The sequence below is a fragment of the Medicago truncatula genome, chromosome 8 (assembly GCF_003473485.1).
Source record: "Medicago truncatula cultivar Jemalong A17 chromosome 8, MtrunA17r5.0-ANR, whole genome shotgun sequence".
Taxonomy (NCBI): domain Eukaryota; kingdom Viridiplantae; phylum Streptophyta; class Magnoliopsida; order Fabales; family Fabaceae; genus Medicago; species Medicago truncatula.
In genome coordinates, this window is record NC_053049.1 from 7,249,044 (window position 1) to 7,393,222 (window position 144,179).

Here is a 144,179-nt window from a genome sequence, read left to right on the forward strand (position 1 = left end):
CAGCAGAAAATTGAATGTTTTGATCAAGTACATGAACATATTTTTTGTTTGAGTCATGTTAATCGGGCCTTCAGGGCACTGGTTAAGGAAACTAAAAAGGAAATTTTAAATTGAAAATAACATATTTTATGCTTTTGAGGAGTTGACAATGTAACGCCCCAATTTTATTTAATTATTTTTAGTTATTTAAAGTCCTTTATATGATTTTTAAATCATTTATGTTGTTTTGTGGTGTGGTGTATTTTATTAAATGGCTATTTTTAGTATTTAATAGAATAAGTGAGAATTAGGATTTATTTTGGAGTTTGGGGGTTAAATTAGAATTTAATAGAAATAAGAGGAGTTAAGGAATATTGAGAGGTTATATTTATTAAGAAATAGAAAATAGAAGGGGGAAGCAGTTTTCACGTACAACAGAGAAAAAGGAGAAGAGTCAAGAAAAGGGAAGAGAACCAAGAAGGGCTGCGATTTCGATTATCTAAGGTAAGGGTGAGGCTAACTTACATTAATTTTAGTGTATATGATTCTGATTATGTTTTAACAAAAGTTATGAATAAATTTGAAGAATTGGGAATTAGGGTTATGATGAGAATTGATGATTAAATGATGGAATTAGGGTGAATTGATGTAGAAACGATGAACAGACCTTAAATGTTTCATATATTGACGTTTAGAATCAGTTTTAAGGTTAGAACAATGGGTTTGGGTGAATTTTTGAGAAAAACTGTAACCTGGCCGTACTGTTATTCATCGCTCGCCTCCCGAGTGATGATCCTCGCCATAGCGAGTGATGAAGATCATAGCTCGCCTCGCGAGCAGGAGTTACTCGCCTCGCGAGTTGCATTTCGCAGCTCGCCATGGCGAACAAATTTACTCGCCATAGCGAGTGTGGGCAGAGAGCTTGCAAGATTCTGTGTTTTTGAGCTGTGAGTTCAACCTTGGGTGTTTATGAGGGCCTGAACATGTACCCTAATGATTAGGCAAAGTTTTAGAAGGAGATTGAACTTGGAATGGTGTCAGAATGGAATGGGGAGTATTTTACACTAACTCGCCATGGCGAGTAGAGCCTCTCGCCTCGCGAGTTGTCCCATTTCAGAAGCCTTGTTTAGGATTTTGCGATCTTTTGTCGCACGTGATGATATGAGTAGACCCTTGAGGTAGGAGAGTAGTTATTCTTGATTATACGGAGATTCAGAGAGGACGTTTGTAATGTTTAATGACATCGACTTAGGTTGATGAACAAATGAGGAGATAGTTATATATTATGAAAGATGTTGATATGAGTCCTACTCGTTGTATATGATGGTTATTATGGTCGTTGTCTCGCTGCTTGTTATTATATGTTGTTGAATTGAATATGATTTGCTGTTGATTGTTGGTTTATGCATAAATGCATTCAATTAGATTATACAAGATGTTAGTTCAGGTTGTAAGGTTGCAAGTTGTCGTTCTAAGTAACGGAGTCATAGGTTGTTGATGTTGGCCAAGTTGGGGAGTAAGTCATAAGTTATTATGCACAGTCGTTGTCGTAGTTGAGTTGTATGTTGATATACACAAGTCGAGTCCTTTCATGATTAGGAAACCGTTGAGGGCTCATGCCCTGGAATGCTCGTCATTCAACCGTTGAGGGCTTATGCCCTGGAATGCTTTGTCATTCAAATGTTGAGGGCTTATGCCCTGGAATGCCTTGTCATTCAATCTGTTGAGGGCTCATGCTCTGGAATGTTAATCATTCAACCGTTGAGGGCTTATGCCCTGGAATGCCTTGTCATTCAATCTGTTGAGGGCTCATGCTCTGGAATGTTAATCATTCAACCGTTGAGGGCTTATGCCCTGAATTGCCTTGTCATTCAATCTGTTGAGGGCTCATGCCCTGGAATGTTCATCATTCAAATTTGTTGGGGCTTATGCCCCGGAATGCTTAGTCATTCAACGAGTTGAAAATAGTACCTCGTTGTTCGTTGTCGTTGATGGTGATATTGTCGTTGTTGTAGGTTGTGTTGTGGTTGTTGTTGTTGAGGGAGATATAGCTGTTGTGGTCGAGTTGTTGTTGTCGTTGTTGGTTGATTTAGTAAGAGTTATTAAAGTTGAAGAAGTATGAATATTTTTGTTGAAGTATAAGTTGCTTATTACGTTATTTAATTAAGTTGTTGATTTATATATCTATTATTATTGTTTGTGAATCTCACCCCTTCTGCTTGGAATTGTTGCCCTTCGTATGGGTAACTTGCAGGTATTGAAGTTTATTAGAAGTGGTGGCTCAAAGTGTCTAGGGCTCTGATACGTACGGGATGGGATTTTTCTTATTGTTTTTCATTCCTATGTATCAAATTTGAATGTTGCTGACGTAGCCCTATGGTTGATGAATTTATGTTGATAAGGCTTTATGCCAAGGATTTAATTATGGAGATTTAAACTATTGCTATCGTTGTTTTGATGCAAATTTTCCGCTGCAAATTTAGTAATGACTTTGAAGGATGTTTATTAAATAGATTTTATATTCTATTTAAGAAATTTTGAAAATGTAGTGTGACATGCCCGTTTGGGAATTACTCTGATGCATGAATTATTAATTAATTGATTTTTGGGAAACGGGGTGTTACAGACAACACAAGTTCCAATATAATACTTACTACATTTGACTCCTTAACAATGCCCAATGGGCACGGGTTAACATTTCCCTTTTTGTTTTATTCCCTACAAAAAGAAATCTTACTTTTTAGTCCTTGTAACATTTTCCCTTACCATTTTAGTAATAAAAAATGGAAGCAAATTTTTTTTGCATGGACTAAAATGACGATGAAATTTTTTAACGGGATTAAAAATGCTAACGGAAAATTTTAGATATATACTAAAAAAATGCACTTTTTTGTAAAGGCTAAAAATAAAATTCAAAATATTTATAGGGAGCATTTACTTAATTAACCTATAATATATACCTAAAACCCACATAACAATTGAGACACAATAACTAGGAAGTAGAGGCAAACAAGTGTGGGTGCGCACGCACGCATACGCGCGCGTGCGTGTTGAAAATATATTTAATATAGATATTATTTACCAATTGTTAGAGATCATAAAATAACAAAATAATATTGAAATGATAAAAATATAAATTAATTTTTTACGTTTACAAATTTTAATTACACACTAATTGTCTTAATATATTTAGAACAATCGACATCGAATTCGATTGATAGGAATCTGAAGATAAAAAGAATTTAAAGTTTAAATAATCAATAAAATACTCAACATTGAAATCAAACTTACAACATGAACTATGATTTTTCATCTACATACCACTTAAACTTCGAGAGAACATGTTTACGAAATTTGACGTAGAAAATATTTTCAAAGATAAAAATATGAGGCCTGAAACAAACTTTTATAATCCAAGTACTCTCTCACATCAGATGCTTTTATAGGCTTTTGTCTCTTATGTTGCTTCAATTCATTATTTCATACTATCTTAACTTATTTTTTAGCACTTCTTACAATTTGTTCAACAACATGCAGTTTACTTTATTAATTGATTTCTTGTTAGTTTGGCTGTGTTTGGTAACACAAAAAAGCTAGTTTATAAGTTTGTTGGATGAAAATGTGATGTGTTTGGTACCAAGCTTTTCTCATGAGCTTATAACGTTTTTTGAAAAACTATTTCAAATAGCTTTTGAGCTTATAGCTGGTAGCTTTTTATATTTTCTTCCAATTTTAACCTTTTATTAATATAGTTTAATTTAATTTTAATTAAAAAACCTACCCACATTCTTATTCAATTGACCACGTTTAAAAAAAAACTACCCACAATCTTTTTCAAATTTTCTTGTTCACTTTCTTTTTTACATACTCTTAATACTCTTAATTCAATAATAAATAATTTTATATAAAATTTACAATAAAGGGTGAAGAAAGTTTAGTTGAGTAAAATTCATTAAAAGAAAGTTTTGTTAAATAAAAAATGTCAATTGAATTCATAAATACATTTATCATTTGGGAGATGAAAATATTTTGAAATAAATTTAAACATTTAAAAAGAAATACAATAATTAATAAAAAAATGTATATATGATTTATAAAAAAAGATTGTCCTTATACGTCATTTTATATTTATCAGCCATTTGAACAACTAATTTTACCAAATATTTTTTTATTTTAATAAGCTAACTTTTCAGCTATAAGCTATCAGCTATCAGCCACCAGCTATCAGCTAGCTTGTCAGCTATCAGCTGACTTATAACTTCTTTTTACCAAACACACCCTTTATCGATGCTTTAGTATACAATACTCATATTAAAAAAAAAAAAAAAACAATGTTAAAAGAAATATCATACACCCGTCCATTGAGTTGAACTCACTTCCATAACCTTAGATTTTATAAGTTGACATAGAATTCTTGTTTACAAAATAATTGTTTTTTGAGATACTAGATTATTTAGTTGTGAAAAAAATTAGTGATGACATTAATTGTCCAAGAGATTAGGGTCATGTGTTTGATAAAGAGACATTGAACTAATAAATTGGTCTTGGTTTACTTTGCTAAATTGTTGTGAGCTAATCACGTGAATCTTGCTCAAAATATAGAAAGGGACGCTAAGATATATATATATATATATATATATATATTAATTGAAATTGATTAAAGTCATATACTTCATTCGTCCTATAATAGATGATCTATTTGACAATGTTCACTATTAATTTAACATAATTTGACCATATTTTTCTATGGGTCCTACTAACCGGTGCCCCCGGAGCACTGGTTAAGCATACCATAAAAGAGAATTATTTTCATAAAAGGAAACTGTTTTTGACTTTATTATAAATTAATTACACAATTTCAATGCATTAACTACTATATAATTTTCTTTTTCATATCCTTAAGTGTCTCAGGGACACCGGTTAACATTTCCCTTTTTCTATTAATCAATTAAAGATTAATCAATTAATTAATGGATTGATAAGAAAATTACAATTGACTAAGCAATTTGATTAGCAAAATCATAAGTTTCTGAAATGGTAACTTTTTTTCCTTACAGATCTAAACAGAAAAATGGTTAAAGTAAATTCTGCAGAAAATTGAATGTTTTGATCGGGTACATGAACATATTTTTTGTTTGAGTCATGTTAACTAGTGTTCCAGTGCCCTCTAGTTAAAAAAAAACTAAAAAGGAAATTTTAAAGTGAAAATAACATATTTTCTGCTTTTGAGGAGTTGACAACACAAGTTTCAATATAATATTTGCTACATTTGACTCCTTAATCAATGTTTTGGGGCACTAGTTAACATTTTCCTTTTTGTTTTATTCCCTACAAAAAGAAGTCTTACTTTTTAGTCCTTGTAACATTTTCCCTTGACATTTTAGTAACAAAAAATGCAGGCAAATATTTTTTGCATGGACTAAAATGACGATGAAGTTTTTTAGAGTGATTAAAAATGTTAACAGAAAATTTTACATAGACTAAAATATATACCTGAAACCCACGTAACAATTGAGACGCAATGGCTAGGAAGTAGAGGCAAACATGCGCGGGTGCGCGCACACATACGCGCGAGTGCGTGTTGAAAATAATATTTAATATAGACATTATTTACCAATTGTTAGAGATCATAAAATAACAATAATATTGAAATGATAAAAATATAAATTAATTTTTTACTTTTACAAATTTTAACTACACATTAATTGTCTTAATATATTTATAACAACCGATATCGAATTCGATTGATAGGAATCTGAAGACAAAAGGAATTTAAGGTTCAAATAACCAATAAAATATCTAGCATTGAAATCAAACTTACAACATGAACTATGACTCTTCATTTGTATACCACTTAAACTTCGAGAGAATGTTTACGAATTTTGACGTATGAAAATATTTTCAAAAATAAAAATATGAGGCCTATCACGGGGCTTAAAAAACTCGGGAGCCTAAAATTAGACATATGGATTACAACACCATTGAAAAGAAAATGTTAGCATCAAAGCATAACCAAAATTAGACAATTTTTTTTGACTATCTTGTCTTGGAATAAAGCACAAAACGTAAAGAAAAGTATAATTTAACAACAATAAATAATTAAAATAAACTTGTATTTATTATTAGTATATTTTTGTTATACAATGCATCATTTAGAATATTGTCATGGCTTCCATAGTATAAAAGGTTTACAATTTCCAATGGAAGGGCAAGACATGTAATTGTTTTTCGATTGATCCAAGCATAGCCTTATAATTTCAACGAACTCATTTGTACAATAAAGTTTTGGGTCCTAACCAGAATTGTGCTTTTTTAGTTGTTGAGGATGAGGGACATTAGGGCTTGGAGAAATGCCTTCTTGCCTAAGAATATCAAAAACATCCTTTTTCCTTCAAATGTTTTGTGCTAGCTCAATGTGTTTGGTTAAAATGTTATACGAGCAACTCCCATATTTTTTTCACTTGTACTGCCAAAAAATTATTTCGTGGTCCCTTTAGATTTGGTCAAGAGTGATCAAGGTTTCTCTTCAATGTACTACTAATTTGATGAAATAAAACAATGACAATAATATCATAATAATCAAGAATAAATAACAACAACATCAACAACATGAATAATAATAATAATAAGGCTTAAATATGTATTTGATCCCTGCAAATAGGGGTCGTTTAAAAATTGGTCCTTGCAATCACTAATTCTTGCAAACAAACCCTGCAATTATTAATCACTTAAAAATTGGTCCTTGTACCCAGTTAAACGCATCCAGGTCATCTGTTTACTGACGTGGCAACGTATAACCGGTTTTCAGTTGACAGGTTAGCTATATGGGCATGGGAATGGACGAAAATGCCCCTCTTCAGATGAGGGCAATGTAAAATGACGTAACTACCCTCTAATCCTTCATTCTCATGGTTGGTACGAATTGCGATCTCTGGGTGAAGAAATTAGGGTTTGAAAAGGGGATTACGGTTTCAATGCGCGATTGAAGTTGGTATCTCATACGGATCGAATCAAATGAAGTTTCGTGACTCGTTTTCAATGGCGAATCCAAAGGAGGTGTCATTTTCGAATTCGAAGAACGCAAAGGATGGAGAATCGTCAGGTCATAATACAGGTATGTTCATTTGAAACGATGAATTATGTTTTTAGTTGTTGTTTTTTCGGTTTTGTTTAGTTGAATGTCATCGTTTTTAATTTAGGGTTTTATTTTTTCCATCATTTCTAAATTAGGGTTTAATTATTTTCCAGATTTGGGTATTTCCGTTAAGTTCCATTATGGGGGGAGGTTTGTTAGGGATTGGGTTATTTGTTACAATGGGGGAGAAGAAACGTTGATTGAAGGTGTAGATCCTGATAAATGGTGTTTTTTTTGAACTAACTGGAATATTGGAAACTGATTTGCTAGTTAAAAAACCTTTTAGGCTGTGGTGGATGTTAGATGAAGATCTTAGTTTTAGGGTGATTAAAGATGATGCCACTGCTGAAGTTGTAAAAGATTATGCACTTAACAAAAATATTGTTGTTAATGTTTTTGTTGAACATAATGTGGATGAAAGTACTGCTGTTGTTGATATCCCTAATTATGATGTTGTTGGTGAGGAATTGGGTGAGAGTTATAAGGTAGTTAACAATGAGAAGGGTGAGAGTTCTGAGGCAGCAAAAAGTGACAAGGGAAAATGAGTATTAGTGTACAATGATAATGAACAAGGAGATGGTGGAGATGGTGGTATAAGTAGTAGTAGTGAAGATGAAGTTGAAGTTGAAGATGAAGATAGGTGTATTGATAGTGAGGAAGAGAGAGCACTGGGATTTGATGATGGGTTTGAAGAAGTGGATGAAGGCAATTTGAATGAAGACACAGGGGCAAAGATGGCTGATATAGGAAGAAATGTGGAAATGGATAATATAGATGTTGATGATACTGATTGGGGGAAGGAGTATGAGAGTGAAGAGTTAGATTCTGATGATCCTGATTTGAGTGGTGATGAGAGAGCACCTGCTTGTGATGTGTTTAGGCCCAGCCAACTAACCAAGGATTATGTGTTCACATTTGGCATGGACTTTAAGAGTCTTAAAGAGTTCAAGGATGGTATAAGGGAATGGTGTGTATTAAATGGGACCCAGATGAAAATAGTTAAAAATGATAAAAGTAGGTGTAGGATAGTGTGCAAAGATACCAATTGTGACTTTACAGCCCTTTGCAGCAAGGTGGCCTACAACCATTCTTTTAAATTAAAGACATGGAATGGGGACCACACATGTGGTAGGGTTTTAGAAAATCGTAGTGCTGATGTAAACTTTGTTACCAAATATGCCCTTGAGAATATGAGGACCTCTGAGATGAAGGTTAGTGATATAATGTCAGATCTGAGAACACACAAGTCAGTTGGAGTGTCATTTTACATAGCTTGGATGGCAAAAAAGAAGGCCAAGAAACTCATAGAAGGGGATGCAAAGAAACAGTATACCTTACTGTGGAGGTATGCAGCTGAGCTTCAGAGGGTATCTAAAGGAAACAGGTGTAAGATAAATGTTGATAGACTGTCTTTGAGTGTTCAACCCAGATTTAGCAGGTTTTATTTTTGCTTTGATGGTTGTAAGCAGGCCTTTATATCAAGTTGTAGGCCATTCATAGGGGTGGATGGGTGTCATCTGAAAACCCAATTTGGAGGTATTTTATTGGTTGCAGTTGGTAGAGATGCAAATGACCAATACTTTCCTTTGGCTTTTGGAGTTGTAGAGACAGAAACAACAGATTCATGGAGGTGGTTCCTTACCTTACTGCTTGAAGATATTGGAAGTAATAGGAGATGGGTATTTATTTCTGATCAACAAAAGGTTAGGTGTTTTGTTTTAGATCTGGTTGGTTCTTTTATGTAAATTGTATATCTGGTTCTTTAACCTTTTAACTATTTATCAATTTCAGGGGCTGATATCAGTTTTGGAGGAGTGGTATGACATAGTTGAACACAGACCATGTTTGAGGCATCTGTATGCAAACTTTAAAAAGAGATTTGGAGGTGGTGCTTTGATCAGGGACTTGATCATGGGTGCAGCCAAATCAACTTATTATCAATTGTGGAAGTCAAAGATGGATGAGCTGAAGAAGATTGACTTGAAAGCTTGGGAGTGGTTAGTGGCACATGACCCTAAAATGTGGTGTAAGCATGCTATTTCCTATTATCCTAAATGTGATGTCTTAATGAACAACATATCTGAAGCATTTAATTCAACAATATTAGTTGCTAGAGACAAACCAATACTTACCATGGCTGAATGGATTAGAACATATTTAATGAATAGGATGTCAACCAATAGGCTTAAGCTACAGACTTGGAACCATAAGATAATGCCTATGCCTAGGAAAAGATTAAACACAGAAATTGTGAAGTCTGGTGGTTGGGTTGCCATATGGGGTGTTGCTGAGGAGTTTGAAGTTCATCAGGTAGGAGGAAGTCATGCCTTTACTGTTAATTTGGCAAAAAAAACTTGTTCATGTAATTTTTGGGAGTTGGTGGGGATTCCTTGCAGACATGCCATTGCAGCTATGTCTAAAACTTCAAAGGACCCAGAAGATTATGTCTCTGACTGGTATAGCAGGGAAATGTATGAAAAGTGTTATACACACAATGTAAGTGCTATCAATGGTCAAGACATGTGGTCAGAGGTTGAATGTGAGGAGTTGTTACCCCCTGCTTATAAAAAGGGTCCAGGAAGACCAAAAAAGGTTAGAATGAGAGAAGCTGATGAAGCACCATCCTCACAAGGTAAGTATAAAAGATCTGGGACTACTTACAGGTGCATAAAATGTGATAAGTTTGGGCATAATGCTAAAGGATGCAAAAGTCTAACTGTCAACCCCAATGCTCAAAAAAGAAAGGTATTACATTTTATCATTTTTTAGATTTATTCTTCAAATTTTGTAATAAGCTAACATGTGTATTCTATTATTGGTGAACACAGAGAAAGCCACCAAGACAACCAAGTGAAGCTGGGACTGGTGCAAGTGAAGCTAATGCTGGAGCAAGTGCAAGTGAAGCTAATGATGGAGCAAGTGCAAGTGCAAGTGAAGCTGTTTGTGGAGCAAGTACAATTCATGGTGGGGAGTCTACATCAAGTGCAAATGAGCCTGTGCAGGGTGCAAGTAAGAAAAGGAAGGTTGGGAGCAATACAACATTCATTCCTCCAAAACAGAGTAAGAAACCTAAAAAAAATCCCATGGCTTTTATGTCTTCATCTGTAAAGCCAAGTGCTAATGTTCAAACAACAGTTCACACCACCAACAAATCACACACATTAATAGAGCCAACTGCAAATGTCACCACTACGGTTCACACTTCAAGCACATCTGTGAGGCCAACTGCAACTGTCAACACTGCGGTGCACACATCAAAAAGTTCACACACAGTTGTTAAACCCATAGCAAATGTAACCACAGTTATTAACCCAAAACCTACTGTTATGAAGAAACCTTCTGTTAAACCTGGTATGCATAGAAAACCACCAAGAAAACCTACTGTTCGCACCTTAGATGTTGTTAGGGCCATTGTGGAGCCAATAGTGAAAGTAAAAGCCCCTGTTAGGAGGAGTGGCAGAATAGTCTGGAAAGGTCCTGCAATAAAAAAAGGTCCAGGGAAAGATATGGAAAACCCAATTGAGGTGGTTGATGAAGAAGTTGAAGAGGCAGGTGGATCAGGGAAACATGTTGCTGAAGCTACACCAAGAAAATTAACAGATGCAGGTGGAAGCTGCTTGACCTTGTTAAGAAGTGTTGAAAATGTGAAGTATATTTAGTGTTAATGATGTAATGACATTTCCACTGACTTGTATTTTGTGTTTTGCAAAGTCCAACTTATGCAACTTGTTTAAGACTTGTATCTTGGTGTTTGGCTATGTCCCACTTATGTAATAGCAGTACTTGAATTGTCATAACTCTGTGATTTGCTTGGCTAAGTCCAAATTTTGTAACACAAAGTATGAACATCAGTTATTATAAGTATTCAACTTTTGGCAAAGAATGAATTATTTTTAAGTATTCAACAATTATAACTTGTGTTTCAAACTTTAATTGCAATCATCTTCCAAACATTGACACAAACTAACAAGCCATGATTTCATTCATAAACTTCACATTACATAATAGTTGTACCAACAAAAGTACACAAACACAATACACAATTACACAACAAAACATTACACCATAACACACCACAGCTAACATCAAACTTACAAACTACATAACATTACTTCTTAGCAAAGAATACAGCAAAGATCAACCAGCTAGCTATGATAATCCACTTAAGCAATTCAACCTTCTTCTTCTCAGCCAACACCTTCATTTTCCACTTGTCTTTCTTCTTCTCCCATAATTCACCACAGTTGCAATGTTGGTTTGTATACCTTCCAGACTTTGCAGACTCAGCTTCACGAATCACAGGTCCATTCACAGGTGCAGACTCATCTTCACGAATCAGATGTGCATTACCATCTTCACGAATCAATGGTGTGATGTAGTATTTTTGCATCAAACAATAGTAAGTATTTATATCGTCTCCTCAGGGACTAGTGCGATATCGCGGACCGTTCGACACCAAATATCATTTCAAGTTAAACGATAGTTGATTGTTTGTTTTAGTAACTGAATTGCAAATGATAAAATTGAGATTAATAGGGCGTAAAACTTGTTAGGATTAGAGTTCCTTGATCGAGCGTCGCACGTAACCTAATGATCATACATGGATTCTAGCTTTTCTTTGATATTATCACGTATCCCTCGACAACACCATTCGTGTCCAAACAATATTGTGAAATCAATTGTATCATTCAATGGTCGATGTCTCAAACTATTGAATGATTCAAGAGTCGATCTTATCGTTCAATCGATGATTTCTCAATCTATTAAATGATAAGAAAGCTTTAGGTTTGGATACTCAAGGTGATTATCAAAACATCGATTCCATGTCTAGAAACTATGTTTTGATAGATGGTTATTCTAAACCTAGATTCAAAAGTATTTCTCAATCACAATTAAATCAAAGATAAAGATTAAAGTGCAAGAATAACCTCAATATCAATTCAAATGCTAGAACCATATATTTATAGATCAAACGATTACATGTTAAACTATGATCAAGTACCTCTAATCCCAACAAAGGAGATTTAGCTACTCATTGTCATGGAAGCCTTGCAAGAATGAATTGAAGAAGCAAGATTCATTACAACTTGTGATGTCTCAACAAAGGATGAAGAATCCACTCTCTATCACTCTCACTCTATAAAGCACAAGCCCTATCTCTCTCTCTAAGAATATTACAAGTGAAAACACAGAGAGAAACTAAGTGAAAAACTATGTAAAAACTATCTCTCTCTGAAATGGTTGAGTGGGCTATTTATAGAATTCTGAGTCTGCCTTCACTCGCCTCGCGAGCTGCTTCATTCGCCATGGCGAGTTGAAGTTTCTTCCCCATTGGGTTTGTGCCACGTCAGCATTTAGAGGCTAAACCGCCCTTACTCGCCTCGCGAGTCCTTCCATTCGCCATGGCGAGTAAGCTCGCCTTCTACTCGCCATTGCGAGTTGGTGGCGTGTGATCTTTGTTGCATTCTGGAATTGCTCGCCTTTGCTGCTTGCCATGGCGAGTTGGAGGCGAGTAATCTCCTTTTTCTGCCTTTTTGTACTTTTCTCGATTTTCTTCTCTTTGCTTGATGTCTTGAGTTCGAATCCTGCACAAATGGGTGAAGTAAGATAGATAAAGCGTAAAAGGGCAATAATCACTTATTTCTCGGCTTTTCCCTTAATAACTTGCAAAACAAGTAACAAAAGTGCCTAAAATATATCACTTAAATTACAACTTTCTAGCACTTATCATGGTGCAGAGTCTGCTTCCTTTGAGTTTGAAACAGCTGAATAGCACTGAGCCATTGGTCTGGTAGCTGGACCAAGTTCATCATCCCAAATCCACTCATTGTAGGTTTTGTATTTTTTCTACATACCAAAGCAAGCATTTTCCAATTTTATTCACTGTCACTGTATTGTATTTACAATACAATGAAAAACGGAAATTTCATAAAATAAAACTTACCTGCCAATCGCGACTCTCCAAAACCTCCTGCCTTGATTCTCCAAAGTCGTTGCTATGTAAAGAATCATCGGCTTCATAGGTAAACAACGGCACAGTGGAAGCATCCCTCGAGATGTGGGCAATGAGGGAGGGGGAAACTTTCCACCATTGCAGTAGGTTTCGTAGTTGTCTTTTGTTGAGGTATCGGTTGACATTTGCAATGTTCAGGAAACAATGATTGAAATGAAATGGAGAAGAAGAAGAGAACGATCTGGAGATCCAGGAAGAAGAGGGTCGCGGTGAAAGAGAAGAGAAAAGGATGGTTTTTGAAGAAGATGAACGAAGGGTAGTTACGTCATTTTACGTTGCCCTCATCTGAAGAGGGGCATTTTTGTCCATTCTCATGCCCATATAGCTGACCTGTCAACTGAAAACCGGTTATACGTTGCCACATCAGTAAACAGATGACCTGGATGCGTTTAACTGGGTACAAGGACCAATTTTTAAGTGATTAATAATTGCAGGGTTTGTTTGCAAGGATTAGTGATTGCAAGGACCAATTTTTAAACGACCCCTATTTGCAGGGATCAAATACATATTTAAGCCTAATAATAATAATAATAATAATAATAATAATAATAATAATAATAATAATTTACATTATAATATTTAGGGGCCGGGTTCGAACCCTTATTTCATCTTAGGTGACATGTACCACTGATACACCCACACACAATTGTTATATTAGCAGCTCCCGTATTTTTTCCACTCGTACTGCCAAAAAAAAATTATTTCGTGGTCCCTTTAGATTTGGTCAATAGTGATCAAGGTTTCTTTTCAATCAAGAATAAATAATAATAATGATTAGGCCTAAAGATAGGGTTCTTTTCAATCAAGAATAAATAATAATAATGATTAGGCCTTTAGATTTGGGCTTGATACTTGTTGTTCTGAGGCGTGAGCAGAAAAATCCAACATATGAAAGAGCAAAAAAATCCATTAAAATTGGCATTAGTGGTTTATACCTAGAAAATCAACAATAAAATCATTATTACAATGTTTAGAGGTTTGCAAAAATAAAAACAAAGTTATCTTTAAGCATCAGGATCAAATCAATTTCCATTCTTTCTTGATATCCAAAACAAAAAAACCAGATCAAGGGTTTCACGTTGAGCTGCAATCATCTCACGCATTTGTAAAGGCAAATTAGCTATTGTACATATTAGTGAACAAATTAATCATGTTAGTTTCAGCAATACCTGATTGAGGGTTTGCGAGGATTCAACTATGGGTTCACAACGGATGACGGGTTTGCGGAGGATGACATATTCGCGGAGAAAGATCAACGATTTTGTGATTAGTGATGCAGATCGATGGGTTTTAACGGTGGATGGGTTCGAGGGAAGGATGGGTTCGCGGTGGAAGAAAAGATAGGGTTCCATGCGGTAAGATGGGTTGGAGTGAGAGAAGGAAGAGAGAGATATATACTTGCGGTTTGGAGACGGCGCGCGGTTTTGTGGTGGAGGAGAAGAGGTTTTCAGTTTTTGATGGAGAAGAGCTACACATACGATTGCCTTTTGTTAGGTCCTTTTTTTTTTTAATATACTCCAATTTGATAAACACCAAACATAGCGTTTGTATAAAAACGCTAACTACCCCCCCTAATAATAGCGTTCATTGCAAAGCGCTATCTTTGCGAAGCTAAGTAACAGCGTTTACCTAGCTAAAAGCGCTATTTAATCCATATTTTTTAGTAGCTTTTCTTTAGCGCTCGACCAAAAAGGTTATTAAAGGCATGTATGTTGCCTTTTTAATATCATTTATATAGAAAAGCTATTAAAATTGTGTTATTAAAAGCTAAAAATTGCAATAGTGAGGGTAATTGAAAAGAAAAATTAGTCTCCGTGAGCATAACTCAATTGGCAGGGACAATACATTATTATATGCAGGGGCCGAGGTTCGAACCCCGGACACCCCACTTATTCACTTTAAAAGTGAATTCCTAGTCACTAGGCTATCTGACCAAACAAAAAAGAAAATTAAAAAAGAAAATTAAGTGATTCATCTTCATAATTCATATCATTGGGAAAAATATTTAGAAAACATCATCAATGATGTAGGAATAAATTATGTTACCGTGAATTTATGAATTAAGATATGCACTAATGGTCTGTCTTTATTATGCCTCAACTCTTTTATTTTTCACAAAGGTGACATCTATCACACACGAGCACCATGTTCACGTTATAGTCCTAGTCGCAGCACACATGCGTACGCGCGGACATGCATGTGTGCGCGCGTGTGTTTTTTGGACACACGCCTCATGTGGAACATTTGCAATGGATTTTGTTTCCACATATAAATATTATTTTGCTGAGGTTTTTCAAAAGAAGACTCATTATTATTTTTAAATGTATTTAGTGGATTGACATTTGGTCGGTAGCAGAAGGTTTGCTGTTTTCAAACATTACAGATCCTCATCAAAGTAGGTGCTCCACCAACATTAAAAAAGTGAGAGAATTAACCTCTGAAACCTAGCATGGTTTAGTTAAACTTTCTCCTATTCATTATATGGCACTTTAAGAGATATCAGGAACCAATAGTACAATAGTTATCGTCAAGGCAACAGTTAAATTTGGTAACCCCATCCAAGTGTGCCTTTAAAGATTATATTGGAATATATACACTTTAAAGATCATTGTATCTTTTTTTTTTGACAAAAATGATCATTGTATTTGTTTTTTTTTTTAAGAAGAAGAATCATTGTATCTGTTTGTTATACTTTTAAAAAAAAATATAGATCTACGACGAAAAAAAATCTAGAAATAGTTTTAAATGAAAAGATATAAGAGTAACTTTTCAAAAAATATATCAATCAATAGTGTATATATATATATATAAAGTAAAGTTTTTTATGCAACATGTCACTTTCAAATTTATTCTCAATATTCTTAAAAAAATCACTAAATTATTGAATGTCAAAATAATTCAACATAGCATATAAACCAAAAAATATTAATTACAATCGAGTCTAACATTTTATTTGGATATATGTTAGTCTGGACTTAAATTTAAAATTATAGGATCCATATTCAATATCTAAAATTAAGAAATTCAAAATCTTACAAATTTTACGTCATAATCGTAGTCGCAGCGCACATGCGTACGCATGCGCGGGTGCGTGTTTTATGGACACACATCTCATGTGAAACATTTGCAGCGGATTTTGTTTCCACACGTAAATATCTTTTGCTGAGGTTTTTCACACGGAAGAAGTATAGAATTATTTTTATTTCATTCTATTATGCTCAACATGATTATTTTATTTCATCAGATTTCTACAACAACAGATGTTGAACTCCCTACTTCATGACCAAATTTAGAAGGAGACAGTTTCAATTTTAATTTTGCGAAAGGGAGTGATTTGAGCATGGAACCTGCTCGTACTCCACCCTTAACTAAACTTAATTTTTCTTCCTAGCAAACAAGATTTTTTTGGAAGGGGATGCAGATTTTGACATACTTAAAGCAAAATATATTTATGCAAGTACCTCCTCCAAGAAAGATAGATTGTCTTTCAAAATGTATTAAATAAACACATGAGTGGGGTTATTGGTTTTGAACTTCATTGTGCTCGTAGAAATAATGAGTTATTGGCGATTAGGCCGTGTAGAAATCATGCCTGTGACAAGAACAATGATTGTAAATTTGTGGGATCTTGTGGAATTTAACTTGAATGGCTTCTGTAATATGTATTTGTAATCCGCAATGAGTTGATTAATAATGAAAATGCATTTCATGTTAATGTCAATATATATTAAGTTGGATGCACTGTCACTATGTATAATTTTTAAATAGTTTTTCAATGTAGTTCCTAAATTTGTGACGTTAATGTCATTGAATATTATCAAATTGAATAGACATTTAGATTTTTTTAGTTTCAAATATCATATTAACAAACAATTTTTTTTTATAGAGATCAATGATACAAATTTAAATTAAGAGAGTAATGTTAAAAATTGTCTTGAACAACCAAAGTCATTTGAGTATTATTTTTGTAAAGTTCAGAACACACCAAGATGAAAAAGAGAGAAAATATCACGAAGGAAGGAAATGAATGAATAAAACCTGTTTCACGTAAATAAAATATATCTGCTTCATCATTCTTTTGATAGATTCTGAGTAAAAGAAGAACAATTTGTTTGTTGGGGAAATCCTTGGGAGGGATTTGTATTCTCTATTTTCTTTTATGTTTTGTACCCTCATAAAATTTTCAATATACCTCACACTGCGTCTAAAGGGATTAAGTCTAATGTCGGTTGTTAATTTATAAAGATGTGAATTTTATTCTAAGGTATTTAGGAAAAATATGTTTGGTTAACTTTATAATATTCCTAGAACCATGAAAATAGGGATTATAATAGGTAACTATTTACGAATTTATTCCCATCTCCATGGGAACTTTATTCCCACCATTTTTCTTGGGAAAATTTTTCTATCCTAGGAACACTTTATATCCGGAATAAAATTTAGTAAACTTGTAACAAACATAGGCATATATATTCCTATCATTTTATTTTTGAAAATCAACAAATATAACTTGAAACAAACACACCCTTAGTATTTTTAGGCAAGTGCATTATACATATTTACTAACTACTATTAATAAATGTAATTTAGTAAAAGAAATTTGATGTGTAGACGAAGTGACAAATACCAAATCACACACACCGAATCATTTACTTATTCTATCTATCACATTACGTCTCTCAACACCCCCCCCCCCCCCCCCAATCCCCTCTATTTCTTCCAATTGTCCTTTCATTTTTTTCTCCCATTCCTTGCCCTCTAAACTCGCAAACAATGCCTAAGGATCTTGCTCTTTCCATTCGTCGTCTACAATTAGTTTCTGTCGTGTTATAATTTTTTTACATTGCACTCGTTACAACAGCTTTGATTTCATAAGGTTTTCTAAGAGATTTAAGCACTTTTTTTTCCAGAGAGACTTAAGAACTTTTATGTATAAGATGTTAATGTGTTGTGTTGGCAAAACCATTGAGATTAGATTAGATCAAATTAAGAACCATATCATCCTCTTATATTATTAAAATGAAAATTCAAATAATAATAACATAAAAAACGTAACACACATGTGTTTTATTGCTGACATATCTCATCTTATTAATTTAAAACAAACATAGAAGTGGATGATTCATAAGCTACCAATCCTAGCCACTGCCACCAAACACACCCTTAAGCATCATAATTGGTGCAGCATCAAGAAGAGTAGTCTTTTGAATTGTGGAAGTTGGTAAGTTGTTACCAAATAACAAAGGACTAATTACATGTATGCTAGGGTTTGAGCTACTAAAAGCAGCATAAGCAATAGCATTTCCATCACCAGAGTTAAATTGAAAATGCAATAGTCCTATTGGAAAAACCCAAACATCACCAGGATTAAGAATTTTCACCAAAAGTTTTGTAGGTGTGATGAATCCAACAGTAATTTGACCTTGAATAACGATTAGTAATTCAGTTGCATCAGGATGAGTGTGCATTGGTACACTTCCATTTATACCAATATCTATTCTTGCTGCAGATAACTTATGTCCATTGAGACCTGCTAAATTACTGACATTTACCGAGGTTAATCCAACTTTAAAAGGGTTTGCTGTGTTTCCAGCAGCTGCTAAGCTAGAGTACATGAAATCATCCGCTGTTACAAATTTTTCTGATTTGCATGGATAGCCTGAAGGGGTGTCTGATGTAAGAAATAAGTTTGCTACACAGAAATCATCAGAATCAATAGCATTGGTGGTAAATGAGATTAGGGCAAAAAAGAAAAGAACAATTTGGATCATCTTCATCTTTGAAATTTGTGTGTGGGATGAGAGAATAATGAGATTGGTTTGCTATTTATAATGTATTAATATTCATACAAGGTGTGTGTTTAGAGCCTTAGCTTGCTTAGTAGCTGTAAAATGTAATAGCTAGTAATAGTTTTCTTAAGGCAACGTAACCTTAGAGTCATCTTGCATGAATGTAAGCTGTTCAGAAATAAATAAATAAAGGCTTAATTGCACTTTTGGACCCCTATCTTTCCAAAAGTTGCGGTTATGGACCCCTAACTAATTTAAATACAAAACAGCCCCCTATGTTTTGATTCTTTGGCAGTTTTGGACCCCCAAGACAAAAAAAACATAAAAAATTTGACACGTGGCACCTCACTTAGGGTGCCACGTCAACGTTGACCGAGTCAACAATGGACTGGGGGTCCAAAACTGCCAAAGAATCAAAACATAGGGGGCTGTTTTGTATTTAAATTAGTTAGGGGTCCATAACCGCAACTTTTGGAAAGATAGGGGTCCAAAAGTGCAATTAAGCCATAAATAAATGCCTATCTGTCTATATAACTAACTTATACCAACCTATCTATGCACCTATTTCTATTTATTTATAACTAATTTAATATGAGTTCAACATAATCTAAATTTGTTTTGAATTCTTTTAATAATGCTTTTACTGATATTCTTACGTAAGAATAAAATTAGATTATTATGATTTACTTATACCATACATATTTCTTTCAAGTATTAAATGCATATAAGTTTTCTTCTAAACAAATTAACATATCTTACCCTATCGTATCTTGAATTTTAAAAATTTGACATTTCTCTATCGTTTCGCACCCACACTCGTACTCTGTATCCAGATTTCATAGCTCTAAGTTTAGTTGTTGTGGAGTATATTTTATCGGTATGCAACCTAAAGCTCAATGTATCTATCATTTCATTGACACTATAAATGGCAAACCAACCCCCTTATATTCTCTTATTCCAAATCGAATTTTGAAAGATGAGGATCATTTACATTACTCTTTTCTATTTTTCTCTTCTCTTATCATATGCCTCTTATGCTACTTCAGTCAATGATTTCTGTGTTGCAGACTTACAGCTTCCAAATACCCCTTCAGGCTATCCATGCAAGTCAGAAACAAATGTAACAGTGGATGATTTTTTATTCTCCGACTTTGTACCTAGAAACACAATAGACCCTTTTAATGTTAGATTAACCACTGCATTCGTCACTAGTTTACCAGGTCTTAATGGACTTGGTATCTCCGCAGCAAGGGGGGACTTTGGCTTAAATGGAACTGTTCCAATGCATTTTCATCCTGATGCAAATGAATTGCTTATCGTAGTTAAAGGCCAGTTAACTGCTGGATTTATTACACCAACAAAAGTTGATTTGAAAACTGTTAAACCTGGTGATAGTTTAGTTATTCCAAAAGGACTTTTACATTTTGGAGTTAACACTGATGTTGGAAATGCTATTGCTTCTGCTTTTTTCAGTAGCTCAAACCCTAAAATGGAAATACTTGATTATCTATTATTTGGCAACGATTTATCAACTTCAATAATCGCAAACCCAACTTTACTTGATGTGTCACAAATTATTAAGCTTAAGGCTCAGTTTCGTGGCAGTGGCTAAGATTTCTTATGAATCCACTTCTATGTTTGCTCCAAATTTAGTTATGTCAACAATATGTATGTGTTTGGTTTTTGTGTTTTTATGTCAATTTTCATTTTATTTAATAAAGCAAGAGAGTATAGTATGGTTCCTAATTTTTACATTGTATCAACGGTTTTTATCTTTACCAACCATTTGCATGTCATCAAGACTCGATATTAAGGAGCTAGGATTTTTTCTTTTTAAACAAAAAGGGAGCAAATGGAAGCCCATTTGCTAACCCATAGATAGACTAAACGTAAAAAGTACAAGCAACTGGGGGCGTAAACCTGATCCAGTGGATTAGGCATGCATTTTAACCAGGAACATGAATTGGGAATTTTTCGCCTAGTAATAATGTACCATAAATTCAATGACTTGGCATTGCGACATTTAGGTATGTTGTATTATTATGTCCAGTACTTATTGTTTGACAGATTAAAAACACCCTTAGTAGCATAATCCACTGTTAACTGTAATAATTAGCCATCATGCATGTATTAAATATATTCGACTTTTATATTTGTTGATAGCGATGTCAAAGTGGACCGCCAAATTCGACCAAAGTTTTAGACTTTTTTGGAAGTTGCTTCTTCATAGGGTTCCTAGCCACCAAAATATCTTTCGTTGTAGGTTTATCCTTGATTTGAGTGGCTTATCATGTGTGTTTTGTGGGGTATTAGTGGAGTACGTTAGGTGATCACTTTATGTCATTTGTGATTTCGTTTTCAAGGTGTGGTATAGTGTTTGTAGCTGGTTAGGTTGAGAATTGGTTTTTTCTCTGAATTTGGCAGGGCTTTTCACAGTTTTTTGGTCTATAAGCGACAAGTCTAAGATTTAGGTTTGATTTTGGTCAAACATTTTGTTTTGTAGTCCATATAGAAGGTTTGTAATGACCTTAATTTTTTTAGGAAGGCAACAGTGTTGGAACAAAATTCAATTTTTACAATGTCTCTGAAGTTTTGATGATAACAAAGTATTGAAGAACTATTTTATATGCTAATATATGTTTAAGTGTGCACGACCATAGATTAAAATTCATCAAGGTCTGAACATGTATGAGAGCATCAGAAGCACAAGTAAATTTGAAAACTTAGATTAGATCCTGAAGAAGCTTGACCTGACTCTTAAGGCTATCAGACTCTGAAGGATAGAAGACTCTGAGTCTTCTATCCTTCAGAGGCATAACAAAGTAAATTTGAAAACTTAGATTAGATCCTGAAGAAGCTTGACCTGACTCCGAAGGTCATCAGACTCTGAAGGATAGAAGACTCTGAGGATTTGCAAACACTCTGAAGGACATGTCATACTTTGTCTTCTTCTCAAGATGTCCCTATCAGACTCAGATAGTACAGTTTTTCTTCTTCTGAATCATGTGCTAAGTCAAATTCAAGGACAAAAGGAATGAAACAGATAATTCTATTTGCAGCAATAGATTTTGAATGTCTTTTCAAATGGTATTAACCATATCATGCAACATTCCAACATCTTGATTTGATTGCTTCTCAAGGACTCTTAATACGCTGACACTTCTCCAACGTCTCTCAAATCCTTCCTTATATAAGAAGTTAAAGACTTGAAACATAACAAGACTCTGCAATTTTAACTTGGGCCCTTACTTTGTCAAATTTTGAAGTGCATAAACACTTAAGAATTTCTTACTAAGTTCAGATCTTAGAAAATTCTAAGAGTCATACTATGTTTTGAAGTTGATTACACCTCTTATGCTACTTCTGTCAATGATTTCTGTGTGGCAGATTTACAGCTTCCAAACACTCCTTCAGGCTATCCATGCAAGTCAGAAACAAATGTAACAGCAGATGATTTTGTGTTCTCTGGCTTTGTACCCGGAAGCACAATATTAGACCCTTTTAATGTTACATTAACCACTGCTTTTGTTACTAGTTTACCAGGTCTTAATCGACTTGGTTTCTCTGCAGCAAAGGGAGACTTTGGTATAAATGGAACTGTTCCAATGCACTTTCATCCTGATGCGACTGAATTGCTTATCATAGTTGAAAGCCAATTAACTGCTGGATTTATTACACCGGCAAAAGTTTATTTGAAAATTGTTAAACATGGTGATATTGTAGTTTTTCCAAAAGGACTTTTGCATTTTTTAGTTAACACTGGTGTTGGAAAAGCTGTTATTTTTGCTGCTTTAAGTAGCACAAATCCCACCATGCAAATACTTGATTATCTATTATTTGGCAACGATTTATCAACTTCAATAATTGCAAACACTACTTTACTTGAAGTGTCACAAATTATGAAGCTTAAGGCTCAGTTTGATGGCCGTGGCTAAGATTGCTTATGAATCCACTTCTATGTTTGTTCCAAATTTAGTTATGTCGGCAATAAACTTATGTATGTGTTTCGTTTTTTTGTTTTTATGTCGATTTTCATTTTTTAATAAAGCAAGAGAAAAGTAGGGTTCTTAATTTCTTATATTATATATCAACTGTTTTTATTTTTACCATCAATTTAATTTAATTTGCACTAGATTTAGACCCACCTGTTGCGCGTGCATGAGTTTGTCATGTCCTCTTTCTCTGACTCTTCCTAACTAATTTCGACTTTTTGGGTATCATCTTCCTTTAAATCCACTTCCTTACTTGTTGGATGTGGTGGTGAGATGGAGAAAAAGTTACTCTTGACATGGTAGAAGAAGACACAAAACCAGCAACTGTAAAACTCTTCAGCCATTAAGAAGATTCTACAGTAATAACAAAGACAATTGAAATGAAATACTTTTAATGGCTACCTATGTTTAGCAGAATGCATTATCATATGCTCATGTGGTGGCATATATGCAATATATCAATTAGCTTAAGATATTCAAAATTTACTGCAACTGCAACATAAGATGTGATTTTACTAAGCTCTTCTTGATATAGTATGTAAAAATGATGCTAATCACCAATTTGAATACCAGAAACAAGATCTCTCCTGAATAGGGTTGGGAATAGGCCAGGCCGGCCTAAAGGGGCCTATGGCCTGGCTTGTTTAAGCCTAGCCTAGCCTGTTTATTAAAAAGACTAGGCTTAGGCTTTTTAGTGACTTTAATAGTAAGTAGGCCTGTAAATAGGCTTTCAGGTCAGGCCAGACATTTAAATAGGCCAGGACAGGTCAAAAAAATAGGCCTATGAAAGGCCATATGCCAGGCTCAGGCCTGCAAATTTTTTCGTAGGCTAGGCTCAGGCCTATTAAAGTCTGGCCTGGCCTGGCCTATTCCCAACCCTACTCCTGAATCAAATATATATTTGTTGAAGTCAAATTGAACAATTACAACTAGTCTGGATAAATGAAATAAGTAACCATGAGTGGGAAGAGGGATTATAATGAACATTGAACGAAACTTTTTCTATTACATACTTGAAAGCAGACTTGACGACGTTATTGAATAGAGGAGGGGGCGACTTTTTGAAAAATCGAGAGGGTGTGAATGTTTTTAAAGAAACTTTAGGGGATATCAATATATTTCTCCTTTTTTACTATTATTTGTGTTTGAATTATTCTATTGCATTAAATTGCAAAGAAATATAGTCCCTGAAAAATGTATTTGTACCATAATCTCAAATTATTATGCACAAAAAAAAAAGTTAGAGATCAAACCATTGAGTACTTGGTTAAGAGACCTAAATCCCTTAACATTTGGAGCAATTCATCGTTGATACAATTAATTTAAAGAAACTCTTGCTTACATCCATAGGAATTTTGATCCCCCTATATGTCACTACATACAATGAATAAATCAAACTTGAAGTTTTTCGTCAACTTGTTCTTGTTTTGCCTTGGTGGAATTACCTCATATAAAATTAATATTAAAATTATTATATACATCATATATATACTTATATAGAGTGTGAGACTCGTAAACTTGCATCAAACTACATCAAAAAAACAACCAAAAAAATATATCCAAAACATCAAAAAACACGCTTCAAATTGTAAATGGATGTGTCCCAATTCTAGAATTTGAACGCCAAAAACATGCTTCAAATTCTTAAAATTTTGACATAGTCACTTTTGGAAAAGCGAGTGCACGTGAGACATGTGGAGAGGTGAAAAATTCTCGAAAAGAATTGAATTAAAAAGAGGTTCATATTAGAACGCGAAATATATATAGGGTGGGGGAGAAGTGTAGGTAGGGGATAAGGAATTCACTTGTTTTCAAGCATGTTATTAAGATGCTTGGATCATTTTAAAACAAGGGTCTAGCAAGCCAAACTATTTAGCCATACCAAAATTGGCATTTGGAAACATTAATTAATAGAAATAGATACATAGATAGGTTGGTATAAATTAGTTACATAGATAGTACATTCATAGAAATTAAGCAAGCTACAAGGCTATATGCACCTTGTAAGAATATTAACACTATAAATAGCAAAGCTATCTATTATTCTCTTATCCCACATCCAAAATATTTAAAGATGAAGATGATTCAAATTATTCTTTTCTTTTTAGCTCTTATCTCATATACCTCAAATGCTATTGATTCTGATGATTTCTGTGTAGCAGACTTATCGTTTCCAGACACCCCTTCGGGCTATCCATGCAAGTCGGAAAACAATGTAACAGCTGATGATTTTGTATTCTCTGGCTTAAATATAGCTGCAAACACGTCGACAAACTCTTTTAAAGTTGCATTTACCACTGTAAAAGTCGATAAGATACCAGGTCTCAATGGACTTGGTATCTCTGTAGCAAGAATAGATCTTGGCTTCAATGGAAGTGTACCAATGCACACTCATCCTGGTGTAGGCGAATTTATAATCGTCATTCAAGGTCAAATGACTGCTGGATTTATCACACCTAAAAAAGTTTTTATGAAAACTCTTAATCCTGGTGATGTTTGGGTTTTTCCAACAGGACTTTTGCATTTTATTCTTAACACTGGTCCTGGAAATGCTGTTGCTTATTCTGCATATGCTAGCTCAAATTTCAACACTCATTTAACTGATTTTTTGTTATTTGGTAACAACTTATCAACTTCCACGGTTCAAAAGACTACTTTTGTTGATCCTGCACAAATTATGAAGCTTAAGGTTAATTTTGGTGGTAGTGGCTAGGATTGGTTGCTTATGAATCATCCACTTCTATCTTTGTTTTAAATTAATAAGTTATGTCAGCAATAAAAACACATGTGTGTTATGTTTTTATGTTTTTATTATTTCAATTTTCATTTTAATAATACAAGAGGATGGTATGGTTCTTAATTTCTTATTATTTCAATAAAAACATAACACACATGTGTGTTATATTTTTATGTTTTTATTATTTCAATTTTCATTTTAATAATACAAGAGGATGGTATGGTTCTTAATTTCTTATCTAATCTCAATGGTTTTCCCTACATAATACATAGACATAGTTGCATACATATATCCACCTATATAAGCATATATTTATTGATTATGAATGTGACACTAAAAAGATTTTGCATCTCATGTAGTAATCTCATTGTTATTTTTATTAAATGGTCAATGTTGATAATTAATTAGTTTTTTCTCCTTTGTTCGAGTTTGAACTCAAGACTTCCAACTCCTTATTGTTAGCTCAAACTAGTTGAGATATCCAACCCCTGGTATAATCATCTCGTATTATATATCTTACATCATAAATAAATAAACAAATAAATAAAGGAAAAGAGAAATGATATTTGTACATCCACTTTATAACAACTTTCTCTCTCATACTCACATTATGTTTTTATTCTCTCTCTTCCTTTTTCTCTCTCCATTGTTTTTACCAATGAAAAGTGAGAAAAAATAATTTGTACCAAAAGTTATCTAAAATGGTTGTTCAAATATCACTACTGAAAGGAAAATTATACAAATGTGACACAGAATTCTGTGACAGCAGGGACATGCTGGGAATCTAATAAATAAATTACTAACAAATTTAAGATATATGGTTTACATTGTTTATAAGCAAAATTAATGTTTGGCGAAGTGGTTGAATATAATTGTTAAGAACAAATATCATAATCTCCACATAAATAATTATAGGCTAAAATATGGTTTTGGTCCTTGCAAATATGCCTCGTTTTGGTTTTAGTCCCTGCAAAAAAAAATTGTTGTTTTTGGTCCCTGCAAATATGTCTCATTTTGGTTTTGGTCCCTGGCTCCACTTTTGTGATGATTTGCACACGTGGCACATGATGACTGAACCCATTTATTAGAGAAATAGTCCCTGCAAAATCTTTTGATTTTGAAAAAGGTCCCTGCAGGGACTATTTCCAAAAACAAAATATTTTACAGGGACCAAAAACAATAAAAAAAAATTTACAGGGACTAAAACCAAAACGAGGCATATTTGCAGGGACCAAAACCATATTTTAGCCATAATTATATTACACATTTTAGAACGCAAAATAGATATAATCCTACAATTCTTATCCTCTGCTTGCCTACACAAAATAAGGATCCTTAATTGCTTATTTTTTTCCCTTATTAATCACTCATTTTCCTATTTTATAGGATGCAAAGTATTACAAAAAACCAATACGGTAAAAGATGTACTCCAATGAGTACAACTCATATGGTAAAAGGTTGCATGGACATTTGATATGTTATTGCGAATTTGAACTTGCATTTCTCCACTACTTAGCAGTGTGTGTGAGTTTCGCCACTAAACTATTTAAAATAAAATTAGACTCACTAAAAAATGTCTATCATTTAAACATGTATTTTGTCAACTTAGTTATTTAGCATGACGCATGCATTTTACATCTCTTATTCCAGTAAGTGCCAAAATTAAAGTGAACGGACTTAAAATGATAGGAGTAGCATCTAAAATAAATAAATAGAGACTGATACATATGATATGACAGGAACCAAAAGCACTATTAACTCTAAATTAAAATTTTATAGATCAGGCGACAACACTTCGTCCACAAACACGCTTGACGCTACAATCGATCAAAGATCCTCTAGGACTGCTTGAAGAAAAAAAAAGGATCATCACTCCAAAAATACATTCCAAAGAGAGAGATAGATACAACTGGTGAAGGAGGGAGAAGGATGGAAAGGAATCATCAGTATAGATAATAGCGAAATAGATAAAATCTTTTCGTCTGCTACATGCTCTGAAAGAGAGAATTTTTTAAATTCCAAAAAGGACAACATACATAGCTAAACAAGGCTAATTAAAGTTTAAAACACTAGATAAAAAAATAAAAAAATAATGTTACTAATAAATATATTTATTAAAATGCAAGAAAGGACACATTTCTGAAACTACATTCACTTCCTTATCAACTTTGCTCTACCAAACCCCTTTGAGATTTGAAGTCGATCTGTTATACCAAGATGTGCCATAAGAAGCCATACATGTGTTAATAATTCACCACCATGCCTTAGATGTTGAGCATGATGAATTACCTGACAATGGCAAGCAGCATAAGCTAGCATTTCAACCCAAACTTGAGTTATAAACTTCCACATCTCTTTTGTCTCCCATTCTACATCATCATTCCTTATCTCCCTTACATTTTTAGCCAACCTGAATGCATCAAATAGTACAGATTTGCTTCTGTCACCTTTCACCTTTGAAGGACTAACTTTATCGATATCTCGGCTCACTTTGTGTAGTATTCTACACACTTGCTTCTCATCTTGTATAGAATGCCTATCCTTCACAAATTCAGTTGCCTCAGCACATGTATCTTGGAATCTTATCTCACCAATTCCATTAGGCAACATAGATGGTCTCATAACAAGAAGATATAACATATACTCTGATAAACATTTGCTTGCTTCTTTATAACTTAAAACCCTTCCCTTTTCCAAAACTTCTTCGTCTGATTCAGAATTATAACATATATTTGTTGCAATATGCCATAAAATAATGCTTTGATCAAATTCTACCTCCACACTCCATCTTAATTTCCTTATCATTGTCTCCACCTTCTCCTCGTCCTCAATTTGTGCCTTTAGCTCTGATTTTAATCTTTCCAAAACTTTGTCACCCCTATGGTTACAAAATCTTGTGATATTTTTCGCAAACTCATCTTCTCCCATGTTTATCCCCTCTTTTATTTTATCCACAAAGTCTTCAAAGATTATTTCCTTCAGATCATCTGTAATAGCAATGTAAAAGTTAGTCAGAAAAATTACCTTCAATGGTCTTTTTAGAGAATCGATAAACTAACTACCTACCAACAAACTCTAACTAACTTCTATATTTCTATTACCTTCGACGGTCTTTGTATTTGTGTGCTTGTACTTCTGATAGGACAGCCAAGCACCTGTAATTATTTTAGCAAGAGCACACTTTGCTGCTCTCTTTTTGAATGCTTTTCCAGTACTAGAACCAAATTTGAGTCTTAAAAACTTGCCAACGTTGCTGTGTCTTTCTTTTCTAGCCTTCGATATGCAAAAGCTTATGAGGTTGAATTGACCGGTGCTGCATGACCATCTCTTCTTATACTTGACAGATTGAATTAATGAAATTACCTTACTACTTACCTTATTCTTGTGCATACTCAACCAAAGAATTGTCCAGTCAGAAAACAGCACCAAAATTACTGAATATATTTCAAGGATGATAGCTCCAATAAGCAACACACTCGTGATGAACACATCCATTTTTGGATATTGATTCTTCTCCATGACAAAGAAAACAGATAACACACTAATAGTACAAGATAAAGTGACAAAACGAAGAAAACAACCCACCAAAGAATAAACAGTCGCGGCCTTTGTGTAGAACACATCATACATAAAACCAAGCTCAATTTCCATAACTTCAAACCCTTTCTTTCCATTTCCACTCAATAGAGAAGATCTGCTTTCCGAAACATCTTGAAAACTCAAGATGAGATCTGCAAACAGAAGCTTAGAAATCTTCAAGAATTTGTGTGCTTTTCTTACAGTTATTGCAGGACCATATATGTCATGATCAGTTTCTGGCAATGGGATGTTGATGTCACCTTGCGAAGGTGCGTGAGTATGATCAACACCAGTACCACCAGCTGCAGGAGTTTGAATCAGGCCTTGTACATCAACATCATACCCTTCATAAGAAGCTGAATTGTATGCTTCCATATATCTTGCATAATTAGGCCCTGAATCGGGATCAGGAAACAAAGACTCTTTGAATTGTTGGCTACTTGCACACCACAAAACCCAAATCCTTTCTCCGATTTTGATAAAACCGGCAATGAATATCGGTACTGCCAAAATGTTAAGATCAGCATTTGTCCATGATCTAAGAAAGGTTAAAAATGCAACCACAACTTGTCCGATATAAGTAACCAAACGCCTACTCCAAAGTGCATTGTCTTCCATAGAGTAAGCAGTAATAGTATCAGAACCACCAAGGTGAATGAGAAGAAGTGGACCCCACAAAGCGATAATGACATACTTTGGTTCCACAAAATCATCTTTGTTTTCTCCCTCTTTACTTGAAAGAACACCAAGTGAGGTTGTTGCAAACCAATCTGCAAACAAATAAGCAGACCATAGTATGATTCTAAGATAGATGCTTGTGTAGAACTTTCTCTTGTTTCCAAACAATAAGAGAATGCATTGGATGCCGAGGCTTAACACAACCATAAAACGAAGATTCCAATTGCTCCAAAATTTCTGTAAACTTTCTGGAAAAATATGCATCATGCCTCTCCTCTGTGTCAAAGCTAAACTGCTAAGAACTGAAATCAAACAACCAACCATACATGAAAAGGTAGAGATTAATTTAAGCTTTCATTTTGGAACTATATACATTACCAAAAACTGTGTGCAAAATGTATGTAATGAAGGTAAAAGGAAAAGGAAAAAAAAAAAGTAAATAAGTTGAAGTCTTACTTGTAACCAGCATCCTAGATTATTTGTTTTGTACTATGTTGTCTTCAAATTGCATTGTACTGCTAAAAAGAGAAGGCTACTTAGGAATTGACTTGAGAGTGTTTTCTTCTATAAATTGGTTATCTTTTACTCAACTTTTACATTAATTTTTTTAATGAAAACAACTTAAACAAGAAAGATTGGCCAAAGGAGTCATAGACTTATAGCACAATCAAAATCACCATCTTACCATTATATTAGTTTTCAAATGGTTCACATATAAAACATAACACATCTTACCATTATTAATATATGTTATATAGGTTTACAAAATACTTCGATATGCGATGAGAAAAAAAAAAGACTTAGAAAGTAAACGATTAGACTTTGATTAATCAAAAATATAAATAATTTCGTGTGAACATTGTACACATGCTCCTAAAAATATACTAGTATTAGTCTATGGTTATCCAATCTTCCAAGTTGTCTTGAGTTTTTTAATTAGTAATCCACAGCTCACTCAGATATGCATTCTCATATTTAATACAACTTTTTTTTTTTTTAACCTATCGAATCTACTATGAGACTAATCTTTGAGAATTGGCAGCAAGACATTTGATATTGTTTATTTTAGAAGACTATGCTATTCTCAAATGGCAGGACACTAGGAATGAAACTAAAAGATTCTTTTCTCACGGAGAGTCGTGTTATTATCAATTCTACAATTACCATGCTGATACACCTTGTTGAATTTTTTTAACAAAGATAACAATCTCAATTTTTGAATTAAATGCATTTTTAAGGGGACTTGAATGCATTTTTAGTTTCTCTATTTTACTCAAATATGTGTTAGTCCCTTCATTTTTAAAATTGCATCTTTGTCCCCTCTACTTCACAACTTTTAAGATCATCCTTGTTAAATTTTAATTTTTTTTTCATGTGGCATCATCACTTTAAACATGATGCCACATTATTTCTATGTCAAAAATAGAGAAGTCAATTCATTAGTATGTCATAATGATGAGGTCACATCAACAAAAGTTGTTAAACAAGGGGAAAAAATTTAATTTTAACATGTGAGGACTAAAGCTTTAATTTAGACAAAATAAGGGTTTCAAGAGTGAATTTAACCAATTCGGGTGTCTCAAATGTTAACTTCAAATTTTTCATATTTTTTACAGATCTGATTAATTGATCAATCTAAACAAATCTCGCCCGGATTGATCAATAGGGAGAGAATAAAAACTAAAAAGAAAATTGGGAGCTTTTAAGAACCTTGGGTAAAAATCTCAAGTAAATTTGCATTGTAATTATCATATACGGCTACAACTCCTGTTGCACCTTTCTTGTTTCTAACCCAGTTGCATATTAATATGGTGTGCTATTTGAATGATCATTTGCATGATAACTTATAGGATAACCATAAACTTGCAAAGAAAAATAGATATTGACATGAAAACTAAAATAATATAGAGATAAAATAAAAACATAATATGAGTATGAGAAAATTGTCACAAATTGATTGTACAAATATGTTGCTATTTATTTTATATTTGCCAAAGTCAATACCTGGTTCGTGGAAACAAACCAAGTACTTGGTAGAAATCTCTTCACGTGAAACAGCAAGATTCTAGATCACCAGAGAATAGATCCGCTAATAACTTAAGTCAATGGATTATGGTATAGAAAGAAAAAAAAAAACATGTGTATGAATCATCTCAATTTTCTTAAAATTGTTCACACATATTTAAAAATTAATAAACTAAATTAAGTAACAGGAGGCACATTTTACTTGATAATTTTATATTTGCACAATAACAGCCAAATGATGTTTCAGCAAGAGAGGAAGGATAGTGACTTACCAATCTGGACTAGAAAAATGTTGTCAGCCTGGAAAATCCTTCCAAACTACTATGTTGTCTAAGTTGACCCCATGTATGGTTTTGTCCAAAAATTCACCAGAAATTCATTTCCATATTTACAGAAAGCAGTGAGTCGGTTTTTTCAAAGGGGACCGACAAAATATCAACAGAAGCAACTGACAGCAAGTGCTGATTGCCTTCTGCGAGAAACACTTCTGTTTCCTTAAACGAGGAAAAGAGAACACCATGGTTAACATTGAGATTTATATCGTTGGGATTGTTTTCTGGACTGCAACTGCTGCACTATCTGTGTTGGCGTTTATATCACTACGCTTGGATTATCTTCTCTCCGAAGGTGAAGATAAAGTTGAGTGGATAGAAAGAAAATTGAAGTTACTAAAAGCTCTCTTAGAGGATCATAGTCAACTTGTGAAGAAACGAGAAGAAGCAGAATCACGAGTCCGTTCTTTCTGGGATATAGAAAACTTGTCTGAAATTCATCATCAGCTAAGTATAGCTGAGAGTGAATGGATAGAATCAACAAGAGATGTTGTCAGTAAAGCAGAAGGTTGTGTCGCCGAGTACAAAAAACAAAGCCCGGGATTGTTTTGGAGTGCTATTACAGTTATCTTTAGATTGATGACCATTAAAGATGTTCTCCGACAAATAGATGATGTTGAAAATGAGCTAACACTTAGTTTTGAAAAGAGAAATGAAAATGCCAAATACATCCATATGTCAATGGAGAAATCAAGGTCAAAGAGTAGAAGTCTTCTGGATCAATTTACATTTGAAGAGGAGGATAGATCTGTAGCTAGAGAGGTCCACACATCTGTAGCAGCTCAAAACCAAATGCAGAAAAAGCCTTCAATAAGTTTTGATCAATTGATGAATAAGAGCGTGGCAATGGACCTATTTTCTGGCATGGAAGAGAGATGGTCGATATACCTTCTACTTCCACTGCATGCTTTCCTGAAGGATTTGCGTCAGCTTCAGTTAATAACAGAAACTGAAAAGCAATGGAAAACAGTAGCTGGAGAAATAATTGAAGATGCAGAGATCTACATTAGCAACTACTTATGGTGGTTTGAAACTTTCGGCATACTGAAGAAATCCAAGATGAACATTCCATTAATTACAAATCATTTCAGAAAGGATATGAAGCTCATTGTAACTGGGTTTGAGGATCTTCTCAAGTACAACTTAACTTTCATTGACAGAGCTGCAGAAAAGTCAACCTTCCACCCTATTACAGATGACAGAGAAATTGCATCAACCATTGCAAGCATTGAAAGCAAGCTGAGAGATATGGACACAAGCTCACAGCAAGTGGCTAAAGAGAACTTAAAGTGTGATAAATTGAAAGAAATGCATAAGCAGCTTAAGGAAGCAGAAAAAACAGAAGGGCGAAATGCTTGTGTAAAGGAACTAAAGTCCATCACTCAGAAGCTGGACAATTTGCTGGACAATTTTCAAGAATGGAATGTGACTGAACCTGTGGAATATCAAAGTGAGATAGGAAATGCTATCAATCTTCTTCAGAATTTAATAAAAACTTGCACCATCAAAAGACAGGAGTCAACCAAATTAGTTGGTTGTAAAAAAGAAGAGCAAGATTTGGTCTCAAAGTTGACCTCAGGGAGTGGTAGTAATCCTTCCGCACTTTCCATTGTGGGGATGAAAGGTGTGGGGAAGACAACTCTGGCAAAGGTAGTTTATTACAACAAAGATATAGTCGAGCACTTCCCTGTCCGTGTCTGGGTGACAGTAACTGAAGGAGCAGTTAACAGAGCAAAAGCTCTGCTCATGAAAAGGGATGGGACTAAAGACCAGACATTGTATTTGATCAATGTATGTGATCAATTGAAAGAGAAGCTATGCCTTGTCGTTCTCGATAATGTCTCAAAAACAACAGATTTAGATAAGCTATATAGATTATTATATGGATCTGGATGGACAGATGGGAGCAGGATAGTGCTGACAACACGCTTTAAGGATGTGGCTTTGCATGCCAACAACAGTAGCACCCCTCACCATATTCGACTGCTAATGAAGGAAGAGAGTTGGATGTTATTTCAGAAGGTGGCCAGCAGAAGGTTAGAACCAAAAGAGGAAAGTTTAGCAAAAAAGTTAGTGGGAAAATGTGGGGGCTTACCATTGGCCATCTTATCTCTTGGGTGTGTCATATCAGCGAATGGTACAACTCCAACGAGTTTATCATGGGTGCTTGACCAAATCAATCATGGCCATTTCAAAAAATATTGGCTGCAACCAAAAGATAACAGGGAAGAGTTGAGTAATACTATGAGGGACTGTCTCTATTGCTTTACAAACTTCCCATTAGACTATGAAATCCCAGCAAGGAGATTAGTCAATCTATGGGTTGGAGAAGGATTGGTACAACAAAACAACGGAAAGACACCTGAAGACACTGCAGAGAGTTATCTAGAAGAGTTGATAGACAGCAACATGATTCAAGTAGTGGCACTAAAGGGAAATGGAAAGATTAAGACATGCCGCCTGCCGAGTATGCTCAGAGAAATCATCTTGCAAAATAACAACAGAACAAGCCAAAGTCGGTACTTGGGTACACATTTAGAGCGGCGAATTTCCTATCATTTTTACGATCATGGCCTTAATGAAAACTCGGCCCAAGCTTTCAGCAAGAAAGGAACTCCCCTGTCTGTTCTTTTCTTTGACAAGCGAGAGGGATGTAAACCAGGAGAACATGTAGGTAAGATCCTTTCAACGAGCATTGCAGATCAGCAGTTCCTAGAGACCAGAGTTCTTGATCTTGAATGCATATTCAGACCACAGTTGCCCAAGACTTTAAGTAAGCTCAATAATCTGAAGTATCTTAGCTTAAGATGGACTTACTTGGAGGAATTACCCCCATGCATATGCAAACTTCAGGAGCTGGAAACACTAGATTTAAAGCATACATGTATCAATTACATCCCTAGCTCAATCTGGGAATTGAAAAAACTGAAGAAATTATATCTACCCCAAAATTATCGAAGTAAACTTGAGGGCAAGCCGAGGGGACACTTTAATGAAATTCTTCACATACTATGGGGTGTGTTCTTGTATGGGAACTACCCTCTTCTTCATTACCTTCACAAGCTGAAGAACCTTCAAAAATTAAAATTAGCTTTCCAATTGAAAATATCAGAGCAAGAGACACTTGCAGAGAAGATTGTGAAGCTTGAACAACTTCATTCACTGACACTCAAATCAGTGGATGAAACTGGTGATCCTAAAAAACTTAAATGGATTAATATGTCAAAGCTGGATAATCTCTCGTCCCTCCGTTTGTTTGGCAAATTAGAAGACAAAATTCGTACAAGCCTCCTTCCTATAAATCTCACTGAACTCACCTTGACAGCTTCACAGCTATCAGTTGATCCGATGCCACAGTTGCAGAACCTGAAAAAGCTTAAGTCATTGTGTTTTTATGCTGACTCTTTTATAGAGAAGAGGATGGTTTGTACCTCAAGAGGCTTTGAACAACTTCAAGTGCTAAGATTCTGGAATTTGGAGAGGCTGGAAGAGTGGGATGTTAAGGAAGGAGCAATGCCTAGCCTCATGGAATTTGAAGCCCGGTCCTGCATAAACTTCGCATTTCCCAGTGGATTGAAGCATGTGAAGACTATTCGAACGATAAAGTTACGTAAAATGAATAATCCATTCGTGAAAAACATGTGGTTATATCGTAAGAAGGCGTTATTGGTTAATGTTGAGATTAATTAAGCTTGATGGATACTCATTCTGGATCAAAGCCTTCGATTTCAAAGAGGTATGCTTTCCCACTTCTGTCTTAAGTCTCCTAGAATGATAGTTTACTTCACTTCACTGCAACTTGTGACAGGCTTGTTCTCATTTTTGTTATTTGAATATGCATCAGAACAAGACAGACAAGAAATGTCGAGGGTGTTGGTGAATTAATATTTTCAGTTTTCAAAGTAGCTCCATGTTCCTTCTCAAACTGTCAAAATAAGTGAAGGCCTTTTAAGTTATGACTTTATGAAGGCTCTCCATGTAAGATGTTATGTTATATTGTTATTTTCACTTTGTTTTCTGTGTTGTCAGTAATTGCATTGTTGTTTTAGAACAATGTTAATTTACATGTCTAAATTGTTGTAAACAATTGATGGAACGATTGTTGTGTTATTGAATAATAGTGTGGGTATTTCGCAATGGTGTTTATTTCTAAGACTATTCCATTGCAAACAATTCATTGAAGAGAAGGAAAACAGTCTTGTTAAACTTTAAAGTAAGTGAAGGTTTATCAACCCTCGTTTAATTTTAAGTTTATCATGACCTTAAGCCATTAGAATTCATAGGTAAATAAATCCTTGCTCACTTACTTCAGAGACAATTTTGTTTCAAAAGTGTTTTATTCCAAACAAAACCGAGAGGATTCTATCATTTTCTGTTGTTACATTTCATGCTCTTGAAATTACTAGAGGAATAAAGAAAAAGTCTGATTGCATTGTTTTTAAGGAAATGATGTAATAGTTACAATTACTAGCAGCAAATCTTAATGCTATGTTTGTTTGAACATTTTAAAGGAGTTATTAAGGGGAAGGAATGGAACGAAGGTTAATTACTCACACCATCTTGTTATCTACATAAACCAATCACTAATCATCTATATCATATCTGTAGTATACTATATATAAAGGAAATATCAAGTTTTGGTATAGCCATTTTTTACAAATTGTAACTTTCAATATATAACGCTTCAAACTTAAAAGAGGAACGTCAACAACACTGAGTTGTTAGTCATAGTCAAGAATTGGATAAGATCTGCAATATATCTGAGTGAGAGACCGATAGCTTAACAAGAATTGTTTTTTAAATAAAAGAGTTCAAAGCAGTGTACCAAAAAAAAAAAGGCATTTCATTAATAGATTAATCAAAGGACCAATTCATTAATTGATGAGCCACTTGATTCGCTTATTTCCTAACAAACCTCATCTCAAGATTGGGAAACCTAACTATAATTCTTTTACAATCATCTACATACAATAGCTCCTAATTCCATAATGTTAGAACTAGGGGAATGGATAAGATCTACAACTGTTTTGCAATCTGTTTCAGTGGTACGTCATCCTAGTAGGCCCTGAGATAGCCACTGCGGCGCAACTAATAAACCGAAGTCTTCACCAATAGGAATCAAAAAGGCATCGGGGAATAGAGTACATATGTACAGGTTGAAATATAGAGCACTATATTTTGGTGCTTGTTTTTACTATACATCTTTTTTTATTTCTAATGAATTTTCATTTCAGAATTAAAGTTTATGCACATTTACACTCGTTCTGACTCGATGGACCAAAACTCAATATCATAGAACCACAAAAAGAAATTTTCATTTTTCACGTCCATGTCGATATTCGATCTATGTTCTTATTCATCTACCAGATAACATAATATGGCGGTAAGCAAGGGTTACTCATTTAATGCAATCCCAATATGGTGCAGAAAAGGAATTCGATAATTTTCTTAAAAAAGAAAATGCAAATGCACCTTGAGGCTTAGACCTCATTGATTTAAGAAAATATTTTCTGATTTTTTTTTCTATTTGTAACTAATAATTATAGAATTAACGCCTTGTTTGCATCCATTTTCTGTTTTCACCGTTTCCTATATGAATCTCAGAAAACAGGGAAAAAAATGAAATAATAAGGTGGAACGCTTTATTTAATTCTGAAGACAATATCATATTTCAGGCCCTTATCCAACCAGTAACATTTTCAATAATGCAAAGCTAATACAATTTTAAAATTTTAAATGAATTTGGCATACTGTTATCTGAGTAGAGCACAACTCTTCCTTTAAAGCCTCGACTTCGATTTTTGCGATTCCTTAGACCAGTCTGGAGGAAGTATTTTGTACTCTTGGACTTGCTCTGACTCCTTGCTTTCATCTTCGCCAAGAATGTCCTTAGAGAATGCATTTGGATTGGCTTTTATGCAACTCTGCAGAGCAATAAATGGATTTACACAGTCCGAGCCCTGCAAAATTGGAGCAATATCACATTTCAACACTTGATGAGAATATAAATACAATACCGGAAAATAAAATTAAAAGTGTTGCTACATGATTACTAATCATACTGATGTTGCAACAGTAAGATTCATGTGCCATTCTGTAGAAGAGCCAAACAACACAACAATTGGAAGGGGAAAAAATGACCACAACTTCCGAGTTGTTAGATCTGTTCCAAGCCATTTGCTTCAAAAATGACAGGTACTAAAAAATTTGACAAGTTTTATCCAAAGACTCTGAAAGAATCAGTAGAAAGACTGACAACAAAATTGTGAAAAAATTGAATACATAATCTAGGGTTATTTTTTAATTGCAGTTTTAAAAACTGTATTTCCATTAAAATTAAAACTTGTTTTCAAAACAATTTTTCTATTTAATAAGAACCAAAAAACAAAAACAACCTAGAATTGTTTTGTTTACACATTTTATTTGGTTGTGTTTTCTAGTCTGCCAGCAGCAGATAACCTCCACCATTACCACTCAGCATCTGCTGCTGCCAAATGCCCTCTAGTCTACCACCGCCATTGACCCCTGCATCCTTCTTTTTCTAAACAAATTCTTGAAACAAATTTTCCAGACATGTTTTTTCTGTTTGCTCACCTCTGAAATCATTTTTCAAATTAATCTTATCAAATAGAATATTTTTGTTCCGAAAAGAAGTTTCTCAAAATTATTTATAAAACCATTTTCAAAAAATAGAAATAAGAACTCAAGCAAACAGGCCTCTTTGTTGCAAGGCTCCTAGGATGTAAATAACGTGTAACCAAATTCAGTCCGCAGCCGTGACTGAGACTGTGAAATCAAGATTTTTTGATATAATTACGGTTGCAATTATGGTTGCATCAGCGGTATTTGACAATAATTTTCCGTAATATTACGAACTGCAACTGAAACTTAAAACCTTGGGTGTAACCAATAGTTGAAAAAACACTATTATAATTAGGGTTTGGCCTAACTCAATCTTACAAAACAGGCTTGTAAGGTGGAGGATTGCCCTCACTTATAAACCCATGTTCAGTTCTATATCTTTTCCAATGTGGGACTCTTAACAAAGCTTACGATAACAGTGTTTCAATTCATTAGTCTCGCAACAAATTGATTATGTAGATTGTAGAGTTTTCAACAACCAACGGCCAAATCAGTTGCACATCACACTTCTACTGTACTACATTGTACTGTATCTATCTCTTCTTTCAGGAATCATAAACTCAAACTCTAAAATAATGAGGAAATTCAATGACACTGTAAGAATAAAACAAATTATGAAGAAAAACATTAGACACACCTTTTCTTCAGAAGTGCTCTTGAGAAAACAAAGGAAAGCCTCTGAGAATTGAAACCCACAAGGACCACTTCTTAAGTCAGCAATACAAGGACATTCAAGAGCTTTCTGAGCCATTTCCTCAACATTCTAAAAAAATTAATCGAATTCCAATTTTTCATTGATTTGTTCATTCACCCAACTCGCCAAAGTTGATTTTGATCATTAAAATGTAGACAAACAAAACAGTAAACTACCAAATTCGTCCCTGAATTTGTACAGAGCTCTCAAACAAGTCCCTCAGATTATGAATATTTCAAAACATCATTGACTCTATCAAATTTTACTCATATTAGTTAGTCCCTCTGAGAGTCGGGAACTAAATTGATAGAAAGCTGTTACATATAGGGACGTAATTGATATTATGCGGTTAAAATATAGAGACCAAACCGACAATTTAATAGAGTCGGGGACTTTTTTGAAACATTCATAATTCCAGGACTTATTTGACAGTGGCGTACAACGTTAAGTACTAATTTGATGGTTTAGTTGCAAACAAACCTCAGTGTTTTGGCTTCCATAAGCTGCAGCTTCTGAAATAAATGAACAGAAACAAAATTGAAGTGAGATTTCAGCTAGACATTAACACAAACAGTTGGAGTGCATGAAAATGAAACGTGAAAAAATAAAGAAGATGAACCTGCGATGACAGATTCCAAGGAAGTGGAATCAGAGGAACTGGAATTTGATACAACTGCGGTGGTGGTGGTGGTGGTGGTTTGTGGCTGTGCTTCCGCGCTTTCAGCTTGACCCATCTTCTTGATTATTGTACTTGTTGAATAATCAAAGATTCAAATATCAAAACCCAATTCTTCTTCTTATAGTTTATTCCATGACCCTCTTTTTTTTTTTTGGTCAAGTCCTAAACTCCTTTTTCTTCAACCAAACAAAAAAGTTTAGAGTTTTGCTGTTTCCACATATAGTATGGCTGTGCCACACCAGTAATTTACGCAAATACCCTCTCGGCAGTTAACTGCCGAGGTTTTTAAGAAACCGGCGGCAGTTAACTACCGAGGAATTCCTCGGTAGTTAACTGCCGAGGAAAATGTTTCATCCGATGAAACAGCTACCTGCTCCCCCTACACACTATTTTTCATCACCTTCATTTCCAACCTCATTTCAATCCCAAAATCCATTTTTTCTATAATCAATTTTTGATCCAAAATCATTCAAGCATCAAGCATAGGAGGTATCAACACACTATTGACGTAAAAAAACAGGTATTGTGCGTTTTATTTGAGTCATTTTTTGGATGTTTTAGGGGTATCTACGTCAGTTACGTAGAACCCTGTCATGGGAATCCTCGGCAGTTAACTGCCGAGGAAAACTTCGGTTGTTTAGTGCCGAGGAAAACCTCGGTAGCTAGGTACCGAGGAACTCTTGGTGAAAATTTTCACCACGAAAAAATGGCAGCCACTGCCAAATTTTCAAAAAAAAAATTCTTTTGTTTTTTTTTTTGTTTTTTTTGTTTTGATTCATTATGGCATTGATGTTTATGCATTACTTAGTTATTAATTCATATTTATGTGTTATTTAATTATAGTAATGGTAAAGAATGCGAAAGATGTTCCGGGAGAGACAAAAGAAAATTTTGTCGAAAATTCCGGAGATGTCAAACCGCCTAATTTTGAAGCGAAAACAAACATAGATGAAGCTTCCGTCCATGTTGAAGCTTCAAAGTATGTTGGCGGCTCCGGTGTACTCCCACTTCAACCCCACGAGGTCGACACGGCTAAGTTTTTTTCAGACGACGTTAAGTCGAAAAATAGAGATGAATTGCTTGAGTGGGTGCGCCGACAAGCAAATAAGGCGGGATTTACCATTGTCACACAAAGATCAAGCTTGATCAATCCAATGTTCCGGCTAGTGTGTGAAAGGAGTGGAAGTCACATAGTTCCGAAAAAAAAACCGAAGCATGCGAACACGGGCTCAAGAAAATGCGGTTGCTTATTCATGATTAGTGGATATCAAAGTAAGCAAACAAAGGAATGGGGATTGAACATTCTTAATGGAGTTCACAACCATCCCATGGAGCCGGCTTTAGAAGGACACATTCTTGCCGGTAGATTAAAGGAGGATGACAGGAAGATCGTACGTGACTTGACCAAGAGCAAGATGCTTCCAAGAAATATTTTGATACACTTGAAGAACCATAGACCACATTGCATGACAAATGTGAAGCAAGTGTACAATGAACGTCAACAAATATGGAAGGCAAATAGGGGTGACAAGAAGCCGTTGCAATTTCTAATCTCGAAGTTGGAGGAGCACAACTATACTTATTACTCAAGAACACAACTTGAAAGTAATACTATTGAAGATATTTTTTGGGCTCATCCAACATCCATTAAATTGTTTAACAATTTTCCAACGGTTTTGGTTATGGACTCCACGTACAAGAACAACATGTATAGGATGCCAATGTTTGAGGTAGTTGGGGTGACTTCAACCGATTTGACATATTCGGTTGGGTTTGGATTTATGACACATGAGAAAGAAGAAAACTTTGTTTGGGTTTTAACAATGTTGCGTAAACTTCTTTCGTCAAAGATGAATATGCCTAAGGTGATTGTTACCGATAGGGATATGTCTTTGATGAAAGCGGTTGCACATGTTTTTCCGGAAAGTTATGCATTGAATTGTTTTTTTCATGTGCAAGCTAATGTTAAACAAAGGTGTGTCTTGAATTGTAAATATCCTTTGTGCTTTAAAAAGGATGGGAAAGAGGTGAGCAATCGGGATGTGGTGAAGAAGATAATGAACGCATGGAAAGCTATGGTTGAATCTCCCAATCAACAATTATATGCAAATGCATTAGTGGAGTTCAAAGATTCATGTAGTGATTTCCCAATTTTTGTAGATTATGCCATGACCACCTTGGATAAAGTGAAGGACAAAATTGTGAGGGCATGGACAGACCATGTGTTGCATCTTGGTTGCAGGACCACAAACAGGGTCGAATCGGCCCATGCTTTGTTGAAGAAATACTTGGACAATAGTGTGGGTGATTTGGGTACTTGTTGGGAGAAAATACATCACATGTTGTTGCTCCAGTTGACCGCTATACAAACATCCTTTGGTCAAAATGTTTGCGTGTTGGAACATAGATTCAAAGATGTCACTTTGTACTCGGGGTTAGGTGGTCATGTGTCTAGAAATGCTTTGGACAACATTGCTTTGGAAGGAAAACGTTGTAGGGAAACATTGTGCATGGACAATGACATTTGTGGTTGTGTTCAAAGGACATCTTATGGACTACCATGTGCATGTGAAATTGCTACAAAACTCCTTCAAGAGAAGCCAATTTTATTGGATGAGATATACCACCATTGGCTTCGGTTATCTATGGGTGAACAAAGTAATGAAGATGCTTTTTGTGTCGAGGTTGAGTTGAAGGCTATTGTAGAGCGTCTAAAGAAACTCCCTTTCCAAATGAAGCTTGAGGTCAAAGAGGGTTGCGGCAATTGGCATTTCCTGAAACCACCTTGATGTCTCCACCACCACGAAAAGTACCAACCAAGGGAGCAAAGAAAAAAGTCGACATTGCGAGGTCTAAAGGAAAAATTACATCGACTAGTCGGATCCCTTCTTCTTGGGAGGTTGTTGATTCCCAAAATCCGGATAGCCAACCGTCACCATCACCAACTACATCATCATATAAAAGGAAAAAAGGTGCTCGTCTTGGTAAAACATCACTTTCCCCACTTCCACCACCTACTCGGTATCCAAAGCCTAAAGCTATCCCGGTTATGCGTCCTATTGATTATATGCCACGCTTCATGCTTCCATTTATTGAAAAAGTGGTGGATGTTATCGGCGATGGACATTGCGGATTCCGGGCTATAGCGGAGTTCATGGGCTTGACCGAAAAAAATCATCTCATGATCCGTACACATCTTATCCAAGAGTTGATGGATCATAGAGATGATTATGTTGAAGTATTTGCGGGTGAGGATCGTTATAACTACATTTTAAACGGATTACATCCTCCCGCAAATACAAAAACTTGTGCACATCTTGTTGATAAGTTGTTGACATTTCCGGACATGGGACACATTGTTGCTAATTATTACAAAATGTGTGTGGTTGTGTTGACAAATCTTGAAGTTGGAAAATCGGAATCGTTTTTCCCACTAAGAGGGCCACCACCGCCGGGTAATCAAAAAACTCCCATCTTGTGCCTTGGGGCAATTCCAAATCATTTTGTGCTTATTTCCTTGAAGAATGGTTGTCCACTACCTCCATCATCTACGGAGTGGCACAATCACAAGAAAGAAGATGCGGTGACTTGGGAAGATGAGTATTTGGATCGACATGACTTGTTCCGAAAGCTCATGGCTATTGAAAGTGGAAACAAACCGTGCAAACCACAAAAGGAGTCAAACAAAGCGGCGCCTATTTTGTTGGACACTCCCGAAAAACCAAAGCAACAATTTGAAGTTATTGCGGAAGATGAGGAAGATTCTATGTCACTTGATCTTCTCCAATCACTTGGTCTTTAATGAGTGATTTTTTTGTCGGTGTTAGTTCTTTTTTTTTGGTAGAAATTACACCGATGTATTTTTTTGGGTCGAAATTGTAACGCCAATTTTTTGGTGGCCAATATATAACTAACATTATGTAATTTATATTGATATATATATATATATATATATATATATATATATATATATGATAATATGATTTTTATGTGGAGAAAATAATGCAATACTAATTTATAGCTTTTTAATGTTTTCCGCATTTCATTTATTCGTTATTACATTCCATTTAATTTTGTTCTAATATATGATTCTTTTGTTACAAAATTTTTCAAGTGAGACATGTCTGAGGTTGCACAAATTGAAGGGCGGGTTAGGTACTCCGCGTTTAAAAAGACGGTTAAGGTTATGATAACGCCGACGGACTCTCTTGACAATTTGAAAGCACAACTTAACACTTATTTTGAGCATCTTGGTGAAAATCAATATACACGTCACTTGTTTGGTCAAATGCCATGCATAGACCTAGGAGAAGATAGAGATGAATACGCATGGAAAACGGCAAGCTATATGCCTTTGCTTATTCGCGACGACGGCGACGTCGGATTTATGTTTCGGAATATGGTGGAAGACAATATATTATATATGTATGTTCGTTCCATATGTAATTACATTGAATGTAAGTAGGGATTTAATTTAATGATGTGTAATGAGTAGTTTAATTATGGACACTTTGTAATGTTTTGATGAATTTCAAACGTCTGTTTAATTTTAACCAAATGTCGGTTTAATTTAATTATGAACAATTGTAAAAGATATTGTATTTATCTTCATTATGTCCGAGTTTCAATCATACATATGAATTATATTACCTTTGGAAATGCTCTGGTTTAATTACAGGTAAAAATTGGCCGAAAAAATGGCTTGGAAATACTTAGAATTATGCAGAACCTGCTGTCTGCATAATCAAATTTCCTCGGCCGTTAACTACCGAGGTTTTCCTCGGCAGTTAACTGCCGCCGGTTTCCTAAAAACCTCGGTAGCAAACTGCCGAAGGGTATTTTGGTATTTTACTCGTGTGGCACAGCCAAACAACATGTGGGAACAGCAATACTCAAAAGTTTATTCTTAGGAGTCACAAAAAAGTAAGTAAGTTTATTCTTAGGAGTCACAAAATAGTTTATTCTTTAACCCTACAATAATTGGGATCCATTAATTGTTCCATCAGCATTTCGTTAGAGAATTAATAGTAATGAGTAATTTTGATAACGGACATAAAATATGAGGATTTTAAAAACATATAATAAAATGTATGGATTATTCTTCAAAGGGGCACAAAATGTAAGGACTAAAAACATATATAACCTTTTTTTTATAGAGTAACTTTTCTTTATAGCTATATTGAGTAATTTTTTTGTTGAATAAAGATCCTCTCTATTTCTTGAAATAAATGGTAGTTTTCATTACTACTGTTTTGGGCAAGGTGTAAAAAAAAAAATTATATAAATGTACATTTTTTTAAAATTGAAGACATTAATTAGAAATTTATACATCAAAATTATAGTGATGGAGATGTCCATTTCTTTTAAGAAATGAAGAGGATCTCAACTCTTTTTTGTTCGTCTCTTAGAATATTAAACTAAAATCATTATATGGTTGACGAGAAAATTTTCGACTAATCAATCATATTTTGAATTGTTATACGAGAAAATTTTTGTATGATCCTTTCTTTTCATGTTATTTTCTATGAGAATTGTTTAATGATAATAAAATTTCAATGAATTTTTAAAATATAACATTAAATAAGATGAAAATAGTTAGAATAAAAATAGATTTTTTTCGTTCCCGTGAGCATAACTCAGTTGGCAGGGACATGCATTATTATATGCAGGGGTCGGGCTTCCAACTCCAAACACCCCACTTATTCACCTTAAAAAAGGTGAATTCTAATCATTAGGTTACTTAGCTTGACAAAAAAAAAAATCGATTTTTTTCACCTATAATAAGTCTAGAAAGAGTACCCAATTATTTACTTGTCGAAATTTGAGTGAACATAAGTATAAATCTTACATTGACTATGCATAATAATTTTTTTGTTGAACTTGTATGTACATGTTTAGATTGACAATAAATTTATTGGAATTACACTATAATTGTGTTTTTGGCAAAAACTATTGTTGAAATTCAAAAAATTTATATAAAAATAAATAGTGGTCACTTAGGTATTTTATGATAATTCGGTTGAAAGTGAAGAATTTATCCTATGTATCTCATGGGTTATTCGTCAAAGATTACACAATTTTAGTCTAAGGAGCGGGATGTGAGAATCTTAGAAATATTTTTTGGATAAATTGGGATGCAGTTTGTATGGATAAGGAGGTTACAGGTTTGAGGATAAAGAAACTTCGTGAGTTCAATATTGCTTTATTAGGTAAGTGGTATTGGAGATTGTCTGTTGGGAAGGAAAGTATGTGGTATAAATTGTTGATGGCCAAATATGGCGACCCTAGGGGGCGGTTGATTGAGGGTGGAAGGGAGAGGTCAGTTTGATGGATCTTTGTAGCGGTACGTTGATGAGGTGATGGATAGGTGGTTTGATGATAACTTAAGGAATTGGTTGCGAATGGTTTAGATACTTATTTTTGGATTGATTTATGGTTAGACGGAGTCCATATGAGTATTCGCTTTCCCCGGCTTAGTCTTTAAAATACCTAAGTGACCAACATATCACTTAATAATTTAGTCTAAGGAGCGCTCATCAAAGACTAAATTTATCTTGTGTAATTTAGTCTAATTTAACTGATTATTGCAACTAACTATTTTACATCTAATAATAACTTGTGGCTATTGCATGAATCCTTCAAGATTTGTAAGATATTCGATGCTCCATGCTCTTGATACTGACTAATGATTTAGCATTGTCATCCAAGTAAAAACCTTCAAAGAGACTTTAGTTGGACATCATAGCTTAATTGCATGTTATTAATTGTGCATAGACGGATTAGTTTGTTGAACGTCAGGCTTACATGCATGCAGCATGCACCTAATTATGTTGGTTTGATTCATGATGAAACTACGTATGCACATATAACATGCAATCACGGTGAGAAGTTAAAAGCTAGAAATAGTAGCTTTTGATTTTCACGGTGAGAAGGCATGCAATCATGCGGTGGCGATGAGAAAACATGTATCAAAACGTGTGCTTAAATTTTGATCAACAACCAAAAAAGCAATCGATTTAACTAGTAAAAAAAATGAAATATATTTATGGATAGAAAAAGAATGAAGTACTTATTTCGTGTTATAGTGACTAATTCTTTTTAAAAAGAAAAGACTTGTTATATAAGCAAAAAGGTTCAATTTAAAGTAAGAAAGTCTCTTTTAATTAAAGTTTATTTTTGACTTCACACTCTTGGATCGGCCTCAAAATATTTGTTTTTCTTATTTCATAATTGAATCCTTCATTCTATCCTATGTTTGTTTGTAATGATGGTGTGGCTTTCCTGCACCTAATTTAGTAGTTTGTCTTGGAACCTAGCTAGTCCCTGTTTATTTGTTATTGAAAAGTAGTACATCCATTTTGTAAATTAAACAATGTGACACCTAAAAAATTCTTGTGATTGAAAAGTAACTGGAGAATAAAAGTAGTTTTAATATGAAAGAAAAAAAACAAATAGAAAAGACACAGTATGAGTTAAAATAAGGAGATGGAGAAGGGACGCCACGCTTAGCTTGCTTACCATTAAATATTTGGAAAATAAAGATTAAAATTTTAAATTCAGACTAATAATGTTAATTAATATTAAAATATAGTATAAGACAAAAATACTTGGTATAAGATTGCTTTGGATATCCTTTGAGTTTTTCAACAAAGCTAGAGGAAATTACAGCAGTAAGTTCCGTGAAGGGATCATGAATATGCAAATCAACGTTATTGATTTTTTTTCCTGATGTGTTTGTTTTCTTTCTTATCAGTTTGTCCTCTTGCAATTTTTTTTATACGAATACTTAATTAAGAGTAAAAGAGTGTTATTATTTATATATAATATAATCATGTTAGGTTATTGTTTTTTATGCTAAATCACTTTTTTTTTTGTCTTGAGTGTAAAAAAGTATGAAATTAGATTCCAGCTTTGGTTTCTGTATATTGTTGTCTTTACAACTATCAATTGAATTGTATTTATATGACTATACCAAATCGTATTTACATTGAGCTCAATCATTCTTTTTTAGTGTTCAATATGTATATCGAGAATGATGGACTTGTGTAAGAGATACGGATAATATTATAGTTACACATACGTGTTCCTCCTTGAGGTTTCAGGTTCAATTCTCTCTTGTGTCAATTTAGGTGGGCTAATTTAGCTTCTTCAAAAAAATATTATAGTTACACATGACACTCTCCTTCTTGAGAGAAATGAGAGCTGGTCATTCGAAGTTCAGCTGAGAATCCAAACATAATTCAAACTCAAACATTTACCCTTACGTTTTGTCAAAGTTGATTAATCACTTAAATTCAACTATTCGATTACAATGCTCGACAAATGGCTTAGAATTGGTTTGACATGCTCCAAACCTCTTGAAATGACCCAAATACTTACATTCACATTATCTTATGATTACTCAAGAGTAAGCTTTGCTCTAAAGTCGGGAGGGAAAAAGAATATGAGATTTTAAGAGAAAGGGAAGAGGAAAGGGGAGTGTTAGAAGTTATAGTTATTCACTTTGTATGGAGGGTTTATTTTTCTCAATAAAACTAAAACTTCTATATATAAAGGAACTCAAAAAACTTACTAAAGCTTATCCCCCAAAGCTATCCTTAACCCTAATCTTTTCCCCCTAATTTTTCCCTCCACTTTTCTAAGCCATTGGATCATGAACATTTAGGCGCCATAGAACATCAGCCGTTGATCTATCTACACTTATTGCTCATCCTAATCAGCATTCCATTATGTATTCATATTTTCCCTCCCTCAATCAACTCCTCCATTTAATTGTTTGGTTCCAGTGCAAAAATATTATTCCAATGCAATTGAGCATTTAAATGCTCATTCTCTTTACCATGCATATATTTATTGTACTTCATGTTGTTCCCTTTTTCTCTCATCACTTGATTTGATCACTCTCTCCTTTCCTAATCATGTTCTTCTTCTCCTCTTTCCACGAATTACTTCATCTCCGCTTTCACTATGCAGATCAACCATGTTCTTTTTTCCACACTCTTTTGTCTCCATTGCCTCTCACCATCGTCTCAACCCTTTCACTATGTTGCGCTTTTAATTTGTTTTATTGATGATGCAGAGTTCTTTGATCCAGATCTGGGTCATTTGAAGATGTGATACAACATGTACTTGGTTATGGTATATTAAGAGAAGGTATTTGGTTATGGTAAATATTTGGTATTTGGTTGTGCAATCATGTTATAAATTTATGGTTTGTTAACAGCTCCCTTTGCCTTTTTGCTCTCCTATCATTGCATCACTGGTTTGTATATTCTTTCCTTATCTCCCATAGGTTTTTTCGATTCAGCTATATAACCTGCTGTGTCGTTTTATTTTTCTAACCAACTGTTTTAATACTTTCTTTTGTAGCACCATTGGTGCGTAATCCAGTTACGGTAATGGATCGACTAATCAATAAGCAGCATTAAACAAAAAATGATCCGGAAGAAGAATGATTGATGCACGAAAGACTAATTGTTTATCGATTTTGTGTTTTGTCATTAGACATATCTTTTTTGATTCAAGTAGCGTTTCACAATGTATCCGTCAGAACTAATTGTTTTTGTTTATTAAGTAATATTCAAACTTCAATCCGAAGTATTCTTTATATTTTTTCATTACCGAAACATATGCCTTTATCATTTTTGGGGTTAGTACTTGCATGTCGATTACAATCATCGAAGTTGAACAGAACTTGATTATGCTATATAATGGTTTAGCACAGTAATCTTCATATGCGTTAATTTTTACTTATACACATGCGTTTTTTTTTTTTAATAAAAGGAAGGTATGCAACTGCATTCAAAATCTAATTAACATTTTCATACATTTTTGAGTAATATTCAAATTGTCAACGATGAAGAGGAAGCTACCTTTGTTAAATTGACATTAAAATTGAATAAGTATTGATGCAAAACTAGAAAAGATGTTAAATGAAAAAAATTGGCTAGATGTAAATTGAAATCAAAAGAGAATTACCATTGCTACAAGATTAATTTCTCCAAATGAACAATTGTGTCAAGAACGAGTCAACTATCCATTTTCATGGTAATTATCACACGAGTTTTAACATTTTTAACTTAAATGCTTTTTACTGTTGTTTTAAAACTAGAGTCAACCATCCACCTTTATATTTTATGTTTGATATGCTATTTTAACATGAACCATTACTTTGGAAATACCAACCTCATGATCCAACTTATATTGAACTCCTATGGCTTAAGTGGCGTAGTCGAATTTCATCCTGAAGACTTTATCAGTAGTTCTATATTCCACATAATCGATTAGTTTTAAGCTAAAATTTATATTTTATCAACAATTCTATTTTACAATTGGAGTCCCAATCCATTTCTTTTATTTTACAATTCTAATTTTTATTTTCTTTATAGCTTCATACTACAAAATAAATGTTGTCATTAGAAAAACCCATAAAATTGTTTCAAACAAAAAACCATAAAATAAATTTTGTCCTTATATGCTTTTTTTAAAAAGAAAATAAATTTAAGGCTGTCTTTTTTTTAATATAAATGGATTAATAGGGTAAACAATGAACCTGGAAATCCATAAGTTTTTGGGGTGCAACATTTAGAGTGGTACATTGTTAAGAAGAAAATAAATTTAATGCTGCTTTTTCGCGAAAACTGATTTTATCTATACTATAAAATAACTGTTGACATTATATGCTTTTCCACGAAAACTTATATGAATTTATTTTTAAGAAGAAAGTTTATTTACATAGAAGTTAGAAGAAAGTTATCCATGAAGTATAATAAAATAAATGTTGTCGTTAGATGCTTTTCCACGAAAACTTATTTGAATCTATTTTTAAGAAGAAAGTTTATTTACATAGAAGCTAGAAAAAAGTTATCCATGAATTAATATATATGACATCAATATCAAGAATATTATGGTAGAATTTAGCAATAACAAATTTAACTCCAAAAATTTAGATAGCATGAACAAATTCACGGATTAACCATGAACACTCTTTACTTTTGTAGTATGAAGTTATAAAAAAAATAAAAATAAAAATAAAAATAAAAAATAAAAAATTGAATGTTTAATAGGATATAGAAAATTATCATTTTTTAAGAAAAGGATAATCAATATTAATAATGTGAGACAATTGCATTTTTTTTTTCTTAACATGTTTTTTAAGTGTTTTATGGTGTATTAATGCTACAATCTAATATGTTAGCAGGATGTAATACATTTAGGAAAATGTTTGATAAGGAGGTTGGATATGATTTAGTATACCGTTACATCAAGATGATCAATCAGACATTAAATTAGTATGAGGTCGTGGTTGACCAAAAGCATGGCAAGATATGTTTCACACATGGTTTGAGTGAGTTGGACAAAGAATATACTCCCTCCCATCACTATTATAAGTAAAAAACAATTTTTAGCTTCATTGAATAAATGATATATTTGTCTATATTGTTAGTCAAATACATCATTTAATAAATGAACCTAAAAGTTTGTTTTTGCTTATAACAGTGATAGGAGGGAGTATTTATACCGAGATTATCAGTTACACTATCACTTTCAAATTTCAATCAAGACAATTTCCGTTAATTGTGTTATTTGCAGGGGCGGATCCAGACATTTGATATTGGTGTGGCAAAATATTTAAATCAACTATATTTATTAACAAAGTAAATAATTGATACCTTGAACAATATAGCGAAATGGTATAGATGGAAGCATTTTACCATTGTGTTGCAGGTTCGATTCCCTGCAACACCCTTTCAACTGCCACACCATGTTTCATATTAGATCCGCCCATGGTCATTTGTAATGACTATTAGCACGGGACATATATCTAGTTTATAAATAATTTGTCTTGCTTTTTTACGTTTATATGATTAGTTTTTTTTTTTAGGGAAAGTTTGTATGATTAGTTATTTCCATCATAATATTTATTGATATATACAAACAAACAAAATTGTACAATAAATACGGATATTTTGGAGGAAAAAAATTATGTAGTAAAAATTTGAAATCGAACGTTATAAAAAGCTACATAAATTTTTGGGTTAAATAAGTTTTTTATCCTCAAAAAATTAAACAAACATATTTTAAGATAGTGGTAGTACATATTTTCAACACATTATCTCCTGTTAATTTAGATTAAAATCAGTCCCTCTAAATTGGGAAGGTCCAAAACTTTTGACAAAATCTATGTACAGTAAATTTTAATCAATTAAATTAAATATAGTACATTGAGTTGCATATCATTTTTGTCTTCACAATTTAAAAATACAAATTTATGACCTATTAACAACAAAATACAGTACAAAACCCATCCAGACATAAACTTTCAAGAATTATGAAATTAGTCAAATATTGGTTGCCGGCTAGAGTTTTGTATATAACCTATCACATTCTTCAACACATAAATTCAATCTTAAACAGTATATATGAATCTCCTATATAATACAAAAAGAACAAGTTAACCACCCAACATAAACAAGAGACAACCTCGTCTGCTAGTTGCCTATGTAAACCATTAAAAAACATCAATAAAACATCACATCTTCCAAACCAAACAGCACACAAACAATTAGAAAATTCCCTCATTTGTCACTACTAGGTAATTATCAATCCTCTATGCTTTATTTTATAAGTACATGCTAGAAACTATTGAACTCAAAAGTCTTTGGTTCTATGATCTAATACCTATCCTCCTCTTGTTTTTGGTCAATGATCCAACACTATTAACCTCTTCAAACCCTTCAAATTTTCTTCTTCAATATCTCATAGTTTTTTTCTGTTTTTTCATTACAATGACTATGGAACCAAATCCAACATCAGATCACATTCTTGATTGGCTTGAAGGTTCTGTCTCTTTCTTTCCATCATTTTTGGATGATCCATATAACAATGGTTACATCCATGAGTATGAGATATGGAATCAGAATCAAGATATAAGTAACCAGTACCAAATTGATGCCAATACTAATTCTTCTAATGCCACAAATAGCACAACCAACATTGTTGCTGCTAGTACTACCACAAGTACAACATCCCTTGAGCCTAATAGCTTTAATAACATACCCTTTTCAGATTTGCCGAAGAAACGAAATGCCGAAGATGAACTAAGTCTCAAAAAACAACCTCAAAACCAAAAGAACAAGAGACTTAAGAGTCGTCCGATGAATGAAAGTGATAATGGAGATGCAGCTCTTGAAGGGACAGTGGTTAGAAAATCTGGTGGGAACAAGAAAGGTGCAGCTAAGGCCAATGGAAGTAACAGTAACAATGGAAACAATAAGGATGGTAGGTGGGCTGAGCAGTTGCTCAACCCTTGTGCTGTAGCCATAACCGGTGGAAATCTGAATCGTGTGCAACATCTCTTATATGTTCTCCATGAGCTAGCCTCAACTACCGGTGATGCCAACCACCGGCTTGCAGCACATGGTCTTCGAGCATTGACACACCATTTATCTTCATCTTCGTCATCTACCCCATCAGGGACTATTACTTTTGCATCTACAGAACCGCGATTCTTCCAAAAGTCATTACTGAAGTTCTATGAGTTTAGCCCTTGGTTTTCCTTTCCTAATAACATAGCAAATGCTTCCATTCTTCAAGTTCTAGCTGAAGAGCCGAACAATTTGCGCACCCTTCACATCCTTGACATTGGAGTCTCTCATGGTGTGCAATGGCCAACTTTTCTAGAGGCCTTGAGTCGTCGACCTGGTGGACCTCCTCCTCTTGTTCGCCTTACTGTCGTTAATGCCTCTTCATCCACTGAAAATGACCAAAACATGGAGACCCCATTTTCAATAGGTCCATGTGGTGATACTTTCTCTTCTGGACTCCTTGGTTATGCTCAGTCCTTAAATGTCAATCTGCAGATAAAAAAGCTTGATAATCATCCATTGCAGACATTGAATGCTAAAAGTGTTGACACATCCTCTGATGAAACCCTTATTGTCTGTGCTCAGTTCAGGTTGCATCACTTGAATCATAACAATCCTGATGAAAGAAGTGAGTTTCTGAAGGTGTTGAGAGGCATGGAGCCTAAAGGGGTGATATTAAGTGAGAACAACATGGAGTGTTGCTGCAGTAGTTGTGGCGATTTCGCCACTGGATTCTCACGAAGAGTGGAGTACTTATGGAGGTTTTTAGATTCAACCAGTTCGGCATTCAAAAACCGTGACAGTGATGAAAGGAAAATGATGGAAGGCGAGGCTGCAAAAGCATTGACAAACCAGCGTGAAATGAACGAAAGGAGAGAAAAATGGTGTGAAAGAATGAAAGAAGCAGGGTTTGCAGGGGAAGTATTTGGAGAGGATGCAATTGATGGAGGTCGAGCTTTGTTAAGGAAGTATGATAATAATTGGGAGATGAAAGTAGAAGAAAATAGTACAAGTGTGGAACTATGGTGGAAGAGCCAACCTGTTTCTTTCTGTTCTTTGTGGAAACTGGATAAACAACCAGAGTAGTTCGAGCTCAACATTGACAGCAAGGCTATAAGCAAGGTACCTTGGTTTTGGAGTTCTGTATAGAAGTAGCAGTTGCCACCATGATGAAGTTATTTCACCACAATGTAGTTCTTCCTTATGCTAAACTTACAACTACAAGCATATTTGTATGATATTGAGTTAAGAATTATTTAATTTGATGTATGTTTTGTAATGATTGATAGCTATTCAGAAGGTAGTATTGATTCAAAATTGATAGCTATTCAGAATGTAGTATTGATTCATAGTTAGGCACTTGTTGTTTTTCTGCTACAAATCTGCAAATTAGATCATCTAAGCTAACAAATGTGGCATTAAAAATCAAAAGGTTCGGCCACTACTCTATTTTGTTAACACATCTATTAAATATGTATGCTTTGAAAGTTCCATTACAGGTCAAGCAATAAAACTCATGTTCCCTTAACTGGTATGTAGGACCGTCTGACAAAAATATAAAGCTGTATTTCGAAAGTGGCATTTACAAGCACACTTGTATAAACAGATATATCTTTAAACTGGGAGTAGAGTAATACAGGTAACAAGGAACATTTCAGGGTTCACTCTATAGTTGTCTAGTGAAATTAAATGTGTACACTGCAACCGGGAAAATCGGAAATCTTTCAATATTACGCAATAAGGATGGATCATAGATGTATCTGTTACAAAGGTAAATGCAATATGAATCTCAGTCAACGCCTAAATTGCTCAATTTAGTTACAGAATCAGAATGTTTAATTAACGTCAAACGCCACAATATTCAAGTGGTATATTTGTCAGTTTTGGATTACACGTTCTCGTTCTTCACCTCTTCAAACATGCACATTCTTACTAGTTAAGCTTAGGCTTCTTCTAATTCGCATTCTTATTGCAAAATTCATATTTGAAACTAAGAATGAGCTTCTCACTCTAAGGAAAATTAAAGAACTTAAGGTATTAATGGGAACCAAACATCCTTAACAAATCATGAGTTTACTAAAATTCATGAATTAATGCAACAGATCATGAGTATACCTTCATTGATTTTGCTAAAAACAGTAGAAATATTCAACTTTTTCTCCCTAGAGTATACTACCAATTTTAGAGGAGCTTAAACTCCTCCGGAAAAAACCAGTACAGTGAGAAGCCGGCTATGACTTACACTCGACTGCCCTATTCAAGCCATATTCAATTATCTATACTAGCTAAATTCATGTGTTCTCATAAGATACTAGGGCTACATATCTATCCAAATTAAATGCAACATTTGCTATTAACAAACATGGAAGCCTCCTGCCACAGTAAAGGAAAACTGGCCTCTGTCTACTCAAGATTCGAAAATTCGCACTGAATCCCGGACCTCCTGACGACAAACTGGACACTTGGGTGCCACTTCACTTTCAACTGAAATGGCACACCCTTGGCAACATACAAGATGCCCACATGGAATAAAAACAGAGCGCCTTCTCCTCATCAGACATATGACGCATAATTGTCCATCTGGAACATCTTCAATCTCATCATCTGTTGGAGGAACAGGTTCAATGGGTTGTTGCCTTCGTTGCTGGAGCTGCCTTTGTTGCTTCCATTGTTTCCATTTATTCCAGTTCCTTAGAAAATGAAAATTTGTCTTCAAATCAATTATAACCGCTAAAAATAATACTATCATTTTAAAAAATTTGAGCAATTCTTCTGATTATTGACAAATTAATGCCATCAATGTGTTAGCCAAATAAAAAAAATTCATTTACTCTATTTGTTTCATCATGATAAAGTTTATCCAACCAAAGTCACAGGAAATTCTAAAGTCAGCCATGATTAACGAAATTCAAAACCAACATACCTCACGACGGCATAGCCGATGATCCCAACTGACATTGAACCAAGAAGAATACCACTCCAAAACAGTAATTTAGTTTTGAAGGAAAGATCTACAATCATCTGATCTTTACTCAAGTCAGACCTACAAAAAACATGAATCATTTTCTGGTATTTTTTAGTTACATGAGCACAAACATGCAACTGGAAGGGAATAAACATCAATAATTCAGCACTAGTCTTCATTAATGCATCACCAAAAAATTATTGAGTTGCCAAATTATACTTCACCAGAAGCAATTTATACTTTGCAGATGGCTTCCCTACTTGTTGGTACAAAAGATGTACAACTTTAATTAAAATCACACAGATAGATGCCAACTCTCCTCTCATGGTCATCAATATAAATATCACAATTAATTAGATAATGATTTAAAAGCAAAACAGAAGAGAACAAAATGGTTGTGATTCTACAAGCTATGACGCACAGATACTTCATTTTTCCTCCTATATCATACTTGATAGTCTCCAATACACCACCGATATGTGTCGAAGTATCAGAGACCATATTTATAAATAAATCACAGAACTGAAATAATATATTTATTATACTTTGTGAGTTGTTTTAATTTTTTGTTTATAGGTATTCTTATCATACAGTGTCCTATATTTTTTAAGGAGCGGCGTATTGTTGTATCGGATATGCATATTTATAAATAAATCACAGAAATGCTATAATATATTTATTATATTTTGACTTTTTTTAATTTTGTATATATGTATTCTAACTGTACAGTGTCCTGTATTTTTCAAGGAGCGATGTATTGCCATATCGGATACTCATTGCATCTATGGCATACGAGTAAACTGATATTTCCCATGAGATATTTCCTACTGAACCACAATCAGTACAGAATAGTAACACCCCCAAGCTACCTTAAAATGAAACAGTCTTCACTATTATTAGTTATTAACGAACACCTGGCAAATACCAAATGGAACATGGTTTCCCATGATTAATATTGTAACAGTTTATTGCAAGGAAAAGAAACTTACAGATAATATGGAAGATCATTGCAAGCCTTGATTTCAGCAATTCCATTTCTTAAACTGCAAAGGCCTACAGCACTGACATCCTTTCCCAAGGGAAGAATTTTCTCTTCGTCAAGCAGTCCAACCTGCAGAAAGAAAACATCATATGTTAACATTTCAGTAAATCTGATATACCAAAGATCAAGTGATCAACAATCTGACAAGATACCGAGGAAAATTCCAAAATAAAACTTATGGAATATTAACTTACCGGATATTCATGCCCAAAAAGTGCTTGCAAGAAAGTATAAGGAGGAGGATTTACGGGTTGCAATCTATGGTAAACTGTTGTAAGAGGTAAAGGATGACTCGATCCATCCATGTTGACAACAACATATTCGGGATTTGACGGCCGTCCAACATCAATGAGAACAAAAGGGATCTAAAATGGAAATATTGTTAGAATATCTAGAAATATTTAATAACGTCATTATTGTAGTATTGTATCATATATCTAACGACTTCAACAATCTTTTGGGAGTAGTTTCTATATTTCATGATTTGTTTCCTTATTTGATTATGGTAAAGACTCGAGAGTCTAGTATTAGTATAAACAGGATTAGAAATTTTTATTCGCTTAGCACATCATAGATCAGTATTGAATATTATTCTTCAGAAATTGATCTCTCTTTTCCTCATATCTATAACTTAACATGATAGCAAAACAGTACCATCTCTATGACATGTTCCCTTACTATTCAATTAGAGTTCCCTAGAATCTAGAACTCTATTGGAATGATGTTATCTCTGTAATCCTCTTCTCATAAACAAACTCCTGCCTTTGAAATTTTGGACCAAGAGTATGCTCTACTCATTCTCTTCCACAACCATGGGTATCAGATCTACCCTCATAAGCACTTTTATAAGATATTTTTGTATATTCTAGCAAAGATAAGAAATAATTCTACGATATAAACTAAGATATTCTAAACTATTATAAGATGTTTTCATATATTCTAATAAGTTCCTCTAATTCCCTCGTAGCTACTTCATCGGCTCTAACATAACATATCCAAATCAGCCCAGTCCTGAAGTTGTATTACTGCCAAAGCTTCAACACACTGTCATGCACCACAGAACAGTTTAACTCTTCTGTGCGTGAGAAAGCATGTGAGGCCCTCCTTCAACCCAAGGTCTCCGTCACTTACCTCATTGTGGCCAGTGTGATGAACCTTGACGTCTTCTTCTTGGTTCACACCTCCAAAGGGTTTTCGTTGTGTTGTGATTGTCTCTTAACTTATCCAGTGTTTTCAGGTCCAAACCAGCCTTTTCCTTACTTAATTTGGGTTTGGGAGGTGTTTATTCGTTTAGCTGCATCTTTAGGATCTTATTAAATTTTCATCTTTGCTCATCTCCACTTTGTTATCATTATCTTCACAAGTTGATGGGTCAGCCAACAGTCCACCGACAATCATACCAAATGTTGATTTTTCTTATCCCGTTTTTAGTGGGATAAAGCTTGGTTGTTGTTGACTCACACCATCACTGTCTTCGCCAAAGATGCAGCCTGACCCTGTCACAAATCTAGTCCAAGACGCTCATGCCCCATCTCTAATCCTGATGTTGTTTTCCGTTACATTATATTTTTTGTTTATTTTATTTTAGCATATGTTTGATTATGACATTAATAAAAGCTCGCTGAGTTTTAGTTTGAGGGATGTATTGGAATTGGAATATCTAGAAAATGCTCCTATTCTCACCACCCTTGTATCTCAAAGCCTTTTAGAGTATCTAACTATCTCAGATGATCTTTTACCATATTTCACTATTAGATTGCTATTAGGAATTGAATGGTAGTATAAATAAGAGTTATTGATTTCTAATTTGTCCAATATGATAATGCAACCTACATGTCCTACTTGTTTAAATAAACCAGTCTCAAATTTTATCCCGCAAAACTCAAATCTTTTGAAAAGACTATACCAGAAACTTTGGATACAATATGAGACACAGGTAACAAGGTTATGCATTACCTTTCTTAAGGATGTGGACTCCTGTTGTCTCCAAGATCTTAGAAATAGGGCTCGAAGATCCGAAGTCCACCCAAATAAGCCCTTCCATTCATTGTATATACACTTCATGAAAAAATCAATATATAAATTAGTCTTCTAATTCACAATTAAATTGCATGAATTTTAAGTTGGAATCAAATTTACATTCTTTGAAAGTGAAAAAGAATGCTTTCTGTCTAAGACAGGAAAACTATATATTCTCGTGCCAAATGGGGTGCCAAATATCATTAAAGCTAGATCTTTCAAATTTCTTAAATGTTAACTAGCTATCAATTTTCTTCCAAACCATCATACATAAAGAATAAGGGCACGCACATTAACAACACCTTATGGCCAGAACTTCAAAATAAACTTATCCACACGAGACAAAAAGGGGAATCTACAGGTAGAAATCTGAAGATTGTACAGCTACACAACAAACTCAACCAGCGAAGGTAAGTTATATTATGCCCAGTGAGTAGACAAATCAATCAATGAAAATGGGAGTGAGCTGTTTGAAGGTAAAAGCGCCTTAGTGGAGTAGCTGGAAATGAAACTGAACATTTGGAAAATAAAGGGCAAAAGGATATTTAGGTAAAGAGTGTAACAAAATATTTGCTCGGCAAATGCTTACAATATGAAAACTTTTGTCAACTATTAGACAAGGCATTAACGATTGGAATAAATCTCGTTGATTTAAAGGCGTGACGCAAGGACCTGAGTTAACAATTGAAACGGCTGGGACCAAAATCACCTTAATGCCAAACTATGGAGACTAGAAATGTAATTACACCTAAAATACGCAGATGTTTGCTTACTTCAAGAAAAAATTGGAGTTTCCTCCAAACCTTTGATTTGCAAAAGGTGATAAACTAACCTTTGCCTTGAGATAAAAAAAAACTAGCAAAGTTTTGCATCAAAATTATTTTCAGATTCAAAACATACGAACATACTCATTCGTAACCAAGTCAATTTCATTCAAAGAAACACCTTTATCAAATACTTGCCTAAACAGTAAACACCCATTGAGTTATCTTAGCCGAGAAGAGCTTGTAGAGATAAAATAAGCAATTTTTTAAAGTACTTTTAAACACACACTTACCCAATAAGCACAACTAAGCCCCTCCAATTTCCAAACAACCCCAAGTGAAATCAATCAATTTTCTACCAAAGTTAGTAATAAAAGAAATACTTACGGATGTTTGCATTTTCGATACATTTAACGAATACAGGGACAATGCCTCACGCATTTAAAAACCAAAATGACTATTAACTAGTTTAATCACGTATTATTATAACATAAAATAAAAAAATAAAAATAAAACGGTTACCGTTTGAGTTCGTTGAAGAACAACACCTTTATCCCCGGACTCACTCGAAACCAAAACACCAGGCCACAACGCTTTCCAACTACCATCAACAACGTTCTTTGCATCAACAGTACCACGAACAATTACAATTTTTCCTTCATCGGAGTTTTCATCGGTTTCGGTGAGGAGCGAGCGGAGGTCGGAGACGGAGACGGAAGGAGCGGCGGTGATTTTGCGAAGAGCGGCGGAGGTAAGGGTGAATTTGCGGATGGAGCGAACGGCGACGTAAGCGACGGCGAAACCTAAAACGGCGCCGTCGAAAGATAGGGCGAGTTGGGAAAGGAGAGAGACCAGTGCTTGCTCTTGTGAGGACATTGATTGTTCATTTGTGTGTGAGACAAGGAAATTGGAATTTGAAGAACAAAATGGAGCTAAACGTCGTCGTTTCGTGCTTACGTGTTAGTATTATTATTATCAAATAGTGTAAAGATGTTTCTAACATGTGTCTTGTGACACAAGTTAAAAAGATAAAAATAAAATAATAGACAAGCTTATATAATGAAAAACTTTAGGAGGAATGGTGGGATTGAGATTGGAAATCTCTAAATTTATGGGTTGTCTTTTTAGATTATAGTGAAATTTGGAGTTAGGGTTACTCGCATTTACCATTGTGTTTGTGTGGTTGATTTTTTTTTTTAAACAATTAATGTGATTGATTAATAGCCTAAAGTTGACGTGTTTGTTAAATATATGTTGGCCAACACATGGAAAGGATCATCCCCTATGAATTTTTCCTCATGTTTTTTCCTGTAAACTAATCTCAACCATTCATTCCTTTTAATGACAGTTGAGCTCATCTCAACCCTTCATTTAGTTTTTTTTTGTTTGGCAAGATCCCTCATTCGTTTGTTTGGCAAGATCCCTCGTTCGTTTTCTTTCATTCTTTCCTCGTGAGCATCCCTTCCTCACTCACAACTTCACAAATCTATCTCAACTCACCTTCCTCCCAGCCCCATCTCAACAACGGCTACTTCCATTTTGTGACATATCAACTTTCCAAATAATTCATGTCTCCAATTCTTACGGGTATTTCACCAATCAAGTTAGAGTTGTAAACATGAAAAACCTTCAATTTGTTCAACATGGGCAAACTCAGAGGCAAACGAAACATAGCATTGAAGAACAAATCTAGATACTCAAATTATACAATTTACAAATCTCATCAGAAACAATACCATTCAAACAAAAAATATTGAGATTCCTTCAACTTTCCAAATCTATGAGGAACACCACCAGTAAAATTTGTTAAACCAAAATTAAGAAAATATTGAAAATTAGTATTCAAATTTCATATATCATTAGGAATAATACCATCAAAATTGTTCAAATGATTTCTTTCCAAGAACAGTGATTGGAATTTGATGGTATTATTCCTAATGGGTTTGAAGGAAGATGGAAAATAGAGAAGGGTTAAGAAAAGAAATCATTGTAATTCATGAGGGATTTTCGTGAGAAAACAACGAAAGGAAATGAATGAATGAACTTGTAAAAAGAAAAATGAATGAATAAAGGGTTTAGATGAGCTCAATTTAAAAGGAATGAATGGCTGAGATTAGTTCACAGGAGAAAACGAGGAAAAAACATAGGAGACAATCCTTTCCGAGCAACACATATTATGAAATTGATCTTTCAATATTTAAAAATGCATCATCAACTTAGTTCATACTTTATATCAATATGACATAACTTAACAAACTTTATATCCTTCTGTAACTCTGTTGGGATTTTCCCCTAGTAGGATTGATGGCATATAGTAATTTCAAATTTCCCTTTATGGTGTTCCTCTCCCCTCCCTAATGTTCAAGATCTCATCCATGTTTCCTCTCTTATTGTACATTGTCTTCTTCTCATTTGATATAATCATGTATAATACATGAATAATGAGGGGTATTTTTTTACAAGATATATTATTGTGTGATTAATATGTTATGACCATCGACTTATTTGATTCTCTGACATTGTAACATTATGTTATAATATATGTTTCACTTTCTCGAAATGGTATTCCCATTTGAGAATTATCAACAAAATTTACATAAAAAGCAAAATTTTCAAGAAAATGACTTCAAATTCTAGCATTACTACTCGTAGCTACACCATCAAAATTGTTTCAGACCAGTCAGAAGATCAATCCCGTACATAATGACACGTGGACTAAACGTCCACCAACTTAAGGCGCACCGCCTGAAGAACCATGCTAACGACAATACGTCCCGTAATGCTACCTCACTGGAACGCGCCCCCATACATCAAGCAACATACATGTATCCCTCAACGGACCCCTGATAAGGTACCGCATCACACAAAGACAGTTACTCTCGCACGCGCTCTATATAAAGATGACCTTGTTTTACCCACAAGGAGTTAATTAAAGAGTTTGTGGTTTGTGATCGTTGGTCCGCTACGGTTCCCACATCAACCCAAACTGAACCGACTCTATGTGCATTCTGCGACGTCACATGGCTTAACTAGCAATGACACAAATAAGCTCATTGGGGGATTACCTCAAAATACCATATTTGATTCTTTAGACGAAAATGGTTTCAATTTTGGGATCTATTATCAACAACCACCATCCACCCTTTTCTACAGGTTTAGTATGTTTTCACTTCCCCAGAAATATATATTTTTTGTACAAGCCAAAAACAAGAAATATATATTTATAAGCTAAATTAAAATTTACCTCTAGAATCCAAAAATGAATTAATTATTCTCTCAAAAAAAAAAAATGAATTATCAGTCTGGTTCTCAATAACGAAGGATTGGACAATTTAATTATCTAATTTATGAATAATAGAATCATCCATTAAATTGAAAATTGTCAATAAAATTTAGTCACATTCCTAATTTTTGTCTCTATTTTTAAATCCACGATTTTGGTCTCAGTTTTTAAAATTTACGATTAGAGGTGATTATTTATGATGTGACAAGTGAAGTTTATTTCAGCAAGTGTGTTGATGAGATGAGAATGAGTTCTAAAGTGAAAACCTACCTATACAATTTCTTGTATTAAATTTGATTGCTTTTGTAATATAGATTAACGTCCATTTTAATGAAATGAAAATTAGTTTTTTTTTTATATAAGCAAAATTTTAAAGACAAACTTGGTTTTAGAAAAATGTTTTTAAAAGCTAGGTTAAATATTAGTTCATGCTATACTATCAGTTTAATGTACTCTTATTTCGCTGACAAATAATTTTATAATCACTTTCAGGAGTCTTAGGAAGCTTAAATACATAGATAAATTTCATGAATACGGATTAACATTCAAGAAGTATTGTGAAGAAGGGAAATTACTAAACTACTTGGTGATAGAACAAAAAAATTTCAACTTGTTATCAATATCAAAAATTTGTAAAAGTGTATGAAACGTTAAGGGGTAGTCCACAATGGAATGAAATGTTGTTCGTGATTACTTACGACCAACATGGAGGATTTTACGATCACGTGCCAACGCCGGTGGACGGAGTTCCTACTCCAGATGACATTGTTGGTCCTGAGCCATTCAAGTTTAAGTTTGATAGGCTGGTGTTAGGGTTCCAACCATCTTTTATTTCTCCATAGATTGAGCCAGGAAAAGGTAAGAATAAGATGCATATGTATGCAAACAAAAATAATTCTTACACTCATTATTATTAGTTTATTCCATAAAACATTTTGTTCGAAGAAGAAAATTGGAATTAAAACCCTCGTTCAACATCGAATGGTAGTTACCTATTGTTTGAGGTATGTTCGTAAATTCAAAGTGCTTGCGAACAATTCTTAGATTCCTAAAGAGCAATTTTCTTTTGTTTTTTAATAGGAAAAAAAAAAGTGGTTAGTGTAGTTTTCCTCAACGGTCGACTACAAATTTACAATGAAATTGAAAACACTATTAAATATTGTAATCTTAGACTACAATCATAGCCAATGCAATAAACCATCCCATTTCTAAGATGTGTCTCAATTGTCAAAAAGTGATGAAAATCATTGCTACTTATAATGCTGGTGATTTTGATTACAGCTATATCCAAGCACAAAAACATTGATTACACCTATTTCATAAAAATAAACAAAAAAAAAAATCATTGATTACACCTAAAGCTCCTACATAATCACTATTAGAGTATATGCAATGCAAAATGAAGTATGAACACACCAAAAAAGCAAGAAAATATACCTTACTTCCATTCCACAGAATCTCTTTTCTATACCATACTTTTTCACCTTTATATCAATTCTTACCATTCTTTAATCCTCTTCACTTTTTGGCCGGCTGTTTGTCTATCACACTTCTGTCATCCAATGCAAATGCCATATAGATTCCTTAGTCCATCACCCATTACATTCATCTTTTCCTCCCACTATAAATTCTTGCCTCAAGTTAAAATTTGATTATCAAAATCAAAGTTGGCTTCTTTGTATTCAAGTAAAAACAAATTATATTTTCATCTTATAAGCTCATAAAATGGATTCAAACTATGCTTCCTCAAACCATGGCTCTTCACAAAGATCACTAGCTATGGTTTTGGCTTTAGTCTCAGCTGTTGTGTTATCTCCTTTATATGTGAATTCAAAGAGTGATAGGAGATATTATGAATCAAAATGGACTAGCTCTGGTTTTGTTCTACCTATGATTCTTTTTGGACTTATAATTGCAATCAAAAGAACATCTTCATCAAGCTCCTCTTGTGTATCATCATCATCTACAAAAGGTTCGTTGCTACCATCTCATGATCCTTCTTTGGTGCTTAGAATTGGGAGCTCTTCTTGGGGATTAGCTGCGGTTTTGGTTATGCTCATGCTTGTTCTTCATTGGCAAGGCTCAGTTCAAGAATTATTGTGGAAATAGAGATACATAGATATAACTAAGGTTTATAAATTACATGTGGTCACGTTCTGATACTTGATATTGTAGAGAATCACAATCATATAGATCTGATACGATCTAAATTGCAATCGTATTTTTGTCGTGGCCGTGACTCAAATGCGCTGGCGGCCTTGTTTCATAAAAACCATGGGCAATGATATTTGTTCATCTCCTAGCTATTAACTTTGTGTCACATTATGTATTATATAGATTTATGTAATAATGAGAAGCTAAGAGTTATGCTTAGTAGTATTTTTGAAGTTCCCATTTCAGTATTTTGATATCTCATAGTCATAGAGACATTGGCTTAATTGATCTGCAGATTGAAGAATGGTTGATTATATATTATTTCTAAACCTTATAGAAGAAGAACTGCAGTTTACAATCGATTATTGAAATGAAATTTTAAGTGTTTGATTTTCATCTAACGGTTTTGATTATCCTAATTGTTGAGTAAAACAATAGTAAATTTTTAAGTGGTGTGTATCTTTTAAGACAAAAATTGTCCAAAAATATATCGATCAACAAAATTTTAAAATCATGTAGTGTACCTCCTTTAAAAATTTATTTTACCCTTTCACTTTCTTAAAAGTAAAAAATCACAGAATAAGACATTTTGTACCTAGTTCCTATTTTAAAGATCCTATGCATCTATACAATAATACAATGCATTTGTAATTGGTCAAATCTGATTGGAGTGCAAATCAAGTTTTTAAAACTAGTGGGACTGTATTACATGTGCGTTTGGAACTTGTCCTGCATTGCACTGTACGCAAAGAATAACCACAAAGGATATATGCTAGAAATTTAAAAAGGAAAAGAAAAAGGATATACTCACAAAATAGAACTTAAATAACTGGCCCAACTACATAAATCAATCATTCAGCATAATTGAATCAAGTTAGCAAGTTTATAATTACATATTTTTTTGTTCTGTACAGATTTTATCTATATACATAACTGAGACTAAATCAAATGTTGGAATATTTTTGAAGAACAAGCAAGGGTTAACTAGTGCCAACCATGCTGCTTGCAGTAGCAGTACTTCCCATGCTTGATACAGTTAGCCCGCGATCATACATTCGCTGAATTTCTTCCCTATATTCGGTCAGATATTTGTCAGGTATGGCTGGTGTAAGCTCGATCACATCTCCCATCTTCAACTTGCAATTTGGATCACTTACAGGCTTGTGATTCAGTCTTGGCCTCAATTCTTCCTTCAGAGGGAACCTATATGTTGTCAACCTACAACTTGCTCGCCCGACCCTCTCCAACAAATCTAGTACTGTTGAGTTTGCACAGAATTCTTGGACAGACATCTGCACATCCAGAATCAGACAGAATGATAGTTAATACAGACGTTCAAACACAGCTTAAGATTATACACTTCGGTTTCATTATATGACAATGAAGCGCTTCATGAAACCAAGGCCTGTTGTGTTTGAGATAAAAAAATTGCTTTTACTTTTAACTGCAAAACTACCCCTAATTTAACAGTTTCCTGTTTTCAAATATCTGTACAAACGTAAAACATACATATCTTTGAAAACAAGAGTTAAAACAAAGGACAGTTTTAAAATTGAAAATAAATAATGAAATGAAAGCAGGTAACTTTTTTTGCAGACCAACTAAACCCAAAATATTGAACATAATTCTAGCACATACCTTGTCATTCTCAATCATGATAACAAACACAGGTCCATCCTGCGCGCAATCAGGCTTGTAAGAATATGGACAGTTATCAGCATGAGAAGGGAACTTGCAAGGTGGCTTGATTGAATCGACATATCCAACAGAAGTGGAATCTTTACTCATTGCTTCGCACTGCCAGGTGACAACCCATCGAGCCCACTCAACCATCTGAAGCACATATGAAGAAAGCTGACAATGATCTTCCTTGTACCTCCAATGAGCAGCGAATCCAAATTCTGCTTGCAAATGCATATCTTTTGTTCGAACTTGTACTTCAAGGGGAACCTTGCCTTCACCCATCACCACAGTGTGCAGAGATTGATAACTGCAAATTACAAAATCTAAATCAGATGATATAGAGACGGTCACTTTCAAGTGTACACTACCATTATTGAGCTACAACGTACCCATTGAACTTGGGGAAACGTATGTAATCTTTCAGTTTTCCATGCACTTCAGACCATAACCGGTGAACAACTTTTAAGGCTTTGTAACAGTCTTCCTCCTTATCAACAATCAAGCGCAGCCCATAAATGTCATGGATATCATCAATGGTTAGTTTTTTCCTGCAAATATGTAAAGAAATGAATAATTGAGAATTTGAAGTGTATAAAAAATACGGTGCATAATGTCAGGCAAAGATGATGGTATACTTCTACATCAGTAGTTTTAAATTCAAAGCAGTTTGTTTCATTAATAGTTTCATTCACATAAATATAGTGACGCAAATTATATACGTGACCAGCCAAATGAAAGAGGGAAAGGTAAAACGTACTTTAATATTTTGCAATAAACACTATACAAGCTCTTGTGCCGCCCAGAAATGACATGATAAGAAATGCCTTCATCTTTGAGTGCTTGCTCTAATCTTTCTATTGCAGAAGCAATCATTGCATCATCATACGATTCCACAAGCTTTGACGAAAGCTCTTTGTGCTGTACAGGGTTGAGATGCTTAAAACATAAATTTTCTAATTGGTCCTTCCAATTAGCTATTCCTAAGCGGTTGGCCAAAGGTGCAAAAATCTCCAAAGTTTCCTTTGCAAACCTCTGCTGCTTGGCAACCGGTAATGCATCTAGTGTCATCATATTATGTAATCGATCAGCCAATTTAATGAGGACAGCTCTTGCATCTGCCATGGCAAGGAACATCGTATGCAGGCGGTCAGCTTCAACAGATTTGCTAGCTGTATTATTGTCACGAGCCAGCTTGCTTAAGTGACTCAGTTTAGAAACCTGAAATAGCATACCAATCAGTTAGATTCTTGAAGCAACAAACTATAAAAAGTTCAAAAAAATAAGTCAATACATTAATTTGTAATATACATTACGTTCCTACAAAAATGGCAACTACAATACAAATTAATCAGTTTAATAATTATACATCCATACAAAAAAGCCAAATCACTAGCAATACAAAAATTGAATAAAAATAAAATGACAGCACTTGACAAACACACAACATATTAAAGCATCAAATCTATCATAAAAAGCTAAGTGAACAAAGCTTATTGCATAAACCTAATGGATTTGAATTGTCATTACTTCAATACAATAATAACTACAAACATCAAGAAGAAAACAGCGCAATAGTCAATGTAGAGACACGACAACAACAATTCCAAAAATCACTCAATGATGGGAAGCTAACAAGAGATGTACACCGAACATTTGGTGGAAGACATCAAGTAATTAACACTAGATCTAAAGCATAAAATTCAGTAACAAACTCAATTGCAAAGACTGATTCAAATGTCGACAAAAAAAAAACATGCAAATCAATGGATCAAATACCATCCATCATCTTAATCTTAAATCACACTCAATTATTAACACCGAAAAAATTCCTCACCCCTTCAACTAAATCCGCAACTCCAGCCCCAAACATCCCATATATATAATCATAAGTAAGAAATGCATCATCAACTGTATCATGCAAAAGCCCTGCAGCAACTACAGTCGAATTCGCACCGATCAAAGCCAACAACACAGCAGTTTCCAAACAATGCTGCAAATACGGATCGCCACTAGCTCGCATCTACAAACAAACAATTCATCAAAATCACTCAAACAAACAAACAATCAAACACAAAAATCACAAACATAATCATCAAGCTCAATTCACCTGTCCTCTATGAGCTTTCTCAGCTTCACAAAAGGCCTTGATAACAAACTCTTCACAAAAGATCTTATGTCTTAACTGAGCATTCATCAACAACTTCTTAGCATAAGGCTCAATCTCAATTCCAACACAACCCTCCACAAAAGTATCATCCAAATTAAAAGTCAACTCATCAACAATTCCAGAATCACCACCAACACCATCAAATTCACCACCACCACCGCGTAATCTAACACCAGTAGAATCATAATCCAAACAAGAAGAACCCAAAGCACTTCTAACAAACCCATCAAGAAACCCACCACCAGTACTTCCCCTCCCCGATCGAACCGTTCCGGTACCAGCACCGATGCTACTACTACACGAAACAGGACACTGAAAAACCGAAACTGGACTATGATCTCTCTTCCAAGATCCACCAAACTTGGTCGGTGAAAATGAATACGAAAACGAACTACTCAGCTCCTTCAATTCATCTTCATCACCACCACCACCACCGGAAAAACTCGAAGTAAACGGAACATGCTTCACCACCGTCGGAGATGAAAACAAACAAGATAAACCACCCATCACCGATTTCCCCGACGTCGACGCAGCCGTCGACGCCGGCGACGAAGATCTAGATCCTAATTCGAAATCATAGTTAATCTGATGCGGTGTAGAACACACACTACTCGGTGGACTCGCGTATAACGCTATAGTTGAAACCGCCATAAACCAAAACCTTTTTCAATTTGGGAATTAGGGTTTTCAATTTCACAAGCTTGAAGCTCAAAAATAAATAAATATAAATGGTTTTTTTTTTGTACAGAGGAAAAAATAATTTGAAGAATTGAATAATTGTTTATGTGAATAGTTTGATTGATATATATACAAATGAATGTGCAGAGGATAAGAAAAGAACCCTAAGAAGAGAGGAATTTACGAAAAAGGGATTCTGGGAAAATAAGAAGGAAGGAGAGTCAAACACGTTTTGAGAGAGAAGCACTCACGCAAGGCAGGAGAGAGATTTATGTTTTTCTTATGTTATTGTTGGATTTGTTGTTTGTGTTTATGTTTTATGGAGGAATGAATGAGGAACAAGAAGGGGAGGAGTGTGAAATGACAGGTTTAACCTTGGATTTTTTTGGGTGGAATAACAGATATACCAGCATAAGCACACAAGTTGGGGGATGGATGATACGAGAAGTTAAATTAGGATAAGATTAGTTGTTTGTTTAATGCTGTTTTGTCAGAGATTTGATTTGGTTATTGTTGTTAATTATGGATTAGTAAAGTAAAGACTAAAGAGGAGTATGTTGATATTTTATTTTGTTCCCCCGTTTATTGAGCTAGGTACACTCCATTGAATCTAGACTACACGTTGTCCTTTGTGAAATTAAAGCCACAAATAGCGCAACTGTTTTTTTATTTTTATTTTTATATATATATATAAAAAAATAACAATTCATTTTTTATCAATAAATAACAATTTATTTATTATATTGTAAAAAAAAAACAATTTATTTATTGTTTTATTTTTGGTCAAGTAATTCAATTTTTTTTTTTGTGGTAGTCGCCGTTCGAATCCAGACTTTGCATATATGATGTCATACCAACAACTGAGCTATGCTCGTAGCTCACGAGGACAACAATTCAATTTATTTAATAAACATAGTAAATACTTTTTTGAGCAAAATTACTAAATATTTTTAAGATGCAATTACTATTATTATTATTATTACTAATTTACTAGCGGAAAGACGAGCACTACCATGCCCGTCTGTCTGCTCTTTTTACTACGCTAACGTGTGTGTATATTTTATTATGTTTGTTTGTATATTTTTTTAAATTTTTAAATATTATTGAAAATTATTCGTACATTGATTTATCTATAAATTAGCTAAATAATATAACGAAACTATTTACCAACTCGACGTATATAAAATAACTATCATTTATTGTTTATTTTAAAAATAATAAATAAAATGATAGCATAAATATGTAAATGACTTATTATGTAGAGAAAAAAATCTTATGATTGCGATGATAAAAATTAAAAACTACACTGTTTTGTAAAGTCTCCATCTTATCCTTGTATTTCTTTAACAAGAATTTTTGTTGAATTTTGAGAAACTACTCTTGATAAAAAAAACATATAATTTGATCATGGCTGAAAACATGTTGGCGGAAGATAGGTGTTGGTTGAAAACATATTGGCTGAAATTCCTCTTGATAAAGGTACATATAATTGATCATGGTTGATCTAAGAAGAGAGATATTTATGTTTTTTCTACATTTTGAGAGGGTGTTCTAAGGTTTTACTCTTCAAAGCTCAAGAAGAGAAAGTTTAACATGGTTTAAGCATAGCAAGAAGCGCCCTAACTGCAAGTCATATTTTCTTCGCCGATGGTAATCTTAATTATGTAGAGATTTTCTCCTCGATGCATACACAGTGAATAAAATTTGGATCTATACCGGTCCACTTCATGCCAACTGATTAATATGGACTAGTTAGAAATTTCCTTTAGCCGAAATGTTATTGAAGAGAAAAAAAACATGTTTTATGGTTGGATGCAAATTAAGGCTATGGAATGTCAATCAAAATACTTGGGAATACCAACTTTTTTTTATAATGGGTATACCAACTTTTGTTGGGCGGTCTAAAAACCAAGTGTTTAATATTGGTGCATTTCTCATCATTTTAAATTAAAATAAAAATTGATAGTTTGGAAGTTGGGTGCATAATAATAATAATAATTAAGGGTACTATTGAAAAAAAAAAAAGTAATTAATATTGTGACACCCCGTTTTCCCAACTTAAAAATTTTATAAATATTTATCAGAGTAAACAACATATAACGGGATATCACACTTCTTAAAATCTTAAATAGATAAATAATAATTTATCCTTCAACATAAATCATCAACGTAATAGCAGCGGATAAAAATTCTTCAACATAAATTGTCTTGGCACGCAGGCCTCATAAAAATCATCTCATAAGTTCAGTTAAACAACATGAAAACATAGCATATACGCAAAGGAAAGAGAAATAACCACTAATGATCCCCTCCCGTTACGTATCAGAGCAACCTAAGATTCAGTAAGGAAAGGCCACTCACGACAGCAAACACAGCAACTTATTCTTAATCACCTGCAAATTACTCATACGAAGAGCAACATTTCCAAGCAGAAGGGGTGAGATTTCACAAACAATAATATTAAGCATATAATTCAACAGTTATATTTAACAACATAAAAACATCTTATTATTCATCATAGGTAATAATATATGATAAATCACTTCGTTAACAATTCATATAAGTAATCACAACTTCACAACTTATCATCTTCGACTCAACAAATGCAACTATGCAACTTAGACCTCTTATATGCATGTGGTACCAATACAGGGCATCAATCCCCCATCGCTGTTTGAGTATTAATATACTTCCAGGGCATCAAGCCCCCATCAATATTTGAGCTAAAGCTCCATCGTGTTGAGTACAAAGCTCCAGTGCATCAAGCCCCCAACAATGAAATGTTGATGCATGGACTCAACCTCTTAAACATCTTAATTCGACAACCTCTTATATAATCCAATAATTTGGAACATCATCATCTTCATCAACTTAGACCGACTCATGCAGCTTAGTTAAATAACAACAGCAACATAGGCAGTATACAAAAACAGCATGACATAATAATATCAATTGCAAGTCAACATCATCTTAAATATTCAATTATACTTCAAGTAATGCTTATATCACAACATAATCAACATCAACACATCTTAAACAGCTTCACAGATTATAATTAACATCCTCATTAAGTCTCACTACCACCCCAAAGTTCAACTCTCAACAACTCGTGCAACAAAGGTCGCAAAACCTAACAAGACACTCTGTTTCTGGGTCACTCGCCGTGGCGAGTTCAGGTCAGAATTTCACAAGTTTCATTCTACAATCTTTCCAGGTTCAATTTCATCCTACATTCTTTCCTAATCATTATTAGACATGTTCAGGCACTCAAAAGCATCTAAGGATCAACTCAAAAGTCAAAATTACGAAATTTGGATAGCTCTCTGGTCATGCTCGCTATGGCGAGTTCATCTGCTCGCTATGGCGAGCTGCGACGTGCAACTCGCGAGGCAGGGAAAGGTTGCTCGTGTGGCGAGCGATGAAGTTCATCACTCGCCGTGGCGAGGATCATGGCTCGGGAGGCGAGCGATGAATGTCGCTACGGGCAGAAGTGCAGTTTTTCACAAAAATCACTAATTCTCATGGCTTACGTGTATGTAATGTGGTTAAAAGGAACAAACTCTAAGATCCCAAACCAACCATTCGACCAACCCCAAATGGGTTTATCTAACTAAATATTAGTGGTTAATTAATTACATGGCTTACGTGTATGTAATGTGGATTCCCCATTTTGTATCTAGCTTGATGTATAAGTTTTTCATTAGAAAAAGAAGCTTGGTGCGTAAAGTTGAAGATGTAGATCAAGAGGGGTATCAATGGAAAAAATAGAAATGAAACTCATCGAGTCATCCTCAATTCAATCAATCTCATCCTCATCTAGAAGGTATGTAAGTCCAGAACAATAGGAAGACAAATTTGAAAGTGGAGGAAGAAGAGATTTCCTTTGTTAGAGATTAAGGACCACTTAGTTTTGGAGTTATGTGTTCTCAACCAAAACTTACACCAACCAAACCTTATAGTTGATTTGTTTGTTTTTTAATGTTAGATTCAGTTTTTTCATGCGTTGTCAAATAGTTTGTTGGACACGTGGTCTTCAGTGACGGCTATTGTAAGTCCACACTTTCATGAAGAATCTTCTTCCATGTTCTTCTTCTTCCCCACGGTCACATTCCTATGTGTCACGTTCTTTCCACGTGCGTTACCGACTATGTGTTACAACCAAGTTCAGATCCTCAAGTCATAACTAGGTGTCTTCATCATCTCTATTAATCAAAATGGTCTACTTAAGAAAGGATAGGAACTAGGAAGTGATTCATTATTTATATTTTGAGTGTGTAAAATTGTAAATTATACAAATTATATGTCACCTTTTTTTTAAGGTAAGGTCTATGCTGTCTTTGTAGGATTAGGATAATTTACTAAAAAATTAGCTCACAAATTAAAATATAGAGTACTTTTTATCTATAAGATAGTTTTTATTACATCCAAAATTTATTTACATGACTAATTTTTATTAAGTGTTGGATAAATTACCTAAGGTTTTTTAAAGGACATAATAAATTTTATTTTAAAATATATTACGCATATTCATATAAACTGAATTAAACTTACGATGACACATTAACAACTGAATTAAATGGATATTTCAATTAATTACACATTATTTAATGAATATACATGTGGATTTAATAAAACATGTACATAATTTTTTTTTTGTACTCGTTAATAAATTAAATGAAATACTTAAATATTTTTAGTTAAATATAAAAGTCTTCTTTTAAATTTAGTAAAATAACCTAGATACAATTTACATTCTTCTTCTCCTTCAAATATCTCATTGCTTGCTTCATTGTTTATGTTTTTTAGTGATTAAGTCATCCATTCTTTCTTTTTTTGGGTAGTTGGTCATCCATTCTTTTGACAAAAAGAAAAGTTTGCTAGCAACATCCCATTCTGACTTCGTAATTTCCCATTTAAAGGTTGAAACCGAACAACATCACCTAAGTCATTTGTCAAAAAAAAAACATCACCTAAGTCAAATGTATACCATCACTTTTTATAAGTTCTTTTTTGGAATAATCATTTTTTTTAAGTTGTTTACTCTCAAATGTAATTTTCTTTTTTTTTTCATTTATATGTTGTTCCACAATAAAAGTTTAAAACTATGTTATTGATCCTAATAGTAGTACATCTCCACAATAATTTATTTCTTTCACATATCGTTAGTGAAAAATTAATTTTGTTAAGTATGTCATAACTTTTATAAAACTAACAAAATTAATTATATTTTTTCACCGGTTTATTATTTAATGTGCTGGAGTGGCGTATACTGAGCAATTTTTACGTATACAAATGATAAAAATTAAAGGAGAAATAATTAAGTAACACTATTTAATTTTTTCTCTTTTAATTTTTCTCTTTTATCTATGTGTGTTCAAATATTTTTTATTTAAGGTTGTGTTCAAGTAAGTATTTACAAACATATACTTTGTGGAATAGAAGATGTGTCCGTCCAATCAAAACTTTTCATCGATCAATATATTTAGTAGTATTAATAAAAATATATATTTTCAAACCAAGAGTAGTTTTTATTAGGGAAAACCAAGAGTAGTTAGATTGTTTATATTTAGGGACATTTTTTTTTATTTTTAAATTTTATATATTTGATATAGGGATAATGTCACACTCATTGTTTTTATTGAGGGCAGAGCTCAAGAAAAAAAAACTACAGAAAAGAACATTCTTAGCAATGTAAGTCCTAGAAATATCATTAATTAAATAAAGAAGATATTTTAAAATTGAGGAGTGTTATTTGAACAACCTTTAATTGATAATTTATGAGGACAACCAAAATTTGCAAAGAAAAAATAGGTATTGCACGAAAATCAAAGCAATAGAGAGATAAAATAAAAAAATGATGTGAGTATAAAAGAGAAAATTGTAACAAAAGTTATCATAAAATGGATGTTTAAATATCATTTCTCTTTAAAATTCACTAAGAAGAATTCCTAAAATATAATAGGTATTCATAGTACTACTAAGTTTAGTTAAATAATCAACACTTATTACCTTTACGCCTGGTATCAACAATTTAGACAGGTCAATGTATATTCAAAAGGGTTCACTGAAGCAAATAGTTAGAAATTAGGATCTACTCAATTTCTACGAACATCATTCCTTAAAAAAAAACGAGCATCATGACATCACTTTCTACTATAAGCGATATAAAGCTCTATCTCGAAGCCATATTCATTCCCACATTTATACCCCATATCTTAGCATGAAGAGGGTCACAACTTCACAAGTTCCAATTCTTACCGTGTATCCCTTCCATCGTTATTTAACCTAACCAATAATTCAAACAGTCTCAACATGTCGAAGCTACTCAAGTGAACTGAGTTTGATCCCAAGTGAACTATTGTAAACTTTTGGTAGATAGACGAAATGGCAAAACAATTGTAAACTCACACACATAAGTGAACTAATTTATTATACACAATTCTCTCCGTTAAATTACTTTATTCGTCGTTTAAATTATTATTTTTTACTTTACTCGTAGTCGTCCGTCATGCATTTTTTAATTAGTTATTTTAAATCTTTTGAATTGAGTCGTCCATAACAATTGGTGTATTCTTATAAGAGAAATGATATTTGTACAACCAATTTCTAACAACTTTTGAACAACTTTCTCTCTCATACTCACATAGTCACATTACATTCTTATTATCTCTCTATCTTTTTTTTTTCTCTCTCTCTCTATTGATTTTGACCAATCAAAATAGAGAAAAATAAAATTGTCATAAAAGTTGTTTAGAAAAGATGTATAAATATCACTACTTTTCTTATAATAAAGCACTTAAAAATTTGGCTCAATTATGCATGTGATTTTGCTTCACAAGGGCCATCGCAAAAACGTGCAAGTCAAGCCACGCATAATACTCTAGAATATGTGACACGATGATCGACTTTGATGTGTACTTTGCACTCACGCTACGCATTAGTTCATTAATTATTAATGATTATGAAATAATGATAGTGACTTTTGAGCTATTATCTTCTGTAAAAGACAGATAAATTAGTAAAAGTCAGCTAGCAGCCTAATTAAACTTTGACAAATTCACATTCCTACTATTTGATTTTTAAGTTTCTGTTTACAAAAATAAGAACTAGGGGCAACTAAACTAAGTAGGTTCATTTAATCATTTTTGTCGCCATATACTGTAATTTCTAAGAACTTGAACTATACGTAATGTGGACAAATTAAACTCGTGCTGGTGCTTAATTTATTAGACGGAAAAAAGTTTAGGAAAAATGGGTTTATTATACAAGTAAGGATATAATATTATTTAATTTTTTTTTCATAGAATAAAATTCTTTGAATCATGATGTATTTTGAAAATGATAAATATAACCTTATTTATATGTATAATGTATTGATTGTTTCATAACTAATATTAAATTTTTCCTTAAAAAAGTAATATTAAATTTAAGAGTCTTGTTGGTATATCTCTTTTAGTGGTTGAGTACGTCAATTAGTCATGAGAAATACTAAGAATCCTATCTTTTTAGAGGACTGCTATATGTCTGGAGAGCTTTTGTCCCAAATAAATCACGAAAGGTTATTAATCGTTGGATTTAGCAATAGCAGAAAACATGGTGTAGGCAAAATAAAAGGGATCCACTACACCATCCGGTCACTGGTATAAGCAAAAATTCACTTTTTAGATACATTCAATTAATGATGTATGTGGGCTTTATTATATGTCACATACATCATTAATTGAATGTATCTAAAAAAATGAATTTTTGCTTATATTAGTGAGGTGTATGTATAAATAAAAATCACATGTCGTGATCTTCTTGGGAATAGAATTTCGCTAGATATAGCATTTTTGATCTTTTTATTATTAACATTTACCTTTTTATTAGGTAAAATTAATGTAGATGTCATATTTTTAAATTGAGTCTAATATAAAATGGTAGAATCCGTATGGATTTCATCAAATATGAATGTGAATATTAAAGTGAATGTTTGAACGCTGCTCATTAAGTTCTATTTAAAAGTTTCTTGTCAAATAGTTATAACTGATGAAAGTTGAGTCTAAAAGAATGAGATAGTCAATCACAACGTGACGAAATAATGTATGAATCTTAAATAGATGACGTGTTCACATTTAAGTCTCAAATACCCTTATGGAGGAAATCTATGACAAAAAATATTCAGTTACATAATCTACTAATAAATCATTAAGCAAATATGTAATTTGTTCCTAATCTTTGTGTTAATTACCAACAATATGTGGTTGGTGTGATATAAACTACTAAACGATGTCTAATAGCTGTTTCGACTAGTTCGTGTAACTAGGTTTGACGTTTGAACTCTATATCGTAGTTTAATTTATAGTATTGAACTAAGTTGAAATCACAATTGGCTAAACTAATTATTTATTAGTCCCTAGTTCAAATGTGGTTAAGCGGATTGAACCAATTGAAATATAATTTAGAGATTTCCTTGATTCATATTGAAAAAAAAATCAAAGTCTCATCAAAACTAATGCACTAAATTCCATCAGAACTCCATGGTCAAAAACTGAATTGCTAACTTAGGATCAATTATTCTCATGTTTAAAACTGAATTGTTAGAAATCCAGTTTACAAGGGTAGTGAACAATGAAACTAATTGAACCAGTAAGTTGAAACAAGGGTATTGGAGAATAATCAAGCTTCGACCAGTCACATTATTTAGCTGACCAAGCAGCTTGTGGCACCAACAAAGACCAGAATGGTAATGGTAAAATAAAATCAATGTTTGATAAAAGTGGAATTCACAGAGAATAAAGTGTACCCGGGTTCTGCACATGCTAAGGTATTTATACTTGGTTTGGTTGGTTAGCAAAATGTGGATTCTTTTTTTGAAAGAAGCAAAATGTGGATGATTGCTTTGTAATACTAAGGGTCTGTTTGGTAACACACAAAAAAGAGCTTATAGTTTATAGCTTATAAGTTCGTCTGACAAAAGAAGCTCTGTTTGGTAACGCTTTTTTACAACGAGCTTATAGCTTATTTCATGAGCTTATAAGCTATTTTTCAGAAGCTACTTCAAGTAGTGTTTGAGCTTATAGCTTATAGCATCTGATTTTTAATTCCAATGTTACCCTTATTAATTTATCTAAAATCCATTTATACCCCTTTATAATTAATTTAATGTTAGTTACATTTATATATTTTGTTTTGACGAATATCTTTACCCTTAGCACATTTCGGTGACATATATATACCTCCCTGCTGTGTGTTTTTTTTTTCTAAATGATAATATGCCTCACTTGTTTTTTTTTTTCCTTGTTTTGAACTGTATAATTTTTTTTTGAACCGTATAAAATTGTTTTCCTAGTTTTGAACTGTATAAAATTGTTTCTAGTCTTTTGTGAAAAAAAAAAGTTTTATATCTATTTATACATTCCTTGATTGATAATGCATTTAATAATTCAGTAAAATAAATTTCATGAAGGTCCCGTAAAAAAAAATCAAGAAGATATTATTCATTATATCTATTAATTATTGTTAATAATACTTTTTTTTGTGTTATTAATAATACATTAGGATAACTGTCAATTTTTTTTTTAAGAATTGTGATAACATTCAATTGTTGTTTAATTGTTGGGTAAAGTATAAACACTCAAATAAAAATAAATATCAAATAAAATTTTAGTGAATAAAATTTGATTTATAATATAGAAGATATATTAGATAGGCATTGTAGCTAAGTATTTTTCTAAATTTATAAATTTTAAAAAAAAAAGTTAAACTAAGAATTTCTTAATACTTTAATATCAATTTTTATTTTAGGGTTACATATCAATTTATATAAACTATATTATAAATTAATAATACCCTTTTATGTCATTTTACATTTATCAGCTAGTTGAACAACTCATTTTACTAAACACCTCAATTAGCTTATAAGCTATAAGTCATCAGCTATAAGCTATTAGTCATCAGCTATCAGTTATAAGCTATAAGCTATCAGCTATCCGCTATTTTTATCAAACAGAGCCTAAGTCTCTCTTGTTGTTCAAAAGCCACTTGAATTTATCCTTGGATTAAGATCCGAATTTTTTTTTTTTAATAAAAACATAATTTTCAATCAATTTATTTTAGATTCAAAGGTTGAGTCCTCGTGAGCTTAGCTCAATTGTTATGGACAATACATAATATATACAAGGTTGGGGGTTCGAATCCCGGCCACCAAAAAAAAAAGGTTGAGCAATCTTATATATATAGATTTCACTCAAATTGTGACAACGGGTAGTTGATATTCGTTGAACCATCCTTCTTGTGTGATCTGGCATGTAATTTCTTCCACTTACTTGGTTCATTGGCTTCCTATGTTGGATTTTTTTGGGTAACATTCCTATGTGGGTTTGACTATAATCAAGGCTCACTTTTCAAAATTTAATCTTTTATTAGATGAAATTTATGTATATCACACCTTTAAAATGGTGGGATCTACATTAATATCACACAATCACGGGCGCGGATCTACTCATTAGAGACAAGGGGGATTGGCCCCACCAATGCTTATGATATATTTGTTGAAGTAATTGATATTTTATTTACTGTCCCTTATTAAAATAATAAATTTCCTCCCACGAAATAGAAATTTATACCATAAGAAGAGTTTCTCCCATGAATTTTATAGAATCAAATATGTAAATGTAATTGAGATGAAATTTTGAATGATTTTTTTTTTCTCCACATAAATAGAGAGATATTTTTGATAGTGTTCAAAATGATGAATAATTTTAATCTGTAATATATAATAGTATAGTGTTTATAATCTCAAGTCTTTTTTCTCAAAGATAATAATGTTATTATTTTATCACTTATACATTGCTAATTTTTTTATATAAATATTTATTATATAAAATCTTACCCCCACAGAGGCGCATGTCAGGCAGAGAGACCATGATGGTAGCGCACATAGAGAGAGTGGAAGTGAAACCTCCTACTAAACGGAGACAGTAGCGTAGGAACGTTAATGGGGACAGGATCTCACAGACGCGTCCGTGCATTATTGTGTGCCTGGGGGGGGGGGGTAATGTTCAGACATATGATGACATGCATGATGTTCCACTGAGGATTAGGACTGAGGTGTTGCCAACCACTACATATTCAATTTTGATAGTTTTATATTTTGTTGTTTTTGATATGGTTGTAAATGATGAATGTTGATTTTTACCGCTTTTGATTTGGTTATTGCAAGACATATCTAAACAATTTATTTCATATTGATTAATGAATTTGTTGGTCAATGTTTTGAGTTTAAATTTATGAATAATTTGAATGAATGTATGAATTCATGCTCTAGTTGAAAAAAACTTAGTTTTGTCAAACTGAGGTTCTGTCAAGTGTAATTAGAACGCATCGACAGTTAACTGTCATACGGAAACGAATGGTCGTATGACAGCAAACTGTTGTTGAGGGGGGGGGGTATTAAGTTAATTTTGGGGGGCCTGAGAGCAATTTAGAAGACTAAATAACATTTTTCCTTTGGATTTGATACTTGTTTGTTTGGATCCAAACTTCATTGTTTCTTGGAGGTCCAATAAGTATGTTTTTCCTGGGAATTACTATTGGCATTCCATATGTACTTAAACACCCTGTTTCTATTTGGGTTTTCCCCCAAAAAGTGTCTCCATTCTGGAATTATTTACTTACAGAAATTGAATTCAAACACATCGAAATACAATTGCATTATGATTTGGAGATATACCTCAAAAAAAAACGTTTTGGAGATATAGTTCTAGAAGAAAAATTTCACCCTAAGCATAATAAATTCAATTTCACCCCTTTTGTTATTTACCCAACAAAATATTCATAGTAGTAAAAGTTTTTTGGAATTGAAAAAAACTTCTGAAAAATTGAGCTAATTTTTTATTTTTTTTTGTCAAGTAGTCTGGTGGCTAGAACTCACACAATATAATTGTGGAGAAGTGGAGTGTCCGGGATTCGAACCAACTAAACTAAGCTCATGGGGATATTGAGCTATTTTTCTAGTAGGCAAAATTGAAAACAAGAAAAACTTTATTTCTTTTCCGTAGATATAGATTTTTTTATTTTTTTTTTTTGTAAAAAAAAATCTGATATCCAACCCAATGACCGACTAATCCGAGTAGTTCAATTTCACCGTTCACTTGCAAAGGTCTATTAAAAGTTGGATCGAAACACTATATAGACTAACACATCAAAATTGATATCAGATGAAATCAAACCTAAAATCTTAAAAGAAACACTCTAATATCTCAAGCATACATCATCAAACCAATCGAAGTGGATTTTTCTGAAAATTTAGTCATGGTTCAACTATGACTAAAAATAAAAATTTGAGGAAAACTTTCCTAAATCCAGTTTTATTAACATTTTGGAAAACTTTTTTAAAACATTCGGTTTATACACGTGCGTTAGTTAGATATACATTTGAAGTAGAAATTTGACCAAAATGGCTAAGTTATTGTAACATTTGTAACGTAATAGACCAATTTATTTATTTTTATTATATTTTTTGAGAGAAAAAACTCATTAACATTTTATTTTTTATGCTAAATTGCATGGTGGCCTCTTGTATGTATTTTAGATTTTAAGTTGGTGCCATACATTTTGATATCTCTTTTGTTAATGATGTGAGCTTAAATTCGTCATTTTTGTTAAGATTCATACTCTCTTGAAATATTTTTTTGAACAATATATACTCTCTTGAAATATATTTGGCTCCAATGATATATTTCCATAGCCTCATCTTCTATTATCAACCTTCACTCGGCTTACAAATATGAAAATATATCATTGGAGGATTGGGAATAAGTTAGGCCGGCCTACAGGGGCCTACGGCCTAGCCTGTTTTGGCCTGGTCTGGACTGTTTAGTAGGTAGGTTTAGGCTTAGGCTTTTTAGAAAGTCTGCTTAGTTAAATAGGCCAAGCTTATGCTTCAAAAAAAGGCTGTTAAGCCTAATAGGCCGGCCTATTAATACTTATTTATTAAAAAAAAAATTATATTAAAATAATTGCATATATTAAAAATATAAACATCTTTTTTCTCTATCTATTAGTCCCTTAATAGGCTTTGTTGTTATATGCTTTTATGTAGGCTTTAATCTAGTTGAAATTTACTTGTAGTGAAATAGACTTTTAAGTAGGATTTAAGACATGTTTAACCTATTTAGTAGGCCAAATGAACTATTTGATGACCTTAATATGAAGTAGGTCTGTTTGTAGGCTTTCAGGCCAGTCTAAGCTTTTAAATAGGTCAGACCATGTCTAGAAAAACGGCCTATGATAGGCCATAGGCCAGACTCAGGCTTGTGATTTATTTCGTAGGCCAGGCTCAGGCCTATCAAAGCCTGGCTTGGCCTGGCCTATTCCCACCCCTAATTGGAGCCTACTTAACTTCTTTATTGTGGAGGATAAGGTTTTTTGGTCTCTGTCTCTCTTGAAATACATACTCTCTTGAAGTATTAATTTAGTTATTATATTTATTTTAAGTTTTATTAAAACGAATAAACTAAAAGTTGTCTTACAAAACATAAAATCCATTTGTTCAATAATTAAAAATATCTTATAAAATGTATTAAAAATATTTTACTATTATTGCTCGTTCCACACATTAAGCATTGTAAAGGAACTTAATATACTAAAAAATTCTAAAAGTAGTGGTGTTGACTGTTAAGTTAGTGGAGTTGTGGTCTGTGGTCATGACCTTTAAAACTTCAAACAACAATTATGGACCTAAAAGTAGAAAAGAACAATTTAATTGACCAACTCAAAAATTGGGTTATCATTTGGTCCTCCTTGTGTGTACGCCACACACTAGCCTATGAATTTTCTTCACAAGAAACTTCCCGTTATTGATACAGGATTATTTAAAATGTAGCATGAAAATGTTTGAGTTTCGAATGTTTTATTTTTACTTTTAAAAGCAAAACTTTTGTTTTGAAGGTTAGAATTATTTCGAATGTTTCGTGCCTTTTTGTATTTGACACTTTGACTATGTAAATTTTGATCGGTGATTCACTTTTCGCATGTCTTGTGCAAGGTGCATCACCGTTGTTATTATATATATCATTTTTGTCTGTGAAAAAAAAATTATGATTGGATGAAAATTGGTTATGATTAGTTAACTTAATTAAGATCACTCCTCAAAGTATCATATACACTCATTGTATTAAACTTTATGATTCCATATTTCCATCAATTCCAAATGCCAAACTTTCTCTCAATTTATTTTCCTTGGCTCTACCATGCTTCTTAATATGATATGAGAATCACAATATTCCCAATGAAATGCTCTGCCACATCCCTTATAAGACCGATTAAAGTTTAAAAAATAATGGCACTCTTCACCTTATAAGATTGTTTTATGAGAATAAGTTATAGACAATATGAAAACCTAATATGATATAAGGTTCGAAGGAGTGTATTGCAAAAAACATCTCATAAAATAAAAATAAGGATTGATTTGAGTTTTTAAATAGTGACACCATTACTTTACAAATCAGTTTTGAAATAATTAATTATGTCCAATAGAAAAACTTAATACTTGTCTTCACCAATCTTGCTCCTATTTTTAATTTGTGATCAAGCACTTGTTTTTTTTTTGTTCTTTTTTTTTATTGATTTGAGAGGATCAAGCACTTGAGGTTGGTTAATGAGATGGATTAATTCAACATTTTTGTCCCGGTTCAATATCAAAGGTTGCGCATCATATATTAGATTAGACTTTGAAATCTTCGAAGTTGTCAAAACTATAGTGTTGTTTGTCCACAAGATCTACTACTCTTCTTATGAGGATATTAATTGAAATGATAAGATTTGAAATTCATGATTTGCCACTTTGTTTTGTTAATGTTGTCATTATTGACTTTGTTGTATGTTTTTGTTTTAAAGGTTATGCTAACTTATTTTCTTAGAGCACAAGTTAATAAGCTAAAAAGGGAATTGAAATATAACTTTTGTATTGAAAAGATAAAATTTCAATACATTGAATATACAATTTTTAAGAAAATGTTTCTATGTTTAGTTTCTAAACTTGTGCCCTATGGTTAGCATTTCCCGTATTTTAAACATTGTTTCGTTCTTATTGTGGTTTAGAAACTAAACATAGAATACGGGAAATGCTTAAAACCACAATAAGAACGAAACAATGATTAAAATACGGAAAATGCTAACTTGGTTATGATTACTATGCATTAAAATGAAACGATGCTTAACCCCTATGGTTATGATTACTATGCATCCGTCACTCATGGTAATCAAGTTTTTTCATTCTATCAACTCAAATTACCAATGTTAAAATCAATTTATTCTGCATTTTGTTGGACTCTATCAAACTTCTCAACATGATCATTTTGAGTGTTTATGTGTTGTTTATCCGGTATGAGTTAAAACTTTCACATTGCTTGGAAAAATGAAGATTGCACAATATATAAGTGAGATGATCCACTAACAAAAATGCCTTAGAATTTAGGTAAAATTGTGGTATCCAACTCGCTTGTGTGTTGCTCTTGCCCTATGTGGATGATTCTTCAGACTCCCTTTGTGACCCAACAATAATATTAGAGTCGATGATTCGACAATTGTTCGATCAACTATTTGTGTTGAAAGTCTTCCTGACAATGATGGCTCGACAGACAGTTCCGTTGGCGTAGCAACGATGAGTCAATGACAATGCAAGGACAAATGTTTATGGATGAAACAACTTGACGAGTAGCATAATAAATTGATAAATTCACACTTAAAAGGGGAGATTGTTACTTAGAAAGTGTGAGTTAGAATTCTCACATTGCTTAGAAAGTGAAGATCGAACAATATATATAAGTAAGAAGTCTCATAAACTCTAAAGTATTTAGATTTTAGGTAAAGATGTTGTATCCAAATCACTTGTATACCGTTACTCTTGGCGAAATGTGGATGATCCCCTAGGTTACCGTTGTGATCCAACAGTGGTATAAGAACCGATGGTTCAACTTGCGTTCAATCGACTCTTTGTGTCGAAAGTCTTTTTAACAATGATGGTTAGGGAGACGTATTTCGTTGACGCAACAACAACGAAAATGCAAGTACAAGTGTTTGTGGATGAGACAACTTAAGGGGAAGCATAATGAATTGATAGGCTCACATTTGAAGGAAAAATTGTTGTGATGCAAGTGAGTTAGAAGTCCCACACATTTCTTGAAAAAGTGAAGGTTGAACAAAATATAAACCCAAATGTGTTAAAGTTTTAAATAAAAATGTTATATCCAATTCACTTGTGTGTTGCTCTTGATCTAATGTGCATGATCCTGCAAACACCGTTCGTGACACAATATCATGTTACTTTAATTTTGTTGATATTTGTTTTATCTATTATAACTTATTAAGCTCATTTTCCATTCTAATGACATTCTAACTTTTTAAAGAATTGGTCAAAAATTAACTTTTTTGATGAACAACGAACGATAATATAATAAAAGAGAGAAATGTGAAAGGATGAATTGACTATGTACTTTATACTAGAGTCATGAACTTGTGCTTTACACGAGAAAAAAATAAACATGGTCAAGAAAAAATGTAAAGATCTAAGGTAATCGTAAATAAATTTAGGTTAGTTCCACGGTTTGTTTTTAAAAACAACCAAAATATTTATTAGATTATATACTTCTAGTTGAATTATTGGGTCAGCATTTTTCATAAAGATTACGTTTATGTTTTAAAAAATAAAACAATTTGAGAAAGTAAGGAAAACTACGTAAAAATATTTGACTATGTACTTTAATTTTAAGGACTAAGGAGTGCAAGGAAGTCACCCTCTCTCACAAATTTTCCAATACACTCATTTTAATTGGAAACAATTCGCATAAGTCCCACTAAAAAGTGAGTTCATATGAATATTAGAACCAAATAAAGAAAATGGTGTTGCTTGCATTTTTTTTTATAAGACCTGGCTAAAATTAAATTAGATTTAGATTTTTTTTCACATGATCTAATTTAGCCACCGGATTACGTCAAAAAAAAAGAAGTAAATTTAACTACCAAAACATAATCAGTTTTTGAATCTTGCATAGCTAGTTGATAGAAACAATGCATAAATCTTGACAAAAAAAAAAAAGAGTTTTTGACTTTGGAGTTATCATGAAAATTATTGGTGTTATGTATAAAAGATAAGGAAGAGAAAAGAAACACAAAACAGTGGAACACATGTTTGATGCGAAGTTCAACTAAGAGTGTGTAGACTTGTGACAAAATAGTATTTGTAGTTTCGTAATTGATGTCTTATATAAATACTACGGTTCAAATTACAATAATGCCTCTTAACTATAGCGTGAGGACCTATGGCCTCCACATCTCCGGTCACCCCTACAACAATCAGTTGGACAAACACAATGGTAGGGCCAAAGCTCGCTCTTCTCACTTGTCTCTTATTCCATTACTATCTATGAGCCATATTCAACAATCTTTACATTGACGAATATCAAACCCTTATGAAATTTTTTTGCGCGACATTTACAATATGACAACCGAAAGACACAACTTCTTCTTGAACTTATCATTGGTGATTGACTTGGTCAAACATATCAATGGCATTCTCTAATATACATATCTTTTCACATGCAAATAACTCTGATTTTTTTGAAACTTCACATGAATGTATTAGGTCTCACCTGATTATTTATTAAATAAATGACACTCGTACTACGACAATGTAATTGAACTCCAACTTGCTCAACACCCAGTTCCCTCTCTAATCATGTAAACTGTAAGACCTCTTTGACAACCTTAACTACTGCTATGTACTACTCTTCAATTTCAGACATTGCCACTATGAATTGACCAAATGATTTTCAACAAATAGATCCTTTAGCATATCACAAGCATAGTCTGAATCAATATATCCTACAACAGAAGGATCATTTTGTCCACTTAAATATGATACAATGACTGTTGTCAGAGGCAGATCCAATTTGTGGCCATGTGTGGCTAAAACCACATATCCATTCCCTAAAGTTTTTTTTTTTAACAAAACACTCAACTATTAAAACTCTTCTCTCTCTCACACACAAATCAAATAGGTGCAACACATTTGTTATGATTTATAATCTTTTGAAGTTGGCTCTTGTGAGTAGCAATTGCAAGTGTTGAACATGTTTTTTCAGCTAAAAAAGTTTGAACATTCAATATGTAACAAAATAAATGTCTAGTTGCTAAATGACCGTCTTGTAACTTATATAGAAATAAATGTTTTTTTAAAAATTAGCAATGTTTTTATTTTAGCACGTTTTCAACAATTGGAAAGAAGACAATTTTTATTGTAATTGTATTACATCAAACAATGTTAATTCTTATTTTTAATATAATCTGCATTATTTTTTCTCTGATATTTTAGTTACGCATATACCGAATGTCTAGATCCGTCTTTGTTTATTGTATCCTTCAAGTATCTGAAAATTTCCTTGAATGCTTCCCGATGAAGCTAACTATTTAGATTTAAGTTTTTTCATATAAACCTTTGGTCTTTCTTTGATTTAATATTTGTTAAAGTTAAGTTTGAAGTATCCCCGTGAACTTAACTCAGTTGGTAGGGATATTGCATATTATATGCAGGGGTTGGGGTTCAAACTCCGAACACTCCATTTCTCCACAATTTAATTGTGTGAGCTCTAGCCACCAAGCTATTTGACCAAAAAATAAAAGTTAAGTTTGAAGTCCTGCAAAATTCAATTCTTATTCACCTTTATAAGTCCATGTACAACACAACAATAAAGGAGAAAAGATAAAAGCTTGTCAGAACCCAGCCACTATGTTCTAATGTTCATATTCCTTTATGTGTTAGTGCTCCCCAAAAGACAACACACTATTCGATATTATAAAACACAAATCCGCCCAAAAAATGAGCATTCTAAAACGAAATAACAAAGAAAAAATGGTCATAATATGATCAAACACAAGAAAACAAAGCAAAGAGACCTGGCTTTTAACGACTCCATTTTATGGTATGAAAACGTCCAAAACAATGTGCTAGCTGTCTTTCAATATTATTCAAAGTCAATTACGACGGGACCCAACCATGGTCATTTTTTTTCATATTTGATCTTAATTTTCTTATCTTAGCAGTCATTAACCTATGTCACACTCTTCCTCAAAAAAAAAAAAAACCTATGTCATATTTCCCACAAGTGCCAAGTGATTTCCATGTTGTATTAAACTAATTTTATTTTAACAAAGACGGCTCCTTATCATAGTTGCCAGAATTTTATACGTGGTTGTAGTAAAATCCATCTAATCTAATCTATATACTAATACTAATACTAATATAAAAGTTAATGTCCATTGATTTTACCATTTTGCCCCAAGGAGGGGCAATTTGGTAAATTACAAATTGGTTGAGTTTTTTTTTTTTTTTGGAGGTTGACCTATGAATTTCCATTTTTGCCTCTAACCAATTTTTAAATTATTTTCTAATTTTTATATTTTTAATAACTTTTAATTATTTTCTAATTTTTATATTTTTAACTATTTTTAAATTTTTTCTTCCAAATTCAGTTGCTTCTACATTGCCGTTGTGGGAGATTAAGGTATCGTTTGACAAACTTCTCTACATTTTTAAGGAGAAGTTAGGCCAAATACAATATCAATTAAGTACTTACTAAAAAATATACTTTTTTTAATGCATAAAATTGAATGGAATGAGCTTTGGCCAAAAGTTGTTGAATGCTACTTCAAAAAACTATTTCTCGACAATTTATTTCACAAGTATCTCTCTTCAATTCACGTTGGGAACCTTTTCTTTTATTTTTTAATATTATTTTTGGATAATATGTAATCATAATTCACACATCATTGATCCTTTTTGGTTCCAATTGTTTTCCTCCTAAACATTATGTCAATTCCTAATCTCATAAACTGATTAAATGATCTCTAAATCAGCCCATACATATTTTATGATGAATCACAATGTTCCGTTGTTTTAACATCTTTTCTTTCGAAGAATTTTTTTTATGTCATGATTATCTAAGATTATTATTTGACCTTAGATACACATTAAATGTAAGAGTGTGGAGGGAAAAATTAGGTTAAAATTAGAGCTGACATTTGCATAAATTAAATCTAGGGTTAATATAGTAAAGTCACGCGAAAAAATAGGTTAAATCTAGGGTTAATATTGCGTCACGGATTAACATTTAGAAATAAGATATGACATTTTGCATAAATTAAATCTAGGGTTAATGTAGTAAAGTCACACGAAAAAATTAGGTTAAATTTAGGGTTAATATTGCGTCACGGGTTAACATTTAGAAATAAGAGATGCTATTTTGCATAAATTAAATATAGGGTTAATATAATTTGTTTAGTAAAATTAAAGAGAAAAATTATGAGCGATTTGTTTATTTTGATTTCCCTAACAATTAACGTTAACATTTTGATTAAATTAAACAGGGTTAATTAAATAGGGTTAATACAGTAAAATTAAGCAAAGAAGTTAGGTTAAATCTAGGGCAAAACTTTTCATTCGGGTTAACTTTAAGAAATAAAATAGGTTAAGTATAGCAAGACGGATTAACATTTATAAGTAAGAGATTATGTTAAGTATAGCGAGACGGGTTAACGGTTAATCCTTTCAAAAAAAAAAAACAGCATATAATTGGAAACATCATTTTATTTTACTTTAGATAAACATTAAATACAAAAGTGTGGAGGGAAAAATTAGGTTAAAATTAAAGATGAGATTTTGCATAAATTAGATCTAGAGTTAATATAGTAAAGTCACGTGAAAAAATAGGTTAAATCTAGGGTTAATATTGCGTCACAGATTAACATTTAGAAATAAGATATGACATTTTGCATAAATTAAATCTAAGGTTAATATAGTAAAGTCACATGAAAAAATTAGGTTAAATCTAGGGTTAATATTGCGTCACGGGTTAGCATTTAAAAATAAGAGATGACATTTTGCATAAATTAAATCTAGGGTTAATATAGTAAAGTCACACGAAAAAATTAGGTTAAATCTAGGGTTAATATTGCGTCACGGGTTAACGTTTATAAATAAGATATGACATTTTGCATAAATTAAATATAGAGTTAATATAATTTGTTTAGTAAAATTAAGGAGAAAAATTATGTGCGATTTGTTTATTTTGATTTCCCTAATAATTAACGTTAACATTTTGATTAAATTAAATAGGGTTAATACAGTAAAATTAAGCAAAGAAGTTAAGTTAAATCTATGGCAAAATTTTGCGTTCGGATTAACTTTAAGGAATAAGATATTACAATAGTTGTTATGTTATTTTTTATGTAGTGCTCTAGGCTCTGTGTTACAAAATTTTGGTTTACGCAACTTTGATTTTCACATTTATAAAGGACAATAATTTTCCATAATTTATAAGATTTCTCCTTCGAAACTAAATTTTAAAAAAAAAAAACGTTATTCAACCCGTGCGAAGCACGGGTTTGTAACTAGTTAGAGATAAAAAAAAAAAGAAAACTTTCATTCGGTTCTATAAGTACATATCCGTTGATATTTCAATGTACTAGGTATGCAGGCAACAAATATTTGAATCTAGGATTTTTGTCATAATTCTCAATAAAAATACAATAAACCTCTTGTAAATATATATTTTTGTCCCCCAAACTTCTGTTTGTTTTTATCTTATGTCTCAAGAAGATAATTTTTTTATGAATACATTTTTATCTTTAAGGGAATCCTGAAAAAAATTAGCTTAAAAGATATATATTATATTAAATATATATCATTGTGATTAAATATATATGAAAAAATGTATATTAATTTTTTGCTGGTACAATATATATTATTTTAATTAAGTTAAACAATGACCGAGTAATAAAAAAACCTTATTAACATAAATTTATGATTTTTTCCCTAAAAAAAAATATTATGATTTTTTTGGTAGTTTATATACGTGTTAGGAAAAACATGATTATAAGGTTTTAGTAGGAAGAATATACGAGACTAGTAGATCTCACCCCATTCATTTTATTTTTAGACGGGTAGAAACTTTTGGAGACTTTAAGATTAAAATCTTGAAGAGTAGATTTCTAAGACTAAATTTTTAGATTTAACTTTGCAAACGGATGAATGTGTTACTCATGTATACCTAGAAACTATATCTTGCAATTATGTTTAAGGAAATGATTTTAATTCCCTGTAATTCGACTATGTTATTTTAATTGTCCAGTATTAAGTGTTAATATGTTATGTATGATCAGGGACGGATCCAGACATTTAGTATATGTAGGTTAAAATTTTGAAGAAATAATAATGCAAATTATATTAAAAATAAGAAGAGTTTTTTTTAGGTTTAAATATGCATTTCATCCCTGCAATTATTTTTCATCCCTGAACTTACTAATCCTCCCATTTTATCCCTGCAAATATTAATCATTTGAAATTTAGTCCTAATCACGATTGTTTGCTGAGGTGGCGAGTGATTAGCAACGTGGCGCATCCGTGGCAAGTACTGACTGGGTATAAGCGAGTCCACGTCAGCAAACCAGACATGGATGGACAATTTTGCCCTTAATGAGACAACCGAAAAGGGAAATGACAGTTTTTCCCCTGTCTTCATCTTCTTCTATTCATTCTTCTTGTTGGATCTGCAACTCTCCTCTCTTCTTCTCCCATGAGCCCTAAACCCAATTGCTCAAACCCAGTCAATACTTCTCCAAAATTCAGGTGCAAAGTTCAGAAAAAAAGAGGGTGAATTGTAACCCAATTGCTCAAACGACTTATAATTTCAGATTCAGCCAAAAACACCCTTCAACGATTCCTTCTCCAAAATCTCAACAAATCTTCGACTGATTTTGAAGATTGCGGCGAAAAAGATTACAGAAGTTTTTGAAGATTGCGGAGAAGAAGATTACATAAGTTGGTGTTGTTGTTGTTCTTACTACTTAGATTTTTTCTTTTGTTGTTTTGAACAATTTTAAGTTATTTGTTTTTGTAGATTTGAACTTGAGATTATGTTGGTTTTGTATTGGTTTAATCTGGGGATGAATGAGAAGAAGAGGGTGAATTGGTTTCTGGAGAGGGAGAAAGAAAGAAGAAGAAAGGGGTATTTTTGCCTTTTCACATGGTTTGAGTCTCATTAAGGGCAAAAATGTCATTTCATATCAGCTTTGCTAAGGTGGCTTGAGTCATACCCAATCAGTACTTGCCACGGATGCGCCACGTTGCTAATCACTCTCCACCTCAGCAAACAATTGTGATTAGGACTAAATTTCAAATGATTAATATTTGCAGGGATAAAATGGGAGGATTAGTAAGTTCAGGGATGAAAAATCAAATGACCTATAATTGCAGGGATGAAATGTCTATTTAAGCCCTTTTTTATCATGTGCGAATTTGCACATGTTAAAAAATTTAAAATAGTAATTTGTCTTGTAACTTGTGTATTTTATATTAAATATATAACTTTTTAATAAATAATTGGTGTTTTTCAACGAAAAACTACTTCCTTTGTGCATACGGTGCATCCATATCATGCTTATTGCAATTTTTTTTTTTATAACTTTAGATATAAGTTCTTCTTATCCCTCATTTCTTATAATTATTTTTTGGTAGCAGTAACAAGTGACAAAACTTTCAAAAGATCTTATTTTTAACATGTGTTTTATTTATTAAAAAAAAGGAAAATTTCATGTCGAGCTTTAGCCCCACATAGCTCTCAAATGCATCCGCTCGTGTATGATATTCTAAAAAATTATATGAGACATTGTATTTGATAACTATTGAAACTAACACACATAATTAGAGGGATTTTGAGTTTGAACATCGATTGGGCACAACAATGTCCACATCTAACAACTTTGACATTTTATCAGTTAAGTTAGGACAACTTATGGACTAAATTTATGATATTTATTCGCTATATACTATAACATTTAGTTAGCTATTTGCTACATTTATCAACTAAGGAGTCTAAATTGTGAGAATATATAGGGACATGAAGGGATGGGGAGAACCCTAAGACGGGAAACAAGGACGAAGAGTGGGAGTAGTAATATAGATGTTGAAAATGGGAAGTGGAGGAATACTTTTCGTTTCACCGACGTCCCTAATCCAAATTGTTTTTAGAAAACTCAAAATCAAAATCAAGGTCATGATCATTGTATTAATTTCATCTAAGTTACGAAAAAAAAAAGTGCATAACGTTAAATATTTATTGCTGCTGTAATGGCTAATTGTAGTGATGACTACTGATTGTAGATAATCCATTTTTGTGAATACACATTTTGTTCGATGCAAACACTGCCAAAAATAAACTACTTTTAATGTTGAAAAATTTAAATTGGGACACATTAGTTTCTAGTTTCTACATAATTTTGTGTGAAATTGTACCTTTAAATTGCTTTCTCCATATTTGACAACTTTAATCCATATTAGGTTGAGGTTTGACGGAAGAAAAAAAAACTCAAAATGGTTCTATCTCATGACCAAAAATGAACCCTATGAGATTTAACAATAAGGCAAAACCCTATGAACTCCATAATCCATTGCCGACCTCCATGCCACTATTGTTAATATTATGCGATTTGACGTTCATTTTTTCAAGATTATGAGCAGATATTCTCGGTGCCATTCTTGCAATGTTATGCTCTCTTATTACGGGGATCATACATTGCGCTTATTCCATTTTTTGTTGCATCTTGTAGTTTGAGGATGACGATGGGGAAATTATTTCAATTTAAAAAAAAAAAACGTTTTGCATTGTTCGTAATTTAAAAAATAAAAGTGAACCATCCCCTCCCTTCCCCTCCTAAACCCTCAATCCAAACACATCCTTTAGGGTGCGTTTGATTTGCTAAAAAATGAAGGACATGACAGAACAACTCTAGTTGTCCAGTGTTTGATTTACAAAACTGTTTCAGGTACATGACAAACTAGAGGCAAGGGACATGACAAAAACTCATATTTTTGTCCCTCACCAAACCATAACACAACTTTTTGTCTCACGTACAAGTTGTCTAAAATACCAAAATAACATTTTGTCCTTCAAAAATCGCATAAAACAAAAAATTACTCAGTGCCATAAAAAACTTGTCCTATGCTGTTCTGTCTTGTGTTGTACTGTTCTATCTTATATTGTTCTGTCAAGTACCTACTGTTTTGCAAACCAAACACAGTGTCAACAGATTCGTTAACAGTAATCCTTAACTGTTGATTTTGTATGATCCAAAGGCAGATAATTGAAAACTTAAAAGTATCATGTATCATATTTATTGTGATTTCCATTTCCTAATTTGTTATGCCGGATTCTCTATCTTCTCATAACGAGATTGTAACAAATTCACATGTGTGATTTATTTAGATGAACTGGAATCTGCTTTGAGGACCGGATCCATAAATTTTAATAAACCGAGTCAATACCATATCATAAAAATTTATATATAAACTTGTAACGATAAATATTCATATAAGTTCTATGCGAGAGCAATTGTAAATAGAATTTATATTTTTTTTCCTTCAAAAAAATATAAGTTTTATTTACGATTGCTCTCACATGTCGATTTTTTTTATATATATTTTTCTATTTCTAGCATATTAAAAAAATATAACGCTGATTATTTATTTTTCCAACCATGAATGTAAATCATAACTCCTTGTTAAAAAAAATCATAACTCCTTTTTCAACAACTATAAGCAATAGTTTAGAGTATAATGGCAGTTTTAGGATGCTGCTAACAAATATCCTAAGATCATTGATTAAGGATTCCATAAAAGAAAATTTTATTTAGAAAATACAAGATGTTATTTTTATCGATGTAATAATTACAACACCTTTTTTTATTTTTTATGTAAAGTTATTTATTTTGGTTTCTAAATCAATACTCTTAAGACACTCATTAATATTTTTATTAGTTTTATAGTTTGTTACAGTGTTATGACTGAACTATATGAAGACAATATTGTATAAGTGAGGTCAAATTGCATGAATATTTAAATATTTGTTTAAAAAATACAATAAACAAGTGAGGTTGGTTGTCCCCATTTTCCCCACCTTGGATCAATGGCGTCATATATTACTGTCATTCATATGATATAGATGAACAATTGGCTATGTGGGTAAGACACACTTCGTCATCTTTAGGTGAACGACTCAAGCCTCATTTGACACATATTTCAATTTTTTTTGTTACCATAATATTGTTACGAAGTTTTTACCGCCAATAACATCACACCATAAACTTATGTATCTTCCTATTACTTCAATTGAGAGAGGAACAAAAGATAGGGAGGAAGAAAATTAGAGAGTTAAAATCAAAGGAAGAGACCAAAACATACATTTCTTGTTTCATTTGATTCATTCCTCATCACACAAAAAAACCTTTGACAACGTAGACTAATTGTGGAGAAAGTTCCTCAAAAGTAGTGTTTTTTCTTCTGGTTCATGGGATAAGTAATTCGAATTACTTGTGTGCATGTAATTTGAATTACATGCTCAAAACATGTTCCCTAGATGTCGCATGAGGGGTCAATTCGAATCACTATTAACGCCCGACAACTATAATTCAAATTACTGTAATATAAGTTTATAAAAACATATTTTTACCTCATTCTTCATTAGAACCAAAAAGATGGAATTCTTAGGAAAGTTAGGAGCTAAGCTAAGAGTTGAGTACTTCTTGGTGGAAGGATCTAAGTTTTCTCTCTTGTTTTCTTAAGTGATTATCATTTAATGTTTGAGAGAAAATGAAATGCTAGAAATTAGAGTTTGTTTTTAGAGAACTATTGAAGTTAATTTCCTGTAAATATTATGTATCTCTGATAAAGATCTATTGATAGTTTGTGTATCTCTTGTAAAGATCTATTGATAATGGATTGAATAGTCGTTTTTTCTCTCTCTCTCTCTCTCTCCATATCATTGGTCAATTTACATCGAATTAGGTAAACATTCTTGATGTGCTCATATGCTTTCTTTATCTTATTCTTCGAATTGATGTTCGTTTGCTCTACACATAGTTTCTAGATTTGTTCTTAGGTTGAACTTATTGTTGCTTAAATTGGTTAGTTTGGTTGTCATTATTATTTGTTTCACTTTTCTTGTTGAACCCTAAACACTAAATAATTACACAAAACAACCTAACAAAGAAAAACCAATTTCCTAATACAAGTTAATATCGCAATTGTTGACTAACATGTTCCATTTTAAATTTCTCATAGACTTAAGTATTTTGAACTAGGCCAAATCCATCCAAAAAGACTTTGTTACGAGAGTTACACGATGTACGATGTACCACCAGAACACATGTGATACTCTTTAACAATTTAACACCACATGAAGATCAAGCGGCGACTCGTTGATCACATTGCGAATACCTCAACAATTTCTCACATATTTCTCGTGAAAACCCTTGCAATAAAAGGACCTATGCATCAAGAGAAATGTATACAATATTCTTACTACCTCTCACTCAACTCAATTAAAGAATAATTTAAGCGTCCAAGTATTTACATGTACAATATTCTTACTACCTCTCACTCAACTCAATTTAAGTCTCGATTTTTTTTTCCACATAGAAGAAATTAAGTAGTCACTCTATCGAATAAAACCGGGTGCTACCAGAGTTATCTAGCTGTTATTTTTTTTGAAGAAGAGTTATCTAGCTGTTGTATTATAGCCTCCTTGCAAAATTGTTATTTCTATTTGTCCACCTTATATACTAGCAAGTGGAGGTGTAGTGTTCAATATATATATATATAGTGGTTTGAAATACTAGGTTCGGCCACGTATGGTGGCAGCTTGCAACCTTGGTTTTACAGTCTATGAATTTCAAATGAATAAATACATCGTGAGGTAATGTACTTTTCATCTTTTACTTCAATATTATTATAAGATTTGTACACCAAATAAATGCAACGTCATTCGACAAATTGGTGTATTAGGAAATTCTGTAATGCCTGAATATTCATGTAAGAGTACTAAAATGTTAAAAACGAGATGTTTTTATTTTTTTGTAAAGGTATACGCTAATGCCTAATAGTATAGCAGAAAAGAAAATACTATAGTAAGGAATGGATAACTAACGACCCTACAATTGAGAGTGGGATGGGATATTAAAATAAAGAAATAATTAAGTGGACAAATGACAAATTTGACATCTTTAGAACCACTTGTGTTTTTGAAAACTTGTGTTTTTATAATTGAGTTATTAAATTTTGACCAATTAGAAACATTAAATATTAAAATTGATGTTTCTCTTAGATGTTTTGAAGTTGTCGTATATCATCGAATCAAGATCACAAATAATTATGTACCTGTTAAGTGCTTGAGATCTTGATTTGAGGATTTCGAGTCTTATAATACAACAACGTCAAAACTTTTGAGAGAAACTTCAGCCAAATATATAATCAAATCAATTTTATCTAATTTGAGGAATTAGTTTCCACCATCGACTATATGGATGAGAATAGTGGGATTAACCTTACATGATATCGCCAAATTTGTGTGCGATTCATAAAATCCTTTCAAGTCTTTCATATAGTTTATTTAAATAAATATGGATGTAACTTTCATTATATTAGATTTTTTTTTTGTTAAATTATAAATTTTCTAACAATTCAATAATTTATGCATATTTGTCTACATTAAACTTTTGCATATTTAAGAGCCCGTTTGTTTAAGATTTTTTTAAAAAAAGTAATTTTTGATATTGTGTTAACTTTTAGTATGTTTGTGGGGAAGCTTCTTTGAAAATCATTTTTTTAAAAATATATTATTATGCTGAAAATGAAACACTTTATATTGATTAATTTTTTATGAAAAAAAGTTTTAATAAAAGAGATAATTTGTGGTTCAACCATAGTTTATGCTTTTCTTAAAAATGTTAATAAAATATATAATTCCAAATAATTTATATCAAATTCACTTTTATTCTAATTTCTAATCTATACCAAACACGACTTAGATGCACCATTAAAAATAAGAATTAGACTTTTGTATCATATAAATTCACATTCACCAGAAAGATCATGTTAAATATCAAAATAGAACATAATTTTATTGGTCTATTAGTTCATTAATCTATATATCGGTTTATCAAATAACTTATTTAAAGATGTTAATATAGAATAGACCTTTCAATTTTAAAAATGTTAGACTCATATCTAAAAACAAACCTATGATAGATCATAGATAACAAGTCATGATACCTAAGCTTTTGAAATTTTAATAAGATCAATTAAACTTGATTTTTGTATAAACCTAACTGTGTCAAATCTAATATTGTTAGTGATTTGTAATGACATCCAAAATATACCAACATAATTCTTATAGATAGATGAAGCTTCATCGAGGTTGTTAACTATTAGTGGAATTAAACTATCTCTAGTTTCGATCACAAGGAGCCACTTTGCAAATACACTTTAGCACCTGAAAAAAATGATATTCAACACAAAACTAGTTAACACCTTTTACATTACTTTATTAGAAATATTGACAAGTCCTTCAAATTTTTTATGAAGTGGGTATGAAGGACTATCAAGTCGTGCAGCAAATGACATAAGCTAGAAAATCTTATCAATATCACTGGCCCACACGGCAAAACAAAATATTAAATTTTTGATAAAGGGAGAACAAAATTAGTCAAAGTGTAAATTAATTAACTAAAGTTTGATTCTGTTACATTGATGTAAAAAAATTATACTGTAAAACAATTACTACAAAACAATTCATAAACGTGATTTTTAAGATATATATTTTACTCTTTAAATTTTTTTTGTATAATTTTAATTAAAGTTAATTTTTTGTTATGTAATAATTATAATTAATTAAAAGTGTAAAAGATATATGAAATAAGGTTTAAGCCATCATTATTAAAAAAAAAAGGTTCAAGCCTTCATTTTCAAAGTCTTTCTAATTATAAAATTGCTAGGAAACTTTTTAGGACTTTGTCATGTAATAATGTATATAAAAGGCACCCACCTAAACCACATTTTTCATATACTTGTAAAGCTATCAAACTCAAAATCTTTCTGAGCCGGCACATATAGTTAATAAAAAAAATGCCTTCAAAGAAAATTCAATGGAAATCATTTGTACTTGGTTGTTTCAAGGACAAAAACCCTTCATTGGAAACACCAAAATTTGTTTCAAAAAAGACAGGTTCATGTAGAATTTCTCTATCTGATTTAAGTGATTATTCATCACCTTCTGTCATGAGTGATTTATCCAATTCATTAGTGGGATCAAATCTTCATATTTTCACTTGCAAGGAACTCAAAGAGATCACAAACAACTTTGACAAATCAAATTTTCTTGGAGAAGGTGGATTTGGAAAGGTGTATAAAGGTTTTATTGATGATAAACTTAGGCCTACACTTGTTCCTCAAGCTGTGGCTGTTAAGGCCTTAAACTTGGATGGAAAACAAGGTCATAGAGAGTGGTTGGTAAGTGTTTTTTAAACCTTTCAACCGATTAAACCATGAACCAGACTCTACTATGATTCGATCATGTAGTTTCGTCTGGTTCGAGTAGTTTAAAATGGTTGATGAAAGTTTTCTAATTTTTTTTCTTTGTATTATATAGGCTGAAGTTATCTTTTTGGGGCAATTGAAGCATCGCAATCTTGTTAACTTAATAGGCTACTGCTATGAAGATGAACATAGACTTCTTGTGTATGAATACATGGAAAGAGGAAGTCTTGAAGAAAAGCTTTTCAAAGGTAAATGCATGTTTAATTTTTTCTTAAATATTTTCAAAGCTAAATGAACATAGAATTCTTATTTAAATATTTTCTAACAAAATATTTATTATTCTTTTAAAATGCAGGTTATTTAGCAACTTTACCTTGGTTAACAAGAATCAAAATAGCAATTGGTGCTGCTAAAGGACTAGCTTTTCTTCATGAAGAGGAGAAACCAGTTATATATAGAGATGTTAAAGCCTCAAACATTCTATTGGATGCTGTAAGTATTCAAATCATGCATTTTAATTATCAAAATTTGTAGAGCAAATTGAATCAACAGAAATTGACATGAACATATATATTAATTATTTTTCAGGATTACAATGCTAAGTTGTCAGATTTTGGTTTAGCAATAGATGGACCAGATAAAGATCAAACACATATTACAACTCGTGTGATGGGTACACATGGATATGCTGCTCCTGAATATATCAATACAGGTATATTCTAATCTATAGTCAAAATCAATTAAACCTACCCCTTTAATTTTCATTTAGGCTTAAATATATTTTTATTCTTTAAAATAAGATAACTAATGTTTTTGGTCCCTCAAATTTTCGTCATTTTTTTGTCCTTTTTATTTTTTATTTTTAAAGATGATCACAATTGTCTGGCTTTTATACTCTTATAGTCAACTTTTGGGATTTGGATTGTGTGAGGTGAGTGTATGCAGCTAGCAGCGTCTACATGGTCCGATCAAGATCATATGGTCTAATTTTTTTTTTTTTTATTTTTTTTTTATTTTTTTTATTTTTTTTATGTTTTTAAAATCGAATATAGGGAACTTGAAATATGATCTTGATCGAACGGTCCACATGTTTAGTGACAAGACACGATCAAGTCTCAACTTTTCTTCTTTCTTTTTCGGAGACATGAGGGACCAATTGTAATCATTAAAAAAATGGCTGACATTACATTTTTCCTGTTTACATGGGTTAAAATCATATTTTCACATTGACTATTTTTTGAGGAATATTTAAGCTACTAATTCATCAAAATCTCATAAATGTTCTTAAACTAACTCATTTATTTTATATCCTTCTTTTAGGTCGTTTGACAACAATGAGTGATGTATATAGCTTTGGAGTTGTTCTCTTAGAGCTACTAACAGGAAAGAAATCAGTGGACAAAAAAAGAACTCCAAGAGAGCAAGATTTAGTAGAATGGGCAAGGCCATCATTGAAGGATTCACACAGACTTGAAAGAATAATTGATTCAAGACTAGAAGATCAATACTCAATTGAAGGTGCTAGAAAATTAGCAATGTTGACTTATCAATGTTTAAGTCATCATGATAAAAGTAGACCAACAATGAGAACAGTTGTTAAGACCTTAGAGCATGTCATGAAATTAAATGACATTCCAATTGGTCATTTTGTTTATGTAGCTCCTATTGAGGTAACAAATATTGAAGTGTCACTAAATGTGGATAAAAAAGGAAATGAAAATGAACGTGATGAGAATGAGATCAACAAAAGGGTTGTGAAAAGTAAAGATGAAGAAAAGGGAGAGAAAAATGAAAAGGGTCATCAAAGTCAACGTAAAAGTCGTAGCGATCGACGACGTGTTAAACCATTGATGAAGTCTCGTTCTGTTCACTCTGATACTGCTTTGTACAAGACTCTTGGAACTAGTTTATACTCACCCAAACAAAGCGAGGATAAGCAACAAGAAGTGAACATTTGCCAATATTAGAAAGATTGAACCTAAATTCTCTACCATGATGTAATATAATCATAGATAAAGTTAGGGGAAGAAAAGAACATAGGAAGAAATTAAAATATATTAATTGTACATCACAATACATATATAAGTCTTGGTTTTATTTTTGTTGGTTTTTTTTTTTTCTTCATTTTTTGGAGTTTGATTTTGATGTTTTTTTTTTTTTTGGAAATTCCATTTTTGTTTTAAGGGACTGATGTTACACATTTCTAATAAAGATAGCAAGTTTAAATTTTACGTGCATTTCTCTCACACATTTACACACATTGTGTATGTATACATAATAAACTTTAAGTAGTAACAAATTGTGTTAGTTTGAGTAGAAATCAAGTTTTTTATGAGAGTCTTGTGTCCAATTAAGTTGTGTAACGAATATTTATCATTGTCATGAAAGTGGTTGATACTTCACACCTATTACAAGTAACAAAAACAAAACTTGTTTTAATAAATAGTTTTATTTTATTATTGAAAATTTCCATATTATTCTTTCTTGTTTAGTCACATGTTTGATGCAAATTACTCCCTCCGTCTCTATATCTAAGCATCATTTTATTAGAGACAAACGGAGGGAGTAATTGTCAATTGTTTTTCTTCGTTTTTACATCGAATTTTCCACCTTGTTATTGACAATTGCTACCTTTGTTGTGATGCCTTACGTAAGAAGCAAAGGAATATTTTTTTTTTTGACAAGAGAAGCAAAGGAAGATTGAAGAACATAATAACATTCTATTATCTATTTATGACATTATTTCTTTCTTACTTCACAAAGTCATAAATTTTCATTCATTTGAAAATTGTAGATGTTGAAAGTGAAATAAGCCAAATTATTTGTTGACTAACTAGTGCCGTTGACTTCTTCCGTGCATATGAAGTTAATATCGATGTATCTCATAGCCACTAAATATTCTGCAATTTTTGTATAACTTTATAAAAATAACCTAATATGATATTAATTTTAAGTCTTAACACTACATCTTGTAACACAATTGCTCGATAAAATAATACTGAATGGTGTACCGTATAAACTTATAAATTCGACAAATTTCAAATAAATTGTACTTTCATAAATTTAAAATATAATCACTCATTATATTTACTTATATTTCAAAATGTGTATATATTATCTGTTAACTTGAACTATTGATGAAATACTAAATAATATTTGAAACTTAGTAGATTTTCTCTAGAAGGTAAAAACTTTTGATTTGACACTTATATCGATGAAATGCAAGTATATGGATAATTATCAAATGAAGTAACAATAACAAGAAAGTGAACCCCATCTTGCTTAAAAAAAAAAGTGAACCACATCTAATTATTCACTCCAAAGACTATCTTTTATTTTTTTATTATTTTTTTATTTATCTTAGATGAAGTGGTAATCACTGAAATTAAGCTCACAAACAACTGTGATGTCTCGGATTCGAACTCGAGTCACGACGTCCGACCTTACAATTTTGACATTTGGCAGTTGAATTAAAAATTCTAGACACTCCAAGACTATCTTTTAGTTGCTATGATCAATAATTCGTTTTAACTCTTATCCTCTACATGCGACTACATAGACTAATCAAAATAATTGAATATATAGTAACATTTTTTTATCAATGAATGTTATCATATATCTTAAGTATTATGTACGCTAAATTTAAATAATTGTACATTAATGACTCTTCTTTTGGACAAGATTGTACATTCATGAATATGAATTATAAATTTTAATTAAAAGGGTAGAGGAAAACAAAAGAAAAAAAAGTTTTGTGATTCTAAACCGTCCCTAAAATTGCAAGAAAACAAATAAGAAGTTTCAATCCTTTGAACATGACTTAATCTTGTTAGGGATCAAAATACTCACATCAACTTCCTTTACCAACCCCAAGCATTAGTGCGGTGAATGAAAATCACTTGTTGTATAGCTAATATCACAAATTAAGAATCTACAGCTGTCTTTTGGTGACATGTCAACAATCAAACCGAAGACTAATAATAACACTCTTGTTCATCAAATCAAATGCCACTAGCTAGAGAAATATTTGCTCACATATTCAACTATGTATATTGTATTTTGTTTTGAAATGTTTGTCTTTTAACACCTTTGTAATGACATCATTAAACCAAAATACACAAGTTCTTTACTTGCTTTGAATAAGAACTTTGTAAAAGACACGGTAGAATACAATTCTAGGACATAGAAACAAAACTAGAGTTAAGTATGTGTGAAATGTAGACAAGAATTTTGCATTACTTGTAAAAATGAATCTCCACTAACATTTATGTGATGGTTATACAAGTCATTTTCAAATTCTTACATGTCCTTAAAACAAATTATTAATCATGGAGTGAGGCGCAGTCTTTGTCTTGTTGTATGTATGATTTTACAAAATAAATTTTCAAGGAAAGATTGCAAAAAGTAAATGTGTGATAAAAGAACGGTTTTTAATCCTCGTGAGTTTAACTCAGTTGGTAGAGACAAATGCATAATATATATAAGGTCTGAGGTTCGAACCCCAGCTACTACAAAAAAAAAAAAAAGAACGGTTTTTAGAATGCACGAATATTTGATATTTTGAGATGTGGGTTCGAATCCAATTCATGATGTATTTTTTTTAATAATTAAAAAATTGATTTAACAATTTGGGAAAAAGTGTTTCTGTGTGTGATGCCTAAACTTTATAGATTTGATCTTGTGATCGTATAAGGCTATCTCTTCATTAAGTGTGTTGAATTTTGTAGTTAGAGTCTTTGAAAAAAATATAGGGTCTAGTGTTTTTTATTGATGTAGCAACCTAAAATAGGATATTTAGACATTATAATGTGATGTCATTTTTTTTTACGAGCTATAATGTAATTGTCATGTAATGTGTTTGAGTATCCGCATATATAATCTATTTAATAACATATTTTTTCGGATTAAATATGTTTTTAGTTTTTATAAAATTCTAAATTTTGTAATATTCGTAAATTTTGTAAAGAGAAAAAGATAGTAACTACTTATAAAAAAAACGTAGTTAACCATTTTTCTTATACTAAAAAAAGGTGAGGCCTATGTTACCCCTTGATGAAAATCACATGTTAAATGAAAGAGATGAAAAATATGGATGTTCTTGAAATGAAAATGACAATTAATTGTAAGAAAAAACAATTTGGTGGGGCATACATTACCCCTTGATGAGTTGGGGATAATTTACCCCTAATCATAAGACTCGATTATGGAACGAACGAGATGAAGATCACATGTTGAATGTAGGAGATGAAGACGTTTGATGTGCTTGACATAAAAATAACAACTAATTTTAAGAATAAAGATAAAGTAAATGGAATTTTTCTTTGAAAAAGGTAAATTACCCCTAATTCATAGGTGGTGATGTAGAAAAAAACCCTAAAAAATTGGCTGATGTGGGATGACCGGATGACATAACCAACTTCAATTCCTAGTTTGTTTTTAAGCCAAATTTGTGTGGAAATCAAAAGTGCTCTACATCATCAATATCTTCAAGCTGCATTGTTCAACGCAGCAGTTAATTAACAAGGTTAGGCATCATGCCACTTAGAAGATTGAATTCAAAACTCTTAAGATTTACTAATATGAATTAGTCTATACTGCGTATATTGTAGAATCACAAAGAAAATCCACATATATGATTCAACATGGGAAAGAATGCACAAGGATTTCGTCTCAATGGGTGGCAATAGCAAAAGGTATGAATGTGAAATTGTGACTTGAATATTTGTTGCCAATAAGTTGGACTAAAATGAGTTCAATTCAAGCATCTACCAAACACCAATATAATGTGTTCTATATGCTAATGATCATTGTTTATGTTTCCTTATTTTCGTCACTCATCTTTGCAGTAGCAGCTGAACATATTCACATTGAAAATATGCAATATATGTATGGGATGTTGTCATTGCAATGTCTAAGCCAGGGCCTACTCAAACATAAGTGTTTTGGTCTAATCACAAGGTGGACAATGTCCTTGTTTTTGGCTCTCTAACAAAAATATATTTACTAATATATATTATTAAAAAAAGTAAAAAAGAAATTAAAAAAAAGGGGACATAGACCTAACCCAGTAAATTCATACAAAGTGTATGTCAACTCAATCAGGTGATACGAAAAAATGAAAACAACGCTAGTTTATGTCTAAAATGTGGTGTATGGACCAACCGTCAACACAAAACGAATTCAAGAACCAACAACTACTTGCAACAACAACAAGCATAACGTCTCTTTTGAGCCAAAAAGTCCAACATCAAACAAAGCGGACTAAGTGAGTGTTTAGAGCATCTAAACTGGCGTATGAATCGTCTACCAACACAGAGGCGTTCCAAGATCCACCTGTTCCCTGCAAAAAAAGAAAAAGCAAGCCTTAAATGCCCTTTCCAGCCAAAACCATCCATTTGAACACAGTGTCACGACCCCAAACCGAGTGAACACCCACCAGAACTTGGATCTTCGTACCATCAACCAATATGTCTGAATTCAATCAAAGAGAATTGACGCGTAAAATATACATTAGTATATTTATTATTTGTATATTAGTGTTTTTTTTTTTGGGTGTAAGCCCTCTTTACCAAAAGAAAAATATACATATGCATTTAATCATATCTCATTGTTATACAGTTTGGTTATATTAGTTTCTAAAGTATATATGTGACGGTGGAATGTGATTGATCGATGTGTAATATTTTTTTGTATTGATAATACATACAAATTAAACTGAATTTTTATTATTAACTAAACACAATCTTCTTTAGTCATGGACGAATCTACCATTTAAAACTTAAACACCAAACTAAAAATTAAGGTGAATGTATCCCCCCAATCTAACAATACGAAGACTCGTTTTTCAAAAACAATTGCTTGAAATTGTACATACGCATTTATCATTATGTGATTTGATTATGTTTTTTTTTAAGAAGTTAGACTAACCTCTCACATTGACACCAAAGATAATCAAATTTAAAATCTTGAGGAGGAATACACTCTCAGATTCTAAGCCAATATTACTATGCCATCTCAAGTGGGTTCACTTTGATTATGTTTAAGTTAAGCCTTCAAAATATTTTGTGTTTGGAATAAAATTCACGTTAGCTCGACAGTTACCAACGACATTGTACAACAGTATAAGTTAGGTAAGCCCACAATTATATTCATTACCAAGACCGTGGCTAGGAAACATTTGGAAGACTGGTTTCTCAATTATAATAGTTAAATAATTTTTTTGTCGAAAAATAATTAAATAAATTTATCTGTTTCAATACTTTTATCTCCGGTCTCCATATTTGAATAGATTAAGCTGCGTTTTTCCACATTATTTAAATTAAAATTTATAGAATAAAAAATCAACTTAATCCTTAAATTATCACCATCTCACCAATTTAGTACATAAACTATTAAAATCAATTAAAAAGTTCTGAATTATTCCTCAATTCAACAACTATTTAGTCTTTCAATTAACAAATTTAGTTGTAGTTCATGATAGTTTAGAGACTAAACTTATGTATTTTTCATAGTTTAGGATTTATAGTTAATTTTAACAATTTATGAACTAAATTGATGAGAAAATGATAGATAATATAGAGACGAAACTAATTGTCTAGTCAAAATTTATATATTTTTTCCTTCTTAATAACGATTTTCTTGCAATTCTTCCTCCCATTATATACTATACTATCATTATGATCCACACAAGACCTAGCAGACATGTAATACTCGTTTAGCATATGTGACTCTTCTATTAGTCCACAAGATCCACACCACTACCACGAAGTTTATAACTTAAACATCATTTAAGAATATAATAATATTTGTTGGTGCAAATCATGCAATAGAAAATATTTCTTGGTGAAGATTTGACAATTTGTCAATGGATAAATTCATATTTTACGTTAGCGTGGCCGGATTGCATACATGAATAAATAATTTGATGATACTTGACAGTTATCCCACTGAAAAATTTATATATATGATCTATCATTGAATATTGTTTCACATTTTCAAACAAAGAAAATTATTTTGCTTATTATAATAAGTAAAAAAATCATGTGTATTTCACTTATTTTTGTAACTAGGTGACAAATTTATAATGGCATTATTGTCAGAAAATTGCAAAAGAAATTAATATTAAACACTACATTGCTTTCAATATCTTTTCAAATTGTTTTACAGAAGCACGGAATTAATTTCTTAGAATTTCATTGTCATTACTCATCTGCAACAAGTGGCAAAATTGGTTTTTTATATTTAGTTTTTCAACATAAGAAACTAATGCTAGGTTTATCCAATTTTTGTATTAAAATATATTTTCTGATTATTGTAATCATAGAAGGAAAAATGTTTTTCTCTATTCATCGCTCACATTTTAAGAATGCAATTTTAGTTTCTAGAATCAATTTTTATGTTTCTAGAATTAATAATGATGTGTGAACTTCAACTCTCATATGTCTTCTTTCTTTCCTCCCTAAGGAATCTCCTTTATTATTTCATAGTTGATAATAGGATTTAAAATTATATATTAACGATATTGTGAATAAAAAAATAGTAAGAGTATGTCCAATTTAATCTATTATGTGCTGAACTTATTTTGCTTATAATATAATATGCACTGCTTTATAAGAGAGAAGAAAATTTATTGTAAAAAAAAAAGAGAAGAAAAGTATATATTTTGTATTAAGAGGGAAATGTTGTGTAATCAAAACTTACCATAGGAGAAAAACATACATTCTCACATGATTAATATTAGATTCAATAGGAATTGGAATTTTATTGACCCAGTAGAAAATCACAAATTGAACTAATCTAAATTGAAAATCACAAAAAATTGTGTTTCGTTCAGATGTATTCGATTTACTTTCTCATTCGACCATACAGTTCGATTTGATTTGCATTTTTGTTTGACCAACCAAACAAAGCAAAACTGAAAACTTAGAGAACACTCACTTAAATGGATGCTAATTTAGCATCTAGTTCAGATTTTATAACATAGCCAAAGAAGAAGATAAAATCTATGTTTCTCCAAAACAAAAAAAAAGGTCTATGTTAGAATGTTGTTCACACGTAGTGTTTGGCTGAAAAACATCACCAATTTATCAATATAACTCCATCGACAGTTAACTGTCGATGAATTTTTAACGGCGACGAAAATTTTCGTCTTTTACTTATGTTAACCGAACCTAAAGTTTCAACAACAATCTTTCCATGTTAATGCATTTGGAGTTGCTGACTAGTGAATTATGAATACCAAATCATTATAACATCGACTTACAAAGCTTAGCCTATGTTTGTTAAGCCCTATGTCTGTTTGTCTTATTGAAGATAAGAAATTGGTTTTTTTTTTTTTTTTTTGAAAGAGATAAGAAATTGGTTATGCATTAGAAATTTATCATGGAATATGGAATGTTCATAGTATCATATCCATTTGTATTAATTCGTGAGCGTGTCTTGACTATTTTAAGAAATTATTATATATGCATTTAATTTCTCATACTTCTTCTATGCTCATATTTAAAACCGATTCCATTTTTGTGTTATGATTGGTTAGGGTCCATATGCTAGTGTTTGTGCATTGTTGTATAATAACAATGTTTTATGAGCACTTTCTACATATTTCATCTTATATTTCAATGTTGTTTGAGTTAATTTTGGTGTTGATTGAAGATAGCATGAACCCCTACCCTTATGTGTAGCATAATCACATGACAAGTGAAAGATTTAGGAGAAGAGATAGTCAGTCCGAAAGAGAATAAGGAGTATGTTTTGAGATAGATTTGAAGAAGGGAGAAGATATGGAGAAAGGTTACTTTGAGAATTATAAAAAGAGGACCGCTATATAAAGCGAAAAATGTCTGACGAATGAATCAAAAAAATCATTGTAGCCAATTAAATTTGTTTATGGGAGGAAAACACGGTAGGAAGGATGCTAAGTTGAGTTGTTATATTTTTCCACGGCCTGATATTTGTCTTCAGAATGATTTCGCTGTCCCATTCTTCGCAATACATATCGTTTCCCTTTTAAAAAATGTGGGGTATAATTATTAGGTATGTGGGTATACGTTTAAAATCTTATGTGAATATTTGTTTGTTCAATTTTAGAAAGGCAAAAGTGAATGGGCTCAATAAACCATCTTGGCCCATAAGCGTATGCCAATTCGAAGATAATTTTTTTTTACTCTTCTCACTTTCATTTTTGCTCCAGCTACCGCAAAAATATCAAAATACCTTCACTATACACCCTCCAGTCACTATTATAAGCAAAATTTAATTTATTAGATTCATTCAATAAATGATATATGTGGTCTATTTAATGGACCACATACATCATTTATTTAATAAACCTAAAAAGCAGATATTTGCTTATAATAGTGACCGGATGGTGTAGTTAATCACATGTCAATGCATGATTTTGATTATTAAGATATTTAATAATCTATTCGTAAAAATTATAAAAAGTTGATATATTGAAAATTTTCAATGAAACAAATTCAACATTTTACATGCTAACATCTATTCTTATTTATTAATAGAAAAATACGATCAAAACAAATTATGTGAGTAGTGCGTGATCAAACTCGGTCACTTATAGGAGGGAGTACCTTATATTCTTGTGGCGGAATATCTAAAAAGAAAGCTAAAGATTTATGGAAGCTAAACTATAAAGGCACTGAAAATTCTAAATTAATAAGCCTAGGTCACGCCTATTGTGATGGTTAGTAAAATTTTTTCTTGGGCTAGCTTAGAGGAAATGAAAAATAAACACCACACACTATCAATCATAATACCAGAATTTGAACTATGAAATCATACATTTTCATGTTAGTGCAAAATTGTTTAATTATCCGTCTTTGTGCAATGTTTGTTTTATTTCATGAATAAGTATTCATGAAAGACCTCTATATTAACTTGATTAATCTTTTGTTACATTAATACAAACAAGATTTTAAATAGCAGTCGCGAGCGCTAATAATTTCTTGATTTTGACTGTTAGTGATTGCGGTCGGGTGAGTTGATCACAACATTTCACAAATCTTATTAAAATTATTTATGATATCTTATAATGTATAATAACTTAATTTCTATTGTTTCTTCTTCTTTTCATAATCTTGTAATGAATTTGTCACTTTAAAAAATCAAATTAACCACTAATAAATTAAGATCTGAATGTCTTTAGAAGAGAGGAGAGCATACAAAAACCAAATAAGACAATAAATTTGTTCACTACATATACTTGTTGTCGCTGCCGTTTTTTAAAACATTGAATACATATATAAAATTTTCGCTCCAGATCCACTAGGGTTAAATTCTATGAAGCTCCGATACTTCAAAATGGATGGCGTATCGTATCCACTGTGTATCCTGCATCGATACCTGCCCGATACTTTCTATTATTTTTTTTTAAAATAATTATCCGATACTTCTCGATACATATCAGGAGAGTATCCGATCATTATCCTACATTGATACATGCCCCGATACTTCCCAATTAATGTTAACTAAAATAACTTAACTCTTGAGAACCGATGTGTTCTTTTTTGAACATAGTGCTTTCTTTTTGGATCGATATAGTATAACACTAACAATGTTTATTTTAGATATAATATAGCATTGATGGTGCTATTTTTGGGATATATTGTTTATGCAATTGACTAATCACCACTCTCTTAATCGTCAATATTATTTACATTTATGTTTATGTGCTACGAGCCTATGATTGGTTTATGTTGTTTGTTAATATATTTTCATATTAAAAAAATGGTATAATTATATTGTACATTTATATATATAATTTTGTTTTATTAACGTATTCCAGTCGTATCTGTTGTGAATTCCGATTGATAATCACACCAATGAAAAACAAAGATGTGTGGAGCAAAGGAAGTGGTAATGAATGTGTAAAGTGTCTCCAAGCAAAAAAAAAAAAAAAAAAAAACAGACCTAGTCTAGTGTAGAGCAACACCACAAGCATATACAAAGAACAAAGATAAGCAATGAAAGAAGGAACAAACACACCATGAAAATTGTTGACCCAGTTCGGTCCAATATGACCTAATATGGGGGAGAGAGCAGCTCTCCAATCCACTATGATGAAAGTGTTACAAAGAGTTACAAGAAAATAACTTGCAAGCTTACACAAGAACAAGACCTAATTTCTACCCATTTGTGTTTCCCACTCTCTCAATAATGAACCCTAAGAGAAGACATAAAAGGAAGCTTTTGATCCTTTCAATGGTGAAATCTCACTACCCAAGGTGTTTACAATGTTTCCCAACCCAAGAGATCCTCTCTACAAAGACACTCAACCCTAAAGTTACCTCCTTTGTAATCCAAGTTTCTCTCTCTTCAAGCTCTCCTTCAAAATCTGCACAAGAACACTTATATAGCAGTCTTCAGCTGATAAAATCGTGCCACGTTTTCCAAATCGTGCCATGATTGATACGTACGACCAACGTTATCCTGAAAACTTAACCAGCAAGTTTGAAAATCGTGTCACGATTTCACAAAATTGTACCACGATTTGACACCCTGCAAACCAGCTCACGGCATTACAGAATCGTGTCACGATGCCAAAATCGTGTCACGATTTCTCTGTTCTTCCAAACCACAAATTTGAAGTCAAATTTCAACAGTATTGTATCTTAATTTTTGAATTTTTTCCGTATCGAAGTATTGATGCAGTATCGTATCCACATCGTATGTCATATCCGGACTTCATAGGTTAAATTTGTTCACAACATATCTACATGCAGTGGCGGAGATTAAAAAATCAACGATTATAGGTCTATTTTGCGAGATTTTATACAATTTTGTGTCGGTTTTAGGTTTTGATTGATCCAAATTCCCGCAAAGTGGTGTAGTGGCCCACCCAAAAAATTTAAATAATTCAATTATAGGTCTATTTTCGAGATTTTATACATTTTTATGTCGGTTTTAGGTTTCGGTTGATTCAAATTCCCTCAAAGTGGTGTAGTAGTCCACCCGAAAAATTTAAACAATTCAATTATAGGTCTATTTTGCGAGACTTTAAACAATTTTTCAACGGTTAATTTTAATGGCCCACCCTAACTTTTTTTTCTCGCTCCGCCACTGTCTACATGTATATTTTGGGGTGAAGGACCGCATCGTTTGGGGTTCCACTTTCCACTTTGGTGACCTGCAGCAATAATTGTCTACTAGAAATAAGTATAATACCAAAAATGCATTATTTACTTTTGTAGACCAGCAGCACTATTTGTCTTTATGATCGTCTATTCGTCTTGTCTTTATATCACTATTATCATTATGTTTGTTTTTCATTCAACTTTTCATAATTTGTCATTTATGGTTCCGTTTAACTTACATCATGGTGGTAGACGTCATACATAGTGTGTTTGTTATAGTGGTACATCTGACGTTGCCGTGCGTTTGAGCAAAAGCTTGTATTCTTAACTTCACAAAATGGTGGTAAAAAATGCATTGGGATGCGAGAATGCTAAACGAAACAATGCAATAGTGTCTTTGGTGGATATACAACGAGATCATACCATCCACAATAGAAGCATCCTAACTGCACACAAGCATCAAAATTTAACTGTTCATAGTTTGATGTCCAATGCATTTTCAGCAAGTTTGCTTTAGGTTTATGACTATCTTGTATGTATACATTTCAACGGTTAGAAGCTAATATTATAGGCTAAATGAAAAAAATTAGTTGATTGAAAACCAGTATTTTTATTCTTATTTGTTTTTAAAGTTTTTGAGATTTTTTTGTTTTTGTGGGATTGACAAATAGCCTCTGAATTTTTCGTACAACCAGTGTCACATGACTGCCTCTCCATGTCACAAAAAACATGTCACAAATTCATCTCCACTCAAAACTTATCTATACTATTGGTGAGGTTATCTACTTACTTGTTTCCTTGTTTAAATTATTATACAAGTTTTTTGAACATGTAACCCATAAAAGGAACAAGATGTGACATTATTTTAGCTTTAAATTTATTCCTAATTGATTATTTTATGACACTTATGGCATGTTTGTTTCACGTTGAAACTAAGATTCTCTCGTTTCAATGCCCATTTCACCGTGATTTGTTGAAGTTGGACTTTTAATATACCCCTAGGCCAAACACATGCTTGTTCATTTTGTTGATTATGATCATTGAAAGGTTAGAATTTGAGAATCAAAATATGCATTTATGATTACTACCTCATCTTCTACGTTTACTCTAGTAAATCAAATCCATCTTCTTATATAGGATTCTAGGAGTGAGACCACATTCACTAGGTTAGTTTTGAGTTCTCAGAAATATGTATTTGGTTTAGACTTTAGAAACCTTTTAACAATTATGTAAAAGAAAATTCGATCCAGTTTAACTTGCAATAATTGTCTAATAGTATATTTGGTTGGACGTTACAATTCAAAATCTCACGTACAAAGAAAACGTAAAATGATAGAAGCTTAAATTTATAGAATTGATTAAAATGCAGACTGGTGGGTATCCCACCGTGTAAACACACAGAGTAAGAAACATAAAAAGCAAGTAAGAACATACTAACATAATTTAATTTGGTATTACAAAACTCTACAATAACTAGTAGAGAGAATTAACAAAGGGATATACTACTACACTCATTACTAAATGTAAATTCCAACAATCCAACATCATATATTTCTTCATTATCATGCCTACATTTTTTTTGCTCTTGTAATTAAGTATGATGACATTAAACTCACACAAATCCAATTATGTTGAATTCTCAACCTTATTAAACACAAAACCTAAGTAGAGAAAATACTCAAAGGGAGTAAAGATGATCAGCAAGTCTAGGCTCCACAACAATTTCTAATGGTATTTTCTTAGGTGTAGAAAGCCCAAAAATCTCCTCCATATTCAAATCCTCCTTTTTCACATTATTAGGTAATGTCCAATTAAATCCATGCAACAAATTAGCCAAACTTGTTTGAATCACCTTAATACCAAGAGGGTAACCAGGACACATCCTTCTACCAGCACCAAATGGTAACAACTCAAAATCATGTCCTTTTACATCTATATCTTTACCAAGAAACCTCTCAGGCATAAATTCATATGGATTCTCCCAAACCTCAGAATCTCTTGCAATTGTCCAAGTATTGACAAGAACTATAGTCCCTTTGGGAATATCGTAACCATCAACTTTGCAATCCTCTCTAGCTTCTCGTGGCACTAAAAATGGTGCCACGGGATGTAGCCTCATTGTTTCTTTAGCAATTGCGTAAACATAAGGTAAATTCGCAATGTCTTTCTCTTCAACCCATCTATCTTTTCCTATCACTCTATCTAGCTCCTCGGTTGCTTTCTTGAAGATCTCTGGTTTTCTAACCAGCTCGGAGATTGCCCATTCTACTGTTACTGCGGAGCTCTCCGTCCCTCCGGCAATTAAGTCCTGAGGAAAAAAAATACATAACAAATAAGTTAGCACATGAAAAAATTTAAATCGTTAAAATGTGTCAGGTCGGACCAACCCATTTAACAAGAGCAAAATTTAGAGTTGTATATGCTAGTAATTTTCGTCTGTCTTCTAAAACTAATTTGTGTATCTCTTAAATCGATGGATTCATTGAGCTAGCACAACAAAACATACTTAATTAGGTTAAACTTGGCACCACTTGTATAATTAGTAAATAAAAAATATACAGACATAAGGGTAACAAATGTGGCAAGATAAGAGCAAGTTAATTTAGTTAGCCCCACGAATACAATATATTGAATAAATAAGTGATATTTGGAGCTATCAAGCAAAACTGGAATTGCGTTAAACAGTTAATCTCTAAATTATGGTTTGGATTTTTGTTTTAGAAATATGACTTTTCAACTTCCCATCATTTCCACGAAGATGCAAGCATCAATTGGACCACCCACCCATGCACTAAGGATAATAATTTCTATTTTGAAAAATTGACATGATATTTATTTAATACTTAATAGTATTATTTAGGTGGATTGTCTAATCATTGAAAAAAGTAATTTCATAATTAAACAAAGGAGTATTCTCAATCATAAACGTAACCACCTAAAAGAAAATACCACACCAAAAAAGAACTAAAGAAAATAAAAGATTCAATCACTTCATACCTGAGTAAAAGCTTTGACTCCATGCCTCTCCAGTTTGACTTCAAGATTAGGATCCTCAGCAAGCTGCAAAAGTACATCCACCATATCTTTAGCAACATAATCCTTCACATTTTTCCTTCTTTCAATGTGTTCTTCCAATACATGTTCCATAAACCTATCAAACTTTTTACTCAAAGTCTTCATCCTCTTCACATAACCTTGCAAGTCTAAGAAATGAATCCAAGGAATAAAATCCCCAATATTGAGAATTCCATTAAGTAAAAACAACTCATCCAACATCTTCTTAAACTCATCAGGGGAAATAACTGCATTATCAGTCTTTTCCAAGTACTTTTTCCCTAGCACCATTCGACTTATAACATTTAGACTCAAAGTTGAAAGATGGTCTTTCACCAAAATTGTTTTGTTTTTTGAATTGAAAAGTTTATGCAAAAAATCATGCATCTCTTGTTTTCTTATGTACTCGTAAGACTCGAGGCGTTTTGCACTAAACAACTCCAATAGACACATTCTACGAGCTTGACGCCAATATGGACCATATTGAGACCAAGTTATGTCTGAATAGTTATATGTTGTGTATTTTCCAGCCGACAATTTGGGCCGGCCGGCAAGAGTAGCATCATGGGTTTTGAGGAATGATTTGGCTAGTTCTACGGTGGCGCCCACAATGACGGGTTTCGAGCCGAAATATAGATGCATGATGGGTCCATATTTTTGAGTGAGGCCATGGAGGGATTGATGTGGGAGGGATCCGATAAGGTTGAGATTTCCAATTATAGGCCATGGTTTTGGGCCTGGTGGTAGATTGTATTTGTGGCGGCGGAGGCGGCGGCTGAAGAGGAGGAGGATGACAAATGTTGCAAACAATGTGACCCAACTAGGAAGTTCCAATAATTGCACTGGCTCCATAATTGGTCGATTTTGTGACTTTCTTTTGGTGTGAAATTAGAGAGGGTTATGTGAGTGAGTTTGAAGGGTGTGTGTGGGTCATTATTTATATGCATGTGATAGTGAGAAAGCAATAGCTCGAGGACCCACATGAGGTTCAACAAACTTTCCATCAATACACATGTTTCTTGGTGATCGGGCATGTATAAGGGACTATTTTTCCACTCACATGAATCAAATAATACTACTCTAATCAATAAACAAAGCTTAACGAAGACTCCATTCATACATATAAAGTTGTTTTTATTCGAACTCATATTTTTCGGAACGACTCCTTGTTAACAAAAGTTTATTAAACAACAATATTTACTTAATTATCTCCAAATATTTTTGCCAACAATCTCCAAATGTTTTTATAGGCAAAATTCAAATATATGTGTTAGTGAAACTCAATGTTCAAATTAAGGAAATTAAAAGTAGACATGACAACATGAACCACACTCGCTTGAACCCATTTGAGTTAGTCTCGACTTTGATGGAAAATCCTCCCTTTAATTGGGCGAGGGTGTGGGATTTATCTATTATTCTAAATTAGGGTTATGATGTTGATATCTTCTTCGGAGCTGTCTCATTAGTAAAAAGTATTTTTTCAGATACATATATTTATTCATTTTATTTAATATTTATTTAATTATATATTGTAAATTTTAATTTCTTCTTGATAGAAAATATAATTTTAATATAATTTTATTGTATATATCTATGTCAGGAATGCAGTGGTAGAGGGAGGAGTGGCCCCTAAGTTCTATGGCCACCATCATTTATTTTTGAGAGGACCACCATAAAATTTTAAATTTTACTTTTAACACTCAAGATAGATAAACTATAAAACATTATGAGCATGTAACTTTAAAAGTCCCAATGGTGCAATTCAACAAGAGTATGTTGCCACATTGCCACCTGTCAAACAATTATTTCAGGAAGTAACAATGCCGCCACATTGTCGATCTTTTGTTGAACTCTAGTGTCCTTAAGCTTCATGTATTGTTATAAAATTATTTACTTAAACGTAGAAAACATACATCATGTCCACTAACTTATTCTGATAAATATAAATTAATTAGGTATAACTAACCCATTCAACCTTATTTTTACAATAGTAACTTATATTAAATTTAAGGTCATCTTGTCCGTTTGCAAGCAGGATCCTGGCAAATCGATAAAACTTTATTTGTTAAAACAAGAATAAGTGGGCCCATCTAAAATAATTGAAGAGTAAGTGGAAGACAATTGACCTGTATATTTTGATCTTTCAAAAATAATTTCGAGTTGCCAAACTAAAATGGACTCACTGCCTATTGTTTCTTGGATTGTTGCCATTGCAATTTCACAGAAATTTCAATATTGATTTATTGACTTAGAATTTGCAAAGTAGTTTATTCCATTGACCTTGACTCTTGACTCTTGAGTCTACATTCACATAGTGTAACGGTGTTATTTCTTGTTCATACTCGGCGGTCTCATAAACTTTGTCATGTTAGGTTGTGTATAACCCTAACTAATTACAGTCTCTAATATACTATTTTTTATTATGAATAGCCAAAACTATGATTAGATAATGCAAAATATAGAAGAATATAGATAAAATAGACAAGAAATAAGAATAAAATATTTGCTTTATACTCCTTAAGTCCGGTGTCTCTTTACAATGCAATGAGTCCTATTTTTAAGACATAAACCTTATAGGTTACAAGTAAGTGAAAAATCACATTGAAGACAATTAACGATTAATAGGTCATCCACTCATGAAAATTCTTGATCATACTAGTGGAAGACTAAAGAAAACGGGCATCCACAAATACATATGTTTAAAACACACCCCTTCAATGAAACCTGGTACATACATAGTACGGGTGTGAGTAAGATATGTATGTTTAAATATGTATAAAATTTAAAATTCAAGATACGATACACCTAAGAAACATTAATGAATTTTTTATCTTAAAATTTATATGCATGTAAAATATTTGAAAGAAATAAGCATCGATTAATCTTCATTAATATATAATTATAAAATTACAAATTATAAAGCGAAACTCATCAACTTTGCTTTTAACTACCAAATGTGGTGGCTCAATCTCTTTTATGTTTGTGATTGTTTCTTTGCTTTCTTGTTGGTGATTTTCACCTATTCTGATGTAACATTACTTTTTCTTTGTTTCTCTCTAGCACTCCTTGTGCAAAGAAAGTAAAGTCATTTAGTTATATGTAATTCTATTATAGCTTCTTAAAAAAAAGGGTAATTTAAGTTTTTGGTCCCTATAAATATCTGCAGTTTTGTTTTTAATCCCTATAAAAATAAATCACACTTTTTTAGTCCCTACAACATTTTCCGTTAGTGTTTTTAGTCCCTGTTAAATTAAAATTTGTTTAATTATGCTTTAAATTTTAAATTTTTTAATGTTTTTTTACATAGTTGTTTAAAACATTATACAAGGTTCCGCCACAATAAATTAGCTCAAAATTTTATTTTTAGGTTCAAATTTTTGTTAGTTTTATCTTGAATTTTTGGCGTTTTAAAAAAATTATATTTAATTTATTACATGTTAAAAAATTCTAATTTTTTATAAAAGAGATTATTATAATGTTCTTAACATGTCTGTTAAAAATCATTTAAAAATATAAAAGTTTAAGTATAATTAAACAAATTTCAATTTAACAGGAACCAACACATACTTTTAGTCCTTGTAAAATTAAAATTTGCTTAATTGTGCTTAAACTTTTAAATTTGTAACATATATTTTTCACATACTTACTTAGAATATTATACAAAGTTTCTCCGCAAAAAAGTAACTTAAAATTTTATTATTAGGTCCAAATTTTCATTAATATAATCTTGAAAATTTGGCTTTTAGAAAAAGGCTAAAATATGGTTTTGGTCCCTGCAAATATGTCTCGTTTTGGTTTTAGTCCCTGCAAAAAAAGATTGTTGTTTTTAGTCCCTGCAAATATGCCTCATTTTGGTTTTGGTCCCTGGCTCCACTTTTGTGATGATTTGCACACGTGGCACATGATGACTGAACCCATTTATTAGAGAAATAGTCTCTGCAAAATCTTTTGATTTTGAAAAAGGTCCCTGCAAAATATTTTGTTTTTGGAAATAGGCAGGGACTATTTCCAAAGACAAAATATTTTGCAGGGACCAAAAACAACAAATTTTTTTTACAGGGACTAAAACCAAAACGAGGCATATTTGCAGTGACCAAAACCATATTTTAGCCTTAGAAAAATTTATATTTAATTCATTACATGTTAAAAAACTAATTTGTTTTACAAAAGAGTGTCTTACGATGTTATGAACATGTTTGTAAAAAATCTTTCAAAAATTTAGAAGTTTAAGCATAATTAAACAAATTTTAATTTAACAGGGACTAAAAACACTAACAGAAAATTTTGTAGGGACTAAAAAGTGTATTTATTTTTATAGGGACTAAAAACAAAACTGCAGATATTTATAGGGATCAAAAACTTAATTAATCCTATAAGTATTCGATAAAATATTTTAAAAATTAATTTTGATATTTCGTATGCATGTATCAGTGAATATCCGCAAAGTATTAATATCTAATATGGATATATCTCCATATTTGATGTATTTAGCTTCATAAATCTCCCTTATATGTCAATTGCGAATGTGCATCGTTAGAATCTTAAAAAAAAAAAACTCAATTAAACAATAATCTTACTGAAGAAAAAAAAGAGCAGCATCTACCTCCTCTACATAAAAACACGTGTCATTAAAAACCTTACTTGAAAATTCAATGAGAATGTATGTGTTTCTCCCAATATCAACTATACTGTAATCTCTTCGATGACAAAACTGTTAAAAAGACTGTTGTAGTCAGATGCTTGTAGAGGTTGGTAATAGTCAGGTTCCTCGACAAGGCACTTTTGATCAAAACTGTTAAAAAAGATCAAAGTTTGTACTGTTGATGGTACGATGAGACTAGAGCAAAAACAAACATGTTTCTTGGACCGAACAGTAAATGGAGTCTGGCATGACTTTGACAAGTAATACACCTTCCGTTTTAAAACGAGTAACGTTTAAGATTTTTATATACAAATTAAGAAATATAATAATGATGTTAAAAAATATGACAATTTTACTAAACTAATACTATTTACCATTGGTGCAAGTTTTTGGAAGTAATGTATATTTAATTAATTAGAGAGTACAATTGGAAGTAAAATAATAATTCTACATTAAAAAGTGTAACTGACATTCATTTTAAAATAATTTTATTTCGCTAAAACGATACTCATTTTAAAAACTGAGTGAGTGTAAAACATTTGGAGAGGTGGTTACTATAATCGTAGCTTAGTTAGATGGTTATAGTGGTTTAAATTGGATTAAATCTTTTATAGTGGTTTAAATATTAAAGATGGTAGAATCTCTCTTTTATATAGTGGAGAACTTTAGATATAACAATAATTGATAGTGAACCAATGTAAAAATATGTTTTCGGTGGCGGAGTCAGAAAAAAAAGTTTGGGTGGGCCACAAAAATTATCCGTTGAAAAATTGTTTAAAGTCTTGCAAAATAGACATATAATTGAATTGTTTAAATTTTTGGGTGGATCACTACACCACTTTGCGGGAATTTAGATTAACCGAAAACTGATATAAAATTTTATAAAATCTCGCAAAATAGACCTATAATTGAATATTTAAATTTTTCGGGTGGGTCACTACATCACTTTTCGGGAATTTGGATCAACCGAAATCTAAAACCGACACAAAATTGTATAAAATCTCGCAAAATAAACCTATAATCGTTGATTTTTTAATTTTTCGGATGGGCCACAACCATTGTGTTCTTCTTTTCCATTTCTCTTTTTATCTTTGTATTTTTTTTAATGTCTTTAAAAATGTTTTTCATCGAAGTCTTTTAAATTAAGGATTAACTGATAGTTTAAAGAAGAAAAATAGTCTACACAATTCAAACTCATTCAATGTGTTTTCTAGCACATTCCCTTCTATGCAATAAGGAATGTCACATAGTTTTTTTTCTATCCGTAGTTTCTAAGAAAACAAATATAAGAGTACCAAATGGATTCCATCAAAAAACAAAAAACAAGAGAGAACATAATATACTTTTTTTTTAATATTACAACTTTTTTTTTTTTGGTGTCCAAGGCTCGAATCCTGGACCTTACGTATATTATGTATTGTCCCTTCCAACTGAGTTAAGCTTACGGAGACAAATAATATTACAACTCTGAAAAGGGACTCATTTTTCTTTGACAAAATCAAGGGGACTCATTACTAACTTCAACATTCAAACACCAATATTTTTTATTCACAGTCATGCTTGTTTTTTTTCTTGTCATTAAGTTAATGACATTGAACTCACACAAATCCCATTATTCCCAATCTTATTAAAGAAAAATTCTTAGAGGGAGTAAAGATGATGAGGAAGTCTAGGCTCCACAACAACTTCTAGTGGTATTTTCCTAGGAGTAGTCAGCCCAAAAATCTCCTCCATATTCAAATCCTCTTTCTTCATATCATTAGGTAATCTCCAATTAAATCCATGCAACAAATTAGCCAAACTTGATTGTATCACCTTAAGACCAAGAGGATAACCAGGACACATCCTTCTACCAGTACCAAATGGCAACAACTCATAATCATGTCCTTTTACATCTATATTATTACCAATAAACCTCTCAGGTATAAACTCATATGGATTGTCCCAAACATTAGGATCTCTTCCAATTGTCCAAGTATTGACAAGAATTAGAGTCCCTTTTGGGATATCATAACCATCAACATTGCAATCCTCACTAGCTTCTCTTGGCACTAACAATGGTGCTGCAGGATGAAGCCTCATTGTTTCTTTAGCAATTGCAAAAACATAAGGTAAATTGACAATGTCTTTCTCTTCAACCCATCTATCTCTTCCTATTACTTTGTCTAGTTCCTCCGTAGCTCTCTTGATAATCTCTGGCTTTTTCACAAGCTCGGAGATTGCCCATTCTACTGTTACTGTAGATGTATCTGTCCCACCTGCTATTAAGTCCTACGAAATAGATATATAACATATGATATTGGTATAGTCTTGTTTAGATAAATAGGTTAATTGAGCATCTATGTATATAAGCATTTATAAGTGGGGTGCCATTTAATTTGGGAAAACACACTTTTTTCCTATCATGGGAAAGTTAAACCAAGACCATAGATTTAATACTTTTTAATTTGGATGGCTCATATTCATTACCTGTTAACTTTTTGATGGGTTATATAAAACAAAAATTGTGACCCCACCTCATAATTAAATAACATTTTCTTTTTTGTATGTAGTAGTGGGCTTTGGCAATAATTTTTGGGCTTGTTAGTAATGTTTGGGATCATACATATTATTATGTATATAATGAAAATGTTAACCTTACGTATATGGTATTTAAATTAGGGAATATGTATTTTTTTTTTTGTTGATACAAAGAAAAGAAAATAATTTTTTTTATTTGATTAATGCTAAAAGGAATTATGAACCGATAAAAATGATAGTTTATTTGTATGTTTGAAAAAAAACTGATAATCGATTGATTTTTAAGAAAATGATGTGTAAATAAAAAAAAAACTTGGTGCATTTTTCTTAATTAATAATGTTAATTACACAAAAAAGTAAATCACAATTTTTTATTTTGTGGACTAAATTAAACAGTACACAATTGTTTTAAAAAATATGAGTTTGTTTTAGTCATTGAACATAATATCTCCTTTTTGTAATTTGGGACAGGGTTACGGTTTGAATGATCATCTTAGACAAAACCATTTCGTTTAAGATTGAGAAGAATATTTTTGTAAATGGTAATTAATACAATATGGTACTTTTTAGTAACAAATTAATTTCAAGAAGAATATTTTTGTAAATGAACGTACCACATAATGCCAATTTTTAGTAACAAATTAATTGAGAAGAATATTCTTTCAATCATGGTTTTTCTTTTATACAAAAAATTGTAAATATAATTACTGGTTACATCGTTGATTAGGCTGCCGTTAATATAATTGTAATTTTTGATAATCTGTTAAAATATAGTCAGTATTAATCAATCAGTTTTGTGGTGTAATGCGGAAATGGGGAGGTGCAGTAGTAAGTTTGGAAAGAACATTAAAATAATAAATTGAGTTTTTTTTGTTTTTTTTTTTTGCAAGTTAAAAACCGACAAGTGTCCTTGGTAAAGAGACTTTCCCATGGTGGAAAAAAAGTCTTCTTTCTCAAATTAAATTGCACCTATAAGTGGATATATAAAATAAAGTCAAACTGATTTCACATAAACTATATAATGTTATCATAATTATGGAGTTGTGAAAATAAGCCCAAAACAACTTATAAACATGTCATAATTTGTTCTCATATAGCTCTTTTAAAAAGTCTCACATGTGTTTATATAAATAAACTTAAATAAATCAATCCAAATAGACTTTAAGGTCAATATTATAAAGACCCTAATTCTAATATTTTGAAAGAGCACAAATTTATTAATACATGAAATGGTTGAAAAAATACTAAGAAACTTGTGAATGCAATACTTCCCCTGTCCATATAACTGTCTTAACATTTTCCGAAAAAACGGCCTTATCATTTATTAATTCTTGTAAAAACAGTAATTTTAATTGATGTTTTTCCGCTGTACCTATCTTTTACAAATTCCTTTGTACCTTGTACTATTTCACTTACACATTATTTCATACAGTTTGTGTTTAGGATAATGAGAATGATTAATGAACCTGATTCAAACCGTAACACGAACACTAGAAAAAACCGAATAAATATTATAGAAAAATTGTGGGATCCATTTAAAATTTTAGTAAAGTTTACTATTAAAATAAAAATTGAATGAATTGCTTCAAAGTTATGTGCCGAAGTGAACCCACTTAAAACCTATAAAGGAAAGTCACTAATGGAAAATACCCATAGTGGAATAGTTAGAGGTTAATATACAATAAATAATTAATATCAGTAGAAATGACAATTATATATGAAACAAATGAGATACTTAAAAAACATATAATTAATATTTTTTCTAACCTGAGTAAAAGCTTTGACTCCGTGCCTCTCAAGTTTGACTTCAAGACTAGGATTCTCTGCAAGCTTCAAAAGCACATCCACCATATCTTTAGCAACATAATCATTAACACATTTCCTTCTTTCAATGTGTTCCTCCAATACATGTTCCATAAACCAATCAAACTTCTTACCCAAAGTCTTCATTCTCTTCACATAACCTTGCAAGTCTAAGAAATGAATCCAAGGAATAAAATCCCCAACATTGAGGACCCCATTAAGCAAAAACAATTCATCTAACATCTTCTTAAACTCTTCAGGGGAAATAATAGCATTTTCACTCTTCTCCAAATACTTTTTGCCCAAAACCATGCGACTTATAACATTGAGACTCAAAGTTGAAAGATGGTCCTTCAACAAAATTGTTTTGTTTTTTGAATTAAATAGTTCGTGCAAGAAAGCATGTAACTCTTGTTTTCTCATGTACTCATAAGACTCAAGGCGTTTTACACTAAACAGTTCTAGCAGACACATTTTACGAGCTTGTTGCCAATATGGGCCATATTGGGACCAAGTAATGTTGGAGTAGTTATAAGTAGTATATTTTCCAGCGGAGAATTTGGGCCGCCCAGCAAGGACAGCGTCGTTTGTTTTGAGGAAAACTTTGGCTATTTCTGGGCTCGATCCCACAATGACAGGTTTAGAGCCGAACCATAAATGCATGATGGGTCCATATTTTTTAGTGAGCCCGTGGAGGGATTGATGTGGAAGTGATCCAATAAGATTGAGATTTCCTATTATGGGCCATGATTTTGGGCCAGGTGGTAGATTGTATTTACGGCGGTGGAGACGAAGACGGCGGCGGGTAAAGAGAAGAAGGATGATAAATGTTGTAAAAAAAGTAACCCAATTAGGAAGTGGCAATAATTCTACTACCATTTCTAGTGAGTTTTGTGACTTTGTTTTGGTGTGAGATTAGAGAGTGACTGTGATGAAATTAGAGAGTCATTTATTTATAATCATAGTAGAGAAAGCTGTAGATGAGGATTACATGGCCCCGTGAGTAGTGAGGCAAAATATCTCCAATAGATACACCTCTTTATAATCAAATATACTTCATTTTCAAGCTTGTTTAATTATTAAACTTTAACGTATTCATTTATTAAAACAAATGGGTTCAATCAATGAGCAATAAAATATACATTAATTTCTTAATTAGGTTTAACTAACCTGTTCAAGCTTTTATTTTATTACAACATGAAAGTTATCTTGTCGGTTTGCAAACATTATCTTGGCAAATCCAAAAAACTTAGTTGTTAAAAATCAAGAATGAGTTGGCTTGTCCAAAAATAATAATTATTGGAAGGACCACATTGACCTATATATTCTACTTGGAAGCAGTAGCGTTGCCAGGACCCTAGATTAAGAGGTTTAAAATTTTGAACTTTAAAATTTTATCTTGAACATGTATTTTGCTTTAATATTAATATCTTAATATATCAAAATTACAAATACGTTCATAAATATCTCTTTTATTCGTCATTTTAACCATCAAATTAGTTTTAGATAGTCAATTTTATCTTAGAATATATTTTGTCATTGTTCTATTTAATCTATAAAATTACTAAAAAAAAGATGCACTAAAGATGTATTTGCAATTTCAATACTCTTACGAAGTATGATAAGATAAGAGTGTCTCACACATTTAGGATCAAAAAAGTTGGTTGTGTATTTAGAGACAAAAATAAAAGCTAAATATTTAAAGGTAAATGTAGTAAAATCATACTCCCTCCGTCCCAAATTATATGACGTTTTGGGCATTTCACACATATTAAGAAATGTAATTAATATTGTGTGGGAAAGAGATATTATGAGTTGTTTTACAAAATTGTCCTCAATAAATGATATGGGAAAGATAAATGAAGGAATTGAAAGAAGAGAGAGTAATAAATAGTTAAGGATATAATAGGAAAAGTAACATTAATTTTTCATTGGTATTGTAAAGCGACATACAATTTGGGACAAATATTTTTTCTAAAGTGACATACATTTTGGGACGGAGGGAGTAAAAGTTTTTGTGAAAAATCACCCCTTGTCGTTGGTACGATATGCTAGGATGTTACTCTTACAATTTTTATTTGAATTATTCGGAAAATGTTCAATAAATAATTTTGTGTAATTGTCATTTGTAAATATCAAACAATAAATAAATGAAATAACATGATTCATACACTGGAATGATAGGAGACACCAACATAAAGCGCCTCCTCAAGAAAAAGAAAAAAGGGAGATATTGTTAGATAGAAATTTAGAAGGTGTAGGGTTCTTTGACAAATTTTCAAGGGGTTCAAGTAGTAATAAATTGAGATTATTGGTTCAATGTTGAAATTTTGAGGGTGTGCAATTGCACCCCTGGATTAAGTGTGGCTCCGCAAGTGGTTGGGAGGGAAATTTTAGAGAGTTTTTTGAGGAGGATTTTGTAGGATTTGGGTCTATATTTTATTATATATTTTAAATTTTAAAAAATTGGAAGACTAAAATAATATATGATCACAGGCAGAAATATTTTATAACTTGCTTAATTTAAAAAAGAAAAACCAATCCACACGTCCTCCATTCACCAAAATCTTCCTCCCAAATGGGAGTGAATTCTGTCGATTGCCCTCCTCATGTTTCTTTCCACCTTTGATTTTTTTTTACTTCCTAAAATCTCTCTTTCTCTCCTTTAAAATAAATGATGGAAATTTTAATGGACTTTCAAGTCACATGAAATGACTCATCCCCCTCCCAAACAGACTCCAATAGTGTGTTTGATTGTGAGAACAAATTGAAAAGAGAGAAAGGCGTAAGAAAGAGAGTGTAAAAAAAGAAAGAGCCGAGGAATAGAGTAAATTTAATGTGTGACTTTGTGAAAATAAAATTGTAATGTTAGATGAAATTTAAAACATTGCAAGAAACATTGTTGGAAATATATTGTATTATAGTCTTTAACTCGATTCTAATGTTGGAAACAAAAAATTGTATTGTTTTGAAAAACCGTCCAAACCAATCCAATCCAAACCGCATTAGTTTGGTTCGAATTTTATTTTAAAAGTCAACCGAACCAAACCAAACCGCATGCATTTTTATCATGCGGTTCAGATGACTTTTAACCTCATAACCGAACCAAACCACACATAAAAAAATTTCATCAGCATTTTTAGTCCTTGTAAAAAAATTTCGTCAACATTTTTGGTCCCTAAAATGCTTAAAAAAAATGTCACGGAAACTAAAAAATGATTTTATTTTGTAGAGACTAAAAACAAAATTCTTATATTTATAAAGACCATTTACTTAATTAACCTTACAATTCAAACCCATTCATTATGTTTTCAAGCACCTTCCCTTCTAAGCAATAAGGAAAAGTCACATAAGAGTACCAAATGCATTCCATCAAAAAACAAAAAACAAGAGATAGCATAATATAATATACTATTATTTAATATTACAAACTCTATAACAACTACATCCTTCAGTTACTATTATAAGCAAAAATTCATATTTTAGGTTCATTCAATAAATGATGTATGTGACCTACATTATAAATCACATACATCATTTATTGAATGAATCTAAAATATAAATTTTTGATGGAATATACTATTGCACTCATTACTAACCAACTTTCCAACATCGTATATTCTTCATTATTACGCTTGCTTTTTTCTTTCTTCTCTTGTCATGAAGTTAATAACATTGAACTCACAAAAATCCCATTATTCCCAATATTATTAGAGAAAAATACTTAGAGGCAATAAAGATGATACGGAAGTTTAGGCTCCAAAACAACTTCTAATGGTATTTTCTTAGGTGTAGTGAGCCCAAAAATCTCCTCCATATTTAAATCCTCTTTTTTCATATCATTAGGTAATCTCCAATTAAATCCATGCAACAAGTTAGCCAAACTTGATTGAACCACCTTAAGACCAAGAGGATAACCAGGACACATCCTTCTACCAGCACCTAATGGCAACATCTTATAATCATGTCCTTTTATTATATCTATATCATTGTTAATAAACCTCTCTGGTATAAATTCATATGGATTATCCCAACTATCAGAATCTCTTCCAATTGTCCAAGTATTGACAAGAATCATAGTCCCTTTTGGTATATCATAACCATCAACATTGCAATTCTCAGTAGCTTCTCTTGGCACTAACATTGGTGTCACAGGATGAAGCCTCATTGTTTCTTTAGCAATTGCAAAAACATAAGGTAAATTGACAATGTCTTTCTCTTCAACCCATCTATCTCTCCCTATTACTCTATCTAGTTCCTCTGTAGCTCTCTTGATAATCTCTGGCCTTTTCACAAGCTCAGAAATTGCCCATTCTATTATTACAGAAGAGGTATCTGTCCCACCAGCTATTAGGTCCTGGGGAATAGATGTATAACATATGATATTAGTATAGTCTTGTTTGGATAAAAAGGTTAATTGAACATCTATTCTATATAAGCATTTATCATATAAGTGTATGTGTCACATACACGTGGCTTAAAATATTATAAGTGTACGTGTGCACGTGCAGCACACATACATGCGGCTTAAAATAAAACTATTTCGTTAAAGGACCATCTTTCAACTTTTAGTTTCAATATTATTAGTCGCATGGTGTATGTGTATATATAAGTCGAGGTGTTTAAATCCTAATATATCCAAATTAAAACTGTAAGTTGTTTCAGAAAATTGAAAACCGCATAAAATTGAATATTATATTATATTATATTGGATGTATTTGAATGTCTTCTTGTTTCAAAACCAAACCAAATCAAACCACATACAAATATTTTAAGACTTATTTTTTTAATTAAAATAATATAATGTCTTAATCAATTATTTGTTGACTTTTAAATCAGTTATTTATTAGTTAATTTTTTTTTTTAACTATTTCATATCTTTCAAACACAATTTATCATCGTCATTTCCTAATATTAATTTTTAATATACTATATGTTATATTTTCCATCAACCTTATTATATTACAATGTCTTTGTAATAATAAAAAAATTACGGTTCATAATTTGGATATAAAAAAAATGATCCAAAATAAACTACATCAAATTGGATCAAATCAGATTTTTTACAGTAGGTATTAAAAATTGAATTGTGTGTATTTTATCTTTGGATCATATGCATTTTTGTTTCAAAATTGATCAAAACTTCACCGCAAACATCCTTTCATGCAAGTGAAAAAAAAATGACTTCTAACTACGACCATTCACGGGTATAAAACGGATAAATATGATAGTATATAAATTATGAGATCCATTTACAATTTTATTGGATTTCACTCTTAGATTAAATATGAAATGATTTGCTTTAAGATGATGTGACTTAGTGACTCATTTAAAACCCTTTAAATGGAGGTCATCGAAGAAGATGCTCATAATGGAGGTGTTAGAGGTTACTTCCTCCGTCCCACAATAAGTGATTCAATTTGACTATTTACACTATTAATATAACATACATTGATCATAGTTTTCTATTAATATATAAATACAAATGGTAGCATATAAGATGTTGTATGATTTGTCTCGATGAATTTTTTAAAATTAGTATCAACTTTTTATAATTTTTATTAATATATAATCAAATATATTAAAAGTCAAAATTGTGCATTGATATATGTAAAACAGTTAACTAGGTCACTCGTTGTGGGATGAATGGAGTAATATACAATAAATGATTAATATACATAGAAAACGACAAATTTGTATGAGACAAATGAGATACTTAAAAAAGAGATATAGTTTATCTTTAATATCTTCAATTCTTTATTAGAAAATATTATGAAAATTTAATATTTTAAAAATATTATTCATCGAGACGAATCTAACAACATCTTATATGATATTATTTATCTTTGTATATTAGTAGAAAAATGTGGTCAAAATATGTTAGATCAATAGTATACATTGTTAAATACGTTATCTATTACGGTACGAAGAGAGTAATTAATATTTTTTTACCTGAGTAAACGCTTTAACTCCATTCCTCTTAATTTTGACTTCAAGATTAGGATTCTCAGCAAGCTGCAATAACACATCCACCATATCTTTAGCAACATAATCCTTAACATCTTTCCTTCTTTCAATGTGCTCCTCCAACACATGTTCCATAAACCTATTAAATCTCTTACCACAAGCCTTCATTCTCTTCACATAACCTTGCAAGTCTAAGAATTGAATCCAAGGAATAAAATCCCCAATATTGAAGACCCCATTAAGCAAAAACAACTCATCCAACATCTCCTTAAACTCTTCAGGGGAAATAATAACATTTTCACTCTTCTCCAAGTATTTCTTCCCCAACACCATGCGGCTTATAATATTAAGACTAAAAGTTGAAAGATGGTCCTTCAACAAAATAGTTTTATTTTTTGAATTGAAGAGTTTATGCAGAAAAATATGTAATTCTTCTTTTCTCATGTACTCATAAGACTCGAGACTTTTTACACTAAACAATTCCCTTTGAAACATTTTACGGGCTTGTTGAAAATATGGACCGTATGGGTTCCAAGTGATGTTAGAGTAGTTATAAGTTGTGTATTTTCCGCAGGCAAATTTGGGTCGTCCGACAAGGACAATGTCGTTTGTTTTAAGGAAAGCTTTGGCTATATCTGGGCTCGAGCCCACAATGACGAGTTTGGATCCGAACCATAGACGCATGATGGGGCCATATTTTTTAGTGAGCCCATGGATGGATTGATGTGGGAGGGATCCGATAAGGTTCATATTTCCTATTATAGGCCATGGTTTTGGTCCTGGTGGTAGATTGTATTTGCGGCGATGGAGACGAAGACGGTGGATGAATAGGAGAAGGATGACAAATGTTGTACAAAATGTAACCCAATTAGGAAGTACAAATAATTCTACTATCATATTTGGTGAATTTTGACTTTGTTTTGGTGTGAGATTTAGAGGGTTGTGAATGTGATGAGATTTTGAAGGGTGAGTGGGTCCTTTATTTATAATCATAGTAGAGAAAGCTATAGCTCAATATTTCATGGCCCCCGTGCAGCGAGACAAAAGATATCGATTAGAAAAATACACCTTTTATTTTTTGTTTGTAGATAGTCGAAATGACAAAATATTATAAATTCATACACATAAGTGGAGGTACCAGAGTTCGAATCCCGATCATGACGTCCGGTTTAACAATTTCGGCATTTTGCCAGTTGAGCTAGGACTTGCGGACGAAAAATACACCTCTCTATAATCAAGCAAACTCTTGTTTAAGCTTGCTTAGTTATTAAACTTCAACTTGTTTTACTATTTAAAGAAATAGGTTCAATCAATGATTAATTTAAAAGTAAAATTTAAACTTAATTAGGTTCAACTTATTTTTCTTACAACTTGAAAGTTATCTTGTCGTTTGCAAGCGGGATCTTGGCAAATTGAGAAGACTTTAACCGTTAAAAATCAAGAATAAGTTGGCCTATCCACCTCTCAAACAAAAAAGAGTTGACCGATAAAAAATAATAATAATAATATTAAGTGGAAGACCATTGACTTATATATTTTTGCTTTTAAAAAGACTTCAAGTAAGGTCGGAGATAAATTTTATTTATTTTTTCTTGAAAAAAATACGATAATATTTGATCATATAACAATTCAATCACACTTCATTTTAATTAAAAATATTTTATAACGAATCAAACAATTGATTCAAATTGTTAATGAGTTCCACCAAAGTGCAGATTAATAGTCCTCGTGAGTATAGCTCAGTTGGTTTGGACAATGCATAATATATGTAAGGTCTGGGATTCGAACCCCATAAATATACCCATTTCAATTCGCTTATGAAAATCTAGCTCCGTTTGTTTTGGACTTTTTTCAAAAAAAAAAAAAAAAATCTTAAAAAAATCACTTTTTTCATTTTTAGGAGTTTGTTTGGGATTTTTAGATAAATCATTTTATCAAAAAAAATCTATTTTGATCTTAAAATGAAAAGCTATTAGTAGAGTTGTCAAAACGGGCCAGTCCATTTAGCCCGAATAAATATAGGGCTTGGGCCTAAAATATTGAGCCCGAATTTTAATAGGGCTTTTTAGCCCGGCCCTTAAAAGCCCGGCACCCGTTAGGGCTAGCTCGAATGGGCTGCGGGTAGCTCGTTAGCCCGCATAACAAAAAAAAAATTCTATAAATTATATATATTTTTCAAATAATTATTTACTTTGTTGATTATCAAAGTAAAAAACAAAAGTGAAAATTCAATGAATTAACACAAATATAAATGGAATATAAAATTATATTTATTCATTTCATTATTTATAGTTTTAAAGATCGAATGTATAAATATCTATAACCATAACATATCTAATTTATTTAAAATCATTTTCCTCGTCGTTTTAGTTTACGACGTTTGTACGAAAATGTTTACAATTTACTTTTGTGCTAGACATTATTTAAACATATTAAAAATATTATTTATAAAAAAATTATAGCAATGTTTTATAGTACTTTTTTAAAATAAAAAATATATAATTTTTAATACGGGCCGGCCGATTTAGCCTGCAGCCCGTGTAGGGCCGGGCTCGGGTAGTATATTTCAAGCCCGTTTTGTCAACCGGACTTTTTAGCCCGGCCCGTTAAAGCCCGAAGTCCGCTAGGGTCGGCCCGTTTAGGGCGGGGCCGCCCGTTTTGACAGCTCTAGCTATTAGAATTAGCTTTTCTCAAAGAAAAATTTCAAAAACAAAGAGGTAACACTTGTATATGTTAAAACTCTTTTTTTTTTTTTTAAATGGATTTTTATGAATAGTAGGCAAAAGCAAAAAATTTCAGATTTTTTCTTAAATCTCTAAAAATTGATCTCTAGATTCTTTTGACACAAAATCTATTTTTTTTAAAGATAAAACCCACCTCTAATCACATCATTCCATAGTGTTACTTTTGTAACATCTCAAATGTAACTTGGGAACAATCTCTAAAATGCTTACGCAATGGAAATAAATCTTGAAGTAGGATACTTTCAGAAGAAATGTAGCAATTTAAAATAGAAACTTGATAAATGTTTGAAGAACTAGTTTATATTCGAATTAAGTATTGAACAATGTTAAAAATATAATTGAAAGTTCAAAAAATACAACATGAAAACCCTTTCTTTAGACTCGAGTTGTAATCCGACAGCTGACGAGTTTTTCTGAACTTTGTCACTTCTTCCATGAACTAATACCTAAAAAAGAAACAACAAAATGGAATGAGATATATTATCTCAAGTGAGTTTTCAAAGAGGGATAAAACTTAATCTCTCCTTAGAAAATCCGTAGTTAAAAGCTCATATCAAGTAAATTACTGATAAAATACAGGTCAAATGCATCTAAATGTCTTTTAAGTTTTTTGTTTTTTTCAAATTGGTCCTTTAAATTTCGAAAGTCCCAAACAAGTCCTTTTAGTTTTTGAATCGCTTCAAACAAGTCCTTTTAGAGGATGATGGTGATGATTCAGATGATAGCAACAAAGAGCATTATCCACCATTTGTCAAGCCTATAAAGATGACTAATTTTAAGTGGGTGTTAGGAGTCAGATTTGGTACCAAAGATGAGTTCAAGGAAGCAATTACCAACTATGTTATCTACAATGTGAGACTAAAAGGACTTGAGACTTTTGAAACTTAAAGGACCACTTTGGGAAAAACGAAAAACTTAAAGGACCTTTAGATGCATTTGAAAGGCTTTCTCATGCTTTGAATGCCGGCCGGGTCCACGGCCGTCTAAATCGACAGAGACCTGTACCTCATTCTCAGCACCCCTTACAGTATTGGGCTATTTCGCCCTAAGCTCGGCGTTCATCTTTCCGGTCTAGCTCAACGATGAGCTCTTTAGATGTTCAGTCTGTTTAGACGGATAAGACGTTGCATGTCATCATCATGGGAACCTCATCATCGCAGGTATCCTCGGGTCCCGACAGATATCCTTCTGCAACAAACTATTCATATCTTAGGTTTCATAATCTTACTATAAACATTCTTAGTTTTTCGACATGCCACAAAAGAATGCAAAACCATAGCATAATACACATGAGTTCCTCAACCAAGGAAAGAACTTTGTCTGGCAGTTATGAATTCGTCAACTCTTCAAAAGAGTGGTAAGTACGCCATAGTTTTTTTGAGCTAATAAACTAACAATTGCATAAGCAAAAAGATAGAGTAGAAACATAAATGATAAGTTATGAAAAATAGACTGATTTGATTGATTATGTGTCGAATAAAATGTACAAGTGTGATATTAGTTATAGACAAAATTAGTCCTAATGACCAATACATTGTGGCCTAAAGAATCCAACATTGTTCGGCTATTCTCACGGTAACGTGTGCTTCTTCCCGTTGCTGGGATTATGTGATGCCCTATGTTTGACCAATTTGCTCCCAGCTCATGGCATTTTCCATTTTTTTTTTGTCCACCCTGCTAATTGCCTCAAAACGTGCCTCTGTGAAGATAGTCGTTTCGGTTAGTAGCACTATAAATATGGAACACGAGCAAAATGATGAACTGCCAAGTTCCATGTGCCTTTGCTGTTTCTAACACTCCCACGATGTGCGCAAACCATTGCGGACTTGACAAAGATTCGCTTATCGCGTATTCAGCCGTTTTGGATTAAACTATATTGTTCATTCAGCTAAAGAGAATTTAAATGACCCTAACCTCAGATGTGTGTCGGTCTCGACTAAAAATTTAAGTATTTTTAGGTGTAAACAAAGCAAAAATAATGTTATATTTATGTGATTTAAACATTACCACCGTGAAATGTGTTGAAAAGGAGTCATCTTTTCCGTCCTTGTAATCTCCATCTCAAAAACTCTCTTAAACGTATAACATTACATTCATAGTGGTTGAATTAACCCAATTAGTAGTATGTAGCATCACAATCCTCCCATACACCTGTAGCTACTTCCACTATGCTCATCACATGTATTGGCACCGGAAAACGACACGTGTTGGACACTAAACATGCATTCGATCAGAGAAGTCGATGCAATAAAGGTTTGATTACGTCACATATGAAATTTTAGTTCCAGATATTTGCAATCAATAACTGAAAAATGGTTCAAATCACAGATGAACTCATTAATCAAATCTACAGTCTATACAACACTACATATATAAGCCACCAATGTCTACTAGTAATAATGTTTATCAAATCTAAGGACAAAATGTTCCAGAGTCACTGATTATAGTACTAATACTACTGATAAATAAACCAACCAACCATAATGCTTAGCAAAATGTGATATGATATTGTGACTCATTTATTTATTTAAGACATTTTTTCTATGTGGACACACTATTTGGAACCCCTCTGCATGTAACACCAGGTCCAGAACTGGGAGCAAGTAATTCATAAGGCAAAACACCGGCACCGCAACGGTTCCTCAAATTCCTATCACAATTCCTACTATCAATCACCTTCTCAATCTTTCCAATTTCAGCAGAGAATTGATAAAATGCTTCGACAATCTCAGCATCACCCGTCCAAATCGAAGGCTGTTGCCTCTCACCTAAATACTCTTCGTCAGACGAATGAGTCGAAAGCGTGTCCACAACAGCCATATATTTTGTAGCTTGCAACAAACTAGGCAATGCATTGAGAAAATACTTTTGTGGATCAGATATGAAACTTGTATATTCAGGGTCATTCTCTTCTGGAATTAATCTTCTCATCAACGGGGGACGATTTGGCACGTAACCTCCATAAGGGTACTGTCCAAAATTAAGTGCAGCATGTTGCGCGGATGCATTCCAAATTAAGATTGTTAGGACTTGGACAAGATTGTCACTGTCGTTCAATCTCGGCCACCATGATTCGTCTTTCATATCGGCGTGGCCTACATTGATTGATTCGGAGTACCAAGCTTGTAACTCTCTGTCATTGATTATTAGGCTTGGATTTGGGTAGTAATAGTTCACATAGGTGCGAACCCAATTTTCTATTGCTGACCAAATTAGAAGACCATCTTCTGCATAAGGGTAATCTTTCATTATTAGCTTTAGCCCATGTGGTTGTGTGGGGTCAGGTACTGCCATTCCCCTGAAATGTTAAAAAGTGAAAATCTTAGTTAGATTTATATGTCATTTGCTTACACCAAATAAAGCAAACATCAATTGCATGTCAAGAAAAATGTAGTGTCTCTTTTCACTAGAAGTCAACAATATCCTAATAGCATCTCTATCCCATTCACAACATTGAATGTAAAATGGTTTACGTTTGGACAATAAATTGAAGTGTAAAACTCACGTTTAGAGTCAAAAACTATAAATCATAGTTTCAAATTAGAATCAATTCTAGAGTCAAAATCAATTATTCAGAAATGCACTCAAAACATATAAAAAAGTGAAATCAAACATATACTAAGTGAAGCCTCAAACAAATCATAAAAGAAAGTTCAATATTTACAATTTCTCTTTAGGTATCAAAATATAGTTGTAAAGAATCGCAGTCAAACGCAGCTGATACAATCAAAGACCACCATTGAAGACCTTTATTTTAAACTTTAGAGTTGAGGTCTTAAATTAATAAGTTATAACAAACCAACGATGCGCCTGAAATGGTAAAAGGTAGCAGAAAAATTTCAAGTACAAGTTAGAATTTACCATACGCCTTATCTCTATATTTAGTGTGTTTGAGTTACGTCACTAGGATCTTTAAAACAAAGCGGGAAAAAATGCGGAAATTAAAGTAAGATATTTACCTGCGGATGAGATCTTGAGGGAGGCTATCCTGGTCAAAACGCCAGTTGGTTTTGTAAGCAGCAGAACTAATCTCCATTGCATATCGACCAGGAGTGAAGCAAGACTCAATGACACCATCTGCATTGATCAAGCTCTGTCGAGCTAAAGCATTGATCTCCAAAGTGTACCTCATGTGTGGATCCAATAACTTGAAAATTGGATGCATTGCACTTAATTGCCTATGAGCAGACAATATAAATGGTTCCATGCAAGCATGTGTACGTAGCCTATATAAAATTCACCAAGAAAAAAGAAACAAACAAACAAGTTCATGTGAGTTATATAATCCACCAGGTACATATTCTATGCTTCTATAAAAAAAAGTTCTATACTTCAAATCACCAATTTAGTATTCAAATTGCATGTGTCAATGAAACAATTTTTTCAAACCTATGAAGCAATGATTTTTCGCATGAAATGCATATTTCATATTTGGTGTCGGACACATGTCAAAATTTGATACAACACATGTGATTACATTCAATTATTTCATTGAATTATTATTAGTGTCGACGTTCCAGTGTAAATGTCATGTGTCACTTGTCACATAAATTTTTAGGACTAAATTGGTGATTGACCAAGTAAATGAAAATTTGTGGTTTTCTTACCAATGGTGGGCAAGTTGGTGCACACCAGCATCATTGGAGCAAACATGAGCTTTTGCAAGCATCCACATCCAATTAGTAGTAGCATCTAAAGCAGGTGTAACTACACGTTTTGATCGAGTATTTGGTCCAGATGGAGGCAGGCTAAGTTCAATAGCAACAGGCTTTAGAGTACCAAGTGGTGTCAAGTAGTATATGGTACGTGTGGCATATGATTTTCTACCATCTAAGGCATTGATCCTTTCCAAAAATGGAAGGTAGATATCATGATAATCAATTATAAACAACTTATTTTGATCTATAGCCTGCAAAATTCAAAAAAATAAATAAATAATTAGCAAGAGTTTAGTTGAAATAGTATAGTAATAAAAAAAAAGTCAAAATTTATATGATCTACTACTTTGACTATTCTTTATTCAGAATTCAATGAAATGTGGATTAAATAGTAAAAATAGGATAATTTTAAATTTATTTCTTTTGGAACCTATTGGGCACCATGATAGATTCTCCTATTTTAACTGATTTTTCTTCATACGTAAGAGTTCGTTTGTCTCAAAATTTACTCAATAAATTTAGAAGTCTAAGACAAATTTTAAAGCAAGACTTAAAACTCTAACTTAAATTGCTTAGACTTTAGGTCGATCCTGAGTAGTCAAACATCTGACAATTTGTTTAAAGTATCCAAATCACACACTACTTGAAACAAACCACATATTAGTGACCATTATAAATTTGATGTCAAGTGAAAAAATTAATCCATGGGAAAAATGTTTTTCTTTAAGGTACATGGGAAATGTTATACTAATTGGTTAAATAGTTTGAAAAACACTTCCCAAAGCACTTGATTAGGTAACATGGTTAGTAAGTTAATGAACGCTTTGTACCAAGAAGAAAAAAGTTTATGAATGCATTATATGGTACCTCTTGGACGGTCATGCCATTAAGTTGATTTAAAATGTGCTCTTTTTTAAGAGCAGACTCTTGTGGACCATAGATTTCAGGATCTAATTTACTAACAGGTGGGAAAACTGTAAGTCTCTCAATGGTAACAGGATTAACTCCAGCTATTGCTTGACGAGCAAATTCATCATCTCTCAACCAAGCAAATTTATCCTCTGCACATTAGACACATGAGATCAATAATTTCACAATTAATTAAACAAGAACTTTAATTTTTATATTAACACTTTATAATAACTAGACACACATGTGAAACATTAATTTAAAATTAACAATTGAATGAATACACCTTTTGAAGTAGTAATAATTAATAGCAAATTGGCCCAGTTGTAATTTTTTATATAGAAAAGGAATGGTATGAACACTAGATCTATCTTTGAACTGAAAACTCATCTTTTTTGGGTGAAATTCAACTGACAAACACTAAAAGCCAAATAACATGTTGTAGTGTGGCACTCTTTAATTTGTAGCACTATCTTTTCATATGGCATGCCATTATAGAATATTCATGGCATAAGACCCCACCACATTGCAAATGAAAGGGAAAGTAAAAAAAGTATAAATTTTCCTTTAGTGTAATTGGTATATGATTTGGAGATATTTCAAATCTAAGTTAAATTTTTATAAAAAACATAATTCAATTTCGAAATATAAAGTTTAGAAATTTTCTAAATGAAGAAAATGTAAAACCCTAAGAAAAATTATATTTCAAAAAATATACAATGCTACATCTTCCATCCAATGACTTGTTAATTCATTATTCAACCTGACGTACTAGTAGAATTAAGCCGAAAATTTAGTAATGCGGAAATTTTAAAAAATGGAGGATAAAAATTGTGAATCAGACGAGAGGACTAAAAGGTTATTAAAACCAAAGATTTACTTATGAAAAGAATTAGCATTAACTCAATTATGCAACCAGTTTTCTTAGCAAAAAGGACAAGAAATTAGCAATAACAAGTGCATATTCCACTCACTTGATATAATCTTGGGAATGTCATACTTAAGGATACCCTGGCTGGTGGATTCTTGGATCTTGCTAACAATGTGAGGCAATGGAAGTTTCTTCAAAATATCATCTTGCAAACCTAACTTAATGAGTAGTCCAACACTATAAAGGCCATCAACATCTGAGAATTCGTTGAAATCTTTGTTTTGAGCAGAAAGACTTGATTTAAGGCCAGGAAGCAAGTTATGAAGCACTCCTTTTAGCCTCTTCACTGAAAATGTGTTCATTTTTGATTCCTCAAATCTTTCATCTCTTGGTATATACATAGGAAGTGGCTTCTCCACACGACTCTCACAAGTAATATCTACAGCACCATCCAATTCAATTTTGCTTAGTTATTTAGAATTTCCATAAAGTGAATGAGTCGGGGTTCAAATTTAGGAAATCTAATATCGCACTTTAAAGGATAGAAATGTAGTTTAACACCCTACTAAAGGATATAATGCAAAATTCATTAATCATTTAGTAGTGTAAAATTGCTTATTTAATTAATTATTACCTGTATCAGATGGTTCACGGCCAGTACGACACCGTCTAGGGTATGGATACATTTCAGATCCGCCAAGAGTTGGTCTAGCAAGATCAATTCCTCTATCTGGGTTTCCAAGATCATTGTATGTGTCATAATCATAAATTCTGTCAGATAATTTTCTAACTCCTTTTCCATCACCTCTCAGATTTTTCAGGTCTTTCTCCCTCAAAAGTTTAATCCCAGCAGGTGTATCATCGGGTAGATAAGGCTGTTCAAAGTAAATCAAACATATGTTACCACTTTATTCCGAAAAGAATATATACTATACTTGATCTTAGTCGAAAGATCGAGAAAGGTAAATGTTACCATTTTATTTTTATATTTAAGGAATGTTGCCACTTTATTAGTTGTAATAAATTAACATTAGGGAAATGCCGAATAGTATCGAGGGTAATATTATTTCACCACATTCACCCTCGATCATAAGGAGTATTTGTAATAGTCAGAAAAATAAGAGGAATGCGAGAGATATTATTTTCTAACACTTTATAATATTCATCTTTTATTAGATGAAATTAATCTATATCCTAGTACCATTTTAAGAAGACCAATTTTTAAGTTGTGAAACTCACCTTCATTTAAACATATAAAGGAGTGAGTGTTAGAAAGCGTTCAACTGTCTAAAAAATAAAGATAAAGACTAGTAGTATTCTTTTTCTTGACAAGTACTGCTATTATTTAATTCAACGGTTTCTTTGCCCAATTCATACCGGTAGGTCAATTCAATGGTGCTTGGTCCATGCATAAATTTTCTAGCTTAATTGTTTATTAATACTATATCACTTTATCACGGATAATTAATTAAAAAATGCAATGATATATAACACTAATTATAAAATCACGGACTGTTTGGTTTTGGCACCTAAAATATTAAATAACATTCAATATTTTTACGGTAAAAAATGAACTTTTGGAATTCTTGTCCCTTTTCAAGATTCTTCAAAAGAAAAATTATTATACCTTTTAACTTCCAATTTTCTCCTTATTTCTCACGTTGAAAAAATGAATAAACAAATAATGTTGCCTTATTATACTATTTCTTTGGCTGTACTATTTTTTTTTCTTACTGGGCCATGTTATGATGACAGAACGAAAAATATAAAAAACAAAAAAAGAGTTGAAGAATTAATTATTAGATACCTTATTAGAAAAGAAAATTCTCTTTCCAGGAAGATCTTTTCTGGCTTGAACCCAAGAATTGCAAGGAAAATGAAATGCTCCAGTTGCAAATCCTTCAATTGTTATATTTTCTAAGTAAAACTCTTGTTGATGATTATTTATCACAGTAATTGCTCCTGGTTCTCCAAAATTTGAATCAACCGTAAATTCAGCTGTGTAATTAACTCTCTCAGCTTTAATATTAGTCTTCTTTGACCAATCCTTCAACACTGCTTCATTGGTCTTCTTTGCAGCGTTTGTTTCTGAAAGATCACAACATAAAAATCACCAATAATTTAATTCAGTTATAAATTTAAAGTTAATCCAAATAAATTTCCAAAAATAATTAAAATTGATCAAAATCAAAGAACATTAAATTAAATTTAAAAGCTATGAAGCACAGATACGGACGGACACTAACATGCCAACACCGCTAATAATTTCATAAAATTACATAATTCAGTGTAATTACAAGTGTTGGTGTTGTATCAGTGTCGGACACCGGGACACGTTAAATCCGATGAGTGACTGCGCTTCATAGATTAAAAGTATAAATTAAATATTGATTTTTAATTAACAGAATGAAGAAAAGTCTTACTTGGATCAATCTCAGTGCTAAAAAGTTCAAGAACAACATTTCGTCCAATCCTATCAGTAAAAGCATCAAGATGTTTCACAAAAGTCTCTTTGAAATCCTCTTTGATCTTGTTCCTCACTGTCACAACAGCTCTAACCTTAAATTTCACTGGTTTCTCAGCAGGAACAGAAGAAGAAGATGATGATATAGAAGAAGATGAAGAAGAGCTTTTCATCAAATCTTCACTGATAGCTGCAACAGGGAACTTTGCAGATTTTCTCAACCTGACAACTCTTTTGTTTCCATAAGGAACAAAAACAGGACTGATCAAGAAACTACCATTCTTCTGTTGAAAACATGGTGAAGAAGAAGGAAATATTGGTCTCTCTACCAATGAAGAACCCATGAATTCTTTTGTTAGGGCCATGAATCAATGGTTTCTTTGAGGTTTTTTCCTTCTTCTAAGGTTTTTTTGTTAATTTTTATGAAGAAGGTTTTGTTTCCTACGTTTGGTGAAATGAAAGAAGAAGTGGAACAGTGAGAAATAGTTAGTGGTTGTGTCGGTTTTAATGTAAATAGTTGGCTTAAGAATTGTTTTATATATATACAAGTGAAGAATACAATTAGTCAAAAAAATAATTTGAAGAACACAAGAAAAGTAGATTAAATAAAAGGTGGCCAAATATGAATCATGAATTTCTCTTCACCGTCCACAC

The 144,179-nt window shown here is 32.4% G+C and overlaps 17 protein-coding genes across 17 annotated transcripts; 8 read left to right on the forward strand and 9 right to left on the reverse strand.

The window, feature by feature from the left end:
* Positions 1–7,017: 7,017 nt before the first annotated feature.
* On the forward strand, positions 7,018–9,785 carry LOC120577456 (uncharacterized). Its single transcript, XM_039828990.1, has 6 exons — positions 7,018–7,093; positions 7,210–7,264; positions 7,401–7,642; positions 7,688–8,817; positions 8,906–9,746; positions 9,778–9,785. Exons 1-6 carry the CDS (start codon positions 7,018–7,020, stop codon positions 9,783–9,785), a joined length of 2,352 nt encoding a protein of 783 aa, XP_039684924.1.
* An 8,385-nt stretch (positions 9,786–18,170) lies between these two features.
* On the reverse strand, positions 18,171–18,937 carry LOC11431133 (germin-like protein 8-14). The gene has a single exon (XM_003627239.3). The coding sequence runs from the start codon at positions 18,902–18,904 to the stop codon at positions 18,266–18,268; it is 639 nt and encodes a 212-aa protein (XP_003627287.1). The 5' UTR covers positions 18,905–18,937; the 3' UTR covers positions 18,171–18,265.
* Positions 18,938–19,892: 955 nt separating this feature from the next.
* On the forward strand, positions 19,893–20,528 carry LOC11428621 (germin-like protein). The gene has a single exon (XM_003627240.2). It carries the CDS (start codon positions 19,893–19,895, stop codon positions 20,526–20,528), a length of 636 nt encoding a protein of 211 aa, XP_003627288.2.
* Positions 20,529–21,604: 1,076 nt separating this feature from the next.
* Positions 21,605–22,923, forward strand: LOC25500551 (germin-like protein). The gene is made up of 2 exons (XM_024772841.2): positions 21,605–21,625; positions 22,225–22,923. The coding sequence occupies exons 1-2, from the start codon at positions 21,605–21,607 to the stop codon at positions 22,849–22,851; spliced, it is 648 nt and encodes a 215-aa protein (XP_024628609.1). The 3' UTR covers positions 22,852–22,923.
* Positions 22,924–24,859: 1,936 nt separating this feature from the next.
* On the forward strand, positions 24,860–25,887 carry LOC11430426 (germin-like protein). The gene has a single exon (XM_003627241.4). The coding sequence runs from the start codon at positions 24,983–24,985 to the stop codon at positions 25,619–25,621; it is 639 nt and encodes a 212-aa protein (XP_003627289.1). The 5' UTR covers positions 24,860–24,982; the 3' UTR covers positions 25,622–25,887.
* A 1,753-nt stretch (positions 25,888–27,640) lies between these two features.
* On the reverse strand, positions 27,641–30,602 carry LOC11428622 (uncharacterized). The gene is made up of 3 exons (XM_003627242.3): positions 30,359–30,602; positions 28,747–30,204; positions 27,641–28,632 (listed from the first exon to the last, which is right to left on the reverse strand). The coding sequence occupies exons 1-3, from the start codon at positions 30,369–30,371 to the stop codon at positions 27,797–27,799; spliced, it is 2,307 nt and encodes a 768-aa protein (XP_003627290.2). The 5' UTR covers positions 30,372–30,602; the 3' UTR covers positions 27,641–27,796.
* Positions 30,603–32,129: 1,527 nt separating this feature from the next.
* Positions 32,130–36,476, forward strand: LOC11420698 (probable disease resistance protein RF9). Its single transcript, XM_003627243.4, has 2 exons — positions 32,130–35,995; positions 36,104–36,476. Exon 1 carries the CDS (start codon positions 32,446–32,448, stop codon positions 35,947–35,949), a length of 3,504 nt encoding a protein of 1,167 aa, XP_003627291.2. The 5' UTR covers positions 32,130–32,445; the 3' UTR covers positions 35,950–35,995; positions 36,104–36,476.
* A 1,403-nt stretch (positions 36,477–37,879) lies between these two features.
* On the reverse strand, positions 37,880–40,442 carry LOC11434049 (mitochondrial intermembrane space import and assembly protein 40 homolog). Its single transcript, XM_003627244.4, has 4 exons — positions 40,215–40,442; positions 40,076–40,107; positions 39,539–39,664; positions 37,880–38,219 (listed from the first exon to the last, which is right to left on the reverse strand). The coding sequence occupies exons 1-4, from the start codon at positions 40,327–40,329 to the stop codon at positions 38,040–38,042; spliced, it is 453 nt and encodes a 150-aa protein (XP_003627292.1). The 5' UTR covers positions 40,330–40,442; the 3' UTR covers positions 37,880–38,039.
* A 12,396-nt stretch (positions 40,443–52,838) lies between these two features.
* LOC11434050 (protein NODULATION SIGNALING PATHWAY 1) lies at positions 52,839–54,937 on the forward strand. The gene has a single exon (NM_001424915.1). It carries the CDS (start codon positions 52,907–52,909, stop codon positions 54,725–54,727), a length of 1,821 nt encoding a protein of 606 aa, NP_001411844.1. The 5' UTR covers positions 52,839–52,906; the 3' UTR covers positions 54,728–54,937.
* A 761-nt stretch (positions 54,938–55,698) lies between these two features.
* Positions 55,699–61,342, reverse strand: LOC11435018 (E3 ubiquitin-protein ligase SPL2). Its single transcript, XM_003627247.4, has 6 exons — positions 60,954–61,342; positions 59,605–59,706; positions 57,843–58,013; positions 57,596–57,717; positions 56,565–56,684; positions 55,699–56,331 (listed from the first exon to the last, which is right to left on the reverse strand). The coding sequence occupies exons 1-6, from the start codon at positions 61,305–61,307 to the stop codon at positions 56,049–56,051; spliced, it is 1,152 nt and encodes a 383-aa protein (XP_003627295.1). The 5' UTR covers positions 61,308–61,342; the 3' UTR covers positions 55,699–56,048.
* Positions 61,343–65,291: 3,949 nt separating this feature from the next.
* Positions 65,292–66,105, forward strand: LOC11418919 (uncharacterized). The gene has a single exon (XM_003627249.4). The coding sequence runs from the start codon at positions 65,440–65,442 to the stop codon at positions 65,821–65,823; it is 384 nt and encodes a 127-aa protein (XP_003627297.1). The 5' UTR covers positions 65,292–65,439; the 3' UTR covers positions 65,824–66,105.
* Positions 66,106–66,672: 567 nt separating this feature from the next.
* LOC11421249 (probable GTP diphosphokinase RSH2, chloroplastic) lies at positions 66,673–70,698 on the reverse strand. The gene is made up of 6 exons (XM_003627250.4): positions 69,659–70,698; positions 69,386–69,571; positions 68,309–68,769; positions 67,941–68,099; positions 67,507–67,858; positions 66,673–67,160 (listed from the first exon to the last, which is right to left on the reverse strand). The coding sequence occupies exons 1-6, from the start codon at positions 70,367–70,369 to the stop codon at positions 66,849–66,851; spliced, it is 2,181 nt and encodes a 726-aa protein (XP_003627298.1). The 5' UTR covers positions 70,370–70,698; the 3' UTR covers positions 66,673–66,848.
* A 29,621-nt stretch (positions 70,699–100,319) lies between these two features.
* LOC11425536 (putative receptor-like protein kinase At1g72540) lies at positions 100,320–102,911 on the forward strand. Its single transcript, XM_003627255.4, has 5 exons — positions 100,320–100,775; positions 100,915–101,050; positions 101,158–101,294; positions 101,391–101,514; positions 102,123–102,911. Exons 1-5 carry the CDS (start codon positions 100,392–100,394, stop codon positions 102,767–102,769), a joined length of 1,428 nt encoding a protein of 475 aa, XP_003627303.1. The 5' UTR covers positions 100,320–100,391; the 3' UTR covers positions 102,770–102,911.
* Positions 102,912–115,307: 12,396 nt separating this feature from the next.
* LOC11422019 (trimethyltridecatetraene synthase) lies at positions 115,308–117,869 on the reverse strand. Its single transcript, XM_003627257.4, has 2 exons — positions 116,891–117,869; positions 115,308–116,201 (listed from the first exon to the last, which is right to left on the reverse strand). Exons 1-2 carry the CDS (start codon positions 117,797–117,799, stop codon positions 115,572–115,574), a joined length of 1,539 nt encoding a protein of 512 aa, XP_003627305.1. The 5' UTR covers positions 117,800–117,869; the 3' UTR covers positions 115,308–115,571.
* Positions 117,870–122,899: 5,030 nt separating this feature from the next.
* On the reverse strand, positions 122,900–126,905 carry LOC11431134 (trimethyltridecatetraene synthase). Its single transcript, XM_003627258.4, has 2 exons — positions 125,877–126,905; positions 122,900–123,860 (listed from the first exon to the last, which is right to left on the reverse strand). The coding sequence occupies exons 1-2, from the start codon at positions 126,789–126,791 to the stop codon at positions 123,231–123,233; spliced, it is 1,545 nt and encodes a 514-aa protein (XP_003627306.2). The 5' UTR covers positions 126,792–126,905; the 3' UTR covers positions 122,900–123,230.
* A 2,243-nt stretch (positions 126,906–129,148) lies between these two features.
* LOC11431135 (trimethyltridecatetraene synthase) lies at positions 129,149–132,833 on the reverse strand. Its single transcript, XM_003627259.4, has 2 exons — positions 131,865–132,833; positions 129,149–130,269 (listed from the first exon to the last, which is right to left on the reverse strand). Exons 1-2 carry the CDS (start codon positions 132,774–132,776, stop codon positions 129,637–129,639), a joined length of 1,545 nt encoding a protein of 514 aa, XP_003627307.1. The 5' UTR covers positions 132,777–132,833; the 3' UTR covers positions 129,149–129,636.
* Positions 132,834–136,892: 4,059 nt separating this feature from the next.
* LOC11430427 (linoleate 13S-lipoxygenase 3-1, chloroplastic) lies at positions 136,893–144,172 on the reverse strand. Its single transcript, XM_003627260.4, has 8 exons — positions 143,485–144,172; positions 142,869–143,149; positions 141,696–141,936; positions 141,165–141,500; positions 140,149–140,342; positions 139,231–139,532; positions 138,583–138,849; positions 136,893–137,921 (listed from the first exon to the last, which is right to left on the reverse strand). The coding sequence occupies exons 1-8, from the start codon at positions 143,888–143,890 to the stop codon at positions 137,165–137,167; spliced, it is 2,784 nt and encodes a 927-aa protein (XP_003627308.1). The 5' UTR covers positions 143,891–144,172; the 3' UTR covers positions 136,893–137,164.
* Positions 144,173–144,179: the final 7 nt, after the last annotated feature.

Bases quoted from the DNA above. Each gene is read 5' to 3' on its own strand.
- LOC120577456 (XM_039828990.1), top strand. From the start codon at position 7,018: ATGGCGAATCCAAAGGAGGTGTCATTTTCGAATTCGAAGAACGCAAAG. The intron at 7,643-7,687 runs GTGACAAGGGAA...ATAATGAACAAG, and splicing joins GAGTTCTGAGGCAGCAAAAA to GAGATGGTGGAGATGGTGGT. The intron at 8,818-8,905 runs GTTAGGTGTTTT...TATCAATTTCAG, and splicing joins TTATTTCTGATCAACAAAAG to GGGCTGATATCAGTTTTGGA.
- LOC11431133 (XM_003627239.3), bottom strand. From the start codon at position 18,904: ATGAAGATGATCCAAATTGTTCTTTTCTTTTTTGCCCTAATCTCATTT.
- LOC11428621 (XM_003627240.2), top strand. From the start codon at position 19,893: ATGAGGATCATTTACATTACTCTTTTCTATTTTTCTCTTCTCTTATCA.
- LOC25500551 (XM_024772841.2), top strand. From the start codon at position 21,605: ATGAGAGCATCAGAAGCACAA. The intron at 21,626-22,224 runs GTAAATTTGAAA...TTCAGATCTTAG, and splicing joins TGAGAGCATCAGAAGCACAA to AAAATTCTAAGAGTCATACT.
- LOC11430426 (XM_003627241.4), top strand. From the start codon at position 24,983: ATGAAGATGATTCAAATTATTCTTTTCTTTTTAGCTCTTATCTCATAT.
- LOC11428622 (XM_003627242.3), bottom strand. The intron at 28,633-28,746 runs GTAATAGAAATA...TTGCTATTACAG, and splicing joins AAATACAAAGACCGTCGAAG to ATGATCTGAAGGAAATAATC.
- LOC11420698 (XM_003627243.4), top strand. From the start codon at position 32,446: ATGGTTAACATTGAGATTTATATCGTTGGGATTGTTTTCTGGACTGCA.
- LOC11434049 (XM_003627244.4), bottom strand. From the start codon at position 40,329: ATGGGTCAAGCTGAAAGCGCGGAAGCACAGCCACAAACCACCACCACC. The intron at 39,665-40,075 runs GTTTGTTTGCAA...TAATTTTTTTAG, and splicing joins ATGGAAGCCAAAACACTGAG to AATGTTGAGGAAATGGCTCA. The intron at 38,220-39,538 runs GTGTGTCTAATG...CCAATTTTGCAG, and splicing joins AGAGCACTTCTGAAGAAAAG to GGCTCGGACTGTGTAAATCC.
- LOC11434050 (NM_001424915.1), top strand. From the start codon at position 52,907: ATGCTAGAAACTATTGAACTCAAAAGTCTTTGGTTCTATGATCTAATA.
- LOC11435018 (XM_003627247.4), bottom strand. From the start codon at position 61,307: ATGTCCTCACAAGAGCAAGCACTGGTCTCTCTCCTTTCCCAACTCGCC. The intron at 59,707-60,953 runs GTAACCGTTTTA...TTTTTCATGAAG, and splicing joins TTCTTCAACGAACTCAAACG to TGTATATACAATGAATGGAA. The intron at 56,332-56,564 runs GTATGTTGGTTT...TCATTTTCTAAG, and splicing joins ATCGGCTATGCCGTCGTGAG to GAACTGGAATAAATGGAAAC.
- LOC11418919 (XM_003627249.4), top strand. From the start codon at position 65,440: ATGGATTCAAACTATGCTTCCTCAAACCATGGCTCTTCACAAAGATCA.
- LOC11421249 (XM_003627250.4), bottom strand. From the start codon at position 70,369: ATGGCGGTTTCAACTATAGCGTTATACGCGAGTCCACCGAGTAGTGTG. The intron at 68,100-68,308 runs GTACGTTTTACC...ACATATTTGCAG, and splicing joins GTTTATTGCAAAATATTAAA to GAAAAAACTAACCATTGATG. The intron at 67,161-67,506 runs GTATGTGCTAGA...CTGGATGTGCAG, and splicing joins TCATGATTGAGAATGACAAG to ATGTCTGTCCAAGAATTCTG.
- LOC11425536 (XM_003627255.4), top strand. From the start codon at position 100,392: ATGCCTTCAAAGAAAATTCAATGGAAATCATTTGTACTTGGTTGTTTC. The intron at 101,295-101,390 runs GTAAGTATTCAA...ATTATTTTTCAG, and splicing joins CAAACATTCTATTGGATGCT to GATTACAATGCTAAGTTGTC. The intron at 101,515-102,122 runs GTATATTCTAAT...TCCTTCTTTTAG, and splicing joins TCCTGAATATATCAATACAG to GTCGTTTGACAACAATGAGT.
- LOC11422019 (XM_003627257.4), bottom strand. From the start codon at position 117,799: ATGGAGCCAGTGCAATTATTGGAACTTCCTAGTTGGGTCACATTGTTT. The intron at 116,202-116,890 runs GTATGAAGTGAT...TTTTTTCCTCAG, and splicing joins GAGTCAAAGCTTTTACTCAG to GACTTAATTGCCGGAGGGAC.
- LOC11431134 (XM_003627258.4), bottom strand. From the start codon at position 126,791: ATGGTAGTAGAATTATTGCCACTTCCTAATTGGGTTACTTTTTTTACA. The intron at 123,861-125,876 runs GTTAGAAAAAAT...TCTATTTCGTAG, and splicing joins GAGTCAAAGCTTTTACTCAG to GACTTAATAGCAGGTGGGAC.
- LOC11431135 (XM_003627259.4), bottom strand. From the start codon at position 132,776: ATGATAGTAGAATTATTTGTACTTCCTAATTGGGTTACATTTTGTACA. The intron at 130,270-131,864 runs GTAAAAAAATAT...TCTATTCCCCAG, and splicing joins GAGTTAAAGCGTTTACTCAG to GACCTAATAGCTGGTGGGAC.
- LOC11430427 (XM_003627260.4), bottom strand. From the start codon at position 143,890: ATGGCCCTAACAAAAGAATTCATGGGTTCTTCATTGGTAGAGAGACCA. The intron at 138,850-139,230 runs GTAAGAAAACCA...AATTTTATATAG, and splicing joins CACCAACTTGCCCACCATTG to GCTACGTACACATGCTTGCA. The intron at 137,922-138,582 runs GTAAATATCTTA...TTAACATTTCAG, and splicing joins CCTCAAGATCTCATCCGCAG to GGGAATGGCAGTACCTGACC.